Source organism: Medicago sativa, chromosome 7 (assembly GCF_051527215.1).
Source record: "Medicago sativa cultivar Bolivia chromosome 7, Bolivia_mono, whole genome shotgun sequence".
Taxonomy (NCBI): domain Eukaryota; kingdom Viridiplantae; phylum Streptophyta; class Magnoliopsida; order Fabales; family Fabaceae; genus Medicago; species Medicago sativa.
In genome coordinates this window covers 10758548-10900011 of record NC_140755.1, presented here as the reverse complement: position 1 = coordinate 10900011, position 141464 = coordinate 10758548, and the positions used below count along the sequence as shown (strand labels likewise).

Sequence of the window (141464 nt, the reverse complement as noted above, 5' to 3'; positions counted from 1 at the left end):
TACTTTTGAATTTGAACTTGCTAAACTTATGAAAAATCCCTCCATTAAAGATTCTTGTTGCATGTTAGACATAATTGACCTTTGTGTGAAAGAATGCTCCTTAGCATCAACTACACATGATGGTTTGGAGGTATGCTTGGTTAGTGATGCAGGTACAAAGCTAGAAGGAGATGCCAAAGCCTACGAGGAGTTATTGAATGAAAACCCTCCCATAGAAGGTTTGGGCATGGAAGAATTAATGAAAGAAGAAGCAGCCTCTCTACCAAAAGAGGCACCACAGGTGGAGCTCAAGCCACTCCCACCAAGCTTGAGGTATGAATTCTTAGGCCCTAACTCAACCTACCCTGTTATTGTGAATGCAAGCTTGAATGAGGTAGAAACTGAAAAATTGCTTTATGTTCTCAAGAAATACCCTAAAGCCATAGGTTATACCATTAATGACATTAAAGGAATAAATCCCTCATTGTGTACACATAGGATACTGCTTGAAGAGGACTATAAGCCCTCCGTTGAACACCAAAGAAGACTAAATCCTAATATGAAAGAAGTTGTGAAAAAAGAAGTCTTAAAGCTCCTAGATGCAGGTGTTATCTATCCAATTTCTGATTCTAAATGGGTTAGCCCGGTTCAAGTAGTACCTAAAAAGGGTGGTCTTACAGTTATTAAGAATGATAAAAATGAATCCATTGCAACTAGAACCGTCACCGGTTGAAGAATGTGCATTGACTATAGGAAGCTTAACAAAGCAACCCGTAAAGATCACTTCCCACTCCCCTTTATAGACCAAATGTTAGAAAGGTTAGCTAAGCATTCACACTTTTGTTACTTAGATGGATATTCTGGATTCTTCCAAATACCCATTCACCCTAATGACCAAGAGAAAACCACTTTCACATGTCCCTTTGGTACCTTTGCCTATAGGAGAATGCCCTTTGGTCTTTGCAATCCCCCCGCTACCTTTCAAAGATGCATGATGTCTATTTTTTCTGATTTTGTTGAAAATATAATGGAAGTTTTTATGGATGATTTTTCTGTGCATGGATCTAGTTTTGATAATTGTTTAACTAACCTGGAAAAGGTTTTGGAAAGATGTGAACAGGTGAACTTAGTGTTGAATTGGGAAAAATGTCACTTCATGGTAAGAGAAGGAATTGTCCTAGGACACTTAGTCTCTGAACGAGGTATAGAGGTAGATAAGGAAAAATTGAAATTATTGAAAAAATGTCTCCTCCTACCTCGGTCAAAGAAGTTAGAAGCTTCCTAGGACATGCGGGATTCTACTGCCGTTTCATTAAAGATTTTTCTTCTATCACTAAGCCACTAACAAGCTTGCTCCTTAAGGATGCAAATTTTGTGTTTGATGATGCATGCCTAAAAGCATTTTGCAGGTTAAAAGAAGCCCTGGTCACTGCCCCAATCATACAACCACCAGATTGGAATTTACCTTTTGAAATAATGTGTGATGCGAGTGACTATGCAGTTGGGGCTGTGTTAGGGCAAAGAAAAGACAAGAAGATGCACGCCATTTATTATGCAAGTAAGACCCTTGATGAGGCACATATAAATTACGCTACAACTGAGAAGGAACTATTAGCAGTAGTCTACGCTATTGACAAATTCAGGCCATACTTGGTAGGATCAAAAATCATTATTTACACAGATCACTCGGCAATAAAATATTTGTTAAACAAGAAAGATGCCAAACCAAGATTGATCCGATGGATTTTGCTCCTCCAAGAATTTGACATTGAAATAAAGGATAAAAAAGGCACTGAAAATGTTGTAGCTGATCACCTGTCCCGCCTTAGGGAACCCAATGAGGATGAGTTGCCTTTGGATGATTCTTTCCCGGATGACCAACTCTTCTTATTGGCACAAGCTAACACACCTTGGTATGCAGATTTTGTTAATTTTCTTGCAGCAGGAGTACTACCACCTAACTTGAACTACCAGCAAAAGAAAAAATTCTTCCATGATCTCAAGCACTATTATTGGGATGAGCCTTACCTCTTCAAAAGAGGCTCGGATGGAGTTTTTAGAAGATGCATCCCTGAAAGCGAGGTAAGTAGTATTCTTCACCATTGTCACTCCTCCTCCTATGGTGGCCACGCCAGTAGTCAAAAAACTTCTTTTAAAATACTTCAATCTGGTTTACTGTGGCCATCACTTTTTAAGGATGTGCATCTCTTTGTTTCTAAATGTGACAATTGTCAACGCACCGGTAATATTACTAAAAGGAATGAAATGCCCTTAAACAACATCCTTGAAGTTGAAATTTTCGATGTATGGGGTATTGATTTCATGGGGCCATTTCCTTCTTCTTTTGGTAATCAATACATATTGGTGGCTGTTGATTATGTGTCCAAATGGGTTGAAGCCATTGCTTCCCCCACCAATGATGCACATGTAGTTATAAAATTATTCAAGAAAATTATATTTCCAAGGTTTGGAGTGCCAAGGGTTGTCATAAGTGATGGAGGGTCTCACTTCATTTCTAAACATTTTGAAAAACTTTTACAAAAGTATGGAGTGAAACATAAAGTTGCAACACCCTATCACCCACAAACTAGTGGACAAGTCGAGGTATCAAGTTTCTATCTCTAGGAAAGATTGGTCAAATAAGCTTGATGATGCTCTTTGGGCCTATCGAACGGCTTACAAAACTCCCATTGGAATGACTCCTTTTAAGCTAATTTATGGGAAATCTTATCACCTCCCGGTTGAACTCGAGCACAAGGCTTATTGGGCAATTAGGAATCTTAACTTGGACCCAAAACTAGCCGGTCAAAAAAGGAAACTTCAACTGAGTGAGTTAGAAGAACTTAGGATAGATGCCTATGAGAATGCTCGCATTTACAAAGAAAGAACAAAAAAATGGCATGATAAACATATCCTTAAAAAGGAGTTCAAAATTGGTGACCTTGTACTACTCTTTAATTCTAGGATGAAGCTCTTTCCAGGAAAACTAAGGTCTAGGTGGTCTGGTCCGTTTCAAGTCCGTAAGGTCTATCCCTATGGAGCTATTGAAATCTTTTCTGAAAAAACCGGACCATTCAAAGTTAACGGACATAGACTAAAGGTTTACAATGTAGGGGAAGGGACTGAAGTAGTGGCTGCTTGGAGACTTATTGACCCGCCTTAAAGTTGTTTTTCTTTTTGTCAAGCTAATGACGGTAAAAGAGCGCTTCGTGGGAGGCAACCCACGCTTTTAACCGCTTTTGTTTTGTTTTTCTTTGTTCTAAGTTGTCTTGTAGGTAATTTTCCAAGTATGATTCGACAAAGAATTCCAGAAATTGAAAATTTTTGAAGCCTCCTTACCAGAAGGTTGGCACGGCCCGTGCTGATGTTGGCACGGCCGTGCCATGTTTTCCAAGCAAAATGGGGGCAAGAAACAGAACGTTGGCACGGCCCGTGCTGAGGCTGGCACGGCCGTGCCAGCTTGCAGATCCCAAAATTCATAAATTTTTGCTATTCATAGCACACTGTGAGCTTTCTGCACCCCTTTCTTCCCCTTCTATTTCTTCTTCTTTTTCTTTGAATCATTGAGGACAATGCTTCCCCTAAGTGTGGGGGGGGCCTAATAAAGTGTCTAGAGTCGAAGTGTTCCCAAACTCCCTTGAACTTTATTCTTTTGTTTTGTTTTTATAGCAAGAGGCATGACTAGTAGCTTGTTTTTAATGTAAAAAATGGCATGAAAATTTTTGTTTTGTCTCTTTCTTAAAGGTTGCCTCTTGTACATGAAAGTAGTTTCTTGTGTTTCTTATGTTCTTGCTATACCCATGTCATGTTTTATTGTGAAAATCTCCAATGAGAAAAGCACCCGGTTGCAATCCTTGAGTAAATGTATGAATAGGTATTTTAAGGAACACGTTCTATCTTTAGTGTTAACTTAGACCCTTTAAAGTCTTAAGAGTAAAAGTAGTATAAGTTTGTGTGGGAAAATTGATCAAATTGTTCTTAATTGTTATATTCTTATTAATTTGTTAATGTTAAATGGGGCGGGAGAATGGCACCAACATATGGGGGAAAGGACAATTACATCCTAACTTCCTAATTGTGGTAGTGACTCCTTAATTTGAACTTAAAGTGAAACAAATTCATCAATGCTAGGGGGAAAGGACAATTACATCCAAAAAGACTTCCTACGCGGAGATGAAACAAATAAATAATTTTGCAGCACTGCTTAGGGTGATTTTGAATCTAGGGGGAAAGGACAATTACATCCGAGAAGACTTCCTACGAGGATAGATAGCCCCTAAGCATCTGCAGCCCCCTTGTGCTTAATTGTTAAATTAATTCAATCTTAACTTAAATTCCCATCACTCTTATATGAAATGAAGAAAGGACTTTTCTCGGTTACTTTAGCACTAAGGATAGAACCTATTCCTCATAATATCTGTCTTATACAGGAGCAAGAAAAGGGTTGGACTGCACACACACACTCACTTGAGACTTGATGTTGGGTAGAATAGGTTCATGAGAAGTGTTTGAAGTTGTAATTAGTGTACTTGAAGCAAAGCCTTTCTTTTGAGACGTTTGTTCTTAATATTGCCATAATAAAATATTTTGTTGCTGCTATGTTTGCTGCCTTTTGCTTGAGGACAAGCAAAGATTCAAGTGTGGGGGAGTTTGATGAGTCATAGATAGTCTTATTTATTGCCTTATTTAGTTTAGTTTTATTTTAGATTTGATTTTATTTTATTGCATTTTATTTTAGTTTAGAATATTTTACTTCAAATTATGTTTTATTTTATTTTAGGAATAAATATATGGTGGAAGGTGCCTTGGAGCAAAAGAAAGAGGACTGGAACAAATACAGCGCAAGAATACGAAGATACGGGACAAAAATATGTCCCCCCAAAGTCAGAAGCTTGGCACGGCCCGTGCCAACATGTGGCACGGCCGTGCCCGTCTCCAGGACCTGTTTTGCTGCTTTTCTTCAAGCCCAAGTTACCATGTTGCAGCTTTACCGTTTTATCCTTTTAGTTGCTTAGTTTCTAAGTCAGATGTAAAGCTATAAATAGAGTAGCTCTCCACCATAAACAAGCATGCTTTACTTTGTTTATTTCAATTGCTATTTTAATAAAAGTCTTTATTTTCCCTTTTACTTTCTTTGCAATTTACTTTACTGTTATTTTCTCTCTTCTTCCCCCATGTCTACGATGAACATGAGTGAGTAGACTTCTTCGTCTTGGGATTATTGGGGAGTCTAATGACTCAATCCTAAACAAAACATGTCTAAACCCTAATTTCTATGTAACCCTAATTTCTAATCTAGATTCACCGTCTTAACGTGGATTAACAATTATCAAACTGTGGAAGCGAAAGCGGAGGGTTTGATAATCGTTAATCCATCATCCCAAACATCAATTCATAAAGCGAGAGAGGAGTCTTGATGTTGGAACAAGTGAATCTAGACAATAGTTGCAAAACAGTGAAATAGTCTTTGCAACTATTGAGACAAAGAGTAGTTTCAATCCTCTATGCATCTTCTAGTAATCATGTCAGTGAAATAGGCTTGGTTGCTAGAAGTAAACTCTCACCGGACTTTCATCGGAAAGGTGATGGGCTAAGGGAAACCGGTCTTTAGAAATTAGTGTGTAAATCATGAAATTAGATGTTTAGGTTTTGTCTAGTGAAGGATTAGTCATTATGATGAACCAATGATCCTAAGGCCCTTTATTATTATTGTTTTTACCTTCAGCAATCAAACTCTCTTTCATTAACTTTCTCTCCTCTAATCATTCACTAAAAGTTAATTAAATTGAACAACTCCCTAGCGGAACGATAACTCTACTTACTACTATTACTTCGATAGGCCGTGCACTTGCGGTTTGGCCCTATCAAGTTTTTGGCGCCGTTGCCGGGGAGTTAACTAATTTAATTGGCTTTTTCTTAGTGATTAGAATTCTCTCTTCTTTCTCTTTTCTTTTTAACTTTTTATTTTTCCTTCATCATTAACTTCTTGGAAAGCATAAAAATAATACCAAACATGGCTGAAAGACGTGCTCTTAGAGAATACGTGACTCCTTCAATGGAAGAGCCATATGCTATTATTGTGTATCCAACGGTTGAAGATGAAGATTTTGAATTCAAGCCTGCCCAACTTAAAATGGTGCAGCAAAACTATTTTTCGGGATCCCCCGACGAGGATCCCAATCTCCATATCTCAACCTTTTGGCGGCTCACCGTAACATATAAGAAAAACCAAGAAACCTTGAGACTACATCTCTTCCCTTTTTCTCTAAAAGATAAGGCTCTCAATTGGTTCCATTCCCTAAGAGTTGGTTCCATCACTTCATGGGACCAATTGAAGCGTGAATTTCTCATCCGTTTCCTTCCCCCATCAAAAATCGGCCAACTAAGGGCAAGGCTTTTTCAATTTACTCAAAAGGAAGGGGAATCTCTTCATGATTCATGGGGACGTTTTAAGGATATGCTTAAACTTTGCCCCCTCCATGGACTAGAGGAATGGTTGATCATTCACACTTTTTACAATGGTTTATCTCATGCTACTAAAATCTTTGTTGATACAGCTGCAGGTGGTGCTCTAATGAACAAAGACTTCGAAACAGCCTATGCGTTGATTGAAGACATGGCTCGAAACCTCTTTCTATGGACTGATGAAGAACTCGCTACAAAGTCTTCACCCTCCAAAAAGAGGGCAGGTATGTACGAAGTCTCTAATTATGACCACCTTGCTTCTAGGATTGATGCACTAACCCACAAATTTGAAAAACTTAATGTTAGTGATACTACTCCTGCATCCCCTTGTAAAACATGTAGTGAATGCAAACTAGGTAGTGTTGAGCAAATAAACTTTATTCAAAACAACCAAGGGGTAAGTTTTGACCAAAGCCCTAATGAAAATCCCTTGGTTCGAGGAACAACACCACCAAGTTGTGCTAATGACCAAAAGGTTATTCAAAAGTCTAATCTTGAACTTTTAATGGAAAACTATCTTCTTAACCAATCCGAGCAGCTCAAAGAGCTTGCAAATCAAACTAGACTTTTGAATGACTCTTTTGTTTCACTTACATCAAAAGTAGACTCTATCTCCTCTCACAATAAGGTCTTAGAGGCTCAGATCTCTCTAGTTGTTCAATTTTGCCAACCTAGAATGAACGCCGTTACACTTAGGAGTGGTAAGCAATTAGAAGACCCCTTAAGAGTCAAGCCTAGTGAGGAAGAGACTAGAGAACCGCAAGGTGAGATGGCCAAAGAAGAGAGTGAGAAACCACAAAGTGAAGAAGTTACACCACCTCCATTCAAACCAAAGATTCCCTTCCCTCAAAGATTCGCCAAGTCTAAGCTTGATGAGCAATTTAAAAAGTTCATTGAAATAATGAATAAAATCTACATTGATGTTCCCTTCACCGATGTCCTAACTCAAATGCCCACCTATGCTAAATTTTTAAAAGAAATTCTTTCAAAAAAGAGAAAAATTGAGGAAAGTGAAACGGTGAACCTTACGGAGGAATGTAGTGCCATCATCCAAAATAAGTTGCCACCCAAGCTTAAGGATCCAGGAAGTTTCTCAATACCTTGTGTCATAGGGTCTGAAATAGTGAAAAGGGCAATGTGTGATTTAGGAGCCAGTGTCAGCTTGATGCCTTTATCTCTTTATGAGAGATTGGGATTGGGGGAGCTTAAGTCAACTAGGATGACCCTACAATTAGCAGACTGTTCCCTTAAGTATCCAGCTGGAATCATAGAGGATGTCCCTGTCAAGGTAGGAGAAGTCTACGTCCCTACGGACTTTGTTGTGATGGAAATAGAGGAGGATAACCAAGTACCCATACTTTTGGGGAGGCCCTTCCTTGCTACCGTTGGGGCTATAATTGATGTTAAACATGGGAAATTGGAATTTAATGTTGGTGAAGATACTGTTAAATTTGAACTTGCTAAACTTATGAAAAATCCCTCCATTAAAGATTCTTGTTGCATGTTAGACATAATTGACCTTTGTGTGAAAGAATGCTCCTTAGCATCAACTACACATGATGGTTTGGAGGTATGCTTGGTTAGTGATGCAGGTACAAAGCTAGAAGGAGAAGCCAAAGCCTACGAGGAGTTATTGAATGAAAACCCTCCCATAGAAGGTTTGGGCATGGAAGAATTAATGAAAGAAGAAGCAGCCTCTCTACCAAAAGAGGCACCACAGGTGGAGCTCAAGCCACTCCCACCAAGCTTGAGGTATGAATTCTTAGGCCCTAACTCAACTTACCCTGTTATTGTGAATGCAAGCTTGAATGAGGTAGAAACTGAAAAATTGCTTTATGTTCTCAAGAAATACCCTAAAGCCATAGGTTATACCATTGATGACATTAAAGGAATAAATCCCTCATTGTGTACACATAGGATACTGCTTGAAGAGGACTATAAGCCCTCCGTTGAACACCAAAGAAGACTAAATCCTAATATGAAAGAAGTTGTGAAAAAAGAAGTCTTAAAGCTCCTAGATGCAGGTGTTATCTATCCAATTTCTGATTCTAAATGGGTTAGCCCGGTTCAAGTAGTACCTAAAAAGGGTGGTCTTACAGTTATTAAGAATGATAAAAATGAATCCATTGCAACTAGAACCGTCACCGGTTGGAGAATGTGCATTGACTATAGGAAGCTTAACAAAGCAACCCGTAAAGATCACTTCCCACTCCCATTTATAGACCAAATGTTAGAAAGGTTAGCTAAGCATTCACACTTTTGTTACTTAGATGGATATTCTGGATTCTTCCAAATACCCATTCACCCTAATGACCAAGAGAAAACCACTTTCACATGTCCCTTTGGTACCTTTGCCTATAGGAGAATGCCCTTTGGTCTTTGCAATCCCCCCGCTACCTTTCAAAGATGCATGATGTCTATTTTTTCTGATTTTGTTGAAAATATAATGGAAGTTTTTATGGATGATTTTTCTGTGCATGAATCTAGTTTTGATAATTGTTTAACTAACATGGAAAAGGTTTTGGAAAGATGTGAACAGGTGAACTTAGTGTTGAATTGGGAAAAATGTCACTTCATGGTAAGAGAAGGAATTGTCCTAGGACACTTAGTCTCTGAACGAGGTATAGAGGTAGATAAGGCAAAAATTGAAATTATTGAAAAAATGTCTCCTCCTACCTCGGTCAAAGAAGTTAGAAGCTTCCTAGGACATGCGGGATTCTACCGCCGTTTCATTAAAGATTTTTCTTCTATCACTAAGCCACTAACAAGCTTGCTCCTTAAGGATGCAAATTTTGTGTTTGATGATGCATGCCTAAAAGCATTTTGCAGGTTAAAAGAAGCCCTGGTCACTGCCCCAATCATACAACCACCAGATTGGAATTTACCTTTTGAAATAATGTGTGATGCGAGTGACTATGCAGTTGGGGCTGTGTTAGGGCAAAGAAAAGACAAGAAGATGCACGCCATTTATTATGCAAGTAAGACCCTTGATGAGGCACAGGTAAATTACGCTACAACTGAGAAGGAACTATTGGCAGTAGTCTATGCTATTGACAAATTCAGGCCATACTTGGTAGGATCAAAAATCATTATTTACACAGATCACTCGGCAATAAAATATTTGTTAAACAAGAAAGATGCCAAACCAAGATTGATCCGATGGATTTTGCTCCTCCAAGAATTTGACATTGAAATAAAGGATAAAAAAGGCACTGAAAATGTTGTAGCTGATCACCTGTCCCGCCTTAGGGAACCCAATGAGGATGAGTTGCCTTTGGATGATTCTTTCCCGGATGACCAACTCTTCTTATTGGCACAAGCTAACACACCTTGGTATGCATATTTTGTTAATTTTCTTGCAGCAGGAGTACTACCACCTAACTTGAACTACCAGCAAAAGAAAAAATTCTTCCATGATCTCAAGCACTATTATCGGGATGAGCCTTACCTCTTCAAAAGAGGCTCGGATGGAGTTTTTAGAAGATGCATCCCTGAAAGCGAGGTAAGTAGTATTCTTCACCATTGTCACTCCTCCTCCTATGGTGGCCACGCCAGTAGTCAAAAAACTTCTTTTAAAATACTTCAATCTGGTTTCTAGTGGCCATCACTTTTTAAGGATGTGCATCTCTTTGTTTCTAAATGTGACAATTGTCAACGCACCGGTAATATTACTAAAAGGAATGAAATGCCCTTAAACAACATCCTTGAAGTTGAAATTTTCGATGTATGGGGTATTGATTTCATGGGGCCATTTCCTTCTTCTTTTGGTAATCAATACATATTGGTGGCTGTTGATTATGTGTCCAAATGGGTTGAAGCCATTGCTTCCCCCACCAATGATGCACATGTAGTTATAAAATTATTCAAGAAAATTATATTTCCAAGGTTTGGGGTGCCAAGGGTTGTCATAAGTGATGGAGGGTCTCACTTCATTTCTAAACATTTTGAAAATTTTTTACAAAAGTATGGAGTGAAACATAAAGTTGCAACACCCTATCACCCACAAACTAGTGGACAAGTCGAGGTATCAAATAGACAAATAAAGGCCATCCTTGGAAAAACAGTTTCTATCTCTAGGAAAGATTGGTCAAGTAAGCTTGATGATGCTCTTTGGGCCTATCGAACGGCTTACAAAACTCCCATTGGAATGACTCCTTTTAAGCTAATTTATGGGAAATCTTGTCACCTCCCGGTTGAACTCGAGCACAAGGATTATTGGGCAATTAGGAATCTTAACTTGGACCCAAAACTAGCCGGTCAAAAAAGGAAACTTCAACTGAGTGAGTTAGAAGAACTTAGGATAGATGCCTATGAGAATGCTTGCATTTACAAAGAAAGAACAAAAAAATGGCATGATAAACATATCCTTAAAAAGGAGTTCAAAATTGGTGACCTTGTACTACTCTTTAATTCTAGGATGAAGCTCTTTCCAAGAAAACTAAGGTCTAGGTGGTCTGGTCCGTTTCAAGTCCGTAAGGTCTATCCCTATGGAGCTATTGAAATCTTTTCTGAAAAAACCGGACCATTCAAAGTTAACGGACATAGACTAAAGGTTTACAATGTAGGGGAAGGGACTGAAGTAGTGGCTGCTTGGAGACTTATTGACCCGCCTTAAAGTTGTTTTTCTTTTTGTCAAGCTAATGACGGTAAAAGAGCGCTTCGTGGGAGGCAACCCACGCTTTTAACCGCTTTTGTTTTGTTTTTCTTTGTTCTAAGTTGTCTTGTAGGTAATTTTCCAAGTATGATTCGACAAAGAATTCCAGAAATTGAAAATTTTTGAAGCCTCCTTACCAGAAGGTTGGCACGGCCCGTGCTGATGTTGGCACGGCCGTGCCATGTTTTCCAAGCAAAATGGGGGCAAGAAACAGAATGTTGGCACGGCCCGTGCTGAGGCTGGCACGGCCGTGCCAGCTTGCAGGTCCCAAAATTCATAAATTTTTACTATTCATAGCACACTGTGAGCTTTCTGCACCCTTTTCTTCCCCTTCTATTTCTTCTTCTTTTTCTTTGAATCATTGAGGACAATGCTTCCCCTAAGTGTGGGGGGGGGGGGGGGGGGGCCTAATAAAGTGTCTAGAGTCGTAGTGTTCCCAAACTCCCTTGAACTTTATTCTTTTGTTTTGTTTTTATAGCAAGAGGCATGACTAGTAGCTTGTTTTTAATGTAAAAAATGGCATGAAAATTTTTGTTTTGTCTCTTTCTTAAAGGTTGCCTCTTGTACATGAAAGTAGTTTCTTGTGTTTCTTATGTTCTTGCTATACCCATGTCATGTTTTATTGTGAAAATCTCCAATGAGAAAAGCACCCGGTTGCAATCCTTGAGTAAATGTATGAATAGGTATTTTAAGGAACACGTTCTATCTTTAGTGTTAACTTAGACCCTTTAAAGTCTTAAGAGTAAAAGTAGTATAAGTTTGTGTGGGAAAATTGATCAAATTGTTCTTAATTGTTATATTCTTATTAATTTGTTAATGTTAAATGGGGCGGGAGAATGGCACCAACATATGGGGGAAAGGACAATTACATCCTAACTTCCTAATTGTGGTGGTGACTCCTTAATTTGAACTTAAAGTGAAACAAATTCATCAATGCTAGGGGGAAAGGACAATTACATCCAAAACGACTTCCTACGCAGAGATGAAACAAATAAATAATTTTGCAGCACTGCTTAGGGTGATTTTGAATCTAGGGGGAAAGGACAATTACATCCGAGAAGACTTCCTACGAGGATAGATAGCCCCTAAGCATCTGCAGCCCCCTTGTGCTTAATTGTTAAATTAATTCAATCTTAACTTAAATTCCCATCACTCTTATATGAAATGAAGAAAGGACTTTTCTCGGTTACTTTAGCACTAAGGATAGAACCTATTCCTCATAATATCTGTCTTATACAGGAGCAAGAAAAGGGTTGGACTGCACACACACACTCACTTGAGACTTGATGTTGGGTAGAATAGGTTCATGAGAAGTGTTTGAAGTTGTAATTAGTGTACTTGAAGCAAAGCCTTTCTTTTGAGACGTTTGTTCTTAATATTGCCATAATAAAATCTTTTGTTGCTGCTATGTTTGCTGCCTTTTTCTTGAGGACAAGCAAAGATTCAAGTGTGGGGGAGTTTGATGAGTCATAGATAGTCTTATTTATTGCCTTATTTAGTTTAGTTTTATTTTAGATTTGATTTTATTTTATTGCATTTTATTTTAGTTTAGAATATTTTACTTCAAATTATGTTTTATTTTAGTTTAGGAATAAATATATGGTGGAAGGTGCCTTGGAGCAAAAGAAAGAGGACTGGAACAAATACAGCGCAAGAATACGAAGATACGGGACAAAAATATGTCCCCCCAAAGTCAGAAGCTTGGCACGGCCCGTGCCAACATGTGGCACGGCCGTGCCCGTCTCCAGGACCTGTTTTGCTGCTTTTCTTCAAGCCCAAGTTACCCTGTTGCAGCTTTACCGTTTTATCCTTTTAGTTGCTTAGTTTCTAAGTCAGATGTAAAGCTATAAATAGAGTAGCTCTCCACCATAAACAAGCATGCTTTACTTTGTTTATTTCAATTGCTATTTTAATAAAAGTCTTTATTTTCCCTTTTACTTTCTTTGCAATTTACTTTACTGTTATTTTCTCTCTTCTTCCCCCATGTCTACGATGAACATGAGTGAGTAGACTTCTTCGTCCTGGGATTATTGGAGAGTCTAATGACTCAATCCTAAACAAAACATGTCTAAACCCTAATTTCTATGTAACCCTAATTTCTAATCTAGATTCACCGTCTTAACGTGGATTAACAATTATCAAACTGTGGAAGTGAAAGCGGAGGGTTTGATAATCGTTAATCCATCATCCCAAACATCAATTCATAAAGCGAGAGCGGAGTCTTGATGTTGGAACAAGTGAATCTAGACAATAGTTGCAAAACAGTGAAATAGTCTTTGCAACTATTGAGACAAAGAGTAGTTTCAATCCTCTATGCATCTTCTAGTAATCATGTCAGTGAAATAGGCTTGGTTGCTAGAAGTAAACTCTCACCGGACTTTCATCGGAAAGGTGAGGGGCTAAGGGAAACCGGTCTTTAGAAATTAGTGTGTAAATCATGAAATTAGATGTTTAGGTTTTGTCTAGTGAAGGATTAGTCATTATGATGAACCAATGATCCTAAGGCCCTTTATTATTATTGTTTTTACCTTAAGCAATCAAACTCTCTTTCATTAACTTTCTCTCCTCTAATCATTCACTAAAAGTTAATTAAATTGAACAACTCCCTAGCAGAACGATAACTCTACTTACTACTATTACTTCGATAGGCCGTGCACTTGCGGTTTGGCCCTATCAGTTTCCCTGAATTTGCTCCGAATTGAAGAAGAAACTGAATTATGTGGAATTTGATATTTCCGATCTTATAGGGCTAGTACATTTCCTGCTGTTTCAAATGCATACTTCTTTATCTTTATGTTTGACGCCCCTTCTTTTTTTGGATTAAGTCCTCCAAAGTGAATAATTCACTTCAGAGGGTAGAGTAAATATGTCTACTGTTGACAAGTGATGAGTTATTCATCAATGGTTTACATTACTTACTTTCCCTTCTAGGCTGAATTGTTCACCTTTCTAAACTTAATTGCGCAATGCGCACTTTAAAGTAGTTAAATCCCCTTATTTATGTGCCTTTTGTTAGTTGGATGGACGCTGTCTCTGTGAGCTTAGCTCAGTTGGTAAGGACAATGCATAATATATGCAAGGTCTGGGGTTCGAACCTCCGACACCACCAAAAAAAGTTGGATGGACGCTGGGTGAGGCAGCATTCTGATCAACTCATAACATAATAATGTAAATTCCAATGCTCATTTTATGGGAATAGGGTATATTTTGCTATTGGCATACTAGAGTATTTGATGGATCTTAAAATATTCTTCATAGAATGCTAAACCCTGAAACTAAATATAATTTCAAAATGTCAAACACAAATCGTTAAGATATTTATCAAGAAGAGAGGAACCATTGACGCTTATCATTTCATGCTGGAGCTATGAACACTTAACTTTTATGATTTATGTCATTTTTGTTCAATCTGCAGAGCAAAAGAAGCAAAGTATTTCAGATATAAAGGCTGGAATCGATGAGGCAGAAGCTTTGGTACCCTCTTCACTTTTTTCTTTTTGTTGGATAGCTTCCTTTCTTTCTTCTGTATTATGGGATTCTGATATATGTGCTTATCGATTTGTAGATTCGGAAAATGGATCTGGAGGCCAGAAGTTTGCAGCCAAACATTAAGGGTGTACTTCTTGCTAAGTTGCGGGAATACAAATCAGATCTGAACAATAATAAAAGCGAACTTAAGAAACTTGTATCCGGTAACATGAACCCCTCTGCCCGGGATATGTTGTTGGAATCAGGCATGGCAGATGCTATGACGGTATGATTTATTTTTAATTGACACTCTTTGATGATGTTAAATGACCATTCATTGTTATGTGAAACCATGATTGCTATGTACGGGCTTGAATTCCAATCTCTAAAGTTTCAAGTTAACAGAAAAGATCATATATATATAATGTCAGGAAGACAAATAGAGGCAGTCAACAACTATATAATTTGTAAAGATTTGGTTGAATTTTTACTACGGATACCTTCCAGTGAAGCAAACACCAAAAAAAAAAATATGAACTTTTTGTACAAAACAAATAGAAGATTAATTGTTTAGAAAAGTGTAACATTGGATTTTCAATACTAATTTTTCTAATTATTGTCGACATTACAAATAAAGAATAAAATTTTGGATACATATTATATTTTTTATTTAAACTAGATTAGATTAATATAATTTTTAAAATTAATCTCTTCAGACATTTGTCATGTTGGTGGCGCACAAAGTGGTGATATGTTGTAAATGGCATTTCAACCATTTGATTCCTGATGTTTTAAATTTGATTGAGTAGCTTCAATCTACATTTCTGAATATTCATTTTTCTTGGGTTTTCCCCACCAAATTTAATGCCTATTGCTTTATTGCTAATATGATAAAAACAGGTATCAGCTGATCAAAGAGACAGATTAATGTTTTCAACTGAGACGATAACGTAAGCAAGAGCAAGAAAATTTTGTCTAACATGTCTAAAAGGATGAACAGGAACAAGTGTATTATTAGCACCATTGTTGCAGTCCTGGTACTTGTTATCATCTTGACTCTGTACTTCAAACTTTCAAAATAGACAATACCAGACACACCTCCTAAATCACCAAGATGCAAGGCTTTATAAGAATTTATCTTTTTTTTGTTTTCTGGTCCTTATTATTCAGAAAAAGATGATATGTTTATGTTGTGCAGTGCTGGAAGCAAATTTGAAAATGTTTGCTTCTTTAAATACCATTGGATTATTTTGTTGTTCCTGATATGATGCATGTAAATCATCTGCCGACAATCATGTCTATAGTAACTTAACCTATCCTTTGGGAATATTGTAATTGGAAAACACCGCTCGAGTTTCGGTAGTTGATGCTTTCAAAAGACGCTGGTGTCGCGCTTTTTTAACTCATAATTTGTAACTTCCTTGGGCTCCGTGTATGGTGCTTTTCTGTTTTGAAATTTCCAAAAATCAGAACCAGTTTTAGTGGAGTTTAAATTCTGAGTTGAATTTCAACTTTTATTTTAGAGTTAAGTCACTTCCGTTTATAACGATCATGCAAATTAACATTCTTTGTCAACACAATATCAAATCCAAATCCAATTATCGACTACAACCATAATACCATTTATCATAAAGATTAAATCGGTTGTATTGAGTCATGCACTATTTACAGACTACAAATAATCTTCCCTTACTTTATTAGAGTTCAATTAGTTATAAATATCGTCATATGAGAAAGATGACCCTAATGTCTTTTGATTCAGTGAAAAATAATCAGATAAAACAAGCAAGCATTATGTTGCGAATTCGATGAGAAAACACACCAATAACAAACTTGATGTGTGGAGCAAGGGATAATTAAGCAACCAATATCAAAGTGAATTGCAATTAAACAAGCAAAAGTAGAAAAACAGCGAGAGAAAAGCAGAGAGAACACAAAAGAATCTGTTTACCCAGTTCGGTCCAAATTGACCTAGTCTGGGGGAGAGAGCAGCCCTCCGTTCCACTATATGATGAGTAACGTTACAAAAGAGATTTCAATGGGTTACAAGAATAAGTCTCCCGCCTAATTCTACCCAAATCCCAGCCTCTTCCCGTAACCAAGAGACTCAATCCTAATAGTGTTTCCCAAGGTTAATCATCCTTCAAACCCTAGTTTGTTGCCAAGAGACAAACTCTATACAAACCCTAGTTTGATTTCTAAACCCTTGTTTCAGCCCCCTCTATCTCTCTCAAAATAGTCTGATACAAGGCCTATATTTATAGTAAAAGAAACTCCCATAAAATTGTAACAAATCTGGCCCAAAAATACGTTTCTGAAAAATAACAGCACGCGAAATCGGCCACCGATTTTCCAAATCGGCCACCGATTTTTCCCGAACAGAAAGCCTCCCAAAAGGCAGCCAAAATCGGCCACCGATTTTCCAAATCGGCCACCGATTTGTACTTTCAGCAAACATCAATTTTGGCCTCCAAACTCCAATTTTGAGTCACTTTCACAACACATTACAGACTAGGAAACTAATAAAAACGCAGAAGGAAATGGTACTGGATTCGGAAAACTAGTAGCGGTACACCATAGTGAGAAATTGGAATGTATGATAGTGGAGTTGTCCACATATGGAATGTTAAGGCGTTGCTCGCAGGAACGACATAGCTCGCAGTAACTCCTGCATCGAGTGCTAGAACTAGAACACAGGTTATGGAGAAAGCAAAACGGTAAGAAAGATTTCAGCATAAGCGGAGAGGCTGCATGAACATAAGTTGGTTGGCAACCACTAGCATTCCATCAAGCCCTTTTTACTTAATATGAAATGAGAAAAAAAGTTTAAATCTTATTAAAGTGTGCAGGAGGAGTACAATTGGTATTTATATACAAGGCTATTGCACCTTGTTTGCGAGTTTGGAGGGGAGGGAAAGGGAAGGCTTCGAGGGGTGGTTAATACGAGGGAAAATGAAAAAATCTTTCAAAAAATTAAGAGTTGTTTTTATAGAGAATGATAAATTAATGCATTTGTCAATTTACTCTTGTAAACATTTTTCAACATTCTGATGGAAGCCTGTAAAGAGACTTCTCTTCTACGAAGAGAAGATGTACCCGTAGTGAGGACGATTTGAGAATCCTCTAAAATTTGGTGTTCTCTTCTCCCTCTATCTTTATTTCTTACAAATTTATTTGATATATGTCAATTGATTAAATAGGTTAATTGTTTTACATGCTTATTGATTGAAAATTGAAAAGTTAATTGATAGTTTAATCACTATACATAGATGACATTATTCTTTTGATTAAGCATATTAAATAATTTTGTATCTTGTGACATAATTTTAATTTCATGAGTTTATATTTAGTTTGATATTGTTATTGGTTTTGTGGATTACATTTTGTAACAATAGTTGATTGATTTATAACAATTCAAGTGTGAATTTATCGTTCAAAGTTGAATATTGTTTATCTTGTTATCATTCGTTGCTAGTGTTAAAACCACGCTTCCCTAACCTTCCTCTTGGCTTATCTAAAATAAATAAAAAACACACTTTAATTTTTTTCAAATGGGAATAATCATTCTTAAATACTTTCACTTCATTTTTATTATTTATTTCTTATGTACATCATTCCAATCAAAACGCTTCACATCCTTGCAATCGAAGATGAACTATTAGATTCCATCGATTTTTCTCAACCCTATAGTAATTTAAATTAAACCATTTGCAATTTCTTAACATCAAAATCCTAGTAGTGCGACGATGGTAATATATTAAGTATGAGATAATATCTTCATTTATATCTCAAATCGGTGTTTTAAATCGCCAATTGCATGTTTTTATAATGGTTTATGAACCTTTGGAATCCAAAATCTCTTTGTATCGTACAATTACGCCATTTGCAATTTCTTTACCCCAAAACCCTAGGAGCTCAGTGATGATAAGAAATTAGGTATGAGATCGTTTCATCATCTATATTTCAGGTCTGTATTAAATCACCAATTTCATGTTTTTTCTATTGTTTTATGAAATTGAGTTTGTTGTTGAGTGCTAGAGTGTGAAAGCTAATAAATATTCCAAGGGGAGGAAAATCAACCTTTGGGATCTCGATGCAGCACACAATGACAATGAGTCCATTTGCAATTTCTTAACACCAAAACTCTAGGAGCACGACAATGGTAAGAATTAGGTATATATGAGTCACTTTCTACATAGAGATTTTTCTTGTAATTTATATATTGATGATTAAATTTTTAAAAAAATACAGTCAAATATGTTGTCTAGATTTTAAAAAAATTGATGCACCTCAATGATCATGAATATGAAATTGTACATGCTTACCTATGATGTATTGATATATAAGTTATCAGTAAATTAATCTCACTACGATGATTTTCCGAATATTTTTTGTTTTTTGTACATTAAGATGTTACAATTTATGTTTTTTTTTATCATGAATAATTTGTGAATCATGTTATAATGTACGATAATGTAACCTTTGATGCTTTGTTTAGTTTGGACAGAAAAGATTCGTGTTGAAAATTGAGAAAGATTGACATATTATAAGGTTATTCCAAAGATTAACTATATGGCAATTAAGACGACATAATGGAATATCTTATGATATACAAATCTTTTTTGAAGATAATAAGGGTAATGATCCTCTTTTTTTTAGGCAAAATGAAAATTAAATTAAATAAAGAGAAAGATACAAAGACTGGGGGGCATGAGACCTGACCTAGGTACAATCCATAAGGAAATACATCATGATAATCCATACCATGTGGACCGGTCCTAAATTATTCTAACAAAAATTCACTAGTCACGAGCATAACCCAGCGAACCCGCGTACGGGCACGAAACTAGCCTACAAAAAAGATGAAGAGTGAACTTCTGCAACAACAATTAGGATTTTAAAAAAAAGGCGAATGGATCGACCGCCAACACGGTACCAAAATCCAAGTGCCAACAACTCCCTAAACAAGTAGCAAGCATATAAGCTCTTTCGAGCATGAACGACGCGTAAGAACTCAGATCGAGGGATGAGTCCGATACGTTAGTAACCAGACCCTTACGGGTTAATCGAACCAACAACCCATTACGGGTATACGAAACAAGGGGCCACATCTCATACCATCCAGTCTCTTATCAAACAAACAACATAAGCACAAAAACGTAAAAACAAACAGTACAAAACCAACAATACGATCACAACAAAAAAAAACGCAAAAAACCGGCATTCAAACCCGAATCAGCCCCAAATATCCGGCGCAAGACTTCAGCAACCAGAACCCAATCCCACGTCGTGAAACTAGAAACAAAACGAGGCACAAGAGAGACGCCGGAACCAACCCAACCATAAAACCACTGGTGTAGCGACGGCAACCCAAAGGCCAAGGCAACTGCAGATCTCAACAGATCTGTGGATGTAACATCCCAGACTGCTTTTAGGATTGCCGACTAACCCCACAAACCAACACGAGTCTTTTCAGCATGTTTTGTCCTCACTCACATGCTTACTGGGAACGGGAAACTTCCCGGTAGGTCACCCATCCTAGTATTACTCCAAGCCAAGCACGCTTAACTATGGAGTTCCTATGGATTGAGCTCCCGAAAAGAAGATGCATCTTGTTGATATGGGTAGTACCTAACAATTCTTATAAGCCTTCCTTCAACCATGTAGTCCCATACCTACACGGCCTCCGGATCCCTCTCATTCCGATGTGATTCGGTTCCTCATATCAACGTGGGGTCATCCTGTAACAGCCCGACTTCCCTGGGCTACCCGGCCTTGGCCGACTTCCACTATGGGCTACCCGGCACTGTTACTGGGCCACGTTGTGGGTGTTACATGCCCACCAGCTTCCGCCTGGTTCGTCCCCGAACCACACCGTACTGGGAGAGGTCTGCTCTGATACCAAGTGTAACATCCCAAATCAAACTTTCCTCTTCAAAACCCTAGCTCTTGATTCCAATATAACCTCTAGGTTGTTTCTTGCTTAACTCTACTATTCCATGCAACAATAATCAACATAAGCTCCCAATCATCAATCAAGAGCTTTTGCCTCTTGATCAATCCAAACCCTAACTTCTTAGATCCATCCATGAGAAGAGAAATAAAGGAATCTAACAAAAATCCAAGCTTTTAGAAGTTTAAGAATCAAGAGGAGACAAGATGAATTTACTTGTCATGGAAAGAAGAAAATTTGGAGGATTTGGTGGTAAGAGAGAGATGGGGCGTGAGGAAGAAGAGAGAAGAAGGAGAAAAGTTTTGCCAAGCTTAGAGAGAGAAAGAGAATTGAAGAATCAGATATTTAGGGTACAAACACAATTAAATATCCAATAGACGCGCAATTACCAAATTGCCCTTGCCTTAAACGTGTTGTAAGCAACACTGATACTTTATCCGTATTTGCTGACATAGCGTAATAAATATTATCCATACTTACTTTCCTTAAATTTAATCCTCTGGCACGATCGACTGGTAATATTCCGATACTGACAAGCGGGATATTACATTCTACCCCCCTTAAAAAATTTCGTCCTCGAAATTTAGAGATCAATTAACATGTAACAAGTTCAAACATAGCATCTTGAAATAATCATTGCATCGTCGGAAACATTCTTCTCATAGTCTTAACTTAACTTAAAACATCATGAGCCAAAACTCACTCTTACAGCATATTGTACCAGATATCTCGGATCCATATCTCACCTGCTTAGGGTAAATCATTTATATGGGTAACTTATCACTATCTGGAACATTCAGGATTTGTCTTTCAACTGGAGTCTCCCTAGAATCCAGGTTTGCCCTGCAGTGCTCAATGGCATTATAAATACCTTAATGTGTAAACACTTAACTCATACATACTTTTCCTTATGTAACTTGAGGCACTTATCTCTTACCTACATTACTTACTAGACGATTCTATGAATCCTCTTTCATATCCTTAAGAAAAAATTTCCGATCTTATTATGATTTCATGCACTAGGAACCCTCGGTAACTCATATATCTTGACATGGAGAAGTAAAATTTAAATTTTACCATTAAACTTGTCGTCTATAAACCAATCTTTGGTTCACATGCTCTTAAATTTTCCGACTTAATATGCTTACACTTGAACATTCTTATCATAAACTTGTACGCCTCATAAAATCTTTCGAAGAACACGGTTGTCCGCTTCATCAAACTTTACCTTTCATGGTCTTCTATATACTCTCAGGTGTCACATAATGTTAGTTAATAATGATACTTGTTCTATATCTTTATTTTAAGAAACCTTATAAAGATTGGTATACGGATCCTTGGAATGAATATCTGTATATCCTTTCAAAAAAAAACATTTTGAAACCAAACCGATAACGGTACTGCAGAACCACAGGACGAGTTTCTATGTTTTTTTTTTTTTAAAGGTTTGAATCTTGCCCCAAGCTCGCCAATGACGAGTTGGTCCGGAAGTCCGCACGCCTTAAGTGTACTTATTCACTTATGGTGCGTGTCATCGATTTTTGAATATAAAAATATCATGTTATTAAAATAATTCATTTCCAAGTCCATTAATACCAACTTTTACTTTAAAAATTGTATAAAATCATAATTTGACATCATTGTAGCAAGTATCGTCATTACTTAACCATTATGGCATAGGAGAGTATGAATCTCGTCTTGCTAGCTCATATATCATTTCTCTTTTCTTGATAAAATTCTTAAACTTTAAAAGTGGACTCTTTATATTCCTTTTTAACTTATGTGTATGCCTTAGACACACATTTATACACACTCAGACCATGTAGAATCCTTGATTCACATAACAATATCTAGCTCCCTTATTTCCAGAATACTGAACTCTTCACTCGTTTCATAATGCTTCTCATGAGGTTTCTTTACTATTAACAACTTAACCGATTTACATCTGTTGCGCTACTCTGATTCCCATCAGTTGGTTGTAGGCAACACTCCATTTTATTGATACGAGTGAAACTTCTCATTTCTTTTCTTATACTTTATCATCTTCTTGAACTCTTCTCAAAATCATTCATGTGACATCCCATGCCGCGACTTGCTCTTCATAAGGCCTTGTTTGACAGAACCTCATGATAAACTTACCATATTCTCATATTACCTTCTTGTAGTTGAACTTTACATACTTACTAGTAGACTTACCTTCTGTTGTATCATCACCATTCTTAAGTTTATTCCTGAGCAAATCTCGAATTTCCATAGCATTCTCATATTGCACACCGTGCATACCCTTTTTGAACATCCTACCTTGCATCTTCGTTTCTCGCATGCTATGCTTCGCTTAATCTTACCAATGCTAGCTCGTTACTTTTCCTCTTGAAGAAAACTTCATAATTTTGCACACAGATCATTGGTGTTGATGTTTCTTTATTATATATATCTATGTAAATTATTGAATTCTGGGTCTCGATCGTTACCATAAAATTCATGGAACGAGTTGATAACACAACAGTGTCATCAAATCTTGCTCCAAGTGTTCAAACTATTTTTCATAAGTAGTAACCGACCGGTACCTACAGAATTCCATTTAAAATTTAAGAACACCAATTCCAATCGCCCATATGCGTATATCTTTTCTCAAATTTTATAAACTTTGCAAATATTTAAATTTGTCATGGGAACGAGCCTTAGTAAATTAATTAAGCAAACCATAGATTCGAGGGGTAACTAATACTCCACAAAATCTGAGAATCTTGTGGTCTAACATAACTCTTCACGACCTTAACTTCTGACCTCATGCCTTCATGTCCGTTCCATATACAGGAATCTCTAAACACTTGGTCTAAACTCCTTTAAACTCTTGACACATTAATCTCCCAAGTTGCCTTAAACTGTATCGACTCCGTTAATGGTTGTTCATGCTCTTTTACTTTGAAAGCTTTAGGATGTAATGTGCATTAATCACTTGATGTTATAAAAAGTGTTTATTGCAAAAAAAAAAGTTGTGAAGACAACTCTCCCATAGTCACTACGGACTCTCGAGACGAACTAAAAGTTTTCGAAAAAACTAAAAATGTCGCCCCAGGTTCGCTATCAGCGAAATCCTCAGGAGTAATTTCGCTAATGGCGATAATTTCGCTATTGACGAGTTTCTTCAACCCAGTTTTCTGAAAAAACGTGTTTTTCATAAAAATCTTATTTCTCAAACAATCCAATGCACATTATCCATCTTTAACGTCATTAAAATATTCTATAACATATGCATGACAACATTAACTTCATTCGGTACAATTATCGGCTCATCAGAAGTTAATGCCTTAATCCTGATATCATTAACATAAAGCGTTCACATAAAACCTTGACTTCGTTTGATGTGAACGGCTTGACTTGTTCTCTGTCGACTCTAACGACATTCCAACATTAGAACCTTGTCCTCTCTGAGCTTTCCAATCCTTGGCTTCTTTAACAAATCTCCATCTCTGAAAACTTACAATTCTATCAACGTATATCGACTTCTTCTTATCTTGCAACCTCGTACTTACATTCCAGAAATATATATTTCTTTTTTTTTTTCCAATTTCCCAAACGTTATCGGATCAACCCATCTTGACATGACCTTGCATTTCCGGAGAACTCAAACTTAATCGGATTAGCTCACCGGCCACCATCTGGAACGGTTGGATTCTTACTATTCTTACTACGAGTTTCTACCTTCTCAAATCATCTTCATCACATACTTCGTTCCTCCTGGTCCTATTCAGCTCTCAGGCATCCGTTCTAACCGTCGAGTGTTAAATTGAGTTGATCAGGCTCAACTAACATCAACAAGTAAAACATTTACCTGGAACCCAATGGTCCCACTACCTTAGTTGTAATTTAATGACCCAAGGCACGGTCTGAATCGACCTGCTCTGATACCAAATGTAACATCCCAGACTGCTTTTAGGATTGCCGACTAACCCCACAAACCAACACGAGTCTTTTCAGCATGCTTTGTCCTCACTCACATGCTTACTGGGAACGGGAAACTTCCCAGTAGGTCACCCATCCTAGTATTACTCCAAGCCAAGCACGCTTAACTATGGAGTTCCTATGGATTGAGCTCCCGAAAAGAAGATGCATCTTGTTGATATGGGTAGTACCTAACAATTCTTATAAGCCTTCCTTCAACCATGTAGTCCCATACCTACACAGCCTCCGGATCCCTCTCATTCTGATGTGATTCAGTTCCTCATATCAACGTGGGGTCATCCTGTAACAGCCCGACTTCCCTGGGCTACCCGGCCTTGGCCGACTTCCACTATGGGCTACCCGGCACTGTTACTGGGCCACGTTATGGGTGTTACAGTGGAAGAATCAGAAAGCCCAGGCAAGGCCGCACAACCACCAACCTTCCTCCTCCGAGACAGCGGAAACCACGATGAAAACGGACAAGAAAGGCAAAGCACCAGAGAAGATGAGGTTGAAACGGTGGTGCGGAGAAAGATTCCCGTCGCACCACCACTGCTGGAAGCTACATCGATAACACAGGGGTTTTGGATAGAGGGAAGCAAAGGCGATTTATTAGTGAGAGGGCAGAGAAAAGTTTGTTAGAGAGAGAAAGAGGAAAGTTTCGCTGAAAACAATTCTATGTGGGTTGAATTAAATCTCCAAGGGTAATGATATTTTAAATAATCATATTTACATTAATTTATTAAAACTTTATATATATATATATATATATATATATATACATATATATATATAATTGTCAAATATGTTTACATATTTTGATATCAACGAAATTATAATTAATAAGATATTGTTGGGTCACGGGGGGAGCCCACGAGATCACCAACATTGGGTTCAAAACAGCCACATAAGTGAGTTGGAAACCACACTTTAACCAAAAACCTTAAGGTATTAGATTTATGGGTCCTCTCACTTATAAAGTACTCAACCTTCAATTTTCTAAACAATGTAGGACTTCTAGATGGAAATTTTTACACAACGATCTCCCACCTCAAGTGTAGTCCACCACTTCATCATGCCTATCCCTCAAGAAAAAATCATTTCATCCACAAACCCTTTCACTTGTACCGTTGTTGACACGTTCCATATCAATGGGACTCGGCACCTAGACACCCTTAATTGGGAAGACTTTCGACACAGAGTTTATCAAACCCTTCATCAATCCACGACTCTGATACCGCTGTTAGGTCATGACGGGAGCCTGGGGGATCACCCACAGTAGGCTTAGAGGAACCTCACAAGTGAGTTTATACACCATACTTTAACCCCAAAACCTCAAGGTATTGGGTTTATTTGTCCTCTTTTGTATATAGTGATCATTCTTCACTTTTCTAAGCAATGTTGAACTTCTAATCCGCACTTGCTACACAACAGATATAAGCATGTAAGCAATAAAGCATTTTAAGTAACGATACTTAATAAAGTACTAGGAATTCCATATAGGTGTAATATGGTAAGTGTTTGATTAGTGTATATTTTTAAAGAATCTTGCATCTGATATTTTGAACGATTTTCAACGCTTGAGAAGATTTCAGAAAAGTTTGATATGGTGAAGTACTCGAATCGATTTATCTACATAATGCTAATATGTGTGTGTGAGCGCGCGAGCTTGTGCTTATATGTGTGTCTGTGTGAGTGAGGCAAAAGATGGTAATAACAAACCACAAACTTATTATGTTTTATTGTAACAAGTAATGGGCTATGTTCAATCCCCATAAACAATATTATTTTCCATGATGATACGTAAAATTTATAATGTTGGATAAGGTACTAACTATCAGTTTGGGAGGCAAATAAAAAAATCTGATAAAGATATAAAATGTAACATTTTTATCTAAAAAATACTAAACTATTTTATTATATTGTTACTCACTTGATAATAATAGTCAATATTCTTTCTAGCATATGTTCAAACACATTATAGTAATCAATAACACAAAAAATATCATAAGTTTATCATTTGAAAAAAAGTTTGTTATCATCAAATTATAATGTAATAGTTCTTTTGCCTTACTATTTTTCTCCCTTTTTATGATTGAATATTTTCATGAATAAAATAAACTTGCAAAAGAAGGAGTAATAAATAATAGTAATAAAATATTAAGTTACCGAGAATATGAATCATCTCTTTTCTATATCAATAATCTATTCATTTATAATCGATGAGACAACAACCTGCATTTAAGAACAGAGAGAGTATTAGTTTTCTTCTTCCCCTATCTTCATATCTCTTTTATCTTTGTAGAATACAGTTTTTTCTATTTTTAATTTGATATTTGAATTGTTTTTTAATTCATAAATTATTTTATTTCATTGAAAAATTCATCTATGGTTATTTGTTAAAATTTTCAGATTAATGTTACTTTAAAATAATAATAAATTTTTATGGTAGTAAATTTTAAAAGGATTTTTAAAAGGATCTTAGTGTAAAAGTAATTTACACCGTTCTACTGAAATATGTAGGCAAGTATACACAGTTAAAACAAGTAGTATAATATTTGGCCAAAAAAAAAAAGCAGTATAATAAAATTGTTAACACGAAAATTGTCGATGTCACCTTCAATATTATTAAAAAATCTACTACCATAACATTAATATTATTTTAAAGAAAGAAATCTGAATTTTTAAGAAGTATCCATAGTTGGATTTCACATTAAAAGAATTTCTTTTATGATTTAACAAACCTTTGAAAATCAAATTAATAATAGATTAAATTATTTTCTAGAAAGATCAAACAGATTTGTGAATTGTTGAAAAAGATAACTAATACAATGAACAATGACTAGGTGCTTACTCAGCAAAAACAGTTTTCCAATTAGAAGTGACTATGATAGAAAAAAAAATCATAGCATTTCCATAGACGGAAAAACTCCATCTTTAATGTTTACCTTTTCAGACGTGTTTCTGACATACCCAATCGCCTAATGGATTAATTTAGAGTTTATCTTATTGGGTTAGAATCAGAATAAAAAGGACCCCTTACTCCCCTAATTGGATGCACAATTTCAAAGTTAGAACCAATTACTTTTGAAATATTTTGGTTTTCTAGTATTGTGTGTGTTTCTTCATTCAGGTATAATTTCAAAGCTTAGTCTTTATTATTGTTATTAGTTGTTTTTAATTTTGAGTTTGAACGATGTAATTTACTTTGTTTTTGTCTTTTTACTGAGCGTGTAATGGATAAGTTGGTTTAAGGGGATCAAGTTAGTTTTTTTTTTGTTCTTTATGTATGAATTGAGATTTTATTTTTCATGATTTTTTAGGGATGATTTTACTGTTTGAAGAGATATTAAAACTCGCAGATGGTTTTGAATGATTTTTTTCGGGGTGTTGTAGATAATTGTTGGATTACTTGGATGCCAACATTGTTAGGATGTCAGTAATTCTTAATGATGCATTTAAACTTTAAATATTTGCTTTAAAAAATCACAAAGGTGTGTGGTTTTGTATAATTATTTATTTAAATTTGAGAAAAATATTGATACAATTTCTTTGGTTGGGATTGGTGAATGGTGCATGCAAGACCTTGTTTGTTTTAAATTTTGATTAAGTCAAGTACGATTTTCTTTTTCTAAAGAGTTATTATCTTTTATATTGTAAAATTCATTTACCATGAGTAGAGATGCCCCTGAGAAGAACATGTACAATTTCTCGAGTGTGGGATAGGCATCATTTTTTTCTGTTACTATTGTCAATTTAGCGTAATATCTTTATTGCGTTTCATCTTTTTTGTTTTAATCATGTTTTAGACATGGTTTTTATGCTTTTATTCTTTAACTTCAACAATTAGTAAATATCAGTTTTGTTAGTATGTCTAATCCTTTCATGGATGCTAGATAGTTAAAATGATGATGGATTTCTCAAGAACCCATACTAGTTTTTCTTAAGAAACTTTTTCTACGCAACTTTTTTTATGAGTGGGTAGAAAATGCATTAAGCTTTTTGGGGACCATAGAAATATTTGTAGAAATAGATTTGTTTTGTGATGTTGAGCATGAATGTCTTGTGTAGAACTGTAGAGCATGAATGTCCGCATTTGGCTAGTAAATTTGTAGTACATGTAACAATATGATGTTGAGAAAAACTTTAAACTCTGCTTTAATATTGACCCAAAAAAACAACTCTGCTTTAATAATATATTCCATTATGATATGTTTGTACTGTTGGAATAATACATTTGCAATTGTTAAAATTTACTTGTTTTGCCCTCAAGGGAATGCTCTTAATGACTAACATTTATCTTTATTATTCTATGAACACTATATTATTATGGTGAGCATATGATGATTTCTACTATTTCAATATTCTTAAATATTTTAAACATCCAGGGGCTGCCAAATATTCCCGTTGCTCAAGGTCTAGTAGTAAAAATGGAAGAGAAACCCTCAAAGGCATTGGCTGGAGTTTCACTCAATCAAAAGCGAAAGAGAGATGCCCAATGTGTTGCACGTCGGACTGGAGTTTTGGCACAGACAAGTGTGGTTGCTAAACATATGACGTTGGCTAGTTATTATTTGAACTATAAGAAAAGTGGGATACCAAAACGTTTGATGTTTTATAAGAATGGTAAATGGGTTGACTATCCAGAGGATGTTCTTGACTTGGTTAAGAAAGATTTCAAAATTAAGAAGGCAGTTGTAGAGGTAGAGTTAGATGGCCAAGAGGTTGTGCTAGATTTTTTGCATATGTATCATATGGATCTACAAACATGTTTGCAACAACCAATTGGTTGGATTGATGAGGAAGTTAATTACTTTTTCCCTAAAGTTTTTACTAGTTCTACCGAAGAACCCAATAGTATAAGGGAGCGGGAGGGTGAAGAAAGTCATGATATGAAAGATCCACGAGAAGATGGATCCAGGCTGAGGAAGTATTGTAGAGAGTTTAATGCTGCTAATAAAAATGTAAAAGCTGGCGTTGATGCTATCACTACCAAAATGGGAGTTGGAAATGCTTCTATAGCTAATAAGCAAGAGCCAGACATAGATTTAGATTATTATACTGAATCTTTATATGGAAAATTGGATGTGGATTCTGTACAGAAGATGTTTCTTAAAGGAATGGGTTCTTTTGGCATTAGCGAGTCTAATATTGTTGAGATTTATCGCAACTCGGGAAGGTCAATGCAAACACGACTGCAGTTATTCCAGAAGCAAGTTGATATTACAAAACGAGTTCGAGGGGACGCTAACGTTCGATATGCGTGGCTTGCTAGTTCGAAAGAGGAATTGTCAACAATGATGGAATATGGAGTTAGTCAATATGAACTATCTCCGTCCAAATGCACATATGGCTTTGGTGTTCATCTTGCAGCTGTTACCTACCCTTCTCTCTGGTTAGTTATCATATGATCAACATTAAACTTCATACATTATTATTATTATTATTATTATTATTATTATTATTATTATTATTATTATTATTATTTTATCAAAGATTATTCTGTTGGATTTCTCAGAGGAATTAGTTTTTCCATGTTCACAGTTCACTTTATTGTGATGTCGACGGAAAGGGAATTAAGCATATGATCCTATGTCGTGTCATAATGGGGAACATAGAGCTTCTTCGTCCCGGCACTGATCAACTTCATCCAAGTGGTTGCGAATACGATAATGGGGTGGATGACGTTCAATGCCCAAAGTGCTATGTGGTGTGGAACATGAATATGAACACACATATCTATCCAGAATTTGTTGTTAGCTTCAAGCCCCCTTTGGTTTTTGAAGGTAATGTAATGTAATGTTCCTTTAGACAAAAATTATGTCATGTGTCAGTGTTAGATATATGCTTTTGTATGCAAACATGCTTTACATTTTGGCATTACCTATTTATCACTGAAGCGTGAAGGAGTTAATCGTTGGAAAACCAATTAATACGTAACACTTTTCAACTTATTATGTGCTTTACTCTTATTCGACAAAACAATCATTTGTATATGTTGCTAAGTTGTATGATTGATATTTCTTTCAACAGTGGAAAAGTCTTCTTGATCACGACACATGATTTTTTTTTTTTTAACAGGAAATTTTTGTTCAAATGAGTGTAAGAAAAAAGGCTGTCGACATTCTACAGTGGGCACTGTAAGTTTTTTCATGAGTTTTGCTTCTTATGTTTTTCTAGTTTTCTATGTAAAAGGCAATGTTATCACCAAATTTTTTAACTATTTTTAAAATCTAACAATGATTTCTTTAGTTTACAGCTTTCCATTCTAATATTTCTTTTATCTTCCGATTTTAACACATTCATGTGCAATATTTTGTGGCATTCATCTTTTGAGATTCATCTTATGGTTTTTAATCCTATACTATTTTGCTTTATTACTTTTATCCAAACAATTTTGGTTTGTGGGATGCCTCAGGTAAAAGCTACTAGTATTCCTGCTAACATCAGAAGAACTCCAAGTTCCGCCAGACTGCCTTTACCCATGCCTTTTTCCGTGCTTTTATCTTCCATGAGAAACATTGTTCCTTCTCATACTATGTTTCTTATTGACGCCCAATACGCGTTGTTGATGGTATGTAAATGATGTCCAATTTATGCCTATGTCTTAAATAGTAAAATATCACTAATGTATGATGTCGTGCTTGTGCAGACAAGGAAGATTACTTGTGCTGATTTTGTGTCGAAGTTGAGGTCGATTGTTGGAAACAATGTACTAAAATCTGCAATGTATAATGTTGTATCCAAGGTACTAAATTTATTTAATTTTCTAGAAGTTTATTTGGTTTGAAGTACTATATATGTTTTGATCTTGTCTCGTCTCTACCCATTAAAATCACTTGAAGTTGTAGTTACATATGTTATGCTTAACTTTTGCATTGTTTAATCATATGATCTATCTCTTGCAATTAGATTATGCCTCCTAATGTTTAGTTGATTTCTTGCAGAGATCACCAGGTGGTGGATCAAATGGCTCAAACGTTAAGCAAGAATGAGACTTTAAAATGAGGAGGCAGAGATCTTTCACTTCGAGTTATCTAATGTCAACATAAAGTTGTGATATTGTTTTCCTCTAGGAGATTTTTTTAAAATTTAATTTTATCATCCAATTTTCAGTTTTGATATGGAAATGTAGCACATGTTTGATTTTGGAACTTGTAGTGGTTTATGTTGAAATGTCTACTGATCATAAGTACTCAAACCTGTTTATGAGATTTTGGTGTCTTGAGACAAAACTAAAATTTGGGCCCTAACTAATAAGCAATTTAAAAAAATTGAATACCCAAAGTGTAAAAGTCATTTACTTGAAGATAATAATTTTTAGGCTTAAACGCATTTTTAGCCCCCTAACTTTGGCATAGTTGCGATTTTGATCCTCTATTAAAAAAAACCATTTTCCAACCCTCTAAGTTTTCCTCTTTTGCAATATTCAAGCCCCCTTGATTTTGACTGGGTCAACGCCCATGTGGCTCCTCACTCACGTGTGTAATTTTTTAATTAAAATAAAAATAAAAAAGCACATGAGTATTTCTTTAATTAAAAACTAAAATTAAATAAAATGGAGAAGGAATGAACCACCACCAAAGAACTCTCTCTCTCTCTCTCTCTCTCTCTCTCTCTCTCTCTCTCTCTCTCTCTCTCTCTCTCTCTCTCTTCTACCCACCCTTTCTTCAAACTGCGTTGTTTTTCTCTTTCGCTCTAGATCAACAATGACCATAACACAATTCTCCCTTTTCTCGTTATTTCTCTGTTTCAAATTTCATAACTGAATGATCCATAACCAATCATTTCTTTGGTGTTGGATCTGTAATAATAATATTAATCTTCCAATCACATTTTTTTTTGGGATGTAAATCATCATAGAAGGATCTAGAAGAAAGAGAGGAGGAGATAGTTGTGTTATGTTTATGGATTGTGTTGTGTTTCTGGATTTTTTTGTTGAAGAATGATGATTATCTTGTTGAAGGGGACGACTATCATGGAGTGGTTTTTTTTAATAGGGAATTAAAATCGCAACTATGAAAAAGTTAGGGGTCAAAAATGCATTTAAATCTACGTTTTATTAAATTAAATAATCTAATAAAAACATCATACTTCATATAAAAAACAATACCTACGAGAATATCCAACTCCTCGTACAAAAAAAATCCTACGAGAATTTCTATATGCAAAAGTCACTAACAATTATTTTCAACATCAATATGTTCTATCATATCTTTCTCAATACATAAAATGGTTAGAGTATTTAACTTTTCTTGTGACATTGACGATCTCAAATAGTTTTTGAACATTTTAACTTTGAAAAAATTCTTTCTACAGATGCAGAAGTTACTGACATAGTTATGAGAATTCGATAAGAAATTGAAACATTTGAATAAAATTTGTGGCTTTCACAAACTCAAGAAAGAATTTAACATTGTCGAAGGAAAAACAAGAATATGAAAAATGTCTAGAGAGCCCGTCTATAGAAAATTTAATATTCAATTTTTCAATAGGCCCTTTTTAATTAAAATGTATCTCATTTTAGCATCAAAAATACCCCAGTTTTTAGGATTATAGATATCTAAACGAGAGATGAAGTGGTCATCGGTACCTAAATCAACATTTGAGACATCAAGAACATTATCATTGTCATTTACAGGTTTGTCATCATTCAAATTTTTATTAAATTTGAAAAAATTCTTTGAAAAAATTTCCTTTTACAGATGCAGAAGTTACTGACATAGTTATGAGAATTCGATAAGAAAATGAAACATTTGAATAAAATTTGTGGCTTTCACAAACTCAAGAAAGAATTTAACATTGTCGAAGGAAAAACAAGAATATGAAAAATGTCTAGAGAGCCCGTCTATAGGAAATTTAATATTCAATTTTCCAAAAGGCCCTTTTTAATTAAAATGTATCTCATTTTAGCATCAAGAATACCCCAGTTTTTAGGATTATAGATATCTAAAGGAGAGATGAAGTGGTCATCGGTACCTAAATCAACATTTGAGACATCAAGAACATTATCATCGTCATTTACGAGTTTGTCATCAATCAAATTTTTATTAAATTGTTCAAGATTATCTTCTTTTAGTTATGAGAATTCAATAAAATTGAAACATTTGAATAAAATTTGCGGCTTTGACAAACTAAAGAATTTAACATTTTTTATAGAAAAATAAGAATATGAAAAATTCCTAGAGTATATGAAATGTGAAATTCAATTCTCCAATAGGCCCTTTTTTAATTAAAATGTGTCTCATTTTAGCATCAAGAATGCCCCACTTTCTAGGATCATAGATATCTAAAAGAGAGAAGAAGTGGTCATCGATGCCTTCATCAACATTTGAGACATCAAGAACATTATAATGGTCATTTATGGGATTATCATCGTTCAAATTTTTATTAAATTGCACAAATAATATTGATTTAAACTTTAATGGTGATTCGCCGTTATTAAAGAATCCATATTGGTGAATGTTAAGGTTAACGCTTAACCGTTCTTTAAAAAGGATTTTTATTTTATTTTAATTTTTATAATTTTTGCAGGGAAATTTTTTTAGAGTTATTCTCAATGAAAATAATGAACAAAACAATAATAAACTTAATAATATCATTTGAAGATAATAAAAAAAAAATAAAAAAATAAAGGGTTCATCGGCCAAAACCTATGTACAGAGACCAACATAACTTTATTTATATTTACAAAAAACTTACTTACTAGTTCATCTTTGCAACACTAATCTTTTTTGTTGACATTTTTTGTGTTCAAACGCTCACTACCACACAATATTGCAGGGTATTTTAAGCAGATATATTTTTATTCATGTTTGCAACTTAATTTTAACAAAAATACTCATACTACATATAATTGATGCACATTGCACTATTATCAAATTACTTTCACGTGCCATCTATTTTCCTTCTCTGTAATCACTCTAAACATTGATACATGGATCTTAAAGACATGGATCACAAACAGATCAAGAAAATACTATCAAGAAATCTCATACAGAAAAAGGCACCATCGAGCATTTCCTCAACTGATTCATGCTTCATCTATTCTCATGTCGTGTGAGAGCATTTCTACGCAGAATATGGAATCCTCAAACCCATTCTTTGAGCAAGCCAAGATCTATCTGGTTCTGGATCGATGAAAGGATGCATGATGAACTGCTCTGCTTCTTCATCCACCAGTTCTCTACACCAATTTGCTCGATTTGATGGACAGCAACCAGGTCCAAAACACCTGTATGTAGTTACAACATAATTACTTTAAACTTCTTCAACTTACGAGATAAATTTTGCATAGGATACAAGCCAGACGCTGCACGAGAATTTGAGATACCCCCAACTACAACCTTTACTTTCTATAACAAAAATATCAAATAGAGTCAAATTGTTTTCGTATCGGCCGTTTTCTTAAGTTATCCTGGTCAGTTAATGCAAATATAAACTGAATACAACTTATGGAGAAGTTATAAGCAATTTTCATAATTCTCTCAAACAGTCTGAAAAGTGCTTGTATCAGTCAGTATATATGCTCAAATAAACCAATCAAAAGAGGCCCTTAATACTCTGGGGATCAATGCCTTAAGAATATAGGATTTGAATACAAAAAGTAGCACTTTGCTTAGTGGTGAAGCAACTAGTCCATGAAAATTTCTAGCATAATCAAGATAACAGTAGAACATTATGCATTCAAAAACAAGCTTTTCAAATTTTTATCAGAATATAACCTCCATTCATAATGGTGTGAATCATAAAACATTACAGAATGGAATTTGACATGAATGAAATACCTGTATTCATAAAAGCAAGCACTCCTCTCATTCTCTACTTTCCCCCAGTTATCCCAGCCAACTTGTCTTACACACGGATCCATGTAAGTGTATGCAAAGACAACCCTTCCAAAAGGTCCCCATGGTCGTCCAAGATATGCATATGACTGTCCTCCATTACCTGTTATAACACATCTGCAATGGCACCGGAAACCACTCAGTTGTAAAATACTTTAATGAACCAAAAGGTCCATAACATAAGGAAAGAATCCCGGAACAAGAGCTCTAGAAACTAGGAAAGGAAAAATCAAATGTCAAATTTAATCCTACCTTTATTCCTAAATATAACTTCCTTTTGGAAAGAAAAAATTGTCCCTAAATATAAGCTTTGTTTCAAAGTACTAGAACCATTTATTACTTTTCCAAATATACCACTCATAACATCATAATACTAGTTTAGATCTTCTTTCTTCTCTCTTTTTCATCATGTTTTACTAACGCCAACACAATCATAAAATCCGAACCATACTTCTACCACAAACAATGAGGGAAGAACGTTGCCATGGTATAACAAAGTAGCAATTGCTATATGCTCTTCATCATATATATAGAATTTATAATTCAATTCACTGTGTTAAATTGAAAATATGAGGTATATAGGAACTAACCCTTTCCATATCAGAGACAGCTTAAGAACTTCTAAATCTAACAAATAAAACACGGTGATGGGTGGTAGATGAGATTGTTAACAATGGATGGCGGTAATTTACACACCTCAAGAATACATAACCAGTTGCTTCCTGTGATGATTTTCTACTCTGTGCGGTTATGAACCCTGCAGACTTGCAGTGGACATGACAGTTCTCCAAAAGAGCAGTGCTATTACCAAAGATGAAATCAACGCTTCCTTCAATATAGCAATCTTTCAAATATTGTTTACCGTAGTGTAAATACAATGTGTCCTGGACCATAATCACGAGAAAAATAATTATCTGGTCGGTAATTCCATAGAATTTAAAAACATATTCTAGGCACTGAACATAAATCAGACACGACAACAACACTGATAAATAGACACCGCTAATAATTTTCTATCAGGTCTTCCCAAAAAACTTATCCAACAAATATATCACTTAGCCAATGCATTTTTTAATATATTTACAAGGAAAACTTAATTATATGAAGGTTTAAAAAAAAAAAACACTCACGATGTAACTATAACCAACATGAGAAACATCATAGACGCATCAAACCTACATAAACTAATACATCAAGATAGGGTGAAAATGGAGTACTGGAGTTACCTGCCATCCAAGGAACCTACAATTGTAGAAGGCACATCGATCTGCAGTTACTCTAATTGCCACTGCCTGTCCTGAACCCTGCCGGAAAGAGAAGGAAAAACAAGTGTTATCGAAGGTATTTCAATGTCTGTGCTTGGATATAAATTTTGTTACAACAAACTCATTAATCTAATGGGAGTATAGATGTGTAAAGCTGCAATACCAAACCCATGTAATGAATTTATACACAGATCTCTGGCTGACAACAGAACAAATGCAGATCCAAATCCCTATTTATGGAAAAGTTCCAAATTTAACATTATTCTCTCGTATAAATACTGCACAAATGTCTGGTCACACGTCCCAAACCATTTCCACCGCAATTTTATTGAAGCTTCAAAACTAAGCTTTTTAAGTCAACGTGGGTTTTCACCATGATTTTGGTAAACGTGCCGTAGAACCAAACATACGCTACATTTGTAAGTAAGTCAACAACAGCCCAAATATTACCATGTCAACTACTGACAACGGGAAGGGAATTCTACAAATTGCATGTGTATTTATGAACACAGAATCTTACAACTAATCAATTCTCTGAGATTTAGAGGTTAAGAACTTGGTCTAATGTTGTAATTTAGAGGTAATATTCTTCATCTACGATAATTTTTATGCATATGTGTAAATATATGAGTGTACATTTTCCTAATTGGTAGGATCTTATATTAGTGCAACGATACTCGAGTTATGAAAGAAGCCCTTTTCGATCTTAGATACAATCTCATTTTTTACAACATCGATTCTTTCTACCAACACACACTTATGCACGTTTATCAAACCAATACCATTCAGCAAAGTAAAATAGTGATGGTAAAGGAACTAGCAGGAGCAAACACATTGGATTTGGAAAAAATAAAGTTTCATGTGCATTACCTCAGGTGCAGAGTTCTCAAAAGTTATATTCTCAGCAATAAAGTCCTCCCCTTCCACAATGGTACTTCCACAACCAAACGTCCCAGTTCCAATCACCCTAGCAGGCTGCAACAAAAATTCACCACAACCCCCAAAAAAAAAATTAAAACATGAACCATTTTGACACATACCAGCTAAACCATATAGATGCAACATTAAAAACAAAATCAACATTTTTTCACATACCCATTACCCCAAATGAACAAAACATCGAGTAAATACCCAAATTGGTCTTCAAATTGTAGGACTGCATAAACCTAGTCCACATATTATCAATATTCCAAAAGATCTATGGAATTGCAAAATGTTAATGAATGTGTCCCTCATTCTGAATATTTCATCAAATACGTCTCTTAACATAATTCACTTAGTTTCAAATTCATCGTTAATATTACATCTCTAACCATTTTGTCCATGGGTTGATGCCTGACCAATGCGTATGGAAAAACATTTGTTGAAAGAGGTCAACCCCTTAAATGGATCTTAGTTACCTTGAGGGGATTAGTCAGTGGCCCTGTGAAGCACGGATACGGACAGTGGTCGTATGAAGCACGGATACAGACACGGACACCGGACACGACAAAGACACTGACACCGCTAATAATTTGAGAAAATTACATAATTTAGTGTAATTACAAGTGTCGGTGTCGTGTCAGTGTCGGACACGACAATGGGACACACCTAACCCGAGGAGTGTCCGTGCTTCATTCGGTGCAGTTGCGGGCGGAGAATATCTTTGGTTTACAACCAAAAAACATTATAAACGTAATGTCATTCTAGTCCCTACAAACAGAGCGACAATTTGATTTCAATTTTGCAACTTCGTGGATTATTTTGGAGTATCGATGATATGAATAACTAGAGTGATGCTGTCCTACAATTTCAATTACCAATTTGGGCATTTACTCAGAAAACATTGGATACAAAATGAACAATTTTGTCGCATACCCATGAGCACCGACATATCGGATTATGTTCAATTATGTCATTTTTTCAAATTACTATAGTTGTGTATGTATGAGTGTCAGTGTCGTCGTGTCTGTGTCGGTGCTTCATAGAAAAATGAAAAATAAACAATTTTTCAACATACCCATTACCCCAAATGAACAAAACAAAAAGAAAATGAGCACATACTTGATGATGATCAATCTTAGTAGCAGTATTATTCCAAGTAAGCACAGTATCCTCACGACACAACCCAGCAAGAGTGATGAAATTCTTCGTTTTAGGAACATACACCGGCTGCTTATAGATTCCAGGAGACACACGGATGACAGTCCGGCGAGAGTTACCGAGCGGTACGGCGTCGATTGCTTCTTGCACCGTTTGAAAATCTCCGGTTCCGTTCTGTGAAACGGTGTATACACAAGCTGCCATTTTTGGAGAAGAAAGTTTTATGGGTTTGGTGTTAATGGAAAATGGAAGAAAGAGAAAAAAAACATTCAATTTACGTTACGAATCTTTTGTTGTTTGTATGTTTTGTTTGAGATTTATTGTTTCAGACAAATGGTTTTGTCTCCCTGTCTTTATGATGTTCAAGTATGATCACCGCTTTTCTATTTTTAAGGTTAAAGTGCACTTTTCACCCATTAAATTTTAAAAGGGTAATGTTAACTTGTGCCCTAAGAATACATGTTAAAGAACTTAAAACATGATAATTTAACTTTTAAGAAGTTGACTGCACCGTTTTTAATATGTATATTTCTATAATGAGTTCCTTAACATGTGCTCTTGAGGGCACAAGTTAACATTTGTCATTTTAAAAAGTTGCGATTTTGGCCTCCTATGGAAAAATGACAAAAGTGACCCCTATATCTAGGGAAATATGTTTTTTTGACCCCCTAACATAAGGGAAATATGATATTTTGACCCCTTATCTTCTCAAAAAGTTGCGATTATGAACCTTTTTTGGGACACGTGGCGTCTTCTCATCAATTTTGGGACGAAAGGAGGAAAATTGTCATTTTTTTAAATAGGGGATCAAAATCACAACTTTTTGAAACTTATTGGAGGTTGAACTAACTCAAATATAAAATGACACAAAAATATTATAATTAATTAGTAATATTTAATTTTTTTAACTAAGATTACAACATAAAATTGAAATAAATAATTGTAAGTTATAATGTTTAAACTATAAGCTGCTTCGGTTGACATATCAAAAACTGGTGTAAGTTAGTAAAAATAAATCATACACTTGTGAGAAAGTGATTGTTATCAATCAGGTTTTTTCTAGTCATTGTTTTGCGATGGGGCAAAATATTTAAAAAAACATTTTAAGTGTTAACATGAAGATTTCTAATGTTAACAAAATTTTATTTGTAGTTGGTTAAGTAATCAGAAGTGTCAAAATAAAATAAAATATATCTTTTTAATAAGGTTGTGTTTTGTAACATAAATAAGCTAGCATATAACTTATTTTATTAGATATATAAGTTTGTTTTGATAGGATGAGACATGTTAAAAAACTTTTCACATTAGTTTATAACGTTTTTTGAGAAGCTATTTCAAGTAGTTTTTGAGCTCCCAACTTATAGCTTTTCATTTTTTTCTTCCAATTTAGTTCTAATTAGTTTAATTTTATACTTTTTTAATAATAAAAAACGGGTAGTAGTCACTTTGGTCTATGAATTTTTAATGATGTCTCAATAGTCCTTCAATGTATTAAAATTCTAAAATAGTCCTTAATTGTTCACTCTGTTAGTCAAAATAGTCCTGACGCTAAAATAATCATTCAATACTCATAATAACTCTAATATAGGGACTGAAATGACAATAAATAAGTACTTGTAAGGAATGATATAACAATAAGTAAGTATGTTGAAAGACTAATATGACAATAGTAATAAAACATTTTAACATCAGAGAATATTTTAACTAACGAAGTGTACAATTAAGAACTATTTTAAAATTTTGATACATTGAGAGATTATTATAACTACTCATTACACATTTAGGTAGGGACCAAAATGACTATTACCTCTGAAAAGCCTATCCACATTCATTAGTAATTACCCATGTTTTATATCACTTACAATTCGGATATTTTCTTGTTATCTCGCGGTAATGCTTTTGATATTTTCTTGTTAACTTCTCTTTTTGGATCTTGCTCTTAGCTCCTGTAATGTATATTTTAAAATAAAATTTACAAAAAATAGCAAAGCAAAAGTATTGTTAAATTAAATTTCAACAAAAAATTTGTTGCATAAAAAAATATCAATTTAATTCATAAAGCATATCTGTCATTTTGGAGATAAAAATAATTTGAAATAAATTTAAATATTAAAAAATAAATACCGTAACTAAAAAAGTTATATCAAAAATTAAACAAACATATTCTAAAAAGTCAACATCTAAAGAAGTTTGGTACTTTAACAGTAAATTCAATCACAAATGGATGCCTAAGAGTGTCAATGTTGGCTTGGTAGGTCACACCTCTAAAAAGTCAACATCTAAAGAAGTTTGGTACTTTGACAGTGGTTGTTCCAAACATATGACTGGGAATGACAGCTATTTTGAATACATAAGACCTTGTGAGAAAGGGTATGTTACCTTTGGTGATGATGGTAGGGGAGAAATACGAGGTAAAGGTAAGTTGATCAGTAATGAGCTACCCAAACTTGATAATGTATTATTTGTTGAAGGACTCTTCTCAAATTTAATCAGAGTGAGTCAGTTGTGTGACCAAGGTCTGGAAGTGAGATTCAACAAACTTGGATGCAGGGTAACAAATGAGGAGAGACTAGCTCTTATGAAAGGAAGAAGGACTAAGAATAACTGCTACAAATGGATCCTAGAAGAACAGGCTGACATGTTGGATAGGATGCTGAAGCATCAGAAAGGTCAAAGGACATCACACTCTCAAGAAGTAACAAGAGGTTCTCAGAGAGGCTCACCTCTAGAAATTAATAAAATTCAGAAGAATCTTAGTGGAAATCCTGGAAAAGAAATCAGCTGCATCCCTATGGAAGAAATGGTAAGTGTAAATTTGCAGAATTGTTGGACTTCAAAAAGTTTGAAAAAATAAAGGACAGACTGGACATTTCTCGAAGGAAGAGGTTATAGCAGTTAAGTAGGGGCAAGCGTGCAAAAGAAGGTTGTGTTTCAGGTTACTTATTAGTGCACGCATATTTAGGCAGTTTTTCCCTAATTAACTTCCCTCTCTCTACCAACCGCAATCATATCATACAAATCACTCCTAACCCTTGTCATTCTCTTCCTTCTCTCAAACCTCTCAGAACCGTTCACACTCTTTTTTCTCCAACCAATCCTCAAACTTCTTTCCCTCACTCCATTCGATATCATCACTTTCACCTCGTCATGAAATTCAAAAAGGACACCTCTGTTGCTTCTGAAAAGAAAGTCGTCGCTCAACATGAAACCAGTTCCTCTGCTCCTAAGATGGTCAAGCCACTCAACACTGTCCCCCTAAAAAATCTATGAAGAAAACTGTTGAGAAGTCCTCTTCGAAGAAGAAGAAGACCACAAAGAAGGGTGAATCCAAGCAAGCCCTAACCATGACAGATCTTTATGAAAAAGAGAATCCCTTTAAGGCGACGGAGAAAGGTTCTGCTGCTAGTGATACTAATGCTGGAGACGATTCCAAGATTTCCTCAGATGTTGCAACACCGAGTCGTGAAAAAGGTAATCTTGTTTCTACTCAAATTCCTCTGTATCTGATAGAAAACTAGGGTTAGAAGACCTGAATGATGCTATAGAAAGTACTGAGAACATGAATATAGATAAACCGGAAAAAGAAACTGGTACTGAGGTCTCTGTTGAAAATTCTGGTAAAGAAACCCTAGGTCAAGAGAATGTTGAACCGCATGTTAGAGCATCCCTGGGTCAACTTGCTGAGCCAGCTGGTGAAAAAGAGGATGTGAGTGTTGAAAAAGTACCTAGTGTTGAGTCAGACTCTGAGAAAGAGATGGATCCCGAAAGGATTGTGGAGAAATCTCTAACAGAAGAGGGTAGTGACTCTGGTGATGACACTAAAAGAAATGACGAAGAAGCAGAAGAAAGTAATAAAGATGTGGTGGATGTTGATAAACTCGATCTCGAGGATGTTCCTCAGGCACAAACTCTTGGTGATAGCATGGCCAAGAGATTAATAAGTAACAAAGGTAAGGTTGTTCCTTCTGTTAGCAAAACCACTAAGAAGACTGATACCACTGTAACTGAAACCCCCAAAAGCAGGACAAAGTCTGCTGGTGTTGGCCGAAAGAAGAGTTGGAGTAAGGTGATGGTGAAAACTACTGCTGGTAGTTCGAAAAAGAGAAAAGATGTCTCTTCAAGTGAGTCTGAGTATGATGTTGAGACGGATGTTCCAAACATCATTCCCTCCGACTCCAAGAAAGCTGATAAGAAAGACCTACAGGTTGTAGAAGACGTGCGTATTGACAAAGTATCATTCCATCTTCCAAGCTTTGCTCAGAGGTGGAAATTTATTTACCATAGGAGACTTGCTTTAGAAAGAGAGTTGAGTGAAGAAGCCTTGAAGATTGAAGAAGTAATGAGTTTAATCAAAGAGGCTGGTCTGGAGAAAACAGTGTGCAAGCTAGGAGAGTGCTATGAAAAGCTGGTTCGAGAATTTCTGGTAAATATTCCCAAGGACTGTGATAATCCTTTCATGAGAGATTATCAAAAGGTATACGTTAGAGGAGAATGTGTCAACTTCTCCCCCAACATCATCAATAGCTTTCTTGGTGTTGAAGGAGGTGCTGCTGAGGTAGAAGCTACTGACAATCAGATTTGCAAAGAGATCACAGCCAATTAAGTGAGAGCTTGGCCAAAGAAAGGGAAAATTTCCTCAGGAAAATTGAGCATGAAGTATGCCGTTCTGAACCGAATTGGAGCTGCGAATTGGGTTCCCACTACTCACTCCTCAGACATTGCAACATGTTTGGGTAAATTTATTTATGCTATAGGAACTAGAACAAAGATGGATATTGGTCGTTATGTGTTTGAACAAACTGTAAAGCATGCCAAGACTGATGCTGTCAGATTTCCTATTGCTTTTCCTACCCTGCTGTGTAATATCATGCTTAGTCAACATCCTGGTCTCATTTCTGCTGATGATATGCCAATGAAGAGGGAATCTCCGCTTACTTTCCATCAGAAACTTTTTGGAGACAATCATGCTCCAGATCTTGTTGGAACATCTATCCCTGTTTCTAATACAGGTTCTATGACAAAGGAAGAGATCATTGCAGCCTTGAAGGACACCTGTGTGATGCTGGATAAGAGAAAGGCTAAGTTTGAACTCATGATCCATGCTTTGGAAGGAAAGGACGTTGATGCAGATGATAAAAATGCTGAAAGTGAGAAGGAAGTTGAAGATGAGGATGAGTTTGAGAAAGAGGATGAAGAAGCAGGAAATGAAGATGAGGAGATGAGTAAAGAAGATGAAGATGAGCAATCTGGTAGCAGCTCTGAAGCAGAGGAATAATTTGTGTTCTTTGAATTTTTTTTGGTTTTCTTTGTTACTTATGTCTTGTGGGCTATGCCCTGGATAATTTGAGCACTTTTGTGCTATGGTCTGTAACAGCATATTGTTCTTTTCCTGCACTTTATGTTTCTTGGTACTCTTGTGTTGAACATCTTTGCAATTTGAAGACTATTTTCATCTAAGTATTTGGTATTCTTACTTTGGCATATTTTATGGCTAAAAAGGGGGAGTAGATATCTATGCAATGATTGCCATGTTTGTTATCAGTTTGTTATCAGATATTATGATCTTATGAAGAACTCCTGAATTGTGTTCATAAGATAGTAGGATGATTAGTGTTCAGATAATGTGCCTGTTGATGTTGAGACAGTCTGATGGATGTGTTGAAGTCTTCCCTGTTAAGACAGATCTCTTTATGCATGCATGTTTTCATATTGATCTAGTTTGAGCAAGATTCTATTTAGTATGCATATATTCAGGGGGAGTAATAGATATGATGGTTGTGCTCCTTGAGGGGAAGTAAACTTCTGTGTCCCTGAATGTTCTTGTGGATGTTGGAACATCCTGCTGGTTTGAGCTACTGAATATTTTTTTCTATATTTCTCTAAGTAGCGTGTTGTGACAGTTGACTGTCAGTTTAGGATGTACAGGAATTTATTTTTCCTTATACGTCCTCTGCTGTAAGATTCTGATTCTCTTGTTGATACCTACTAGTTTCTCTTGTCTGCTTTTTCCATGTGTTAATTGTTGTGTAAAAATATTGGAAGCAGAATCTGAGACCTCTAATATATTTCTTCCATGTCATGAAGATTATGTGTGATGACTGAAGAACTATATTTTGGTATCTTTTAGAAATCTGAGAATGTGAACCTTTCTTCAAGGTGGATTTTTATTGTGAAGATTGAAGGAAAGGTTGCGTGTGCTATCTCTCTGTTTTAACAGGTGTGGGCTTAATTTGTTTTAGCCAAAAATTTGCCTAAGGGGGAGATTGTTGGATATTTGTATGTTGGCTTCACTTTTGCCTAAAACAAATATTCACTTCAGATGTGGAACACAATGTTCCAACATCCAGATCTGGTCTGTACGTTCTATGATTTGCCTATGTTTACGCACACGCTTGCTTGATTGAAGGAATCCATGCCAGCTTTAGTTGGTCTGAACCGTGTGCAATTATGAGGAGATCAGAACATATGTGATTTCTTAAGGAATTGTTAAAATGACTTAGGAAAGTATTTTTAAGGTGATAATAGTGTGACTTTTAATGAGCCTACTTTCTAGGAGTTTCCTTATCCGGCCATGTTGATTGAGTAATAAGTCACAGGTTTAATCTAAAGCTTGATTGAAGGGATGACACGCTTTGTTTCAGTAAATAAAGGAGGCTGCAAGACCTGAAGAATAAATTCAAGACATTGTTTTACAAAATAGAGTTTTGTTTAGGTTTTGAGTCTTATATCTTGTGAGCCTTTCGTGTATCATCTTGATGCATGTTTAGGACTGTACTTTGAGTTGTAATACTGTGCACTACTCCGAAGCTTTTAAGCAAGGAGCTAGGTAGATTGTGAAATGCATCTAAGCTTTTAAGCAAGGTTGCATGTTGTTATTTTTGAGGGTAACCTCATTTGATTTGAGTCTGTAATTTGGGAATCATAGGGGTTTGTGATCAGTTGTAAGGGAGTGAGATGGGATCTCAGATCTAGGAGTTCCTAGGTTGAAGTCTTGTTGGGGTAGGTCTTAGGTCATAAGTGCAAATGTGGTTTGCTGAGAGCTTTTGAATACGGACTGCACTAGTGGATTTCCTTCCTGGCTTGGTAGCCCCCAAAGTAGGTGACGTTGCACCGAACTGGGTTAACAATTTCCCTGTGCCTCTTTTCTTTCCTATATGTTACTTTGTTTTATTTATGTTTGTTAGCTTAATGTTCTAAACATCGTATACAAGATCTGTTTACTGTGTTTTGTGTTGGAACATCGTTTAGAACATCTTAAGTCTAATGTGCCAGAATTTCATTGTCGAAGTGTGAGTTCTGGTTGCGGGAAGTGAGTTTCCTTGGTCATGTGATTTCTAAAGGTGGTATTGCGGTGGATCCGTCGAAGGTTGATGCAGTGTTGCAGTGAGAATCACCTAAGTCTGTTTTTGAACTGAGAAGCTTTCTTGGATTGGCAGGTTATTATCGGAGGTTCATTGAGGGATTCTCTAAGTTGGCGTTGCCATTGACGCAGTTGACTAGGAAAGGACAAGCTTATGTTTGGGATGTTAAGTGTGAGAAGAGTTTCCAAGAGTTAAAGAAGAGGTTGACTTCAGCTCCAGTGTTGATTTTTCCGAATCCGAAGGAATCGTTTGTTGTGTATTGTGATGCTTCTAAGATGGGTCTTGGTGGTGTGCTGTATGGTTCTAAGTTTGAAGTGTTCAGTGACCACAAGAGTTTGAAGTACTTGTTTGATCAGAAGGAGTTGAATATGAGGCAGATGAGATGGTTGGAGTATCTTAAGGATTTTGATTTTCAGCTAAGTTATCATCCTGGAAAGGCGAATGTTGTTTGTGCTTTGAGTAGGAAGTCGTTGCATATGTCTGCTTTAATGGTTAAAGAGTTGGAATTGATTGAGCAGTTTCGAGATTTGAGTTTGGTTAGTGAGTTTACACCGAAGGTTGTGAGGTTAGGGATGTTGAACCTGACAAGTAATATTTTGGATGAGATTAAGAATGGTCAGAAGGAAGATTTGGAACTTGTGGATCGAGTGGTGTTAGTTAATCAAGGTAAGGGTGGAGACTTTTGATTGGATGAGAACGGTGTTTTGATGTTTCGTGATCGTGTTTGTGTACCAGATGTTCCTGAGCTTAAGAGATGGATTTTGAAAGAAGGTCACAGAAGTAATTTGAGTATTCATCCAGGAGCGACTAAGATGTATCAGGATTTGAAGAGGTTGTTTTGGTGGCCTGGGATGAAGAAGGAGATTGCGGAATTTGTGTATGCTTGTTTGGTTTGTCAGAAGTCTAAGATTGAACATCAGAAGCAGTCGGGTTTGATGCAACCGTTGTTTGTACCAGAGTGGAAGTGGGATAGTATCTCTATGGATTTTGTTGGAGCTTTGCCGAAGACTGTTAAGGGTTTTGATTCGATTTGGGAGATTGTTGATCGGTTGACAAAGTCGGCACATTTTATTCATATTAAGACCGGTATGTCTGTGGCTAAGTTGGCTGAGATCTACATTGAGCAGATTGTTAGATTGCATGGTATTTCTTCTAGTATTGTGTCGGATCGGGATCCGAGGTTTACTTCTAAGTTTTGGGAGAGTTTGCAAGTTGCTTTGGGAACTAAGTTGAGGTTAAGTTCTGCTTATCATCCTCAGGCTGATGGTCTGACGGAGATGACTATTCAGAGTTTGGAAGATTTGTTGAGAGCTTGTGTTTTGGAACAAGGTGTCAGTTGGGTCGAATGTTTACCATTGATTGAGTTTACTTATAACAACAGTTTTCATTCTAGTATCAGAATGGCACTGCCTGAGGCTTTGTATGGTAGAAGGTGTGGAACTCCTTTATGTTGGTATGAGTCAGGTGAAAGTGCCTTGTTAGGACCGGATGTCGTGCAAGAGACGACCGAAAAGGTTAGGATGATTGAAGAGAAGATGAAAGCGTCTCAGAGTAGGTAGAAGAGTTATCATGATAAGAGGAGGAAGGACATTGCGTTTCAGGTTGGTGATTATGTGTTTTTGAGAGTGAATCCTGTAACCGGTGTTGGACGTGCTTTGAAGTGTTGGAAGTTGACTCCTCGTTTCGTTGGACCGTTTGAGATTATTGAGAAGGTTGGGGTTGTAGCGTATCAGATTGCGTTACCACCGTCTTTGTCGAATCTTCATGATGTGTTTCATGTGTCTCGGTTGCGGAAGTATGAGTACAATGCGTCTCATGTGATTCAAGTGGATGATTTGGAAGTAAGAGATAATTTGACCGTTAAGACTTGGCCAGTTAGGATTGAGGATCGGGAAGTGAAGCGTTTGCGTGGCAAGGAGATCGTTTGGGTTAAAGTGATTTGGTTTGGACCAACTGGCGAGAGTGCCACTTGGGAGTCGGAGAGTAGGATGAAGGATTCGTATCCGGAGTTGTTTCCTTCAGGTAATTTTTGAGGGCGAAAATTCTTTTTAGTGGGGGAGAGTTGTAACAGCCCGATTTTTCGCTAGATTTATTTTATTATTTATTTATGTGTGTTATATGTGCTCTTTTGTGATTATTTGCCTTTGTGTGTATTTTTGGTCGGGAAGTGTAGAATTCGTGTTAGAAGGGTATCTTAGTCATTTTGGATTTAGGGGTATTTTGGTCATTTTGAGAGTAAGGGTAATTTTTTAATTTTGTTGAGCATTATTTTTAGTGCTTAGTGAGAGTTTTTATTTTACTAAGTGCTAGGGAGTTGTAGTAATTTATTCATTTACCGGTAGGTGACCGTTAGTATTACATTTTACCGTTAAGTGAGAAGTAACATTTTTTGTTAGAATAGAAATGGGTTAGGCCCATTAAGGTGTTGTGAGTTGAGCCTAATTAGATAGAACCTATATAAGCTCTAGTTGGTAGAGAAAATATGGGTTTTGCCAACATTTTACAATTGAGAAGAGATAGAGATAGAAGAACAAGAGAAAGGGGTTGGAGGCTAGAGCTAGAAGAGGATTTCATCTTTAGGAGCTAAATTGAAGCTTTGGTTAGAGATTCTTGGTGTTCGAGGTAAGAGGGTTAGACTTCAGTCATAATTTCATAACTTTTTCCGTTTTACCCATTCTTGTGAAATTGATGAATAGATTCTAATTGCTGTAAATTCGTGCATAATTGATGTTGTTATGTTTGAGAACATGATATATATGATAATTGTATGATTGTATGTGAATTAACATGTTGAAATGCATAAATATTGGTATATTGTGTTCTTGAGCAAATTTGAGGAGAAATGAAGTTGTGGTGTTGAATTGTGCCTGAATTCGTGTTCATTAGTTGTTGTTGATGATTGTTGAACTGTTGGAATCGAATTGGTGTAACTAGAATCGTTGTTTATGGATTTTAAGAGAAATTTGGTGGTTATGTTAGTGTTTTGAGAAACTTCTATGATTTTGGTAAAATGAGTTGAATTGTTGTTTCTAATGCTTGATTCATGTTTGTTTAAGTGTATTGAACCTATATTGACCCATAAACACTTCCTGGAACTCATTTTGGTGAATTGGGGATTTGAAAATTGGATTTTGGGGTGAAAGGGGTTGGAACCCGTAACAATTTTGACAGAAACTGAGACAGTACGCTTAAGCGTGCTGCAGCGTGCTCTAAGCGAGCAGCTTCTAGAGTTAGGACGCTTAAGCGTGCTCCAAGCGTGCTCCAAGCGTGTTAAGTCCAGAAGCTACTGGAACTTGGACGCTTAAGCGTGCAGAGGACGCTTAAGCGTGCAGCTCCCAGTTCAGCCACTTTTATTTCTTCGCTTCGTGCACTTAGGAACCAATCCGGGCTTCCTAAAATGTTTCTTTTAACTTGTTAAACCTCTGTTTATTCACTTAATCCTACTGGAACATGGTTTAAATCGAATTGGACTTGATTTTGGTGAATTTTCACTTAACTTTGAGAAAACGGTCCAAACGTTGATTTTTCCGAAAACTTGTTTTTCTCCGGAAATCGAAGTGGGATTAAGGTTGTATAATGTATATGTGATTTCTAAAAATGGTTGTGATTGGTTTCATCAAGTTTTAACTTGTTTTGCTTTGAAAGTTGCATTCTTTTGTAAAAGTGATAAAGTGAGACGAACTTTGAGTTTTTCATGATTTCGTCACATTTGGCCGGTGAAACGCCAAAGTATCCTCTACTGCACCCACATGTGGCCTAGAGGTATACTTAGTTGAGGCATTGGAACTTGTTTACTTGGTTTTGACTTAAATGCTCAATTATTTCTAATGTCGTGATTTTGAGAGACGAACTTTGTTGAAAATGTTTTTAAGAGCCGATTGCCTTATGAATCCTTGTGGATAGTTGATATAATTTACGTGGAGATGTTTGATGATGCATATATATGACAACTACATGTTGATTGAATTATGGATGTTGTCGGTGATTGTATATATTATGGTGAGTTATTGTCGATGGCATATATACTAAATGTTGGTGATGGTGTGCTGATTTGTTTGTGTGAACATATGCATTTGTAGTCGAGTCATATGTTCATGCATTCATGACTGATGGTGGTGGATTTTATATCCAATTGAGGTGATTACGATGTTTTTGTTGCATCGGAGGTGACGACCTTGGAGGAGACTTGGTACCACATGCATCTAGATGAGTCTAGAGACATTGCATACATTGTTGGTGAATCGAAATGCTTTTGAGTTGTGCATGATGGTTGAATTTGTTAATTGTTAATTGACATGGTTGAAATTGTAATATGTGTATGATACACTTGTTGATATGAACTTGGAATGATGATATTGAATGATATGAATGTTGTGAATACTTGTGAGTACATGTATGATTTATTATTCAACGTTTTTGAATATATCTTTCATTCCCAATGTTCTTGTTAATTCTACAATGGATTATGATGATGTAACGCTAACCCTCAGTGGTTTACCACCTACCTTTCTGTATGGACGGGTAGATGGAGTGCAGGGTGCTTAGACTGTATGCTTGATGTTGCCGAGGAGCGGAGTTCCTCTTTTAATGTGCAAGTGTCTAGATTAGGGCTATTATCTAGGGTAGTACTTGCATGCTGGATTCTGTTTTGATTATGTAGTTTTGGAGTTGGGATATTGATTGTATCTGAGATCGGGAGATGTATTGTTTTATCATGAGATTTGAAGATGTTATTCATATGGTTTATATATATGTTCCGCTGCTATGTTTTGAAACTTGATAATTCATTCATGCATGTTTTGTTTGATGACGTAACATCTACTTCTAGAATATACTAGTATATTCGCGCATTTTACCGCTTATTAGAAGTAGGGTGTTACATAGCACACAAGAGTATCAAACTCACACAAACAGTCCTAAACAAGTATCACAAACGATACAAAAAAGGCACACAGTAAAGATTCTAAACTTGCATCAACATGATACAAGAGTAGAGCACATGTAGACTCAAAACCCTAAAAATCTAAACTTTTACTATGACAGCTTGAATGATCAATTAGTCTTGAATTCTTGTTTATATACTGAAGCAGCTTGGGCTAAATACTTAGTTGGGCTTCAGAACAAAGCAGATCGGTTCAGCAAATCTGCAAAACAGAAATCAGACACAAATATGAAAAATCCTAAAATGTCGAAACATCTTTAGGATCGTTCCAACCAATAACAAATATTTCTTAAAATATAAATACTACTTTAGAAATATTCCACATCTGATTCTGTAAAGATATGCGAATTGCTTAGTCAATAAGATAAGGAAATATTGTTTCCTTAAACAATAAAAGGCGCGCGTACAAATAGGCATGAACCCAGGCAGACTGAACCATGCCAGGATGTTGGAACATTGTCTCCAACATCTTACATAGATGCCTAACCACATGTTGGAACATTGGTTCCAACTTACACAACAAGGATATTTGTTTTAGCAATAATGCAGCCAATACAAATGCCCAACAATCTCCCCCTTTGGCAAATTTTTGGTTAAAACAAATTAAGGCCAAACCCAAAGAATAAAGAGGGATACAGAAGACAACCATTTCTATAAGAGCATGAGCACATACCTATGAAGAAACAACTAGCACACAGAGTCTAAAGGGATACCTTAGATACACTTCCTAAAGTCATCACGAAAACATATTCAAGAAGAAGAATTAGCAGGCAGTATCACTAAGGACATAACAGAAGTGTGCATACAAGAATACCTCACACAATCTTCAATCACAGCTTCAGCTGTAGAGGTATTACACTTTATCAGAGACATGCAGCAGCGGATCAGATAAATAGCATAGTCTCATAAGAGCAGAGGAAAAATAAATTCCTATACTACAACTAGGAAACATAAGTTCCCTACACATCGGATGTTCCAACATCCTTCACCACATAGAGCAGAGGAAAAATAAATTTCTATGCTACAGTCAGGGAAAACAAAATTCCCACACAAAAATAAAGACAAGCAAATTCTCTCAAGAGCGAAGGAAAAATAAATTTCTATGCTACAATCAGGGAAAACAAATTCCCACACAAAAATAGAGAGAAGCAAATTCTCTCAAGAGCAGAGGAAAAATAAGTTCCTATGCTACAATCAGGGAAAGAGAATTCCCACACAATAGGATGTTTCAACATCCTTCATAACATCAGATAGGAGTACCTGCCACACATAGAGGCAAGGGAAAAAATAAATTTCCCATACCTACAGAGTACTGTCACCAACCAACCATAGAAGCACAGGAAAAATAAATTCTCATACTTACACATGACATATATGGATGTCTAAAGAGTACTGTCACCACCCACATATAAAAGCAAGGGAAAAATAAATTCCCATACTTACAAGTAATAGACATAGATGTCTAAACATCTGACTCAACATCCTGTCACCCAGCTTGGACTAGCACAAGCACACATAGAAGTATCATTCCCCCTGAATATAAGAACCTATGAGTGACTACTTACAAGAATATTCTATTACTCCCCCTGAATACATGCATATTAAAAGATACAAACTTCTAATGCATAGATAAAAGAATACTTCAGGTTCTGGGCATAAGATTTTTCAAAGAATATTCACCAACTAACATACCTAAGCTAGCAGACCTATCAAGGTCACACAGAGCACCTAGACTTTTTAAAAGTCATACATATAGACATGTTCCATCATATTATAGCACATCAGTAGGAAACATGTACAACAGAAATACTGAGAAAAATAAATTCTCATATCAGCATCAAGATGTTACAGCATTAGTGCTAACATCTACACAAGTCTTTTCAGACATGTTCCAACATTCTAATGAACATCAGCAAGGAACATGTACAAAATAAAATTATTGAGAACAGATTCTCAGATCATCATTAAGAGCATCAAGATGTTGTAACATTCATCAGCATCAACATCAGGAACCCTTTCTTTAGGCACATCATCTATCACTACATTAATAAATTCCATCACAGTTTTAGTTTTGGAATTAAAGACCCTATAGGCTCTGCTGTTGGTAGAGTAACCAAGAAAAAATCCTTCATCACTCTTAGGATCCATTTTCCTCCTGTAATCTCTATCAGACAAGATGTAGCACTTGCTACCAAACACATGGAAGTATTTGACAGTAGGTTTTCTCCCTTTCCATAACTCATAGAGGGTTGTTGAGGTTCCAGTTCTTAGGGTAACCCTGTTGTGAATATGACATGTTGTGTTCATGGCTTCAGCCCAGACAACGATAAGGTAAGTGTTTAGCATGAAACAAGACTCTAACAGATTCTTGAAGAGTTCTGTTCTTTCTTTCCACAACACCATTTTGTTGAGGTGTTATAGGAGAAGAAAATTCATGTTTGATTCCTTCACCTGTGCAATATTCATCAAATCTAGCATTCTCAAATTCAGTTCCATGATCACTCCTAATTCGCACAATGCCACGATCCTTTTCTCTTTGCAGTTGTGTGCACAGATCTTTAAACACATCAAAAGTATCTGATTTTTCTCTAATAAAGTTCACCCAAGTGAATCTTGAGAAGTCATCAACAACAACAAGAACATACCTTTTTCCTCCAATGCTCTGAACTTGCATAGGTCCCATCAGATCCATGTGCATAAGTTCAAGAACTTTACAGGTTGCTTGATGTTCCAACCTTGAATGAGACATCCTTGTCCGTTTGCCAATCAGACATTCGCCACATATGCTGCCTTCAACAATCTGTAGATCAATTAGACCTCTGATAGCTTCTGAAGATAAGGCTTTCTTCATCCCTTTCAGATGTAGATGTCCCAACCTTTGGTGCCACAGCTTGATCTCTTCTTCTTTGCTCAGAAGACAGGTTGAGATAAATGACTCTTCCTGAGATACCCAAAGATAGTAATTGTCCTTGGACCTTGTGCCTCTCATAAGTACTTCTCATTTCTCATCTGAAATCTGACATTCAGGCTTGGTGAAGTTTACTTGCAATCCTAGATTACACAGCTGGCTTATGCTAATTAAATTGGCAGTTAATCCTTTAACACATCATCAAGTCTTGGCAAACCATGTTTAATCAGGTTTCCAATTCCTACAATCTTTCCTTTAGCTCCATCACCAAAAGTAACACAGCTGGTAACATAAGGTCTTACATCTTCCAAATATTTCTCTACACCAGTCATATGTCTTGAACAACCACTATCAAAATACCAGTCCTCTTTAGATGATGCTCTGAGAGATGTGTGAGAAATTAACCCAGTGTTGATACTTCTAGGGTTCAATCCTTTCTTGTAGGGTTTCTGCTGAAAATGCTTTGACTCACCATGCAGCTTGAAGCAATAAGGTCTAATGTGTCCCTTTCCTTTACAGTGATCACAAACCCAAGACTTTAGTTTCTTCCTGGTCTGATGTTCCTCTGGACGTTTAAACATTGAATTTGCGGTCATCATTCCAGCCTGTTCCTTCATCTACTCGAGTTGAGAGTTCAATTTTGACAACTCATCATTGAATTCTGAGATACGAGCTAGATTATCAAACCTATCATCCTGCAGTTGTGCAATTTCTTTTACGTGTTCCTCAACCTTTTGGGTTAATTTAGTATTTTTAGCCATCAGGTCATAGTAGGATATAGCAAGCTCATCATAAGTCATCTCCTCTTCACAAGACTCAGTGTTTGACATAATTATACCAGTAAGGGCAGAGATATGATTTGCAGATTCAGCTTTTACCTCATCAATTGAGTCATCTCCATCTGACCAAGACACAGCTAAACTCTTCTTGTGTTTCTTAATAAAAGTAGCACATTATGTTCTGATATGGCAATATCCTTGACATTCATGACATTGAACTCCTTTGTAATGAGAGTTCATTTCATCGGATCTTGTCATCTTCTCTTTACTAGGTTGATTATCAATGTTGGGTCTGATGTTCTAACCATTTGGCCTGGACCTTCTGTCAAACCGTTTGAAAATCTTCTTGAACTGTCTCCCAAGAAGTGCTACTGACTCTGACATATCTTCATCATCTTCATGGTTTCCTTGTGTCTCATCAGAATCAACACTAGATGCAAAAGCAATACCCTTTCCCTTCTTATTAGTCTTACTGTTAACAGTTATTTCAAAATTTTGCAAGGACCCTATTAATTCATCAACCTTAAAACTAGATATATCCTGAGCCTCCTCAATAGCAGTGACCTTTATGTCAAATCTCTTCGGTAGAGATCTACGAATCTTCCACTCAGGTTTTTCATCAGAGATTTTCCCTCCAAGAGACTCAAAAGAATTTGCAATATCTAGAATATTCAAGTGGTAGTCCTGAATGCTCTCATCTTCCAACATTTTCAGATTCTCAAATTTAGTAGTAAGAAGTTGGATTTTAGCACTTTTTACCTTGGTAGTACCTTCATGTGCAGATTTGAAAATCTCCCAAGCATCCTTAGCCACAGTGCATTGTTTGATCAATCTGAACATGTTCTTGTCTACACCATTGAACAGAGCATTCAATGCCTTTGAGTTTCCAAGAGACAGTTCATCTTCAGCAGCAATCCATTCTTCTTCTGGTTTCAGAACATCCGTCCTGTTACCATCAGCATCAAGTGTCACAGGATGTTCCCAACCTTTCAGAACTGCCTTCCAAGTTTTGCTGTCAATGGATTTGAGAAAGGCACTCATGCGTGATTTCCAGTCTATTTTAAATATCAAGTATGTTTTAAATCTCCAATTTCATGTTTTTTCTATTGGTTTTTGAAATTGAGTTTGTTGTCGAGTGCTAAAGTGTGAAAGCAAAGACATATTCTAAGGAAAGGAAAATCAACCTTTGGGGTCCGCAATCTCGATGCAGTACACAATTACACAATTTGCAATTTCTTAACACTAAAACTCTAGGAGCACGACAATGGTAAGAAATTAGGTATATATTAGACACTTTATTCGCAGAGATTTTTCTTACATTTATATATTGATGATTAAATTTAAATAAAAATACAGTCAAATATGTTTAGATTTTGAACAAATTGATGCACCCAGTGATTGTGAATATAAAATTGTGAAATTCTAGCGCACTTGTTTTAATATGTTCTGTCAGATGTTTTAACGATTGCAATGTTCCGTTCAATGTTCCAACATCATGAAATAAACAGAAATAAAAGCAAGAAAATAAATGACAGGAAGGGAAAGAACACGACGAGTTTGTTGACCCAGTTCGGTGACAAACACACCTACTCTGGGGGCTACCAAGCCAAGAAGGAAATTCACTAGTGTAGTCCTTATTCAAAAGCTCTCAGCAAACTCCTCGTTTACACTTTATGACCTAGGACCTACCCATATAGACTTCAACCTAGTAACTCATAGATCTGGGATCCCATCTCACTATCCTAATGGTCATTCACAACCTCTGTGACCTATCAGACCTAAACCAAACACAAAAGATGAAGTTACCTTCAAACACAAACAACTAACACCTTGTTTCACAACTTCGGTGTATTACACAAGAGTATCAAACTCACACAAACAATCATAAACAAGTATCACAAACGATACAAGAAAGGCACACAGTAAAGGTCCTAAACTTGCATCAACATGATACAAGAGTAGAGCACATGTAGACTCAAAACCCTAAAAATCTAAACTTTTTAGTATGACGGCTTGAATGATCAATTAGGTCTTGAAGTCTTGTTTATATACTAAAGCAGCTTGGGCTAAATACTTAGTTGGGCTTCAGAACAAAGCAGATCGGTTCAGCTAATCTGCAAAACAAAAATCAGAAACAAATATGGAAAGTCCTAAAATGTTGGAACATCTTTAGGATCGTTCCAACCATTAACAAGTATTTCCTAAAATATAAATACTACTTTAGAAATATTCCACAACTGATTCTATAAAGATATGCGCATTGCTTGGTCAATAAGATAAGGAAATATTGTTTCCTTAAACAATAAAGGGCGTGCGTACAAATAGGCATGAACCCAGGCACACTGAACCGTGCCAAGATGTTGGAACATTGTATCCAACATCTTACAGAGCTGCCTAACCACATGTTGGAACAATGGTTCCAACTTACACAACAATGATATTTGTTTTAGCAATAATGCAGCCAATACAAATACCCAACAAATTGTACATGCTGCCCTATGATGTATTGATCTATAAGTTATTTGTAACTTAATCTCACTATGATGACTTTCAAAATATTTTTTTGTTTTTTGTACGTTAAGATATTACAATTTGTTTTTTTTCGTCATGAATAATTTGTGGATCAAGTTATATTGTACGATATAATATAACGTTTGATGCTTTGTTGGGTTTGGACAGAAACGATTCATTTTCAAAATTAAGAAAGATTGACATATTATAAGGTGATTCCAAAGATTAACTATATGTTAATTAAGATGACATAATGGAATATCTTATGATATACAAATCTTGTTTGAAAATAATAAGGGCAATAATCTTTCAAATAATCATATTTACATTCATTTACAAAAACTTTATATATATATATATATATATATAACTCTCAAAGATGTTTACATATTTTGATATCAACAAAAGCACTTATAATTAATAAGATATTGTTGGGTCTCGAGGGGAGCCCGAGAGATCACCAACAGTAGGTTCAGAGCAGCCACATAAGCGAGTGGAAACCACACTGTAACCAAAAACCTTTAAGACATTAGGTTTATGGGTCTTCTCACTTAGAAGGTGTTAAACCTCCAATTTTCTAAGCAATGTGAGACTTCTAATTGGAAATTTTTACACAACGATCTCCCACGTCAAGTGTGAGTCCACCACTTCAACATGCCTATCCCTCTAGAAAAAATCATTTCATCCCTAAACTCTTGCACTTGTACCGTCGTTGACACGGTCCACATCATTGGGACAAGGCACTTAGACACCCTTGCTTGGGAATAATTTCGACACTGAGTTTATCAAACCCTTCGTCAAACCTCAACTCTGATACTATTGTTGGGTCATGAGGGGAGCCCGAAGGATCGCCCACATTTGAATTAAAGGAACCTCGAAAGTGAGTTGGACACCATTCTTTAACACAAAACCTCAAGGTATTTTGTTTATTGGTCCTCTTTTGTATATAGTGATCAACCTTCACTTTTCGAATGTTGGACTTCTAATTCATACTTGCTACACAACATATATAAGTAAGTAAGCAATGAAGTATTTTAAATAACAATACTAAAGAAAGAACTAGGAATTCCATATACGTGTAATATGGTAAGTGTTTGATTAGCGTACATTTTTAAGTAATCTTGAATTTGATATTTTGAACGATTTTCTAAGCTTGAGAAGATTTCAAAAAAGTTTGATATGGTGAAGTACTCGAATTGATTTATCTACATAATGCTAATATCTGTGTGCAGTGGTGGAACCAGAAATTTTAAAAAGTATGGGCAAAATTTTAACCGCAAATTCAAATATGACATAATATATAAATAGCCATGCCAGATTATTACCCTTATTTTTAGTATATTAGACTTATATAATGAATTATATACAATATATGTTGCATTTTTTACATATATTCTTACTTGGCTTAGCGGTGTGAAAGTATTTTAACTAGCAGCGTGTTCTGGGTTCAACTCTCAGTGTTGCTGTTAACTCTCAGTGTTGCTGTTTTTAACATTTGATTTAAATTATTAATATCATAATGGTTGTAGGAAATCGAACCTTGACAGTTTGGTAAATAGGGAACGTCTAAGCACTTTTTGTTGTTATGCTTAATGTGTCCCAAATTTTTTTTTGTTAATATATATATATATATATATTCTTTAATATTTTAGCCACACCAACATCGAAGGTCTAGGTCCGCCCCTGGTTGAGCCCGGGCATATGCCCATGCTTGCTGGGGTAAAACCACGTGTGTGTGTGTGTGTGTGTGTCTGTGAGTGAGGCAAAAGATGGTAATAAAATACCACTAACTTATTATGTTTTATTGAACTAAGCATTGGGCTATTTTTTTTTAACAATGCATTGGACTATGTTAATCTCCACAGAAAATTATTTTAAATTATGATACATAAAATTTATAATGTTGGGTAAGGTATTAACTGTCGATTTGGGAGGCACATCAAATTTTTTGATAAAGATGAAAAAGGTATGATTTTTATCTAGAAAATAGTAAACTATTTTATAATATTGTTACTCACTTGATAATAATAGTCAACATTCTTTCTAGCATATGTTCAAACACATTATATTAATAATCAATAACACAAAATATCACAAGTTTATCATCTGAAAAAAAAAAGTTTGTTATCATCAAACTATAATGTAATAGTTCTTTTGCTTTAATATTTCTCTCTGTTTCTGATGATTGAATATTTTCATGAATAAAATAAACTTGCAAATGGATGAGTAACAATACTAATAAAATATTAAGTCATCGAGAATATGAATCATCTCGTTTCTATACCAAATAATTTATTCATTTATAATCGATGTGACAACAACCTGTATTTAAGAACGGAGAGAGTAATTGTTTTCTTCTTCCCCAAGCTTCATATCTCTTTTATATTTATAGAATACACTTTTTTCTATTTTTAATTTGATATTTGAATTGTTTGTTAATTCATAAATTATTTTATTTCATTCAAAAATTCATCTGTGGTTATTTGTTAAATTTTTTAGATTAATGTTACTTTGAAATAATCATAACTTTTTATGGTAGTAAATTTTAAAAGGATTTGAAAATGTATTTAAATGGATGTTAGTGTAAAAGTAATTTACATCGTTCCAGAAAAAAAATGTGAGCAACTATAAACAATCAAAATAAGTAGTATAATAAAATCGTTAACACGATAATTGTCGATGTCTCCTTCAATATTATTAAAAAATCTACTACCATAAGATTAATATTATTTTAAAGAAAGAAATCTGAAGTTTTTAAAAAATGTCCATACTTGAATTTCACATTAAAAGAATTTTTTTTATGATCTAACAAACCTATGAAAATCAATTTTAATCTAGGAAAATGTGTTTTCAAGAAAGATCAAACAAATTTGTAAATTGTTGAAAAAGTAAACTAATACAATGACTAATTGCTTACTCAGCAAAAACTGTTTTCCAATTAGAAGTGATCGGGACAACAAAAAAAAAATCATAGCATTTTCATAGTGGGAAAAACTCCATTAAAATCTTTTTCTTTTTTACAGAAACTCCATTAAAACCTTTAATGTTTACCTTTTCAAGCGTGTTTATGACATACCCGATTCGCCTCATGGGTTAATTTAGAGTTTATCTCTTGGGTTAGAATTAGTATAAAAAGGACCCCTTACTCCCCTAATTAGATGAACAATTTCAAAGTTAGAACAAATTACTTTTGAAATTGTTTGATTTTCCGCTATTGTGTGTGTTTTTGCATTCAGGTATAATTTTAAAGCCTAGTCTTTTTTACTTTTTATTTATTTATATTAATTGTTTTTTAATTTTGAATGTGAACTATTGTAATTTACTTTGTTTTTGTTCTTTTTTTTATTGATCGTGTAAGTGATATGTTGGTTTAAGTGGATCAAGTTAGGTTTTTTTGTTCTTTATGTTTGAATTGAGTTTTTATTTTTTATCATTTTTTAGGGATGATTTTACTATTTGAAGTAATATTTCTATTCACATATCATTTTGAATGATATTTTTCGGGGTGTTGTAGATGATTGCGGGATTACTTTGGTTGGGATGTTAGTAATTCTTAATGATGCAATTAAACATTAAATTTTTGCTTAAAAAAATTCACAAATGGTATGGATTTGTTTAATTATTTATTTAAATTTGAGGATAATATTGATACAATTTCTTTCCATGGGATTGGTGAATGGTGCATTCAAAACCTGTTGGTTTTGAATTTTGATTAAGCCAAGTACGATAATTATTTATTTTTAAGAAAGAAAACTTTATTATCTTTTATATTGTTAAATTCATTTACCATGAGTAAAGATGCCTCTGAGAAGAGCATGTACAGTTTCTCGAGTGTTGGATAGGCATTATTTTTTCTGTCATTATTGTCAATTTAGCGTAATTTCTTTACTGCGTTTAATTTTTTGTTTGTTTTAATCATGTTTTAGCAATGGTTTTTATTCTTTAACTTCAACATTTAGTAAATATCTGTTTGGTTGATGTGTCTAATCCTTTCACGGATGTTATATGGTGAAAATGATGATGGTCTTCTTGAGAGTAGTTTTTCTTGAGAAACTTTAGCTACTCAACTTTTTTTTATCAGTGAGTGGGAAATTTGTTATGCTTTATCAGTTTTAAGAAAACCATATCAGTTATTAAGTATTTATTTTGAAAGCTTTTTGGGGACCATATGAATATATGTAGAAATAGTTTTTTTTGTTGTTGTTGGAAACTAGGTGCCAACAAAGCCCACTTTAATATACTTTACGATTATGAGTTTACATGGATTGCCTTATGTAGAACTGTTGAGCATGAATGTCCACATTTGACATGTTATTGAATTTTCATTACATGCAATAATATCATATTAAGTCAACCTTTAAACTCTCCTTTAATGTTATATTCTAGTAGGATTTGTTTGTACTGTTGGAATAATACCTTTGCAATTGTTAAAATTTACTTGTTTTGCCCTGAAGGGAATGTTCTTATTGACTAACTCTTTATCTTTATTATTGTATGAACAATATATTATTATAGTGAGCACATGATCATTTCTACTATTTCAATATTCTTACATGTTTTAAACATCTAGGGATTGCCAACTATTCTTGTTGCTCAAAGTCTAGTAGTAAAAATGGAGGAGAGACCATCAAAGGCATTGGGTGGAGTTGCACTCAGTCAAAAGCGAAAGAGGGATACTCAATGTGTAGCCAAACTGACTGGAGTTTCAGCACCAACAAGTGTGGTTGTTAAACAAGTAAGGTCGGTTGGAGATGTATGCAAACAAGTAAGGTTGGTTGGAGTTTTTGCTGGTTCTACTGAAGAACCCAATAATAGAAGGGAGCGGGAGTACGAAGAAAGTCATGATACGAAAGATCCACAAGAGATAAAATTACATCTATCTATCGAAATAAATGAGGCAGATGAATCCAAGTTGAGGAACTATGGTCGAGAGTCTGATGTTGCACCTAAGAATGTAAAAGTTGACGATCATGCTATCACAACCAAAATTGGTGATGGAAATATTGCTATAGCTGTTAAGCAAGATCCAGACACATATTTAGATTATTATACTGAATCTTTATATGGAAAATTGGATGTGGATTCTGCACAGAAGATGTTTCTTACAGGAATGAGTCCGTTGGGCATTAGGGAGTCTGATATAGTTGAGATTTATCGTAGCTCAGGAAGATTAATGCAAACACGGCTGCGATTATTTCAAAAGCAAGCCGATATCACAAAAGGAGTTCGAGGGGAAGCTAATATTCGTTATGCATGGCTTGCTTGTTCTAAAGCGGAATTGTCAACAATGATGGAATATGGACTTGGTCACTATGAACTATCTCCGTCTAAATGCATATATGGCTTTGGTGTTCATCTTGCAGCTGTTACCCACCCTTATGTCTGGTTAGTTATCATATGATCAACATTGAACTTCATACATTATCATCATCATCATCATCATCATCATCATCATCATCATCATCATCATCATTATTATTATTATTATTATTGTATGACATGTTATTATAGATTATTCTATTGGATTTCTCAAAGGATTTAGTTTTCCATCTTCATAGTTCACATTATTATGATGTTGACGGAAATGGAATTGAGCATATGGTCCTATGCCGTGTCATAATGGGAAACATGGAGCTTCTTCGTCCTAGAAGTGATCAACTTCGTCCAAGTGGCTGTGAATATGATAATGGGGTGAATGACATTCAATTTCCAAAGTGCTATGTGGTTTGGAACATGAATATGAACACACATATCTATCCAGAATTCATTGTTAGCTTCAAGTCCTCTTTGATTTTTGAAGGTGATACAATAATTCTTTAGAAATGTTTTTCCTTATGTGTCAGTGTTAGATATATCATATATGTTTTTGTATAAAAATATGCTTTACATTATAGCATTACATGATTATCACCAAAGAATGAAGAAGTTAATCATCAAAGAACTAATTAATATGTAACAATTTTCAACTTATTAACCACTCTACTCTGGGATGACAAAACAATCATTTGTATATGTTGCTAAGTTAGGATTCATATTTCTTTCAACAAAAAAAAAATAATCTTGATCACGACACATGATATTTTTTGTTTTTTAACAGGAAATGTTTGTTCAAATGAGAGTAAGAAAAAAGGCTATCGGCATTCTATAGTGGACACTGTAAGCTTTTTGATGAGTTTAGCTTCTTATGTTTTCGCAGTATTCTATGTAAAATGTTTTCCTAGCTTTTTCATGAATTTTGCTTCTTATGTTTTCTTATTTTAAGACGTTCATGTGCAATATTTTAAGGCATTTATCTTCTGGTTTTTAATCCTAAAATGCTTTGTTTTATTACCTTTATCGAAACAATTTTGGTTTGTGGGATGCCACAGGTCAAAGCTACTAGTGTGCTTGCTAACATCAGAAGAACACCAAGTTCCCCTAGGATGCCTTTTTCGCTGCTTCTATCTTCCATGAGAAACATGGTTCCTACCCATATTATGTTTCTTATCGACTCCCAATATGTATTATTGATGGTATGTAAATGATATCCAATTTATGCCTATGTCTTAAATAGTAAAATATCACTAAAGTATCACATCGTGCATGTGCAGTCAAGGAAGATTTCATGTGCTGATTTTGTGTCGAAGTTGAGGTCGGCTGTTGGAAACGATGTACTGAAATCTGCAATATATAATGTTGTATCCAAGGTACTGAAAGTTTTTAGAAGTTTATTTGGTTTACTATATGTTTCGATCTTGTCTCGTTAAATTTGATTATGCCTCCTAATGTTTAGTTGGCTTCTTACAGAGACCACCAGGTGGTGGATGAAATGTCTTAAACGTTAAGCAAGAGTAAGGCTTTCAAATGAGGGGGCGGAGATCTATCACTTGGAGTTAACTATTGTCAATAGGGAGTTCTGATATTGTTATCTTCTAGGAGATTTTTTTAATTTCATTCTATCATCTAATTTCCAGTTTCAATATGGAATCGAGCATATGTTTAATTTTGGAACTTATAAATGTTTATTTTGAAATGTCTGGTGATCATATATGTACTCAAACGTGTTTTTTTAAGATTTTGGTGCCCTAAGACAAATCTAAAATTTGGGCGCTAACTAATAAGCAATTTAAAAAAATTGAATTCGTAAAGTGTAAATGTCATTTACTTGAAGATAATACTTTTTTATTATGTTAAATAATCTAATAAAAACAGCAGGCTTCATACAAAAAAACAAACCTAAGAGAATATCTAACTCCTCATACAAAACAATTCCTATAAAAATTTCTAGATCCAAAAGTCATTAACAGTTGTTTTTACATCAATATGTTATATCATATCTTTCTCAATACATAAAATGGCTAGAGCATATAACTTTTCTTGTGACATTGACGATCTCAAGTAGTTTTTGAAATTTTTTAACTTCGAAAAATAATTATTTTTGCAGATGCAGCAATCACTTACATAGTTATGCGAATTCAATATGCAATTGAAACATTTGAATAATTGAAACATTTGAATAAAATTCACAACTTTAAAAAACTCAAGAAATTAACATTGTCTTTAGAAAAATAAGAATATGAAAAAATGTCTAGAAAGATTGTCAATAGAAAATGTGATATTCAATTCCCCCAATATGCCCTTTTTTAATTAAAATGCGTCTCATTTTAGCATCAAGAATACGCCAATTTCAATTGATCCCTACATCAACATTTGAGACGTCAAGAACATTATCATGGTTATTTATGGAATTGTCATCATTCAATTTTTATTAAATTGTTCTAGATTATCTTCTTGGAAAATCCATCACTATTTGAAGGCTATTATGCTCCTTTGCAAATTAATATATCAATTGCGCCCTTTTCTGATTTTATTAATTCTAACACTTGTTTCATTTTTTTCCCTTCATTTTTTCATTATAAGACAAATTTGTCAGAATTAAAATATTTTATTCATTATTAGTCCTTGCACTTTCAACACTTTTTGATATTGGTCACTACACTTTGGCATTAGTCTCTAAACCTTTTTTCCTTTTGCTTTTTTAATTTTTGAATGATATTATTATGTTCTATTATTATTCAGTTCATTATTTTTATTTAGAATAATTTGAAGAAAAAAAATATTTTTTAAAGAAGGATTAAGTTTTAATTGTATTACATCGTCTTCTTCCTCTAACTGTGATGTACCTGCCGACTGAGCTATGTTCACGGGGATTATTGAACAAATTACTAAAATTCATGAAATAAGCTAATTAAAATTGTATGTTATATTCTAAAATCATAAAATTAATATCAAAATATTAAATTTAATTATCATTGAAAAGTATAATTTTTTCCATATAGATTTACTTTTCAAGGGAAGATAATGTATATTTTAACATAAGATGGAAAAGGGGGATAATTTATGGTTCTCTTAGTGGAGAAAAGTATAATTTATTCTGAAAATGATTTCACGACGTATTTTCTTTTTCCCTTTTGGTACTATTGTGTTTGCCTACTTGCCATACGACTGACCACTATCATATTGCATAAATAATAGTGATTTGAACTTTAATGGTGATTCACCATTATTGAAGAATCCATATTGGTGAAAGCTAGAGAAAGATGTGATACAATTAAAACTTAACGGTTCTTTAAAAAAGATTTTTTATTTTATTTTTTATAATTTTTTTAGGGGAATTTTTCAAAATTATTCTCAATAAAAATAATGAACAAAACAATAATAAACATAATAATTTCTTCAAAAAAATAATAAACATAATAATATCATTGGAATATATTAAAATTTTAAAAAATAAATAAAGGGTTCATGGACCAATACCAAAGTACATGGACCAATATAAAAAAGTGCTGAAGTGCAGGGACTAATACAAAAACTTTGAAATATTTTAATTCTGAAAATTTTGTCTTTTAGTGTGCCACGTGGTGTGTAATGATTGGTCCATGTGGCGCACCGTTATTATTTTTTTAACATGGACTTAACAGAAGGACCAATTACAATTTTTTTACAAAGTGCTGGGACAAATGACAAAGAAAAAAAAGTGTTCAAAGCCTTCCTGGCAAGGTGTTCAGGCGGCAGGTTATGTTGTGCAGCAGAAATAACTGTACAAGTAAGTGTGTGAAGAGAAAAAAAGTTTTCACTTGAGGAGTGGGCATGATGAATTGATGGACGCGCATTTGAGGAAGAGATTGTTGTATAACAAATGTGAGTTGGAATCCCAAATTGTTTCAAAAATGGAGATTGAACGGTTTATAAGTGAGGAAACTCATGAACCAAATGCATTAAAGTGTGGTGTCCAACTCACTTGTATGGTTGCTCTCAAACCAATGTATAGATGATCTACAAGACTCCCCCGTTGTGATCCAACAAAAAATATTAGAGAGCTTAAAAACGAAATTTTGAATATTAATACTGCAACTTATTTAACATTTTTATTCTGATACTCATCCAAACAAGGTTTCAAGCCGAGTTTTGAAAGGTTAAGATGCAAGCATCAAACCAATAAACCACTTGAGAAACTGCCATAAAGAAAGTTAGACACTACTAGTACAAACAAAATAAAATTAGTCTAACTCAAAGAGTTTGATCTAGTTGTTAAAAGATCGGCCTTAGACTCAGATGTTTCGAGTTAGAACTCTGTCATTGCTTTTGAGTGGAATAACTGTAAATCAATTTGGTAGTTTTTTGGGTCAGGAGATTTACACTACCTTGAAACATTCCCAAAATATTTTATGTCACAACTTTTGTGTGGAATCGAACTCAAGCTCTCCTGAGCAATTCGTCTTTGGTGGAATTTATTAACGACTTGAGTTGAATTGGTTAGTTACTTTAGATTTTTATTTTTAAGTCAATTCATGTTATACTTTACATTTTTTAATGGATTTTTATACAACTTTTGGTCCTTATTATTTTAGTCCATTCATGTGTATACTTTATATTTTTTAATGGATATTTATAAATATGTTTTTGAATATTAGAATAATTTGTCCCAAAAAAATTAGATTTTTTTTAACAAAATATGAAATAAATACAAATTTTTATGCGCTAAAAGCTTAAAAATTATATTTAATTCATCCATTGTTAAAAAGTTTAAACTTTTTCGAGCTGAAATTTCTATAATGTATTAAACTTTGAAATGATAAATTCGAGTTTATTAAAAAAACAAAGACCGAAAGTCGTGATAGAAAATGATGAAAATTTTTAGATTGATTAAAAGTTTGAAATATTCATAGGCGAAAAATTAATTTTTTTAACCCTTTACTTAAAAAAATAAAATTTGTTAACCCTAAAAAACAATATTAGTTGAATAAAACTTTAATTACGTTATATTTTTTGTTTCAGTGGAAAAAGAAGGAAAAAAAAAAAAAAAAGAGGCTGTTACATTCTTAGGTAGCCGTCAACAGCCACGTCCACCACCGGAACATCAACTCACCCGCCGTCAGCCACCGCAACAAAACCACCGGTATGCTGTGTCGTCTCTTGAATTTCCCTTCTCTCATTCTTCTCCCTCTTTCCAAAACGAAAACCATTCACTTCAATAAATTCAGGTTTTTATCTTCCACTACACTTGCACTCTCTTCCTCAGAAACCCCATTCACAAAACCCTTAAAAATTTCATCTTTTGACCCTAGCACCTTCAAAATCCTCAAAAAACTTTACCTTTACCGAAACAACCCTTCACTTGCTCTCTCTTACTTCACTCAACTCAAAAACCAACATGGTTTTTCACACAATATTCAAACCTATGCTTCCATCATTAGAATACTATGTTACTACAATTTAGATAGAAAGTTGGATTCTCTTTTCCGTGATATAATAATCTCTCATTCTAAACAAAATCCATCATTTGAAATACATGACTTGTTTGTGAAGCTATTAGAGGGTGTTGATGTTGTTGAGAATAAAAAACATTACTTGGCTATACTCAGAGCATTTGATGTGTTTGCTAAAGCTTGTGTTGGTCTTAACATGTTTGATGAAGCATTTGACTTCTTGTTTCATTTTCAAGTTACTAGGTTTGAGATTCTTCCAAGTATTTTTGCTTGTAACTTTCTTATTAACCGTTTAGTACAACATGATAAAGTGAAAATGGCTTTGGAGGTTTATAAAGAAATCAAGAGGGTTGGTTTGTGTCCTAATCATCACACATATTCTATTGTTATCAAGGGTTTGTGTAAGAATAGTGATGATTTGAAACACGTGTTATGTGTGTTTGATGATATGGAGGAGGCTGGTGTGACTCCGAATTCATATTGTTATGCGGCTTATATTGAGGGGTTGTCTAATAATAACATGTCTGATGACGGATATAAGGTGCTCAAACGATGTAGAGAGAGTAATGCACCTATAGAGGTTTATGCCTATGCTGCGGTTATTCGTGGGTTTTGTAATGAAATGAAATTAGATAAAGCCGAGGATGTATTTTACGACATGAAATCATGCGGACTTGTTCCAGATTTTCATGTTTATTCTCCGTTGATCCGTGGATATTGTAAGATCAATGATGGGCTTAGAGCGAGATCGTTACACGATGACATGATTTCGAAGGGTATAGAGACAAATTGTGTGATTGTTAGCTATATCCTTCATTGCTTGGGTGAGATGGGTAAGGATTCGGAAGTTGTAGATGTATTTAAAGAGGTAAAGCAATCATGCGTGTTTCTCGACGGGGTAGCTTTCAATATTGTACTTGATTCTTTGTGTAAATTGGGTAAGGTGGATGATGCGGTAACTACTTTGGAAGAGTTGAAATCTATGAATATCGATTTAGATATCAAACACTACACGACCCTTATCAATGGATACTGTCTTCAGGGTAAAACCGTTGAAGCCCAATGTTTGTTTAAAGAAATGGAGGAAAAAGGATTTAAACCTGATGTTGTTGCGTATAATGTACTAGCTGCCGGTTTATTTAGAAAAGATCTTGATAGTGAGGCCATTGATCTTTTGATTTATATGGACAGTCAAGGTGTGAAGCCGAACTCTACTACACATAAGATTATCATTGAAGGTTATTGTTCAGTAGGCAAGGTTGGAGAGGCTGAGGCATATTTTAACCGTATGAAACATGAAAGTGTCGAACTCTATACTGCCATGATTAATGGCTATTGTGAAGCTGACCTTATTGAAAAATCATACGATCTTTTCTTTAAGCTGTCAAACCAAGGATATATTTCAACAGAAAGTTCTAGTTTTGAGAAACTTAGCAAAGTAATGTGTTCTAAAGTATTAGCTGCATTGTGCCAGGCAAGGAATATGGAACGTGCTCGCTCTTTGTTTGATTTTTTCATCGGGAGAGGATTTATGCTCGGCGTTGTAAGTTATACAATTATGATAAAAGGTTATTGTAGAATGAATTGCTTGCAAGAGGCTCATGACCTCTTCCAGGATATGAAGAGGAGAGGGATCAAACCTAATGTAGTTACCTACACAGTTCTACTCCATGGGAAATTAAAACAAGCATATCTGAAAATGCGTTCCTCTTCTGAAGACATAAAAGGAAGTGATGCAACGTACAATGATTCAACTATACTGAGAGAGATGGAGGAAATGAAAGTTAGTCCAAATGTTGTTACTTACACTGTTTTGATTGATGGACACATAAAGATCTATAACTTTGAAAAGGCAATGAGATTCTTTAATGAAATTATTGACCAAGGACTGAAACCGGATAGAGTAACATACACTGCTCTAATTTGGGGCTTGTTAAACGGAAGGCTAAAGGAGTTAGCGATTATATATTATTATGAAATGTCAACCAAGGGAATGGCAAAACCCTTGCATATCCCAAGTGGTGACAAAAAGCTTTCAAAGTTTTTTCTTGACAGAAACAAGCTTGTAAAGTTAAACCGTCGAATTCTACAAGTTATAAAGGTGCACTTTCGCCCTTCAGAAAAAAACAGAAAAAAAGAAAAAGAAAGGCGCGATTTCAAAAGTAGCAAGTCAGTTTTGACCGTTAGTGCCTCGAGTTACCCCAAGTCAGTTTTGACTGTTGGTGTTAGGAGTTGCCCTAACAAGTATGAAATTCTATCAGTTTGATACCTAGAGGTATAGTATAATCAACGTGCTTTGGATTATTTTGCTAAGACTTCATACTGAAACATTGTTTTTTGGATTATTTCACGAAAGACTGTGTTTGTTTCTTGTACAGATTTGAAAGGGAGATAACAGATCGACTACTAGAGTGTCAGTGTATGTAGGTATGCATCTTCTTTATATAACATGAGTATTGTATTTGAACTTGAGAAATTTATGGTTGCTGCAATATAATTTCAGACGCCTTTTTTTTCTTACTCCTTTTAGGTTATCTGTAAACAAAACAAGTATATATGATATACAAATAAAGTAGCAGTGCTGGGATCCGATCGATTGTTTGAAGAGGTAGGGAGGTCCACCTGTTTTGGCGGTGGGAAGGGGGGTATAGCTGTTGGTTTTTGCAGTGCTGCTGCAGTGCTGAGCTGTTGCGGCCAGGCAGCTTTTCTGTAATGCACGTCTGTTGTTGCAGCGCTGTGTGTGTTCTTACAGCGTGTTTTTGGGGTTCCTCCAAGTTTTTGCTCCCAACATTATCATTGAAATTATCATTAGTTTTCTTGCATTTACTAGGTGCTTCCGTCTTTACAATACAAAGTTTATGTTATTCTGATGGCAGCATCATGGCAAGATATTAATGGCACAAGAAGATTGAAAGCTTGTAGTGCAAGTAACAAATCTTTGGCTTGTCCAAAATCCTCCCGTGTCTACAATGGAAATGATTTTGATGGGCGCTAATGTAACTTTATCTTGCTTTCTCTCCCCTTTGATTCCCATTAATATAAATATTTTACTTTACGATACGTGTCAGTGTATGAAAACCGTGTCTGAACCATGCTTACAGTTTAAGGTGCAGAAGCGAAAATCAACATGCTGCTATGCAAGCAACTCTATAAGAGTATAACAATATGATTCGCCTATCACACCATTCCAAATGTCATTGATTAGTTTTGTTAACATTTATTTTTGCAAAGCTAATTGTTGCCTATCTGTCTATTATTTTGGTGATGTAAACGGCTTTCTAAATGCACGATATGAACTGGTTATTCTTCAATCATTGCAAGAACGCAGATTTTATTCTGTTAAAAAAAAAAAGAGTAACAGTACATAAATTTAACCAAGGAAATGTTTTTTTTTTTTTTTCGTCTGATTTATGTTCCTTGATAGGTCTATCATGGATATCAGGTAGATTTTGTTTTCCCCAACAAATTTATTTATGAGTTGTCTATAAATTATTTAATATGAAATTCTTTTGCATATTTATTTATCAATAAAGTATGAGGGCTGTAGTTTGCAAAGGAAGAGCATTGAAGTGTTCTGGGAGGTGAGGAGAGGTAGATATACTATACAGTTTCACAAACCACTGATAAATTCAGGTTCACTAAAAAAATACACTATTTTAATGGTATGACGTGGAAAAGTAATTGATTCATATTGGATGTATGTGTAAAATTAATTTACACAGACATAGCATATCCGTTAAACTCAGAAATATATTATCGAAAGAAAAACGATTTTGGCAAAATCTATGATGTACATGTTGTACTTGAACTCAGTTCGCCTAAACATACTTGAATTGAATTTGTGTAAGCATACTTGAATTGAGTTTGTGTAATGTACTTATAGGAACTGAGTAAGATCTCAAAACTCATAATGCACATGTTGTACTTGAATTGAACTGAGTTGTGTAAAGTTTGTGTAGGTGTACTTGAATCCAGTTTACGTAATGTACTTATTTGATCTAGATTTTAGTAAGATCTAGAAACCTATAATGTACATGTTGTACATGAACTCAGATTGTGTAAATGTACTTGACTGAGTTTATGTAAATGTACTTGAACCAAGTTTGTGTGAACGTACTTGAAATAAGTTTGTGTGAGATCTAGAAAATAAGAATCTACATATGTGATTACTTGAACTGAGTTTACATAAACATGTTTGAACTGAGTTTGTGTAAATTTACTTTTACTAATTTTCGAAAACTAAGTTTAAGTATGTTTGCGTAAACTGAGTTCAAGTACAGCATGTATGTGAAATGAATGCTAAAAGAAGGAAATGATGATGGAAGTACACAGCAATGTGCACATGCATGGAAGTTTAATTTAACCAAGGCTTAGCCGAAGAGGTAACAAAAAAGGTCAGAATCTGTAGAAGGTGTTGAAACAGAACTCTCACAAGTTTGTAATTCCATTGTTAAAATTTGCATATATGATGGAGAAAACTTTTGGAATTTTCTTTGTAATCTGTACAGTATGTTTTCGGTAGATAACAAAATGACAAAGTTATTAAACTCACACACATAAGTCAAAGTGTCGGGGTCTGAACCATGGTCATGACGTCTGGTCTAACATCTTTGACATTTTTATCAGTTGAGTTAGAGCTTGTGGACAATCTTACAATTGTTTTTGTCAAGTAGTCTATTGACTAGAAATTCACCTCTTAAAAGGTGAATAAGTGAGGTGTACAAGGTTCGAACTCTGACCCCTGTATATATTACAATGTATCGTCTCTATCTATTGAACTAAGCTCATGAAACCATAATTTTTATTTATGGAAAATGTTTTTCGAAGAAGCTAAATATTTATGGAAAATGTTCATACTCATCCTTAGGATATTTGTGAAGAAAATACATGTAGAAGAAGATTAATATTTTTTTTTTTTTTCATTCTAAGTCAACATTTATATTGTTAGTTTTTCCATGACGATAATTGTTTCCATAACTTACCCACATTACACACTTGTAGCTTTACTAAAGAACATTTATCTTACCAAGTGTATTTATACAAGAGAAGATTCTCTAACAAATCAATGTTTTCCATGTTTACACTTGAAAAAGGTATAAAATAATTGCAAAAATAAATTTTAAAGAAAGTCACGATTCAAACTTATCTATTTTCTCATTATTATTTTCACTTCAACGCAACCACACAACCTCTAACCATTTGAGTTATAAAGAAAAAGTTTATTTTAATTTAAAAACTAAAATTATCGACTTTAAACTATAAATTGTATGATCTTAATTAGACAATCAATAATCATTGACTACTTTATAGAACTAAAACCTAAAATGAGAGAGAGACTAGAGAAAGAGATGAAAGTAATCAATATGGATATGACTTACAAAATACAACAATAGTTTAAAGTAAAATTTGACTTCTTTTACACTCAAAAGTCTATAACATTTTTTTTTGTTGAAAAATCATAGTTATACAACCATTTTATGATTACTTTCTCTCTCATATTGACATTATATGTTATTCAGATTTCCTTTAAACCATTCGCTTGGTCCAAATGGCACATGTTAGATATCATCGTTAAGGGAACAATATTGAAATAATTAGTTAATTCATGGGCAAGGTATGGACCGTGCGACTTCATCATACTTTTCCCGAACGTAATATGAGTGCAAACGGTATCGCTAAACTTGGTGCTAGAGCTACTAGTTAGTGATTCTCAACAATCCTCCGATTGAGCTTCAGTTAGTCATTCATGCGGATGCCATGTGAGTTTCATACTCTCGTGCTTAGTCTTTATTTTCAACATTCTTTCTTCTTTTTTGTCTTATTTTTTCTCATGTAACAAAAAAAAAAATATTCACTTTATATTTTTATTTTATTTCTTTATTTGTTTGGTTTTCGTGTCAATAATTATTTTTTCATCTATATGGTTGTTCAGATTACACATTTTTTTTTTGCATAAATATGCCTATAGTTCCGACAAAAAAATACTGATCATTTGATTTTTCGTCTTTGAACTTACTAATCATTTCAAACAACCACTGCAAATATTAATCATTTTAATTTTGGTTATAATCTCATTTAATTACTGATGTGACATGTAATTTGTGACATGACAGTGACGTGGCACAAGCTGATTGGATAAAAGACTAGATGAATTAGCAAAATCCACCCGAAATGACCATTTTGCCCTTCAGACCCATGTGAAAAGACAAAAATAACCCTCCTTATTTCTTCCTCTCCAAAAACACCCCACTTCATCTTCACCAATTTTTGGTTGAGGTTTCAAGCGTAAAACAAATTTTGTTTTCATAAAACATAACAATTAATCTAAATTTTGTGTTTGAAACACAAACAACAGCATAATCGAAAATGTTTGTCACGTTCTAACCTCGCCGTCATACTCCGCCGCCAGCTCCCCTCCGCCGCAATTCCGCCGCACGCCTTCATCACAGCACCACCGGCATGGTATGTTGTTTCGTCTTTTCAATTTTCCTTCTCTCATTCTTCTTCCTCTCTTCAAAAACTCATTCTCCAAATCCAAAACCATTCACAAAACCCTCAGATTTTCATCATCCACAGCACTTGCACTCTCTTCCTCAGAAACCCATTTCACAGAACCTTCAAAAATCTCATCTTTTGAACCTAACACCTTCAAAATCCTCCAAAAACTTTACCTTTATCAAAACAACCCTTCACTTGCATACTCTTACTTCACTCAACTCAAAGACCAACATGGGTTTTCTCACAACATTGAAACCTATGTTTCAATCATTAAGATAATGTGTTATTGGGATTGGACTAGAAAGTTGGATTCTTTGTTTCTTGATATCATTGATCATTCTAAGCAAGACCCATGTTTTGAAATCAATGTTTTGTTTGATTCATTGTTTGAAAGTGTTGATGATGTGAATCAAGATCATTACTTGTTTAGAGCTTTTAATGGGTTTGTTAAAGCTTGTGTTAGTCGTAATATGTTTGATGAAGCTATTGATTTCTTGTTACAAACTAGGAAGAATGTTGGGATTTTACCAAATATACGTTCTTTTAACTTTCTCATCAACCGGTTGGTTAAACATGATAAAGTCGATACAGCGTTGTGTTTATTCAAGCAGTTCAAGAGTTTCGGTTTGATCTTTAACGAGTACACATATACCATTGTCATTAAGTCGCTATGTAAGAAGGGTGATTTGAAAAACATGGTTCGTGTGATTGATGAAATGAAGGAAGCTGGGGTGGATCCTGATTCTTATTGCCATGTAACTTTTATTGAGGGGCTGTGCAAAAATAATATGTCGGATTTGGGATATGCAGTGCTCCAGGAGTACAGAACGAGGAATGCCCATGTAGATAAATATGCCTACACCGTGGTTATTCGTGGGTATTGTAATGAAATGAAATTAGATGAAGCTGAGAGTGTGTTTTTCGAGATGGAAAAGCAAGGACTTGTTCCTGATGTGTATGTTTATTGTGCATTAGTCCATGGTTATTGTAATAGCCGTAATTTTGATAAAGCTTTTGACATATATAAGAACATGATTTCTCAGGGTATAAAGACAAATTGTGTGATTTTTAGTTGCATCCTCCATTGCTTGGATGAGATGGGAAGGGCTTCGGAAGTGGTAGATATGTTTGAAGAATCCAAGGAATCGGGCTTGTTTCTTGACAGTAAAGCTTACAATATTGTATTTGATGCTTTGTGTAAATTGGGTAAGGTGGATGATGCAGTAGGTATGCTGGATGAGTTGAAATCTATGCAAATCGATGTAGATATGAAACACTACACAACCCTTATCCATGGATACTTTCTTCAGGGTAAACCCGTCGAAGCCCAGAGTTTATTCAAAGAAATGGAGGAAAGAGGATTTAAACCCGACGTTGTTGCTTATAATGTACTAGCCGCCGGTTTGTTTAGAAATCGTAGTGACTTTGAGGTATTGAACCTTTTAAATTATATGGAGAGTCAAGGTGTGGAGCCGAACTCTACTACACATAAGATTATCATTGAAGGTTTGTGTTCAGCAGGCAAGGTTGAAGAAGCCAATGCATTTTTTAATTGTCTGAAAGTTAAAAGTGTTGAAATCTATACTGCCATGGTTAACGGTTATTGTGTAGCTGACCTTATTGAAAAATCCCATGAACTTATGGAAGCTGTTAAGTTGCTAGGCACCATGTTGAAGATGAATATGAAACCCAGCAAAGTAATGTATTCAAAAATATTTACTGCATTGTGCTGTACGAAGGATATGAAAGGTGCTCGCACTTTGTTTAATTTGTTCATCCAGGCAGGATTTACACCTGATGCTGTAACTTACACAATTATGATTAATGGTTATTGTAAGACGAATTGCTTGCCAGAGGCCCATGAGATCTTTAAGGATATGAAGGAAAGAGGGATCAAACCTGATGTCATTGCATACACAGTTATAATTAAGGGCTTGTTGAACAGCGGGCACACGGAGATAGGCTTGCAGTTGTATAGTGAAATGATTGATATGGGAATGACACCAGACGCAACTTTAAAACGTTGTATTCAAAAAGCTAAGAAGAGGCAATTTCATCAGAGCTAGTCAGTTTTATTGCTGCTGCTTGGATTTGTCCCATTTATGAAAGACTATATTGTTGATACCCAAAGGTGAAGCATAATCACATCATGTTTTGAGTATTTTTCTTTGACTTGAACTGAATCTTGTTTAATCTTTTCATACAGATTGGAAATAGAAGAGAGACACAAACTGATTACGATGACGTCGTTGTACATAGGTATGTATCTTCTTTATACTGAATTATTAGTAAAATGATATGCAAATATGATTCGATAAGGAGCATAAGTGATAGGAATTTGAGTATTATGGGTCCTTAAATTCCAGACCAAGTAGCATGGGATGTCTGGTGGAGTAGTTAAGTGGCTTGGTTCTTTCTCTTTGATAGCTAGCTTTTATGGGAGGGTTCCCATGCTTGGATACTCATCATCACTTCATGAATTGGTATCAAAGCTGGTTGTTGGTGGCTCGAAAAGGGCTACCTACAGAGGGGCTGACTGGAAAGGCAGAGTAAAGCATCGTAGTGTGCAACTTCTGGGACGTTAGCTCTCTAGAGCAATGCTGTGGTAGGGACTTGGGTATTATAGGGTGCCCAAATCCCTCATCGAGTAGTATGTGATGTTCAGTGTAGTATTTAAGTGGCTTGGTTCTTCCCCCCTTGTTAGCTAGCTTTTAAAGGAGGGTTTTGCGAGTGCTTGGATACTTATCAATAAGTGAGACAAATTCAAAAAGTTTTTAATGGTGCTACATGTTTGAACTTGAAAAGTTTATGTTTGTTGCGATTTAAATTTGGATGCCTTTCTTTGCTTCTTTGGATTACCTGGCAACAAACAGCTTATTCTCTTGCATCTTCTATTTTCACCTTACTTGTTTTTCTGTGTTTTTTACTTGCCATGGCCTAATGTTTTAGTTATTTAGAAGAGGAGTATATAATAAATCCATTTCCTCTCGCCTGGTTTGATACATTTTTCAGTGTTGCACTTCTTTTGGATAGTTTAAGAGTTGGTTTTGAGAATGGACGTCAGTGGTGACGCATTGTCTATACGAACACTATCATGAAATTGATGGTGGTATTAAATCATGTTCCAACTGCTCTTCCAATTTCCACTGATAACATCATAACAGTATCTATATCCTTTGGCCCTCTTGCATATTCATGTGACCTTAAGTTCACATTGTAGGGTGCTTTTCTTTTCTCTCCTGACAAGCTAAGCTGTGTCTGCTTTCTTTAGGTTTATCCTACATCAATGGCAATGCTGCTGACATACTGTTGATATTTATATTAAACGTCAAATCAATTGCAGGTAAATTTCATGCATCTGCATTTCCTCTTTTGCTTCCAATTTTTCCTCTGTCTCCCTTCATGGATGGCTTTTAGGTCAAATCAAATCAGTGTTGGGAAAAATATTTTGCTGTTCCTCTTGTTAAGAATCTGGTGCTTTGTTAACTTTTTGGTTATAAAGTTATTATTCTGATTTTAAGTGATTTCCAAATGCCTTTTTAACTGGATATACTATACATGGTTCTTTGACCATTCCTTATAAGTAAATACTTCTGTGACACTTGTATATTGTTCTGTTAAGTATTGATGTGTTTTCTTACAAGCTTTCATGTCACATCCTTGTTACCACATTGGAATTTGATACTAATCTCTCGTTTCTCTCTCTTTTCAGATTTTTGACGGCATTATTTTTTGTATGATGCCTGTACACATGTATTATGATGCCCCAGCAAAGATAGTTCTACACATATATGATGCCTGTTAAGTCTTTGATTTGATTCCATCTTGTATTACTACTATAGTAATGAATGAAATAATATAAGTTAGTTTTGGTCAAAAAAACTTTTATTTGAATTCAGTTTCCCTTCCTTTTCCTACACGCATCAAAACAAGATGATGTCATATCATTTAATCATATGTCTGACACTTCTAGCTTCATATATGCAGCTTTTAATAAGTTTTTCTTTGATAATTTTGATGAGACAAGTAGTCATGTGTAGCTAACTGCCTGAACATGATCATGTATCCTTTGCTTGATTTTGTTTCTAATAAATTGGTATTTCTACATTGCAGGTCTGTATGAAAATTGTTTCATGCTGCTAATACAAGTTCCTTGAGCCATATTGAAGGATTTCAGTTGTAAAGCAGGGCTCAATGAATGAACATCTTATATTGTTAATATGGCATTGTCTCATCCAATACACAACACACTCACCTATACGCATTTATGGTAAATTACCTAGGGTCTGCACATGTTTCATTTTTTTCTTTCTAAAATCTTATATTTAGAGTACTCGCAATTTATTGAAGTATGATGTGATTTAAGTAATAAATGCATCAAGAGAGGAATGCTAATAGTTATAAAATAAGGTCTGCAGATTATACAGAAATGACTAGTACACAACGGTCTGTACATTGGTCATTAAGGCTTTCCACATGTTCAATAATTCAAATATGCCATTCACTTACTACAGGAATCTCTGCTAGCATCAATGTGAAAAGAGACAAAAAGCAACACATACATCTATCAGCAATATTTTCAAAATCTGTGATTTTACAATCCTACACCTCTGGAACGAGCCAGATCACGTGCATAATGGTTTTCTGATAAGATCACAAGTGAAATCGCGAATTTAATCGTGGAATCGTCCGATTTTAGAATCTTTGGAGAATTGACTTAAAAAGATAAAAAGAAGCTTTGGCCGCAACAATTATAATACTGAGACAGCAGTATTGGCGAGTAGCTTCCTGATACCAGTATGACTTTTATATCTATGGCAGTATCAGCCTGAGGTATGTAAATCACTCTATTCATTTTTCCATGTTTTTATGTTTTATCAGTTACTATAAGTTCTCCACTTTTCCTCCGCTCATACAATATATATGTTTAATGACATCATAATGGAGAGTATCATCACCGCGAATAAAGTCTTTGGTAATGTAACGGTAGAAATACTTTTACTGCTTGATATACTCACTGTGTTATTATAAGCGCCTTATTTGAGTTGTACACAGTTCTTAAGAAAATGACTAGTTTTGTTGATTTCAATGTTAAACAAGTTAGTGGGGGTAGTTAGGTGGGTTATGACACAATAAATGAGTATATGACTAGTTAGTGGAGTACTTAGGCGGATTAGTTTGGTTAACTTTTTTCTTGACAATAGTTTGGTTAACTTAATGAGCTGCAATTGTGCAAAGGAAGCTCATAAATTTATCTGAAAGTATTTTTTGATAGGAAAATGTTAGTTGCCAGTATATTCTGCAAGACGTGCTGTCATGGTTCAAGGCACACATACAACAAACTTGAGGTACCAAAACATTGTTTTACATTATAGTGATAATGTTTATACATATGATATTTAATGTTTATTGCTTAATATTTTTGTTGCAGTGTCGATGTTGAAAAAATTATGATGTTCTGAACAGATCAAATCATTCAAGGTGACTAATAACGATTTCAATTGACAGTGTGCTTGTGTCAGAGTAGAAGAACCGTTTTTTCTGCAGTGAATGTGATTTTCTCCGAAGCCAAGACTACAAAATGAAGGAGAAAATGGTAGTTTTAGAAAGAAATACAAGAATCATCCGGCTTCACTTGAGTGGCAAAGAATACAAAGTTGATAAAGAGTAGTATTCTACTTTGCATGAGACATAAGGAACCTTGTAATCTTCATGTAAATAAAAAAAGGAACCCTGTATTGTTTTGGGTTCATGTAAAATATCTGTAAAGAAGATCCATCGATGATTATTCATCACTGTATAATTATAATGGTCACAATTTACGAAAGAGAAAGAAAAATACTCGTGATTACAACACATTATAGATTTTTTTGTCTAAACTAAAATATTTTATTTATTTCATATGACATGTACGACATCTACAAATTTCAACGATACACGCAAAAATCAAAAGAAACCACCATCAAAACTTTCATACCTAAAAATAATTTCCCATTTCTAATCATCAATATACATCATAAAAGAGAAATATAACCTCAAAAATTTGGATACATTAGGAACATTCTGTCATCAAATGTTTTTATCCAAGCTAACCAAGTGGATACAATTTGTGTGAAGGATCTTAGAGGAGCTTCTTCCTCTCAAAGAATATTTTCAAATGCCACAGTTGCAAACCAGCAACAGACAAGCAAACAATGATTGAACAGAAAATGAAGGTAAACATTCTTTTATCAGTTTCTCTGTTAAGATCTTGCATCTCTTCCTCCCTGTATCAAGGAAATCAAAAGACAACAAAAATTCTCATTAGAATGAGTCGAAAATTTTCTCCAATGGATGCATAGTGTGAAGTCAAACCTTGAGAAAAAATAGTAAACATAAAATAGAATAATGTAAGTCATTCATAAAGGTTGAGTACAATATAGAAGAAATTTGGAATGACACAGTAAACATTACTGCCAGAAGATCAAATGATTTCATAACATTTATACCTTCCGCGAAGATAAAACATCTCGTCGTGGATGAATATGACAGTGTCATACAACCTCTGTAATTCAGATTCCATTACCTAAGATGGAAAAAAAAAATACTTTAGAAAACAAACATGATCGAATAATTACATTTGTAAATCAGGAAGTCCCTATAACAAATATGAATTTTTTTATTTTTTTTAAACTATAAAATCTGTTTACTCGTTCCTATTTATCAACTTCATTCACCAAGAAACTTTCAAGCAAATGTTAAAATAACAATGACAGACGGAAATGGCAGTAGCGTTACATGCATTATCACGCATTCAGTTTAGAAAATGCAAAATGTAAATCACTTTTAGGTCTCATTTGATGGTCAGGATAAGAGATACGTGATAGGATAAACTATCATATTATGTCTTAATTCAATGTTTGATAAGCCAGCAGAATAAGATAAGTTAATCATGTGATCCTATTCTATCAGTCACGATATCACAGATGAAATTGTGGTGAATTCATAAGGTACCAAATTCCTCTGCTAGTGATAACAATCATGCACATCTCGATGCTATGTCAACAAACATTACAGTACTATTCTACTAATACTTACGTCAATCTGATCTTTTTTTGCAATCTTATACCAGTCCTTGGCAGCCACCCCAGTTCTCCACTCAAAATCAATGGTCACAGTTATCGGGGGTTTTTGATCCAGCAAGGAAAAACAAGCTGTGTAGTCACCAGCTTCAGCTGTAGTAAATGCGAAATTACCAGAAGCCACACGATCACCAAAGTGGTGTTTGTTCCCATAAGGCGAACGAAGCTGATAACCAGACACATTATACAAAACCAATATAAAATGAGTCATTTGATGACAAATTCGACAGTGGATCACTGCGGACAAGTACTTGAAAACTGTCTGAAACTCCAAAGATGACTGACTCCAATCTCCGGAAGTAAAAGTTCACTGTCCTCCTTATTGCAACGTCTTAGAAACCGCCGTGGTTCATGTCAATTTGGAAAAAACAAAAGAAAATAAATATACGTGCCTCAAAACTCAACTCAGATATTTTCCTTTGTTTTTGACAAACCGGCAATGATAAATTCACCTTCTTAGTCACGAGGACGAAGAGGACAGTAAATTTCTACTTCTGGAAGGTTGCACCTCTGTCGTCATCGGTGTTTTTGAACAATATTCAAGTAACGGTCCGCAGAAGAAATTGTCCCATTTGATATTCAGAAAAATGAAAAGTACAAATTCAAATAAACACAAATTAACATAAACCTTATAACAAGAAGAGAATAGCTAATCCATTGGAATTTGAATTGTTCTTGATCTCATACATTTTCTACCTTAAGACTTCCATAAAAGGGCACATTTTTTGGAGTTAATTCATAATATAATAACATTGATTAATAAAAATGACACGCAGTCATTTTGGTCCTGAATGTGTGATACGTTATCACTATTGTTCCTAAACGTATTAAAATTGCAAACACATTCCGGATACCTCTTTTATTAGTAATTTTATGGACTTAATTGATCAAGAGAAAAACATTCGAGAACTAAAATGAATATCTAAAACATGTTTGAGGACCAAAATGACTATATACGAGACACTTGTGAATGTGTATGTAATTTCAATACATTCAAGAACCAACGTGACTGCAAGTTACACTTCCAACCAAAATGGTGGAAATAAAGTTTCCAAATTTGAAATTAAAATGCATCCAATACAAAACTAAAGTTGTCTGATTGCAATCATCATTTATCATTGACACTTCTTATCGAAGGCATGTCCGGTGTCCAACACGTGTCAATATTTAAGACTTGTTCGACACGACACCAACATATATAATTACATTCAAATATGCCATTTTCTTAAATTACTATTGGTGTCCCCGTGTGTCTGGTGTCCGTGTTTCATAGATCATCATAATTTATAAGCATACCCTGACAGTTAGCTTGTGAGAATCAGGAATTGGATAACCTTCATTTGGATTAACGACGGAGTAATTACCAACGGTCATTGCATTGCTCTTGATTTCCTCAACGATACATTTGGGATTACCAGATTTAAGATCAAACCGCATTGAATTCACAACGTTACACATCAATGCAGGGACAATAGCAATAAGAAGAAGAAGAATTGAATTGAACATTGCGATGATAGAATGTTCTCAATTTGGAAGGGTTGATTTTAGGGTTTGCTTGGGAATGAAGAAAGGAAAAAGAAAGAGAATCAAATAATATAATTTTTTTAAGGAAGAAACAAACATTTTGGTCCCTTATCATTTTATTACAAAAAATAATATATTTAGTAATGTAATCAATTTCATTTGATATTAACTAAGCAAATGGATGTACCAAAAAAAAAGAAGAAAACTAAGCAAATGGACTTAAAAAAACTAAGTAATTGGATTTAGAAATTTGCTATACTTCCAAAAAAAAAAAAAACACGCTCACTCCGAACATCAAAAAAAAAAAACGCTCACTCCCATACAAACTGATCAAAATATCTTCCACGTGAGTTAATTCATGTTCGGTAAACAAAAGTATAACTTACATGAGTTAACTCACGCTGTGGTTATAACCTACATGAGTTAACTCAAGTTGGGTTATAACCTACGTGAGTTGTAACGCCTCGTTTTTTGACAACAAAAATATTGCGTCTGTTTTTTTTTTAACGAAAGAAAAGTTTTAAACCTTTATAAATACAAGTCGTAAACTTTTATTACAAAATAAAGTGAAGGATCCTTTTCAAAATGAATGTCAGAGTTATATAGAGCTTTGCATGACAACTGAATAATTTACAAGATACAACTACATACATCCCTACGCAGAGGGATGTATCTTAATCTCAACACTTGTATATTGGGGACAATTTAGTTTTAAAAATAAATACCCTAGACAAATAAAAAATACTATGCGAAAATAAAACAATCTCATCTGCGCAACGAGCGGATCTTATTTTAGTTTCATTTTATTACCAATATCTTAGAGTACAAATATTGCAGGGTCTTGGAATTTTAAAAAATAAAATAAATAAAATACAATTATTGGGTACCAACATAATACCTAAATGGAATCTATGGAATGTTCTAGCAAAAGGTATATTACATATATTTTTCGCTAGTGCAAGAACTCACTCTTCTTTGCATGACGTAAGTGTCCTCTCTTAGGTCTTGAACTTATACTATCATTGAGATACTTTAAAAAACCTACATTTTTTCATTTTTTTGTGAAGAAGGACCTACATTTTCCATTTTTTTTGTGAAGTAGGACCTACATTTTTTATCAATGCATTTATACGTCCGTTTCGGAGTACTTTTTGGGCAATCTTCATCATATTCACAATCAAATAGAGCTGTAACAGAAAAAAAAAATAGATAAAATAATGTTACTAAAATGAGACAAAGGATTCCAAACTACAAATAAAGAATACAATTTGAAAAGGATGAAAAATATATCACCTACAACATTCTTTGTAACAAGAAATAGGAAAATAAATAAAATCATAGCATACACAAACTTGAGAGATTTAATCATCTCTCTCTTTCTCTACATGCATGCAACAAATAGATTATGATTTAATCACTTTATAGTGCGTAAAGAATATGATGCGCTAAAAACAATTAAATATTTTTAGCTCTTCAGGAGTTATATAAATAAAAAAAAAACCTCCCTAAGTTTAGAATTATTATTAAGTGTCTTGTCTTTTAAGTGGATCAATAAGTTATATTTGTCTCTTGGCATATTCATTAAGGGTGTAAAGTAAACATATTTCTAATCATCAGAATTAATTAAATTTTCAAATTTTATGTTCAAAAGGGTAAATAATAATAATAATAATAATAATAATAATAATAGTAATAATAATAATAGTAGTAATAATAATAATAATAATAATAATAATAATAATAATAATAATAATAATAATAATAATAATAATAATAATAATAATAATAATAAACAATTGGGATAGACACCATACTTGTGCATAAGTTGAAGGCATTGCGGAATATTTTATATATAAAATGATTTGATCATACGAAATGAGTATACAAATTTGTACTTTAATCAATTTTATCAACATTTGCATTCACCAAAACTATTTGATTGACACACAAACACACACTATATTGTACCGTTGAGCTAAAATGACTTTACTCTTAATTTATTTCATTTTTATTTTGTTTATTAAGATCATCATGAGCTAAATCACTTTGTTGGTTAAGGGAAAGAATCAAGTGGTACCACGATTAAAAAAAAATCAAATCACATGGAGAAAACCTGAGTGGGACATGTTCTAAGCAAAGGTACAAATTCTTTGACCTAGGCCCTTACTTCAATAACACCAAATGTGAAGGACTTCAGTACAATCATAAGTAGAGGCAGACCCACATAGCCAACATCGTGGGTCAAGGCCCTTACTTCAATTTTAATTTTTCCTACCATATATTTATGTTTCATCATTTGCTTGGCTTGATGTTTTTGCCCCCTTACTCTTATATCACCTATATTTACAATTAGTATTTACAATATATATACGCAATCATTACTCTTATATGACCTAAATTGAATTTATGCATTCATTATGTTAAATATCGCCCTCACTAATTAAATTTTATGGGTCTTGATGTAGTATCAAAAGTAAAAAAAAAAATTGTATCGTTTCCACAAGGACTAGTGCGATATTTAAGCCGATAAAACAATCAATATTGTTCTAAGTGATAGAATTTTGATATGTTTCGTTTCATAAGATAGAAAACTATGAAAATGTAAATGATACAATTAACAGAGAAATTAGTATTTTTGGGATTAAAACTTCATCAACCTATTTCACATGTATCCTTATGCTTAGTGTCACAGATTCTAATTACTATTCGATATTCTCACGTATTGCTCGGAAAACTTTATTTATGTCTAAGTAATGTTGTGGGTTAGATCGTATCGATTAATCGACGATTTCTCAGCCTATTAACCAATATGATAACATTAAGATTCAATGCTTTAAGTGAATATTAAACCCAAAAGCTATTTCTAGTAGTGTTTAATAGATATTATCCTAAGCTAGATGCATAGGTATGGCTAGAGTGTTAAAAGCAACGAAAATGCCATCCCACGGCAGCTTTAATTTTAATATTATTTAAGCATGTGCTTCGTACTATGGATTTTTTTTTTTTTTTTTATCTTGATTAACTCTTTACATTGTATTTCATCTTCAACCGATTCTCTCTATAAAAGCATAAGCTTATATCCCTTGTTTCTCAAGCAAATATATATATATATATATATATATATATATATATATATATATATATATATAGCAACTTAATAAGTTTCATTAAAGATGAGTTATTTTGTTGATAAAAAGCCGCTTGTTGTGAGAGGGTGATAGTGGACGGCGGTGAAATATAGTTGAGTAAATTAACTTTTAATTTAATTTAAAATAATCTCCTCAAAAAATTTAATTTAAAATAATATATATTTATCAAAATTTTGTAAATACGTTAATTCCTCATGCTTGACAATTACATCATTATTCTAGTTATAATAGAATATGAGACATTTTTATCAAATAAATTATTATCAATAGTAGAATATGCGATCTTTTTATTAAGTAATTGTTATGTAATATTTTGTGAGGCCTAATACAATTGAATTAGTAGTCTTGTCCTTGGGCCGACTCTAGTGACGACAAGCAAGATCCTTTAAATTGAAGATCTCGATTAATGTATTTTTATAAATAAATAAATAAATAAAACACCATTCATTTTCTTTTTTTAAAGATTATGTCTAATGCTTTAATGTATTTTTATAAATAAATAAATAAATAAAACACCATTCATTTTCTTTTTTTAAAGATTATGTCTAATGCTAGCTAATACATTCACAACAAATGCATTGCATATATACCCATGTGGATCTCCTCTGTAGAGTGAACGTGCACCATGTTGGGTATGGTACGTTGTTAAATACATTACAACCTAGTTCTTTGTTTTTTTTTTGTCTTTATCACGACTAGTAGCATGACATTTTTTTTAGGAAACTAGTAGCATGACATATTTATATAGATTAACACAATAAAAAATATTATGTTGTGATCACGTTTAAATTTAGACATGCATCAAGCATTATACAAAGAGAAATGATATTTTCAAAAAAAGAAAACAAATGAATGACAGATCATACCTTCTTTGAGAGATTAACCAATTCTCAATTACCTATTACATTTTTTTTAAGTAAATTATAGCTATAGATTAACAATTTGGAGGAGTACTCTTCAGCTGGTAAGTTTTCCATGTACTGGTTTTGGGGTTTGTCTCAGTATTTTTTTAATTTTTTATAATAAAATTTACTTGGTTTGCCGCACATAATAGTTAAGTTCTTTGGATTAGACATAGTTGAGATAAAAGAATCTTGTTTCAATTGAGTTCAACCAATTAATTAATTAATTAATTAATTAAATTAATCATCCTTTAACATTTGAAGTTAAAGCCACAACCTTGTTTTTGTGATCACCACTGGCATAGCATATTTTATAATTGATTTCCGTAAAATAAAAATTTATTTTGTGAACACATAAATTTAAAGGTGCAATCAAACATCATAGAATAATATTTTTTTTTCTTCAATAAATCAAATGTATTTTGCATGCGCAACTGCGGAGACTACTCCTCTGAAATAACTGAGATCCATTTAAGGTGTTAACATCTCCTAACGAATATTTTTTCATAAGCACAGACCAGAGATTAAATTATAGACCAAATAGTTAAGGGCGTCAAAGTATATATCCGTTATGCCTCAGTGTGCCGGTAAAAAGAATTTTCACATAAAGTCATTCAACGCCAGCTTTAATTTTAATATTTATTTCAGCATGTGCTTCGTGCTATGGAATTTTTTTATATATTGATTAACTCTGTAACATTGTAGTTCATCTTCAACCAATTCTCTCTATAAAAGCATAAGCTTATATCCCTTGATTTTCAAGCAAATATATAGCAACTCAAGTTTCATCAAAGATGAGTTACATTGTTAATAAAAAGCCACATGCTGTGTTGATTCCGTATCCTCTTCAAGGGCATATAAATCCACTGCTAAAACTAGCAAAACTTCTTCATATTAAAGGCTTTCACATAACCTTTGTCAATACAGAATACAATCACAACCGTTTGCTTAAATCAAGAGGTTCTAATTCTCTTGATGGTTTCACCGATTTTGTCTTTGAGACCATCCAAGATGGTCTAACTCCAATGGAAGGTAATGGTGATGTTAGTCAAGACTTGACATCTCTTTCTCAATCTGTTAGTAAGAACTTCATCAAACCCTTTGGTGAACTTCTTGCTAGACTTCATGACTCTGCGAATGCTGGTCTTACGCCACCAGTTACTTGCTTTGTTTCTGATTGTTACATGCCATTTACCATACAAGTTGCTGAAGAGAATGCACTCCCAATCCTTCTCTTTTCACCAACTAGTGCATGTAACTTCTTAACTACTTTCCACTTTCGTACAATGTTTGACAAAGGTCTAATACCGCTCAAAGGTAATCATTTGCGATCTCTCTCTCTCTCTCTCTCTCTCTCTCTCTCTCTCATAAATCTAACATTCGTATATGAGATTATGATCGTTTGAATTTGTTTCATAAAGTATAATTTAATGAAAGACCTTATAGCAATTTGACGAGTTGATATACTCAATGAGAACTTTTAATTTGACGGTTGGATTGATAAAATTTAATATTGATAATGACTCATTAACCGGTGACTCTACTCAATATTACTCTTTAAGTAACTTGATCTTTTGTCTCTTTATCTGTGTCTGTGTATATGAATAATATTAGTAACGAACTCTTTGTCAAACACTTTTCAACACACTCTTTCTGATTAACATTCATGAGTCCCACATAATTTGACAAGACTCATAAATGCTAACTAGTAAAAAAAGTGTGTTAGAAAGCGTTAGCGAGTGTATTCCTAGCAAGCTATTGACTTCTTTTATAATTATGACAAGCAGATGAGAGTTACTTAGACACCAAAGTAAACTGTATTCCAGGATTGCAGAACTTTCGACTGAAGGATCTACCTGACGTAATAAGGGTTGCAGATCGTAAAGATCCCATTTTAGAATTTGTCATTGAAGTGGGAGATAGCTTTCACAAAGCCTCTGCTATTATCTTTAACACTTATGATGAACTTGAGAGTGATGTAATGAATGCACTATCTTTTATGTTCCCTTCATTATATACCATTGGACCATTACCTTCACTACTAAATCAAACTCCACATAATAACTTGGCATCTTTAGGTTCCAATCTTTGGAAAGAAGATACCAAGTGTCTTGAATGGCTTGAATCAAAGGAACCTGAGTCTGTTGTTTATGTGAGTTTTGGCAGCATTACAGTTATGACTCCAGAGCAACTATTAGAGTTTGCTTGGGGTCTGGCCAATAGCAAGAAACCATTTTTGTGGATCATTAGGCCTGATCTTGTCATTGGTGGCTCCTTTATTATGTCATCTGAGTTTGAGAACGAAATTTCAGATAGAGGTCTAATTGCAAGCTGGTGTCCGCAAGAGCAAGTACTGAACCGCCCTTCAATTGGTGGATTCTTGACTCATTGTGGATGGAACTCAACCGTTGAAAGCGTACTTGCTGGAGTACCGATGTTGTGTTGGCCATTTTTTGGTGATCAACCAATAAACTGTAGATATATCTGCAATATATGGGAGACTGGAATCGAAATCGATACTAATGTGAAGAGAGATGAGGTCGAGAAACTGATCAATGAATTGATGGTGGGAGGTAAAGGAAAGAAGATGAGGCAAAATGCCAAAGAGTTAAAGAAGAAAGCAGAAGAGAACACCAGTATCAGTGGTTGTTCATACATGAACTTGGATAAGGTTATTAAGGAGGTCTTGCTTAAAAAATATTAAATTAAAGTGTGGTTGTGAATTCATTGATCTTCTATTGAATTTGTTTCATTGTCAAAAAAAAAATTATGCAATTAATGAGGTGCTAGTTATATTTAAAATGTAAGCCATATAGTACACTGTACTTTAAACTATGTAATTGTTCCCAAAGTGATAAAATGATTTCATGAATGTGACAGTGTCATATAGCTTCTGTAACTCAGATTCCATTACCTAAGATGGAAACAAAATATCACTTTAGAAAACACATAGGATCAAATAATTACATTTGTAAATCAGACTTTTTACAATTTCAAGTCAAAAGGAGGCGAAGGTGGGAGAGCTTTGGGACAATGGAGATGGAGGAGGTACTTGGAGGCTTTTTGGAGGAGAAGACCTTTTGTGTGTGGGAGTTGGAGCAATTTGATAATCTTTTAGAAATTATTGAAGTCTTAAGTGGGGTTGACATGGAGGATTCGTGGAATTGGAGATCGGGGAAAACATCATTTTTTCTATTAGATCCGCTTATACGATGGTTGAAAAGTTGTTGGTTTTAGATGGTAATTTAAGTAGTTTGGAGGAAAAGGTGTTTGGTCTCATTTGGAGGAGTCCGGCTCCCTCGAAAGTGGTGGCTTTCTCATGGACTCTCCTTTTGGACCCTATTCCAACGCGTTCGAACCTTGTAATTCGTAATGTGTTGGACTGGAACTCTAACCTTAATTGTGTTTTGTGCGATTTGGGTGAAGAAACATATAACCATATCTTTCTTCATTGTAATGTGGTTGACAAGGTGTGGCAAAAGGTATTGAGATGGTTGGAGTTCCACCAAATTTATTTTGTGCACTTGGTGTGTTGGTTGGATGATGCAAAGCGAAGGAAAATCCGTAAAGGCGCGTGGCTAATTTGGCATGCCGCGCTTTGGGTGATTTGGAGGGAAAGAAACTAAAAAATTCATCACAATAGGGTGCGGACGGTTGATGAAATAGTGGAAGAGATAAAAGTTCGATCATGGCATATTGGAGTTAAAGTAGATTGAAAATATATCCCTGTCTCTTTTTATGAGTTGATGAAATACTTTATGAGTAGACCCAAAAGATTGTTTAAGAAGATGAAAAGGGCTGGCTTTCGTCTATTCTTTTCCCGTGGGGTTAGTGTTGGGCTGCCTATGGCTATGCTTATGTCTGATCAAGTGTACACTCTTGCATGGTAGTTTTTGGTGTGGGGCTGCCTATGGCTATGCTTATGTCTGATCTCCCTCCATTGCTGTTCGGCTCATTTTTTTTCCTGTTGTTATGTTGTTGACAGCTGCAGTTCGGCTGCTGTGAGTATTGTATCAGACGTTTTTTTATCCAGCACTTTTTTGGGGATGTGTTATGTTGGTGTGGTGCCACTTATATAAGGCACCGTTGTATTTTTTATGTTGTTTTCCTTGTCCGTCTTATGCAAGGTACCCGTATAATATATATGCCATTTTAAAAAAAATAAATTATAAATCAGAAATTCCTATAACAAAGGAACTTTCACGCAACGTTTAGAAAATGCAAAATAGAAATCACTATTAAAATACGCATTATACACATATAGATGCTAAAAATTATAAGTAGCTTGATTGAACAAGTAAAGTAAGATTAAGCCGATGGTCGATTTTTAAAGAAGCAAAGAAAAATTGTTGCTCAAAGAAAAGAAACTGATTTGAGGATAGTGTTTGTGTGTCCAATGTTCTAGATTTAAATAAGATGTATCAATATTTGAAGATGTTTGGTGGCTTGAAATGAAGGAAATAACAGAGTTTGTGTACTCTTTTTTGACCTGCAAGAAATCAAATATTGAGCATCAGAAAACATCGAGAATGTCACAACAGTTAAATAGTAGTTTGTTCAAATTTCGCTACGCTGCAGTGCTATAGCACCACAAAAGCGACTGTCAAGACTTTGTACTAGATAGCATCCAGGAATAATAGCGATTTGTTCAAAGTCTGCTATGCTACAGCCACTATTTCGCAACACTGTCGGAAATAAAGTAGAATAACAAACTTGCTAGCAATCGTTTGCGGTGAATGTATGCATTGACAGACAAACACTCCTTAGATGTCTTGAGTTCTAGCTCATCCCACTCCAAGTATGGATTGCTTCCTTCAACTATTCCTGTCCCAGCATATATCAAAGCACCTAGTTCCTATATTAAAAAACTTACCAATGTTATGATTCATCATGCAGTGTTGTCAGCTATAGCGCTATAATGTAGCGGAATTTGAGTAAATAAATATTTTTCCACGATACACCATTTGTGACATTAAAAATATTACATATCTAACCTCTTCCACCAATGCTGATCTGATGCCAACGGCAAACTCACTCTCTCCTCCTCCAAACCAACCAACAAGTCCAGCATACATTCCTCGATCAAACACTTCTGAACACCATGTTTCAAAGTAAGAACATTTTACCAAGTTAAACCACATTTTACATTTCTAAAAGAAAAACATAAATGCTTAGGTCTAAAGTCATTTGAAGAACATCTTTTAAAAGATGAATGCACCTGTTTCTGCAATTAAAAGTTGTGCCTCTTCTGTTGGAAATCCACAAACTGCGGGACTTGGGTGAAGTGATGACAAAATTTCAAACTTAAAAAAGAGAGAAAATTTGACACCTTAGTTATATGGCGTGAAAATTTAATAAAGGTGCTTTCATAGTTTCATTGTAAAGATTGAAAACTTTGCTCTTTCCAACTTAAATTGTATCATGGTTACCTCATCCTCTTCACTTCTTAACCTGCCAGTTAGTTGAGCAAATAAATGTTGGATCCTCAGTAGTTTTCTGACCATTTTCGTTGAATCGATTGTAACTTTTTCACAGACTGCCTGCCAAAACACTTCCAAGGTCGATTTTTTTTTAAAAATTTGGAGGACCAAAATCGTGGATTTATAAATGTATTGGGAAGTGTATATACTTTAATAAAGCAATTCATGCTAACAATCGTAAAACTTGCCTCTAATTTTCTTCTTATGGTCACTTACTATAGTAAACTCGATGTCGTCCTTCAGACTGTATGACCAAAAGCAAACAGAAAACAATAAGAAAAAATCACAAGCATCGATGAAAACAACCATTAAACAACAGTGTTTAAATCAAAGCCTTAAGCAACAAGGTAAACCTGGTAAGCAGGTCAAGTTCAATTTGATGGTCTAGTTCTAGTGACACTCCTCTAGCACGGGTTGCGGCCAAAGCATCACTAGTGATATGTAGGCCTTTTCTGTGAAATAGTTGCTCTGGCTATTCATCAAGTACATAAAAATTAAAATGGAAACATAGCAGTAAAATGTATCATTGCTGATGATTCAATTCAAAATAGAGTTTCAAGAAAGGTTGTCCACCTTTTGAGGTAAACAAAATCATGCTATTTTGACGAAAATTTATAAAGCATAACTTAGATAGTAACTTAAAATATCAAGCGAAATTCATTTCATGGATATATTTTGTCGAAATTTTAGTATATCTTGAAATAGTAACTTACTGTGTTTCCAATAAATGCTGGTGCATTAGGCGGCTGAAGGAAAAACTGGTAAGCATTGTCACCTTCAACCTACAATAGTTTTGATCAAGACATAAGAAACTGGCTACTGCATATCATTAAGATAACACTGCACAATTTGCTGGAGACAGAAAAAGAAAGAAAAGTACAATACCTTTAAGCAAGCTAACCACGTTAGAGGATTGATAATAGCAGTAGGCACTACTCTAGTGCTCCGTGCTAGAACAACCTGAGTTTCCAATATGGAAGAAGAAATTGAGCTTTTCAAATGATTTCTTGCAACACAAGGAATGATGCAAAAGCTAATAGAGAAACAATTTGGACAAAAATAAACAGCAAGATTGAGATGTAGTTGACCTTGGAGAGCGAAGAATCATTTCGCTCTATCATCTGCAAAGCTTTATTAACAGCAAGATTCCAATCTAATTTACTAGGGAATGTTATGGCTGCTTAGTATCAATGGTGGAGGAGCTTGCTTAGGAAACTTCACTATGGAAGAAGAAACCTGCAGCAAAAAAAATGTATGGTTAATCCCTCAACTAAATCTATTAACAATGTTTGATCATGCATTGAAATTCATCTTTTTCCTACTTAATTCCATTTTTGGTCATTCAAAGAATATTAAATAAAGAAAACACTAGGACACAAGAGGTTGAATGATTAAAAACCTAGAGCTGGTCATGCAAGAATCCTAATTCAAAGTATCATATATATCGACCAATTTGTTAGAACAGAAACTTTGGTTCAAAATATGAAAAATACAAAAAGAGAACACACGATATTTGATCACGGAGTTCGACCAATTGTGCCTACGTCTCTGACTGCAGAGTGGCTTCAGTGCCTTTTTATTAATTGTGTTTAACAATAAAAGTACTCAATGTAAACTAGAATAGAGACATTGTAAAGAGTATCTCAATTATTTCAACAAATCATCCTCCTAATAATCTATAAGGCACTCACTTAAATCTCTATTTACACTCACTTTGTAAAATGTTTCTTGAAGTGCACTCGTTGCATTTTCCCATGACCAAGCAAGAGCATTATCCCAAGCAATAGTAGTGGTAAGCATTGATCCTCCTTCAAGCTCATTAAATTCAACCTGTCAATTTTTTTCGGTCAGATATCTCTGGCTTTCAATGCTATAAATACTAACACAGTAACACAAATGGAATAGCTAATTAGTTTTTTGGAAATAACACGATGTATGCACCTGAGGAATCATGAAGTAGAAAGAACCAAAAGCCAGCCACTCTGATGAAACCTTGGCTTTTGCATTGAATCGGATAGCACCATATGCACGAATTAAAGGGCATCGCTCAGAAAGAAACCTTCAAAGTAAATAAATTCAACAAAAATTTATATGGTAATGTGCAGAAAATTTAATTATATATATGTATTACATTAGTATACCTGTAAAACTAAGTTTTTTATTGATACTTACTATAAAATTTTCAGCCTAATCCAGAAGCTACATTTCACGACTTCTCATCAAAACAAATTTGTGCTTCAATTGCACTGGTATATTTAAAAGTGTAGTATAAACTTCTGGTTTATAACTTTTTCATTACACTTATTTTATCTAAAATATGTGTCGTAATATATAGAGATATTCAGCATCTCTTCATTTCTTGTTTCAATACGATATTCATTTAGACAAATATATCTTTAGACAAATATCATTTCTTGTTTCAATATGATATTCATTTAGACAATATGATATTCATTTAACAATACATTAACTCTTCTGGAGCTTTCAATAATTCTTGCATCACTATTGACAAGACATATACTTTCGTTTAATTCTTGCATCACTATTGACAAGACATATACTTTCGTTTAAACAGTAAAAAGGTATAATAAAATCCACCAAATCAACACCATTAATAATATACTCTCTTAGAAAACGAAAAAGTTAAGTTAACGGTATTAAATTAAATTTGAGAATTTTCCCTTGTAAATTCAAGAAAAATTCGGTTTTTAGAAACCGAATTTTGTTTTCAAGGCAAAAAAACTTTGGTTTTTGCGAACCAAAGTTTTTTGCAAGAGGCAAAATTGGAAACATGAATAACATTAAATGGTAATCTGCAATGCTCATGACCAATGTCACCTAACTAAGGTCAGTAAAAGATTACGGCAGTTATGCAGTTGAATAAATAGCTTGACCAAGGTATGCACTGCTAACACAACTTCTCCAAGTATGCATAGGAAGTAGAAGGATTCAGAACATATTACAAAGCCACACTATTAGTTATAAATATTGTTTCTCTAGTTGCTCGCTTACTCCAAAAGCCATTTCATAGTACACTTGCAACAACTAGGCTATGCGACACAAAATAATAAACCTTAGGTCCAATATCTAGAGTAGTTGGGCGCTGCCAATACCCCCCTCCTGAACAGCAGCTTTATCCTCAAGGCTAACGTTTTCTGCTGACTTGTTGAGCTCATCCAACGGCTGGCTGCTGCTGGCATCCAAGGGCTTCATATCATTTTCATAGTTGACCTGCAAATACATAATTAAAAATTGAAGCACGTCCCTTTTGCTTAATTTCTTATAAGTAAGGAAAGAAGACAGTCCTAGAGGGCATTGCCTAAGGCTCTCTCCATTTGGTGTATTAGTAAGAAGTATCCCAATTTTAAAGAAAAGCTATGGCTATGTTTGAATCACCGAGTACAAAGTAAGTTAACACTGACTTCAAGATGAAAAGTGAATAGAAGTGGTATACTTATGGATTGACATGAATGTTCAGGTTGCATTCAACTAATATCCAGACACACACATTAGGCAGTTTCATGAACAGGAGATAGGTTTATGTAGGTCATATAAAAATAAAAAAAAGTCTTGTAGAAGGCTCACCACCTTGCCATATTGTGTTGGCATGTGCACAGGTTGAATTGGTGAAGCTGTATCATCTTCATGGTCCAGCTGCATACAGATTACAAAATTTCATGAATAAATTCAAAATTCAAGCACGTTGTTTCTTAGTAAGGAAAGGACAAGACAATCCTAGAGGAATTTTTAAGAAAACCTACGGCTGTGTTTGTAGCTTTTGCAAGTTTTCGAAAAAGCGTATCATCTTCATGGTCCAGCTGCATACAGATTACAAAATTTCATGAATAAATTCAAAATTCAAGCACGTTGTTTCTTAGTAAGGAAAGGACAAGACAATCCTAGAGCAATTTTTAAGAAAACCTACGGCTGTGTTTGTAATGTTTGCAAGGTTTCGAAAAAGTGTTTCTCTAGTCGTGTGTGGGCAGTAAAGACGGTGCATTGCATCAGCAGTTGCCCAGAGTGAATTTAGAATAAGAGTCTTTTCTGCTGCCTCTTTTGCTTTGCGGGCCTGTAGTTTTTTTTGAGCAAGAGCCTCTTTTGCTAATAAATAGCGCTTTTTAGGATATTTAAACGCTATTTTATTCGAACATACAATAGCGCTTTTAAAACGCCATTTCAGGTATCATAATAAATAGCGCTTCCTAAAATGAGCGCCATATTCAATTAATCATGAATTTTTTTTATATTTATTATGTTTTAATGAACCTATGATGGCGTTTTTTAAATAAAGCGCTATTTTGAGTTAGTATCAAAGGTAGCGCTTTTTACAAAAAGTGCTATCTAAAGCCTCCGTGTTTCTATATATAGCGCTTTAGTGTTAAAAGCGCTATGAAAAGGGCGCTATTTTTTCCATATTTTGTAGTAGTGTAACCATGTAATTTGTAGCAGACCTTTGCTGTGTGATTTGGTTTGTCACAATATTGACAGATCACTCGGCGTGATTGACCAGAGGACGGGGATCCACCATTGTTCGCCACGTTTCAGCTGAGATGGTTTTCCTTTGAAAGCAGCATTGGCAGTGGCAATTGATGAGAGTGATGCATTGTCTCCAGAGACTTCATCCCTTTTGAGGTTAGTTTCAAAATCTGTGAGAAGATCATGAAGATTTTCAAAGCTGATTGGATTTTCTCGAGCTCGAATCGCGGTTGTTATTTCGCGATATTCAGTTCCAAGACCATTTAATGTGTGAATGACAAGATCGATATCATCAAGAGGGGAATTGATAATAGCCAACTCATCTGCAATTGCTTTGACATTGGTGAGGTATTCGGTGATAGGGCTGGCTCCTTTGTTAAATCGGGTGAGTCTTTCTTTGAGGTGCATAATACGTGCACGAGTTTTGCTAGCAAACATTTTTTGGAGGACATCCCATGCTTGCTGGGATGTTTTGACATTGCCTAAGGCAGTGATAATGCTAGGATCAACTGAAGTGATAATAGCATGCAAGATAAGTTGATCTTGCCTGTTCCAATAGCTGAAATTTGGATCTGTTTTGACGGGACACGCTACTGTGCCATCAATGAAGCCGGTAAGGTCATATCCAATGAACAAAGCGTTCATCTGAACACGCCAGGCTGGGTAATTGGTGCTCGTGAGTTTGAGCGAGTGGTGTGTGTTGAGGACAACCACCGTATTGGTGCCAACAGCAAAGGTGTTGTTGCTGGAAGCAGTTGATGTGCTCATGATGATGAGAAGGGAAGAAAAAAAAAGGTATATAGGCTGCTGGATCGTGATTGCTGTTAAGCTCAGAAGGCTGATACCATATAAGAGAGATAGAATTTTATATGAGAGTAATATTGTTTCAGGTTTGAATGAATATTATTGATAAGTGTTGACCACATATATACAACAGAATGATCCTGTACTTAAGGAAGGAATGATCAATTCCTTAATGACTATCAATAGGTATAATGGTCGTGATTCATTATACAGTTGACCACTATAGATGTTGACTGTTAGCAATGATGTCTAAGATTACATAGTTAACAGAATAATAAATACAATGAGATATACAAAAGTAATTATCCTCTAACAGATTCCATATCCTCTTCAAGGGCATATAAATCCACTGCTAAAACTAGCAAAACTTCTTCATATTAAAGGCTTTCACATAACCTTTGTCAATACAGAATGCAATCACAACTGTTTGCTTAAATCAAGAGGTTCTAATTCTCTTGATGGTTTCACCGATTTTGTCTTTGAGACCATCCAAGATGGTCTAACTCCAATGGAAGGTAATGGTGATGTTCGTCAAGACTTGACATCTCTTTCTCAATCTGTTAGTAAGAACTTCATCAAACCCTTTGGTGAACTTCTTGCTAGACTTCATGACTCTGCGAATGCTGGTCTTACGCCACCGGTTTCTTGCTTTGTTTCTGATTGTTACATGCCATTTACCATACAAGTTGCTGGAGAGAATGCACTCCCAATCCTTCTCTTTTCACCAACTAGTGCATGTAACTTCTTGACTACTTTCCACTTTCGTACAATGTTTGACAAAGGTCTAATACCGCTCAAAGGTAATCATTTGCGATCTCTCTCTCTCTCTCTCTCTCTCTCTCTCTCATAAATCTAACATTCGTATATGAGATTATGATCGTTTGAATTTGTTTCATAAAGTATAATTTAATGAAAGACCTTATAGCAATTTGACGAGTTGATATACTCAATGAGAACTTTTAATTTGACGGTTGGATTGATAAAATTTAATATTGATAATGACTCATTAACCGGTGACTCTACTCAATATTACTCTTGAAGTAACTTGATCTTTTGTCTCTTTCTTTGTGTCTGTGTATATGAATAATATTAGTAACGAACTCTTTGTCAAATACTTTTCAACACACTCTTTCTGATTAACATTCATGAGTCCCACATAATTTGACAAGACTCATAAATGTTAACTAGTAAAAAAAGTGTGTTAGAAAGCGTTAGCGAGTGTATTCCTAGCAAGCTATTGACTTCTTTTATAATTATGATAAGCAGATGAGAGTTACTTAGACGCCAAAGTAAACTGTATTCCAGGATTGCAGAACTTTCGACTGAACGATCTACCTGACGTAATAAGGGTTGCAGATCGTAAAGATCCCATTTTAGAATTTGTCATTGAAGTGGGAGATAGCTTTCACAAAGCCTCTGCTATTATCTTTAACACTTATGATGAACTTGAGAGTGATGTAATGAATGCACTATCTTTTATGTTCCCTTCATTATATACCATTGGACCATTACCTTCACTACTAAATCAAACTCCACATAATAACTTGGCATCTTTAGGTTCCAATCTTTGGAAAGAAGATACCAAGTGTCTTGAATGGCTTGAATCAAAGGAACCTGAGTCTGTTGTTTATGTGAGTTTTGGCAGCATTACAGTTATGACTCCGGAGCAACTATTAGAGTTTGCTTGGGGTCTGGCCAATAGCAAGAAACCATTTTTGTGGATCATTAGGCATGATCTTGTCATTGGCGGCTCCTTTATTATGTCATCTGAGTTTGAGAACGAAATTTCAGATAGAGGTCTAATTGCAAGCTGGTGTCCGCAAGAGCAAGTACTGAACCGCCCTTCAATTGGTGGATTCTTGACTCATTGTGGATGGAACTCAACCGTTGAAAGCGTACTTGCTGGAGTGCCAATGTTGTGTTGGCTATTTTTTGGTGATCAACCAATAAATTGTAGATATATCTGCAATATATGGGAGATTGGAATCGAAATCGATACTAATGTGAAGAGAGAGGAGGTAGAGAAGCTGATCAATGAATTGACGGTAGGAGATAAAGGAAAGAAGATGAGGCAAAATGCCGTAGAGTTAAGGAAGAAAGCGGAAGAGAACACCAGTATCGGTGGTTGTTCATACATGAACTTGGACAAGGTTATTAAGGAGGTCTTGCTTAAAAAATATTAGATTAAAGTGTGGTTGTGAATTCATTGATCTTCTATTGAATTTGTTTCATTGTCAAGAAAAAATTGAGGTGCTAGTTATATTTAAAATTTAAGCCATATAGTACACTGTACTTTAAATTATGTAATTGTTCCCAAAGTGATAAAATGATTTCATGAATGTGACAGTGTCATATAGCCTCTTTAACTCAGATTCCATTACCTAAGATGGAAAGAAAATATCACTTTAGAAAACACGTATGATCAAATAATTACATTTGTAAATCAGACTTTTTTCAATTTCAAGTCAAAAGGAGGCAAAGATGGGAGAGCTGACAATGGAGATGGAGGAGGTACTTGGAGGCTTTTTGGAGAACACCTTTTGTGTGGGAGTTGGAGCAAATTGATAATTTTTTAGCAATTATTGGAGTCTTAAGTGGGGTTGACATTGAGGATTCGTGGAATTAGAGATCGGGAAAATGGCGTTTTTTCTATTAGATCCGCTTGTACGGTGGTTGAAAAGTTGTTGGTTTTAGAGGGTAATTTAAATAGTTTGGAGAAAAGGTGTTTGGTCTCATTTGGAGGAGTCCAACTCCCTCGAAAGTGGTGGCTTTCTCATGGACTCTCCTTTTGGATTGTATTCCAACGCGTTCGAAGCTTGTAATTCGTAATGTGTTGGACCGGAACTCTAACCTTAATTGTGTTTTCTGCAATTTGGGTAAAGAAACATCTAATCATCTCTTTCTTCATTGCAATGTGGTGGACAAGGTATGTCAATAGAAGTTGAGATGATTGGAGTTTAATTTTATTACTCCACCAAACTTATTTGTGCACTTGGTTTGTTGGTCGGATGAGACAAAGCAAAGGAAAATCCGTAAAGGCGTGTTGCTAATTTGGCATGCCGCGCTTTGGGTGATTTGGAGGTAACGAAACGAAAGAATTCATCACAATAGGGTGAGGACGGTTCATGAAACAGCGGAAGAGATAAAAGTTTGATCGTGGCATACTGGAGTTAAAGTAGATTGACAATAGATCCCTGTCTCTTTTTATGAGTAGACTTGGAACCCAAAAGATTGTTTAAGAAGATGAAAAGGGATGGCTTTTGTCTATTCTTTTCCCGTGGGGTTAGTGTTCGGCTGAGACATCAAGTGTACACTCTTGCATGGTAGTTTTTGGTGTGGGGCTGCCAATGGCTATGCTTATGTCTGATCTCCCTCCATTGCTGTTCGGCTGATTCTTTTTTCTGTTGTTATGTTGTTGACAGCTGCAGTTCGGTTGCTGTGAGTATTGTATCAGATATTTTTTATCCGGCACTTTTTTAGGGATGTGTTATGTTGGTGTGGTGCCACTAATATAAGGCACTGTTGTATTTTTTATGTTGTTTTCCTTGTCCGTCTTATGCAAGGTACCCATATAATATATATGCCATTTTAAAAAAAATAAATTATAAATCAGAAATTCCTATAACAAAGGAACTTTCACGCAACGTTTAGAAAATGCAAAATAGAAATCATTATTAAAATACGCATTATACACATATAGATGCTAAAAATTATAAGTAGCTTGATTGAACAAGTAAAGTAAGATTAAGCCGATGGTCGATTTTTAAGGAAGCAAAGAAAAATTGATGCTCAAAGAAAAGAAACTGATTTGAGGATAGTGTTTGTGTGTCCAATGTTCTAGATTTAAATAAGATGTATCAATATTTGAAGATGTTTGGTGGCTTGAAATGAAGGAAATAACAGAGTTTGTGTACTCTTTTTTGACCTGCAAGAAATCAAATATTGAGCATCAGAAAACATCGAGAATGTCACAACAGTTAAATAGTAGTTTGTTCAAATTTCGCTACGCTGCAGTGCTATAGCACCACAAAAGCGACTGTCAAGACTTTGTACTAGATAGCATCCAGGAATAATAGCGATTTGTTCAAAGTCTGCTATGCTACAGCCACTATTTCGCAACACTGTCGGAAATAAAGTAGAATAACAAACTTGCTAGCAATCGTTTGCGGTGAATGTATGCATTGACAGACAAACACTCCTTAGATGTCTTGAGTTCTAGCTCATCCCACTCCAAGTATGGATTGCTTCCTTCAACTATTCCTGTCCCAGCATATATCAAAGCACCTAGTTCCTATATTAAAAAACTTACCAATGTTATGATTCATCATGCAGTGTTGTCAGCTATAGCGCTATAATGTAGCGGAATTTGAGTAAATAAATATTTTTCCACGATACACCATTTGTGACATTAAAGATATTACATATCTAACCTCTTCCACCAATGCTGATCTGATGCCAACGGCAAACTCACTCTCTCCTCCTCCAAACCAACCAACAAGTCCAGCATACATTCCTCGATCAAACACTTCTGAACACCATGTTTCAAAGTAAGAACATTTTACCAAGTTAAACCACATTTTACATTTCTAAAAGAAAAACATAAATGCTTAGGTCTAAAGTCATTTGAAGAACATCTTATAAAAAATGAATGCACCTGTTTCTGCAATTAAAAGTTGTGCCTCTTCTGTTGGAAATCCACAAACTGCGGGACTTGGTGAAGTGATGACAAAATTTCAAACTAAAAAAAGAGAGAAAATTTGACACCTTAGTTATATGGTGTGAAAATTTAATAAAGGTGCTTTCATAGTTTCATTGTAAAGATTGAAAACTTTGCTCTTTCCAACTTAAATTGTATCATGGTTACCTCATCCTCTTCACTTCTTAACCTGCCAGTTAGTTGAGCAAATAAATGTTGGATCCTCAGTAGTTTTCTGACCATTTTCGTTGAATCGATTGTAACTTTTTCGCAGACTGCCTTCCAAAACACTTCCAAGGTCGATTTTTTTTTTTTTAAAATTTGGAGGACCAAAATCGTGGATTTATAAATGTATTGGGAAGTGTATATACTTTAATAAAGCAATTCATGCTAACAATCGTAAAACTTGCCTCTAATTTTCTTCTTATGGTCTCTCTTACTATAGTAAACTCGATGTCGTCCTTCAGACTGTATGACCAAAAGCAAACAGAAAACAATAAGAAAAAATCACAAGCATCGATGAAAACAACCATTAAACAACAGTGTTTAAATCAAAGCCTTAAGCAACAAGGTAAACCTGGTAAGCAGGTCAAGTTCAATTTGATGGTCTAGTTCTAGTGACACTCCTCTAGCACGGGTTGCGGCCAAAGCATCACTAGTGATATGTAGGCCTTTTCTGTGAAAGAGTTGCTCTGGCTATTCATCAAGTACATAAAAATTAAAATGGAAACATAGCAGTAAAATGTATCATTGCTGCTGATTCAATTCAAAATAGAGTTTCAAGAAAGGTTGTCCACCTTTTGAGGTAAACAAAATCATCCTATTTTGACGAAAATTTATAAAGCATAACTTAGATAGTAACTTAAAATATTAAGCGAAATTCATTTCATGGATATATTTTGTCGAAATTTTAGCATATCTTGAAATAGTAACTTACTGTGTTTCCAATAAATGCTGGTGCATTAGGCGGCTGAAGGAAAAACTGGTAAGGATCGATAATAGCAGTAGGCAATACTCTAGTGCTCCATGCTAGAACAACCTGAGTTTCCAATATGGAAGAAGAAATTGAGCTTTTCAAATGATTTCTTGCAACACAAGGAATGATGCAAAAGCTAACAGAGAAACAATTTGGACAAAAATAAGCAGCAAGATTGAGATGTAGTTGACCTTGGAGAGCGAAGAATCATTTCGCTCTATCATCTGCAAAGCTTTATTAACAGCAAGATTCCAATCTAATTTACTAGGGAATGTTATGGCTGCTTAGTATCAATGCTGGAGGAGCTTGCTTGGGAAACTTCACTATGGAAGAAGAAACCTGCAGCAAAAAAAATGTATGGTTAATCCCTCAACTAAATCTATTAACAATGTTTGATCATGCATTGAAATTCATCTTTTTCCTACTTAATTCCATTTTTGGTCATTCAAAGAATATTAAATAAAGAAAACACTAGGACACAAGAGGTTGAATGATTAACAACCTAGAGCTGGTCATGCAAGAATCCTAATCCAAAGTATCCTATATATCGACCAATTTGTTAGAACAGAAACTTTGGTTCAAAATATGAAAAATACAAAAAGAGAACACACGATATTTGATCGCGGAGTTCGACCAATTGTACCTACGTCTCTGACTGCAGAGTGGCTTCAGTGCCTTTTTATTAATTGTGTTTAACAATAAAAGTACTCAATGTAAACTAGAATAGAGACATTGTAAAGAGTATCTCAATTATTTCAACAAATCATCCTCTTAATAATCTGTAAGGCACTCACTTTGTAAAATGTTTCTTGAAGTGCACTCGTAGCATTTTCCCATGACCAAGCAAGAGCATTATCCCAAGCAATAGTAGTGGTAAGCATTGATCCTCCTTCAAGCTCATTAAATTCAACCTGTCAATTTTTTTCGGTCAGATATCTCTGGCTTTCAATGCTATAAATACTAACACAGTAACACAAATGGAATAGCTAATTAGTTTTTTGGAAATAACACGATGTATGCACCTGAGGAATCATGAAGTAGAAAGAACCAAAAGCCAGCCACTCTGATGAAACCTTGGCTTTTGCATTGAATCGGATAGCACCATATGCACGAATTAAAGGGCATCGCTCAGAAAGAAACCTTCAAAGTAAATAAATTCAACAAAAATTTATATGGTAATGTGCAGAAAATTTAATTATATATATGTATTGCATTAGTATACCTGTAAAACTAAGTTTTTTATTGATACTTAAACAATAATTTGTGCTTCAATTGCACTGGTATATTTAAAAGTGTAGTATAAACTTCTGGTTTATAACTTTTTCATTACACTTATTTTATCTAAAATATGTGTCGTAATATATAGAGATATTCAGCATCTCTTCATTTCTTGTTTCAATACGATATTCATTTAAGACAAATATATCTTTAGACAAATATCATTTCTTGTTTCAATATGATATTCATTTAACAATACATTAATTTTTCTGGAGCTTTCAATAATTCGTGCATCACTATTGACAATACATATACTTTCGTTTAAACAGTAAAAAGGTATAATAAAATCCACCAAATCAATGTACCAAAAAAAATCCACCAAATCAACACCATTAATAATATACTCTCTTAGAAAACGAAAAAGTCAAGTTAACGGTATTAAATTAAATTTGAGAATTTGCCCTTGTAAATTCATGAAAAATTCGGTTTTTAGAAACCAATGAAAAATTCGGTTTTTAGAAACCAAATTTTGTTTTCAAGGCAAAAAAAACTTTGTTTTTGCGAACAAAAGTTTTTTGCAAGAGGCAAAATTGGAAACGTGAATAACATTAAATGGTAATCTGGCAATGCTCATGACGAATGTCACCTAACTAAGGTCAGATATGCAGTTGAATAAATAGCTTGACCAAGGTATGCACTGCTAACACAACTTCTCCAAGTATGCATAGGAAGTAGAAGGATTCAGAACATATTACAAAGCCACACTATTAGTTATAAATATTGTTTCTCTGGTTGCTCGCTTACTCCAGAAGCCATTTCATAGTACACTTGCAACAACTAGGCTATGCGACACAAAATAATAAACCTAGGTCCAATATCTAGAGTAGTTGGGCGCTGCCAATACCCCCCTCCTGAACAGCAGCTTTATCCTCAAGGCTAATGTTTTGTGTTGACTTGTTGAGCTCATCCAACGGCTGGCTGCTGCTGGCATCCAAGGGCTTCATATCATTTTCATAGTTGACCTGCAAATACATAATTAAAAATTGAAGCACGTCCCTTTTGCTTAATTTCTTATAAGTAAGGAAAGAAGACAGTCCTAGAGGGCATTGCCTAAGGCTCTCTCCATTTGGTGTATTAGCAAGAAGTATCCCAATTTTAAAGAAAAGCTATGGCTATGTTTGAATCACTGAGTACAAAGTAAGTTAACACTGACTTCAAGATGAAAAGTGAATAGAAGTGGTATACTTATTGATTGACATGAATGTTCAGGTTGCATTCAACTAATATCCAGACACACACATTAGGCAGTTTCATGAACAGGAGATAGGTTTATGCAGGTCATATAAAAATAAAAAAAAGTCTTGTAGAAGGCTCACCACCTTGCCATATTGTGTTGGCATGTGCACAGGTTGAATTGGTGAAGCTGTATCATCTTCATGGTCCAGCTGCATACAGATTACAAAATTTCATGAATAAATTCAAAATTCAAGCACGTTGTTTCTTAGTAAGGAAAGGACAAGACAATCCTAGAGGAATTTTTAAGAAAACCTACGGCTGTGTTTGTAGCTTTTGCAAGTTTTCGAAAAAGCGTATCATCTTCATGGTCCAGCTGCATACAGATTACAAAATTTCATGAATAAATTCAAAATTCAAGCACGTTGTTTCTTAGTAAGGAAAGGACAAGACAATCCTAGAGCAATTTTTAAGAAAACCTACGGCTGTGTTTGTAGATTTTGCAAGTTTTAGAAAAAGCGTTTTTGTAGTCATGTTTGGGTAGGAATGACAGCGCATTGCATCAGCCAATGACCAGAGTGAATTTAGAGCAAGAGTCTTTTCTGCTGCCTCTTTTGCTTTGCGGGCCTGCAGTTTTTTTTGAGCAAGAGCCTCTGCTGCTAATCGACGGGCTTCCTCTTCTTCTGCTACTTTTTTGGCTTGTATATCAGATAGTACCTATACAGAGAACCAAGATCATCATCATCATCATTATGTTATAAGTTTTTGTTACCATAACCAAATTAAACACACCTGACGATAAATCTGATCATAAATAGATTGACGTTCAGAAGATGCTACAAAATAAAAATAAAAAATGGAATTAGTTGAAAGATAAATACTAAATGTTATGAAAATTGGAAAAGATAGATAGATAGAGAGAGGAACAGACTCAGTTTCTTCTTCTTAGACTTGGATTTCTTTTTTGTTCGGCTTTTGCTGCCTCCACCCATGGGAACGAACGGGAACGGAAATTTCACCCTAAAATCCTCTCTTTTCTTCTCTTCTTGTTGAATTGAAAACCTGAAAAGGACAGAATCGAAGAACGAAATTGGAAATTGAAACAAGAACGAAAGAGAATGATTAGGAAATGGAAATTTCACCCTAAAATCCTCTTTTCTTCTCTTCTCTTCTGAAATTCCTTCGATTCGGCGGAACCCTAGGTTTTCTTTTCTGAGTTGTTGAATTGAAAACCTGAAAAAGACTTATCTATATTTAATCGTACTAGATTGCCGCACGAGTTTTATGATCACAAATTTTTTTTTTCCTTCTTATTAGCATAAAAAAAAAATATTTCTGTGATTATTTTTATGATCACAGAAATATTAAAATGCGATTTAAACAAAAAAATAAAAAAAATAAGATAGCATTATGTAATAATATATGTAATAATATAATGAAACAGATAGTCAGTGTAGTCAAATTAACACATACATAATACATACATAAATTAACACATACATAATATTGTGACTTTTTCTAGTCACACCCTTTAAAAAATTAGTTACACCCCGAAAAGACCAAAATACCACTATTATGAAATCAAATTTTCAAAACCTATCTTCTTCCCTCGTTTCCTCTCAAATGATCTCCTAATTCCATTCATTTTCCTTCATCTTCTTTAAATCTAACAAGAAGCAATATATTGTTAAATAGATATATTCATTTTGATGGAATCTAGAAGAAAAAAATTGAAAGAACGAAATGTTATTTTTACATATCAATCCGAACACCACCACAACACATTACATCATTCGCCAGTCGCCACTAGTTACCTATAAACAAGAATTGGTGGCTTTCTTATGTGATTCACCAAGAAATGAATAGCGCTACTTGCTACAATATCACGATTGCCGCAACGATTGTGGAATCAATTGACGGTGAATAGGCGAAAGGGAACAACCCTAGTTATTTTAAAAGTGGCAAACGTGAACTTAAGTTCACGTAGTTCAAGTTAATTGAATTCACGTACAAAGTTTTGAAATCAATCTACGTTAATTTAATTCACACGCATGTACGTAAACTTTGAGATTTTTTGTGTTATATAAATTAAGATTACGGAGGTATACGTAAATTCAATCAATGTACATACAGAAACTCATATGGATTCACTTATTTGTGCAATTGATTATCAATAGAAGAATTTATGATTCAATCTTTGATCTTTTGTCAAGCTTGATAACATATTATGAATTTATGGATCTTTGTGACATAGATGAATGCTTACAGAAGATTTATGAAGAAGGGCAAATGTGGTATTATAATAAAATTTTAAAAATATTTGGGTGTAACCTGACATTTTAGGGGTGTGACTAGAAATAACCTAATATTGTTTATATCATATATTACGAAACACTTCCTTATATACGACGTTGGACGTAGAATCAGAATCTTCACCATCTTCATCAGTTATTTGAATCTTCAAACCTTCTCTTGAAGTAACTCTCGATACAACGACATATAATTGTCCATGAGAAAAAACAGGTGTTGGAAGATATATGCCAACATTTTTAAACGACTGACCTTAACTCTCGTTAATATGTCCATATTTTAAGCGACATTTTGAAGTCCACACCTCTTATTTTCCCTGGTTTTTGCTTAAATATGTCCTTATTATAAAAGAAGCTTCACCTATTTTTTTTTTGTTTGCTTGAGATTAAATAAGGAATACTCTTTTTTTTTTATTTCATGCTTTAGATTAAATATGTCCTTATCTTTTTCTTCAAAACAATTGGGTCCTTAGGACAGCATTCTGATTTAAATATACATCTGTGTGTAATATAAAAATTGTATATTTTATTATGAGATTTTTTTTTTGTTCCCTAAGAACATTACTGTAAACCAAACGTTATTAAAAAAAAGGTTTCTACAAAAACACTTAAATTATTGATAAAAAAAGATTAAAAAAATAAAATAAGAGAGAAATGGGGAAAAAAAGTCCTGATTTCAATATCTCCCAAGTCCACACTTCTTCTTTTCGCTGGATTTAGATTAAATATGTCCTTTTTATAAAAAAATGCTTCACCAATTTTTTTTTTTTGGTCGATTTCAAATAAGGAAATACTCTTTTTTTGTTTAATGCTTGAGATTAAATGACATTGAATGAAATTGTCCAGTAGTTAATTGTCCACAATCATAACCAATAATTGCCAAGGATTCAAAAACTATTACATTGATATACGACATCTGTTTTCTTTTCTACCTTTGACAACAGTAACGTGAACAAAGGATAAAACAATTTACTTGGGAAAACATGAAATGTTACAATTTTTTGGTGCCTTGATTAAGTTACAGTTAGGACAATTCATGCCATTCAACAAAGTTTCAAGCAATGCCAATTCTATTGGTAGCTTTTATATGTATAAAACATGATGATTACTCCTTTTTTTTTTTTTTTGAAAGAATCCATGATTAGATAAGTGGAAAAACAAATCAATTAACTTCTTCTACCAATGAAAGATATCAGTGCAGGTGTGAAATTATATGCTAAAAAAAGCCATACAGCTTATACACAATAAAGCAAATGGCGAACAATGATTAAAGCGAAACAGAATCAATTTCATTGCATAAGGGAGTTTAGAATTAACGGATGTGTGCCATAACTCATAAAAGCCTGAATGAAAATAAAAAACCAAAACAGGATCTTAGATCAACTTGTTCCAATACAATGATAAAAGACAACAAAACATAATAAAAAAGGCAAAAACAAAAACTGGCATCATCCGTCACCACTCCGATCAAAGTGCAACCAAACCCTAATTGTTACAGACTTAAAATAGACAGTAGCATTGTTTCCAGGAGATGGCACACCAAACCGAATCTTGAACACTTCGGAGATATTGCGTGCATCCACGAAACGTTTCCACTCTCCACCAATCCTGCAGTGTTCATACGGTTCAGCACCAAAGATCAAAATGCATTCCCAAAAAATTCCACAATCGTCAACCAACTTCTGCCATGTAGAATCCCTGTCCAAATTCTGCTCACAAAAACCTTGAGCAACATCTAACAATAAAACAAAAGAATTTGATCAGTCAGTTGACATATTACTGGTCAGTAAACCAAAACAAACTGAAACGGAAAAAAAGCATATAAAACGCAGCAAACCAGAAACCCACTGGTTACATCGTATTCAGTCAGATTCTTCAGGAAGTCGACCCGCAAATTGGTGTTGTTGTGTCGATAGGTTAGGTTTCCAGTAAAAGGGGGTAGAGCATTATTGAAGTTTGGATGGAAGTTTGTTCTCGGAATATTTTTAACAGAAAAAAACGTAGGGGAGTTTAGATGAAGGAGGAGCTCATTCGATGCACATATATATATATATATATATATATATATATATATATATATATATATATATATATATATATATATATATATAGGGGTTTGCTACAATAGATCCACTCATTTTCATGAAGGTCTATTTTAGCAACCAGCACCTTTTCACTTGGACACAAATGCCCAAGTTTTTGTTTTCTGGACCAATCAAAACTGAAGGACAAAAAGGTAATTAGCTGTTCTTTTTTCTTTCTTTCTAATTTTTCTTCTCATGTCCATCGTTCTCCCTCTTCTGAGTTTTTATCCCTCTTCGTCGTTCTCTCACCAAATCTCCATCTATTCACCAACAATTTCTTATCATGAATCTTCTGAATTTTCGACCTCTTCTCTTAATCATGTTTTCGGTATCTGTTTTACAGAGAAACAGCTAAAACCCTAAATCCCAAAAACACATAAATTAGTCATGATTATTATTTTGATTTGGGATTTCAGTTTTCAATTTCGGCTTTATCATCCCATTGTATCTCTCATCTCATTTGCGTCGTCCCATCGAAAACGTGTTTCCTAATTTGGACTCTGCAAAAGGAATTGTGAATTTTGCTAACAATTCTGAATTTTAGAAGCAATAGTGGTTCTACAAATGATTTTTTGTTGAATTTTGATTCATTTCGGGTGCAACATATCAACAAAGAAAACAGTGCTGATGGTTTTCTTTTCTCTGGTGTGCTGATGTTTGTGCTGTTAGCGTCCTATTGTGAGTACTGGGGAGCTGGTGTTGAAGCAATTTTATGCTCTCACCTGGAGGATTTAGCAGGCTACTGTTGTTTTTTGTTTCGGCTACCTTATAAAATAGCATCAGGATTAATTTTGGTTGTGGGTAACTTTTGGTTTCGAGTTTTGTGGTTTCGGGTGTTTGTATGTTTATATTTGGTGTTCCGTCTATATGCGGCACCTATTGTTTGTATTGATGATGTATGTTATATTAGCTATCGAAATGATGCATGTAATTTGGCATAGCTTATGCCCGTAGTTTTTATTAATAAGAATGAGAGTTAACTATTGATGTCAGCACATTGCTATATCAGTTTCTTCTGTATTATCATTTATCAGTTTCAGTTAACTAAGCATACATGACATTTCCATTATTTGCAAGTGTCGACTGTGTAAGGAAGTATAACTATTTGCAGGGAAATGAAATACACATGGTTATAGAATGTGTACGACAGTGTCCCTCACAGTTTGCATTTGATTTTTGCAAAAAAGATTCAACATTTGTATCATTACTGCAATATTTTTTTAAGCATACACATGAAAGCTTGCTGGCAGCTGAACTGCACAATAGCAGCTGCTGGACAGCAGAAAAACCTGCTAAAAAATGCAGGAAAAACAACTCCTGCCAGACATGCCAAGCCCACCAAAACCCAAGCCATCCACCATACCAAAACGGCTGTACATGCAGTTTTTTTCCCTTAAAACTAACAAGATTAATTAGTGACATGTTTCATTTTAAATTTCATTATCTTTTTAATTTCAGTGAGCCATCGACCTTAACAATGAGTTATTATGGTTTTATCAATATATATGAATGGAGAGATAGGCTACTGATAGAATAATCTTCTGCTATCAAATGCCATCAGATCTATTAGTTTGATATTGCGACACTAAAATTGAGAAGCTATGCATTGTAAATTCAATATCAAACTAATAACAACATTACCATAATTCAATATTGTGAAACAATCATGTCTTACATAGTGTCAAAGCACTTAAACAACAAGCAAAAACATAAATCCACAATCCAAAAGGAACAATAACATGCACCCCTAATGACAGAAAGCAAAAACAGCAGCAGCAATATTGAAACACCATGCCAAGACTTTGAACACTGCTGAAACACTACTGAAACAGTGCTGGAATACTGCTGAAACATTGATGCAAACATAGCAGACCACCATGATTGAACAAAACATAAACTGCAGCTACCTAAGAAATCATTGTTGCAACATAGTATAGCAGACCTCACTTTTAAGATGATTTTCTCCAACCCTTCAGCATCCTAACAAAAATAACAAGGAAGAACAAAAAAAACAAATTCAATTTTTCAATATAAACATTCAATAAGATTGTGTACTTAAAAAATAAATACCTCAAAGAAAAAAAAACTTACTTATTAGGAGATTGAGAAGGTAATGCTTCAATATTTTTCTTTTTATTTGGACAATTCCTCGAGTCATGATCAATTCCACCGCAATTTGGAACATGACAATGACGAGGCTTCTTTGTAATTTCAACTCCTCCTTTTAGCCTTGATCCTTTTGGTCGACCTTTTGTTTTTGAAGGTAAAGGATTTTCAACATTCAATTCATCATTATCTGGAACCGTAGAATCAACACCCACCAACTTTTCTTGGATTTCAGGCATGGCTTTAATCACTTGAATGACTTTCTCTAACTCTCTAGTTGCAGCTTGTTCTCGTTCTTTTGTCTTCAAGGATTCAATTTCTAGACATTGAATTAAGGACCTAAACTTAACAAGGGAGCCACCATTGTTGTTAATCATGTGACTAGATTTTGGAATCAATGAATTTTCTTGTCTCCAACGAAGAGGAAGATACTTGGAAGGGAGGGTAAAATAATTTTTCATCACAAGCACCCGAAAAGCATGTCTACATAATATCCCAGAAAATTCAAATTCCTTGCAAGAACAATGGATTGATTCATTTTTTTGTATCCAACTTACAAAGCAGCCTCCGTCACTTTTGGTATGATGTCGCACAATGAATACACTATTATTAGTTTCAGTTGCTGCATATTTTGTAGACAACTCAATCTCATGTTGAATCAACTTAAAGGCATAAGGTGTAAGAATAGATGCGGCATGTTCCTCAATAGGAAAACATGTTCTAATACGAGGATTGTGGTACTTTTGGCGCATTCTTGCTTCTTCTCCAGCTTGATTTCTAATGTTAACAGCAACCCCAACCTGCACAACAATATATTAATTATTAGTAAATTAAAACTAATAATTCTATGCATCTTACTAGAGAAAAATCAATTAACTCAATTAATTTCTTACTTGATTTATGAAATCAGTCAGACTTGTATTGGCTCCCAGGAATCTTTTTATATATGAATTTATAGATTCTGAACGTCCAGTTGTAGTCATTCCAGCAAAAAAGAAGTCCTTCAAATAAGCTAGGGCCCAAAATTGACGAAGCGAATAGAGCAAGTAAATATGGTTATCCTTGCTAAGACAAAACTGTTCAACCATCAATTTCCATTCCCTCTCAAAATCATCTTCACATTCTAAATGGTATAATCGATAAAACTCATCTTTAAAATCATCGTATCTCGACCCTAATGGAAGAGAAAACCAAGTTGGTAACTTTGCCAGGATATGCCATATGCAAAATGCATGCTTTGTGTTTGGCAATTCCATTGCAATAGCTTCTTTCATTGCAAGATCTTGATCTGTAAGAATTGTTTGTGGATATTTTCCTTTGACAAAACTAAGAAAAGTATGAAAATACAAAAAATGTAGAATAACTTACTAAAAACTCAAATTTATTGAGAAATGATATCCTCAAATAAATAGAAATGTACCTTTATAGCCCATGTAAAGGAAGGAATCTTCTCATTTTGCAATAGAACACAACCAAAGAAAATGGAATTGCCATGATTATCGACCCCAACCAAAATACCAAGCGGCATGTCGTAACGATTTATTCGATAAGTGGTATCAAAAACAATCACATCTCCGAAGGCTTCATATGCTCGAATTGAATCACCAAATGCCCAAATAATGTGCTCCAATTTGTTATTTTCATCGATTGAAAATTCATACTCAAATGCATTATCTGCATCTTTAAGACTTTTACATAATTTGAGAACGTTTGAAGCATCAAATTCTTTACCAATACCACTTTGAGATTGAATGAAATTTCTAATGTCTTTATCCAAAAATGGAAGATTTCCTGCATCTACGTTTTTCTCTAACTCAAGCACTCTAATTATCAAACTAACAGAACAACCAGCTTTTGACAACAAAAGAATACGATCTTGATCAATAGCTGGAATACTTCGATAAGAAGGAAGAAATTTAACCTCTTTATCATCTAATAACTCATGGTTATGATTATTATTAAAATATTTCACCACCCACTTTTTCTCAGAGTTAATTGTTGCTATATTCACCAACAATTTAGCACCACAACCACATCTTGACGACTTCCGTTTCCTTTTACCTTCCACTTCATTATCTTTGTCTACGCTAATAGTACCAGCACGATGACAAACAAACTCTCTTTTATAAACACCTAATGGATTATCTTCCGACTGATTCTTAATAGATTTGTAAACATGATGACGTTTAATTGAAAAACCATTTTTTTCGAGCAAACAAACAGTAAAAGTTGTAAGCCTCATCATCACTGTTAAATACCTTTCCTTCATAAGGAACAGAATCATCAATGTGATTGGCTTGAGGCAAAGGTCCATGTTGCGGCTCTTGAAAGGTCAGAGAATCAATGGCCTCATCATCTTCATATACTAAATTGTTATCTCTAAGAAGCTCATCAACCCACTCATTTCTTCCCTCAATGGACATAATTATCTCAATTCAAATCTGAATAGTTGTATTTAAAATTAAACAAATCATTGTTGGCAAGAATAATTATAAATTACCCAAAAAGAGAAGAAAAAATATGAACTTTTGGTATAATCTAGAAAGGGAGAAACCAAATAATATAGAAACTACTAGCCATGCAAAAGAAAGAAGAAGAAAAACGTTGAAAAGGTATCAAAACCAAAAGGGAGAAACCAACTACTGACCTTTTCTTGGCATGTGATTTCACGTGAAATTGAGGAGCAAAGGAGAAGCAAGGTTGAAGAACATCAGTGATTTGAGCAGCAAACCAAAAGACAGAGAACAAAGGAGAAGTAAGACAGAGAAGCGGGAGTTACATGAATCGTCAGTGGAAAAGAAAAATTAGAAAGAAAGAAAAAAGAACAACTAATTACCTTTTTGTCCTTCAGTTTTGATTGGTCCAGAAAACAAAAACTTGGGCATTTGTGTCCAAGTGAAAAGGTGTTGGTTGCTAAAATAGACCTTCATGAAAATGAGTGGGTCTATTGTAGCAAACTGTTAGATTACAGAATAATATGGTGGAATATGGAAAGGGTATACTGAGAACATTGGTATATTTCTTGTTCTCTGTTGAATTGCCCAGAGATATTTTATTGTAATTAAAGAAATGGAAACTGATGGGAATTACAATTTGTAACTGCTGGAAATTAAACAACCTCTAGGACTTAGAGAGCCTAGTCTCTCCCAAACCAACCCACAGAAGTAAAACCACTGAATGATCTGTATTCCCCATCCTTATTCTATTTAAAAAGCAACACACCTACTGCATAATATGGGCTTAACTACTTGGGCCTTTGGGCTTTCGCCTAGCATACATATTTTTTATAGGAGGCCTGCTAACAATACTCCCCCCCAAAAGTTTCACCTTGTCCTCAAGGTGAAAAGGTGTAAATTGGGTATTGATGACATCATAAGATTCCCACGTGGCCTCGAATTCTGGTAAATCTTTCCATTGAATTAGGACTTCCACTTGACCAGCTGAGTTTGTACGGACGGCCTTGACCATTTTAGGTTCCACCAGCAGTTCCAAGTCGTCTGACAGCATGGGGGGTAACGGTTGAGGATTTGTTGCCGGAGTTATAGCTTTCTTCAGCAAGGACACATGAAAAACCGGATGAATCTTACTTTCAGCCGGTAGCCGAAGTTGATATGCCACTGGTCCAATGACTTTGCTTATTTGATAAGGCCCATAAAAATGAGGACTGAGTTTCTCATTGATTCTCTTGGCTAGTGACTTGAGTCTACATGGCTGGAGTTTGAGATACACCCAATCACCTACAACATAGGTCACATCACGCCTATGCTTATTTGCTTGAGTGCGCATCTGGTTTTGTGCCTTCACCAAGTTAGAACGAAGATCATGAAGAATAGTGTCTCGTTCTTCAGCCAACCGATTAACCTCTTCCACTGTGGAAGGAGTTGAGGTGCCCTTTAGTAACTGTGGGGGTTCACGACCATACAAAGCTTTAAAAGGAGTGGATTTGGTAGAGCTATTGTAGTTGGAGTTGAACCAAAATTCAGCCCAACCCAACCATTTCACCCACATTTTCGGTTTAGTACCTGTTAAACATCTTAAGTAAGTCTCTAGGCATCTATTAGTCACCTCTGTTTGGCCATCCGTTTGAGGATGATAGGCTGTGCTGAACTTAAGCTTGGTACCTGCGAGCTTGAATAATTCTGTCCAGAAATAGCTGAGAAATATTTTGTCACGGTCAGACACAATAGTCGCTGGGAATCCGTGCAATCTGACTACTTCTTGAAGGAAGACCTCGGCCACAGTTTTGGCATTAAATGGATGACCAAGAGGAATGAAATGAGCATACTTAGTGAACCTGTCCACTACAACAAGAATAGTGTCCTTACCTTGACTCCTAGGCAAGCCTTCAATAAAATCCATAGAAATGTCTGTCCATACTTGAGTGGGAATAGGAAGGGGTTGCAAGAGACCTGCAGGAGATAAGGTCTGATACTTGTTTTGTTGGCAGATGTCACAAGAAGCTACAAAACTTTGTATGTCTTTCTTCATACCATCCCAATAAACTAAGGCTCCCAATCGTTTGTAAGTGCAGAAAAATCCAGAATGGCCACCAACGGGTGAAGAGTGATATTCCCGGAGAAGTGTTGGAATCTTTGATGATCCCCGAGGTAAGACTAACTTCCCTTTGTAAAACAACTTCCTATTCTGAAAAGTATAGTTTGGATGAGTGGTAGGGTCTTGAACTAGATCATGAATGATTCTTTGTAGCTTAATGTCATTTAACACTTCAGACTCCCATTCTTCCTTGTCTGTGAAATGCACCATGGAGACAGCGGCGTAGGTCATACGACGGGATAAGGCATCCGCTACTCGATTCTCGCGACCAGGTTTATAAACATTGTCAAAATCAAAGCCCATCAATTTAGATGTCCACTTGAATTGGTCTTCACCCAAAATTCTCTGATCTTGAAGAAATTTCAGACTTTTTTGGTCAGTATGGATGATAAAATGGCGGCCCATCAAATAGTGTCTCCATTTCTGCACAGCCATTACAATCGCCATAAGTTCCCTCTCATAAACAGATTTCTTCTGAGCCCTGTCGGATAGTGGTTGGCTTAAAAATGCAACTGGTCTTCCTTGTTGCATGAGGACAGCTCCTAAACCTTTACCGGAAGCATCAGTCTCAATGATGAAAGGAATAGAGAAGTCAGGAACAGTGAGAAGAGGCAAATCAGCCATGGCTTTTTTTAATGTCTCAAATGAAATGTGAGCATCGTCATTCCAATAGAAATTGTCCTTCTTGAGTAATTGTGTGAGAGGCTGTGCTATTTTTCCATAATCGCGAACAAATCGTCTATAGTAACCTGTGAGACCTAGAAATCCCCGCAAAGATCTAATATCTTTTGGTTCCGGCCAAGTGAGCATTGAATCAATTTTCTTTGGGTCTGCCGCTACTCCTTGTGCTGAAATAATGTGCCCAAGGTATTCCAACTGTGGCTGGCCAAATGTGCATTTCTTATAATTGGCCACTAACTGGTGTTCTTTGAGTATAGCTAAAACAGCTCCAAGGTTGCTCTTGTGATCATCTGCATTTTTGCTGTACACCAGAATGTCATAAAAAAACACTAGAACAAATTTCCTCAAATAAGGCCGTAATACCTCATTCATCAAAGCCTGAAAAGTGGATGGTGCATTGGTGAGACCAAAAGGCATGACAATAAATTCATAGTGGCCTTCATATGTGCGAAAAGCTGTCTTAGGAATGTCTTCGATCCTCATACGGATTTGATGGTAGCCAGACTTTAAATCTAATTTAGAGAAAATGGCAGCACCGCCCAATTCATCTAACAATTCATCAATTATTGGAATAGGGAATTTGTTGGGGATTGTAATTTTGTTTAAGGCACGATAGTCCACACAGAATCTCCATCCACCATCTTTCTTCTTAACCAGTATGACAGGACTTGAATAGGGACTGATACTTGGTCTAATAATTCCAGATTTCAACATATCATTCACTAATTTCTCCATTTCATTCTTTTGATAATGTGGGTACCTGTATGGTCGCAGGTTGGGAATTGAAGCTCCTTCTTGTAAAACAATTGCATGGTCATGGGTCCTTGCAGGTGGCAACCCTTCAAACACTCTTGAAAGACCTCATGATGTGATTCCAGAACCTCTTTGAGCCATTGGGGAACAACATACTGTTGTGTTGCTGCTGCAGAATTGGCCTGAATAATTAATAAATAAGCTTCCCCTGCTGCTTGTAAGGCTTTGTACATACTTTTGAGAGAGACAACCGCTCTTGACAACGTGGGATCCCCTTTTAAGACATGCACCCCTGTTTGTGTGGGAACTTTGAGAATTAAATCTCCAAAGTTGGCTCGAATTTCTCCAAGTTGGGCTAACCATTCCATACCGAGAACAATATCCACATTTCCCAATTCAAAGATATAGAAATCTTGTTGAATGTATAGGCCTTGAATGTTGAGAACCAGCTGCTGACACACCCCTTCACATGGAATCTTCCTTCCATCTCCCACCTCAACAGTGAAGGAAGTTGTGGCCTGCAATGCTAAACCCATGTCTTTCACCAACCTGGACGATATGAAATTGTGTGATGCACCACAATCCACCAAGACAAGAACCTTGTGGTCATCAAGATCACCCCACAACTTGAGGGTTCGTTTAGATGTGAAGCCGGAAATACTATACATGGATAGTTGCAGGTTATTGAGGGCCGAATCTGATTCTGAAGTTTGTTGGGGTGTTTCAATATTGTCGTCCTCTTCTTCCATGATCAACACCTTGAATTGCTTATTGGGGCATATATGGCCTGGAGAAAATCTCTCATCACAACGGAAACACAAGCCTTTGGTGAATTTGTCTTGTAACTCCTCATCTGTAAGTCTTTTAAACGGCCTGTTACGAAATGAACCAGAATTTTTTGTACCACTGGTGTCACCTGCTGTAGTGTTTGTTGCAGGTTTGGTGTGATTTCCTTTGTTCGTTGTGTCCACTGTAACAGTGCGGTTGGATGGATAACTTTTGTTAAAATTTGTTGATTTTTGGGTGTGTGCAGTCCCTTTGTTTAAAAGCACATTCTTTTCATCAATGCGTTGTGCATAATCCATCAATTCGGCTAAGCTAGTTACCGGATGTAATTTTAATTCAGCCTTCACTAAGTCTTTGAGACCATTAAGGAATATACCTTTGAGATACTCAGGCTCTGCCGCCCTAAGAGGTCCAGCATACAGTTCGAACTGAGCTCTGTACTCCTCGACGGAACTGGTTTGTTTAAGGCACATCAACAATTCATACGGACTTTGGAGCATCGAGGGTTGGAACCTCTTGATCAATGCAGCCTTGAATTCCTCCCAGGTAGGATTTGGAGAACAAAATTCCCACCACTGATACCATGTGAGAGCTTTTCCTTCCATGGCCACCATAGCGGCCTGAATCTTTTCTTGCTCTGTAACTCCCTTCAAATCAAAATAGCGCTCTACACGACTTGTCCACCCATACGCATCATCTCCCTCAAACATAGGTATCGTTAATTTCCGCCATTTGTCCTCCGGATTGCGAATTCCAGAACCACTACCAGTGTCACCTGAATCTGCTCGCACTGTTAACCCGCGGACGGTTTCCAGAAGTTCATCAAATCTGCGTTGTGATTCACTCTTATTAGCCTCCAAGATTTGTCGCAATTCCTTTACCTCATCACGGGTTGCTACAAAACCTTCATAAGCACGTTCTAAAAACTCCAATCGTTGTTCCATTTGCTGTCGTGTATGGACTATAAACATGATGTAGGATCGGTTTTTCTGATACCAATTGTTAGATTACAGAATAATATGGTGGAATATGGAAAGGGTATACTGAGAACATTGGTATATTTCTTGTTCTCTGTTGAATTGCCCAGAGATATTTTATTGTAATTAAAGAAATGGAAACTGATGGGAATTACAATTTGTAACTGCTGGAAATTAAACAACCTCTAGGACTTAGAGAGCCTAGTCTCTCCCAAACCAACCCACAGAAGTAAAACCACTGAATGATCTGTATTCCCCATCCTTATTCTATTTAAAAAGCAACACACCTACTGCATAATATGGGCTTAACTACTTGGGCCTTTGGGCTTTCGCCTAGCATACATATTTTTTATAGGAGGCCTGCTAACAATACTCCCCCCCAAAAGTTTCACCTTGTCCTCAAGGTGAAAAGGTGTAAATTGGGTATTGATGACATCATAAGATTCCCACGTGGCCTCGAATTCTGGTAAATCTTTCCATTGAATTAGGACTTCCACTTGACCAGCTGAGTTTGTACGGACGGCCTTGACCATTTTAGGTTCCACCAGCAGTTCCAAGTCGTCTGACAGCATGGGGGGTAACGGTTGAGGATTTGTTGCCGGAGTTATAGCTTTCTTCAGCAAGGACACATGAAAAACCGGATGAATCTTACTTTCAGCCGGTAGCCGAAGTTGATATGCCACTGGTCCAATGACTTTGCTTATTTGATAAGGCCCATAAAAATGAGGACTGAGTTTCTCATTGATTCTCTTGGCTAGTGACTTGAGTCTACATGGCTGGAGTTTGAGATACACCCAATCACCTACAACATAGGTCACATCACGCCTATGCTTATTTGCTTGAGTGCGCATCTGGTTTTGTGCCTTCACCAAGTTAGAACGAAGATCATGAAGAATAGTGTCTCGTTCTTCAGCCAACCGATTAACCTCTTCCACTGTGGAAGGAGTTGAGGTGCCCTTTAGTAACTGTGGGGGTTCACGACCATACAAAGCTTTAAAAGGAGTGGATTTGGTAGAGCTATTGTAGTTGGAGTTGAACCAAAATTCAGCCCAACCCAACCATTTCACCCACATTTTCGGTTTAGTACCTGTTAAACATCTTAAGTAAGTCTCTAGGCATCTATTAGTCACCTCTGTTTGGCCATCCGTTTGAGGATGATAGGCTGTGCTGAACTTAAGCTTGGTACCTGCGAGCTTGAATAATTCTGTCCAGAAATAGCTGAGAAATATTTTGTCACGGTCAGACACAATAGTCGCTGGGAATCCGTGCAATCTGACTACTTCTTGAAGGAAGACCTCGGCCACAGTTTTGGCATTAAATGGATGACCAAGAGGAATGAAATGAGCATACTTAGTGAACCTGTCCACTACAACAAGAATAGTGTCCTTACCTTGACTCCTAGGCAAGCCTTCAATAAAATCCATAGAAATGTCTGTCCATACTTGAGTGGGAATAGGAAGGGGTTGCAAGAGACCTGCAGGAGATAAGGTCTGATACTTGTTTTGTTGGCAGATGTCACAAGAAGCTACAAAACTTTGTATGTCTTTCTTCATACCATCCCAATAAACTAAGGCTCCCAATCGTTTGTAAGTGCAGAAAAATCCAGAATGGCCACCAACGGGTGAAGAGTGATATTCCCGGAGAAGTGTTGGAATCTTTGATGATCCCCGAGGTAAGACTAACTTCCCTTTGTAAAACAACTTCCTATTCTGAAAAGTATAGTTTGGATGAGTGGTAGGGTCTTGAACTAGATCATGAATGATTCTTTGTAGCTTAATGTCATTTAACACTTCAGACTCCCATTCTTCCTTGTCTGTGAAATGCACCATGGAGACAGCGGCGTAGGTCATACGACGGGATAAGGCATCCGCTACTCGATTCTCGCGACCAGGTTTATAAACATTGTCAAAATCAAAGCCCATCAATTTAGATGTCCACTTGAATTGGTCTTCACCCAAAATTCTCTGATCTTGAAGAAATTTCAGACTTTTTTGGTCAGTATGGATGATAAAATGGCGGCCCATCAAATAGTGTCTCCATTTCTGCACAGCCATTACAATCGCCATAAGTTCCCTCTCATAAACAGATTTCTTCTGAGCCCTGTCGGATAGTGGTTGGCTTAAAAATGCAACTGGTCTTCCTTGTTGCATGAGGACAGCTCCTAAACCTTTACCGGAAGCATCAGTCTCAATGATGAAAGGAATAGAGAAGTCAGGAACAGTGAGAAGAGGCAAATCAGCCATGGCTTTTTTTAATGTCTCAAATGAAATGTGAGCATCGTCATTCCAATAGAAATTGTCCTTCTTGAGTAATTGTGTGAGAGGCTGTGCTATTTTTCCATAATCGCGAACAAATCGTCTATAGTAACCTGTGAGACCTAGAAATCCCCGCAAAGATCTAATATCTTTTGGTTCCGGCCAAGTGAGCATTGAATCAATTTTCTTTGGGTCTGCCGCTACTCCTTGTGCTGAAATAATGTGCCCAAGGTATTCCAACTGTGGCTGGCCAAATGTGCATTTCTTATAATTGGCCACTAACTGGTGTTCTTTGAGTATAGCTAAAACAGCTCCAAGGTGGCTCTTGTGATCATCTGCATTTTTGCTGTACACCAGAATGTCATAAAAAAACACTAGAACAAATTTCCTCAAATAAGGCCGTAATACCTCATTCATCAAAGCCTGAAAAGTGGATGGTGCATTGGTGAGACCAAAAGGCATGACAATAAATTCATAATGGCCTTCATATGTGCGAAAAGCTGTCTTAGGAATGTCTTCGATCCTCATACGGATTTGATGGTAGCCAGACTTTAAATCTAATTTAGAGAAAATGGCAGCACCGCCCAATTCATCTAACAATTCATCAATTATTGGAATAGGGAATTTGTTGGGGATTGTAATTTTGTTTAAGGCACGATAGTCCACACAGAATCTCCATCCACCATCTTTCTTCTTAACCAGTATGACAGGACTTGAATAGGGACTGATACTTGGTCTAATAATTCCAGATTTCAACATATCATTCACTAATTTCTCCATTTCATTCTTTTGATAATGTGGGTACCTGTATGGTCGCAGGTTGGGAATTGAAGCTCCTTCTTGTAAAACAATTGCATGGTCATGGGTCCTTGCAGGTGGCAACCCTTCAAACACTCTTGAAAGACCTCATGATGTGATTCCAGAACCTCTTTGAGCCATTAGGGAACAACAAACTGTTGTGTTGCTGCTGCAGAATTGGCCTGAATAATAAATAAATAAGCTTCCCCTGCTGCTTGTAAGGCTTTGTACATACTTTTGAGAGAGGCAACCGCTCTTGACAACGTGGGATCCCCTTTTAAGACATGCACCCCTGTTTGTGTGGGAACTTTGAGAATTAAATCTCCAAAGTTGGCTCGAATTTCTCCAAGTTGGGCTAACCATTCCATACCGAGAACAATATCCACATTTCCCAATTCAAAGATATAGAAATCTTGTTGAATGTATAGGCCTTGAATGTTGAGAACCAGCTGCTGACACACCCCTTCACATGGAATCTTCCTTCCATCTCCCACCTCAACAGTGAAGGAAGTTGTGGCCTGCAATGCTAAACCCATGTCTTTCACCAACCTGGACGATATGAAATTGTGTGATGCACCACAATCCACCAAGACAAGAACCTTGTGGTCATCAAGATCACCCCACAACTTGAGGGTTCGTTTAGATGTGAAGCCGAAAATACTATACATGGATAGTTGCAGGTTATTGAGGGCCGAATCTGATTCTGAAGTTTGTTGGGGTGTTTCAATATTGTCGTCCTCTTCTTCCATGATCAACACCTTGAATTGCTTATTGGGGCATATATGGCCTGGAGAAAATCTCTCATCACAACAGAAACACAAGCCTTTGGTGAATTTGTCTTGTAACTCCTCATCTGTAAGTCTTTTAAACGGCCTGTTACGAAATGAACCAGAATTTTTTGTACCACTGGTGTCACCTGCTGTAGTGTTTGTTGCAGGTTTGGTGTGATTTCCTTTGTTCGTTGTGTCCACTGTAACAGTGCGGTTGGATGGATAACTTTTGTTAAAATTTGTTGATTTTTGGGTGTGTGCAGTCCCTTGGTTTAAAAGCACATTCTTTTCATCAATGCGTTGTGCATAATCCATCAATTCGGCTAAGCTAGTTACCGGATGTAATTTTAATTCAGCCTTCACTAAGTCTTTGAGACCATTAAGGAATATACCTTTGAGATACTCAGGCTCTGCCGCCCTAAGAGGTCCAGCATACAGTTCGAACTAAGCTCTGTACTCCTCGACAGAACTGGTTTGTTTAAGGCCCATCAACAATTCATACGGACTTTGGAGCATCGAGGGTTGGAACCTCTTGATCAATGCAGCCTTGAATTCCTCCCAGGTAGGATTTGGAGAACAAAATTCCCACCACTGATACCATGTGAGAGCTTTTCCTTCCATGGCCACCATAGCGGCCTGAATCTTTTCTTGCTCTGTAACTCCCTTCAAATCAAAATAGCGCTCTACACGCATCATCTCCCTCAAACATAGGTATCGTTAATTTCCGCCATTTGTCCTCCGGATTGCGAATTCCAGAACCACTACCAGTGTCACCTGAATCTGCTCGCACTGTTAACCCGCGGACGGTTTCCAGAAGTTCATCAAATCTGCGTTGTGATTCACTCTTATTAGCCTCCAAGATTTGTCGCAATTCCTTTACCTCATCGCGGGTTGCTACAAAACCTTCATAAGCACGTTCTAAAAACTCCAATCGTTGTTCCATTTGCTGTCGTGTATGGACCATAAACAGGATGTAGGATCGGTTTTTCTGATACCAATTGTTAGATTACAGAATAATATGGTGGAATATGGAAAGGGTATACTGAGAACATTGGTATATATCTTGTTCTCTGTTGAATTGCCCAGAGATATTTTATTGTAATTAAAGAAATGGAAACTGATGGGAATTACAATTTGTAACTGCTGGAAATTAAACAACCTCTAGGACTTAGAGAGCCTAGTCTCTCCCAAACCAACCCACAGAAGTAAAACCACTGAATGATTTGTATTCGCCATCCTTATTCTATTTAAAAAGCAACACACCTACTGCATAATATGGGCTTAACTACTTGGGCCTTTGGGCTTACGCCTAGCATACATATTTTTTATAGGAGGCCTGCTAACACAAACCCCATATATATATATATATATATATATATATATATATATATATATATATATATATATATATATATATATATATATATATATATATATATATATATATATATATATAGGATGGAGTATGGTTTTGTGTGGGATTATGTGTGGGGAATAGATCAGTGTGCTGAGTAGAGATTTGCATGTTTTCCATGTAGAACACAAATGGACGTTATTAATTGTTGTTAGGATTCTAAGCAATGAAAGTTTGAATTTGTAAACGGAAAGAAACCTAAAGGGCAGCTAAGCACGGCAAACAATAACAATACAAATTATTATCATTTTATTTTTTATTATTTTTGAAATTTTAATTTTCGGAATCATAAATTGGAAATAAAATGGGAGGGAATATAAGTAGGGTTGCAACAAATGAGTTAATGCAGAAGTAATAGAGGGAAAAATTAGGTTTAGGAATTGCTTTACGTAATAAGCATTAAGAATAACTATTAATCTTTCTCGTTCTATTTTTTTGGTTCTATTTATAAGAGGTAAACAATTACTTTTTTGTCAATTTATGAATCTTGTTATTAATACATTTAATTTAATACAAAATAAATCATTTCCCAAATTTCACAAAGGGCCAAGTCAAATTTTTACAATAATCAATCAGAGAAGGAACCAAATAATCAATGCACAAAAAGAACCAACCAAAAGAGGTTACAGCAATATAGAAGAACGAAATTTGGGATAATAACTATGCATTACTTTCGTGATACATACCAACATTCTCATATTGATCAATATTAGTAGGTTCTACATCAACCTTGCGAAATCAATGTAAAATATATAAAGTAAAATCATCTAAGAAAAGAGATAAGAAAAAATGCATGGAATATAAGCTAATCTCCATTACCCAACAACAAACGTTTTTAAGATAAAGTAACCCCTAATAACTGAACAAACAACTATAAAAATAGTTAGTAAAAACTTACTTGTAGATTTTTTATTCTTTTCTATCTAATTATTTGTTAACCAAGCAATTTCATCACGTTGTATTTCCCTCCTAAATACTTATTTCACAGCCTCCAGATTTGATTACATTGCTGCAAAAAGGACTATTAAAATAAAAAGTGTGGTTAAAGAATTGCACAGAGAAATGGTACACAACCTTAACCTTCGCTCACATCTTTGCATCATATATTGCATGAAGAAAGTGTGGTTAGAGCAGCCTCACCACTGTTAATCATTCGTTTGCCTGCAAAATTGTTTCACGACTTTTCTTTACATAATTCGTTTATGCAAATCACAACAAACACAGAGAATAAAAAGTACTAATTAATGGTTATTTGAAACAGTTTTGAATTTGAAAAAAGCATTAAATGATGTGTCTTTAGCTTGCATAACACACTTTTAAGGATTGCTTAAGACATTAAGGGAGGTAGTTGGCAACTCAATTAAGGCTTATGAAATGACATTTACATTTGGAAGGAAAATTTGAATTTTAAAAAAAGCATTAACTGATGTGTCTTTAGCTTGCATAACACACTTTTAAGGATTGCTTAAGACATTAAGGGAGGTAGTTGGCAACTCAATTAACGCTTATGAAATGACATTTACATTTGGAAGGGAAATTTGAATTTGAAAAAAAGCATTAACTGATGTGTCTTTAACTTGCATAACACACTTTTAAGGATTGTTTAGGAGGGAAAAGCCAAAAGCTATTAGGGTTTAGGAAAAACTTGACCTAATAAGTTTTATAGTAAGTATGAAGTCATACATTCCTCGATCAAACACTTCTGAACACCATGTTTCAAAGTAAGAACATTTTACCAAGTTAAACCACATTTTACATTTCTAAAAGAAAAACATAAATGCTTAGGTCTAAAGTCATTTGAAGAACATCTTATAAAAAATGAATGCACCTGTTTCTGCAATTAAAAGTTGTGCCTCTTCTGTTGGAAATCCACAAACTGCGGGACTTGGGTGAAGTGATGACAAAATTTCAAACTAAAAAAAGAGAGAAAATTTGACACCTTAGTTATATGGTGTGAAAATTTAATAAAGGTGCTTTCATAGTTTCATTGTAAAGATTGAAAACTTTGCTCTTTCCAACTTAAATTGTATCATGGTTACCTCATCCTCATCACTTCTTAACCTGCCAGTTAGTTGAGCAAATAAATGTTGGATCCTCAGTAGTTTTCTGACCATTTTCGTTGAATCGATTGTAACTTTTTCGCAGACTGCCTGCCAAAACACTTCCAAGGTCGAATTTTTTTTTGAAATTTGGAGGACCAAAATCGTGGATTTATAAATGTATTGGGAAGTGTATATAGTTTAATAAAGCAATTCATGCTAACAATCGTAAAACTTGCCTCTAATTTTCTTCTTATGGTCTCTCTTACTATAGTAAACTCGATGTCGTCCTTCAGACTGTATGACCAAAACCAAACAGAAAACAATAAGAAAAAATCACAAGCTATTAACACATGGAGAAAATAACGTAGAGGAAGATAACTTGGCGCACAAGACAACTAGCTAAAGTGCATTTGTAGTTTACAATTTCATTTGCTTGTAATTTCATGTGCATTTAGTTAGTTAGAGTTATCATGAGCTGGCACTATTGTCTATATAAACTGTTTGTAACAACCTTTCACAATCAATGAAACAGTTTATCTCTCACTCTCCTTTTTTGAAGCTTTTTCACCACCTTCAATGGCGGTTTTATCTTCTTACATGGTATCAGAGCAAGATTCGTCTTGCTCTGCTTCCGCAATCAACACTACTCTGATTTCTTCTCGTTGATTACGTGCTTCAATTCATAGAACACGAATCATATTTTCTTCAATTTCTGTTTCTGATTTTTCCTCTTTCTTCTTCGTTACAAGTTCTAGATCTTGATTCAATTTTTCGTTTATTCTATATCAAACTTAGAATTCACTCAATTTTTTGTTGAATCATGGTGAGAAATAACAATAATCAAGATCAAAGTCTTGATCCTTACTTCGTCCATTCTTCAGAGAATTCAGCAACGGTGAGTGTTACACCGCAGTTAAATGGTGACAATTACCATGCTTGGTCCATGAAGATGTGAAGAGCTTTGGCTATGAAGAACAAATACAAGTTTGTTGATGGTTCTATACCAATTCCTAATGAAGATGATCTGGACAGGAGTGCTTGGGAAAGGTGCAACAATCTAGTACATACATGGATTATAAACTCTATTACACCTTCTATTGCACAAAGTGTTGTTTTTATAGAAAATGCAATAGACATGTGGAATGATCTGAAAGATAGATTCATGAGAGGTGATAGAATTAGGGTTGCACAATTACATCAAGAAATTGCTAATTTGAAGCAAGGGAATCATAAAATTACAGATTACTTCACTGAAATGAGGGGTCTATGGGAAGAATTAGAACAATATAGACCAATGCCTCATTGTAATTGCCCTATTGCATGTACTTGTGCTGCTATGAGGAATGCAAGAGCCTTCAGAGCAGAGGATAGAACTATACAGTTCTTGATTGGTTTGAATGAAGAGTATCAAGGAGTGGCTTCTCAGGTTTTGTTAATGGATCCTATGCCTCCAATAAACAGAGTCTTTTCTATGGTGCTACAACAGGAAAGAAAACTACAATATGGTGTTGTTGCTACTCAAAACACACCACTAGAAGACACTAATGGTTTGGTTAATGCTGTGAATGGACAAAAGCAATTTGGTAGAGGAAGAGGAAATAACTCTTCTCAAGGAAGAGGTAGAGGAAATGGAAGGTATTGCACTTTTTGTGAAAGGACAAATCATACTGTTGAAACCTGTTATAAGAAGCATGGCTATCCACCAAACTGGGGAAGAGGTGGAGGAAATTCTTATGCAAATATGGTAGATGGAGATGATGCAGAGAGTAAAGTGGCATCTGCATCATCAAGCAGAAATGAAGAAAGTTCAGGTATCAATCTTACAAAGGAGCAATATCAGAACTTGATGTCTCTATTGGAAAAGAGTAATTTGGAGACAAAGTGTTCAGCAAATGTGGTAAAAGGTATCAATCTCTACTCATCTAGTGGAGGTAATTCATGTTATGCTAATTTTGATAATAAGCATGATGATACTGGATGGATTGTAGATACAGGAGCTACCCATCATACTTGTTTTGATATGAAATGGTTTCGTAATTGCACTAAAATTGAACCTATTAGTGTTAATTTACCTAATGGAAACACTACAGAGGCAAATTGTAGAGGACAAATAAGATTGACACAGGAGTTGAGTATAGATAATGTCTTATATCTACCTCAATTTGCTGTGAATCTAATTTCTGTCTCAAAACTGATCAAAGAGCATAATTGCATTTTGCAATTTGAGGCTGATAAGTGTACTATACAGGAAAGGAACACTTTGAGGAAGATTGGTTTAGCTGAAGAAAGAAATGGTCTTTACTACTTGAAGACTGATGCTGAGAATCATCAAGTTTCAGTTTCAAGTGTATCTGCTTCAGAAAAGTTACACAAAGAACATGTGCCTGATGGAATCCTATGGCATCTCAGGCTTGGTCATTTGTCCAAGGATAGAATGATATGCATGAATAAAGTGTATAGCTATATGACTACTAGTCAACACATTGCTTGTGATGTATGTCAAATGTGTAGACAAAAGATTTTACCCTTTCCTGTTAGTGATAAGAATGCTAAATTTCCTTTTGCATTACTTCATTTTGATATTTGGGGACCATTTGGTACAGCCTCTGTACATGGTCACAAATACTTTCTTACAATATTGGATGACTGTACAAGACATATTTGGATTGTCATGATGAAAAATAAATCTGAGACTTCTCAGAATGTGAAAAGTTTCATTTCAATGGTTGAAAGGCAGTTTGAGTGTAAAGTGAAAATCATTAGGAGTGATAATGGGCCTGAATTTTTGTTGAAAGATTTTTATGCTGAGAAAGGAATTATACATCAGAGGAGTTGTGTATATTCTCCACAGCAGAATGGTAGAGTGGAAAGAAGGCATCAGCATATACTCAATGTCAGTAGGGCTTTGATGTTTCAATCAAAATTGCCTAAGAAATTTTGGTCTTATGCTGTTTTGCATGCTGTATACCTGATTAACAGGATCCCTACTAGAATTCTGAACAATAAATCCTCCTATGAAGTCTTGTACAATGAAATACCGGACCTTAGTAACCTTAAAGTTTTTGGATGCTTAAGCTATGCATCAACATTACCAGTCAACAGACATAAGTTTGACTCAAGGGCCAGAAAGTGTGCTTTCTTAGGTTACAAGCCAGGCATCAAAGGTTTTGTCCTTGTTGATGTTAATACTTCTAAAGTTTTAGTTTCCAGAAATGTCAAATTTTTTGACATGGAATTTCCTTTTCATTCCTCTAGTATCACTACAGTTCCATCTACAGAAATTTACCTTGATAGGCCAGTCAATCCTATCATGCCTGTGAGTAATATAGGTGTGAGCTCTGTTGAAGATGATTTAGAAGTTTCACAGGGAGACTCCACCAGTGATACAGAAGAAAGGAATGTTGAAATAGCACCAGTTTCTATCAGAAAGTCATCCAGAAATAGCCATACCCCATCTTATTTGCAAGATTATGTTTGCAACTCAATAGATGGTCACTACTCAATAAACAACTTTGTTAACTATTCAGCTCTTTCTCCTAAGCATTTAGCCTATGCAAACTCTTTGAATACTGAGCTTGAACCCACCAGTTTTCTTTCAGCCAGTAAAGATTCTAGGTGGTTGACTGCTATGCAAGCAGAAATAGAGGCACTCAATGTTAACCACACTTGGGTGTTTGCTGATTTGCCCCTAGATGCCAAACCTATAGGTAGTAAGTGGGTGTATAAAATCAAGAGGCATGCAGATGGTACTATAGAATGCTTTAAAGCACGTTTAGTTGCACAGGGGTTTAATCAGACTGAGGGTCTAGATTACTTTGTAACTTTCTCTCCTGTTGCAAAATTATCAACCATCAGAGTATTGCTTGCACTAGCCTCCATTCATGGATGGTATTTACATCAGCTTGATGTAAATAACGCATTCCTTCATGGAGATCTACATGAAGCTGTCTACATGAAGGTACCTCAAGGTGTCACTTCTCCTAAACCTGGCCAAGTTTGCAAGCTCTTGAAATCACTCTATGGTCTTAAGCAGGCTAGTAGGCAATGGTTTGAGAAGCTTACACATTTTTTGCATGCTCAGGGATTCACTCAAGCCACTGCAGATCACACATTATTCACTAAGATCACTGCAACTTCCTACACTGTGATCTTAGTATATATGGATGATATCATCTTGGCAGGAACATGCCTCAAAGAGTTTGATTCATTGAAACAGGCTCTTCATAATACATTTTGTATTAAAAATCTAGGGGAACTTAAGTTCTTTTTAGGTTTAGAGGTAGCACGTTCTTCTAGAGGTCTCTCTCTCTGTCAACGCAAGTATTGTTTAGAACTGCTTGCTGAAGCAGGTTTGACTGATTGTAAACCTGCCTCCACTCCTCTTGACCCTTCTATTCGTTTGTCTCAAGATGGTGGCTCTCCTCATACTGATATAACTGGTTATAGGCGTTTAGTTGGAAGATTGTTGTATCTTACAACTACACGGCCAGATATAGCTTTTGCAGCTCAACAACTAAGCCAATTCATGGCCTCTCCTACTGAATTGCATTATAGAGCAGCTCTTAGAGTCCTACGCTACTTGAAACGTTCTCCAGGCAGGGGTCTCTTCTTTCCTCATTCATCTGAACTTCAACTGCTTGGCTTCAGTGATGCAGACTGGGGTGGATGTGTGGACACTCGTCGCTCTATATCAGGCTATTGTTTTTTTATTGGGCACTCTCTGGTTTCCTGGAAATCCAAGAAACAGCCAACAGTCTCATGTTCATCTGCTGAAGCAGAATACAGAGCATTGGCTTCTGCAACCAGAGAACTGCAATGGCTGTGTTTTCTGCTTCATGATTTAAAGCAAGCTCCTTCTCGTTTGCCTGTACTCTATTGTGACAATCAAAGTGCATTACATATTTTAGCTAATCCGGTTTTTCATGAGCGTACCAAACATTTGGATATAGATTGCCATTTGGTACGAGAGAAAATTCAAGATGGGGTTATGCGTTTGCTACCAGTTCCCTCCCAGCATCAAACAGCTGACATGTTCACCAAGGCATCTGGTCCTAGACAGTTTCATGAATGTATGCTCAAACTAGGGATGGTAGATATCTACCAACCTCCAGTTTGCGAGGGGGTATTAACACATGGAGAAAATAACGTAGAGGAAGATAACTTGGCGCACAAGACAACTAGCTAAAGTGCATTTGTAGTTTACAATTTCATTTGCTTGTAATTTCATGTGCATTTAGTTAGTTAGAGTTATCATGAGCTGGCACTATTGTCTATATAAACTGTTTGTAACAACCTTTCACAATCAATGAAACAGTTTATCTCTCACTCTCCTTTTTTGAACTTTTTCACCACCTTCAATGGCGGTTTTATCTTCTTACACAAGCATCGATGAAAACAACCATTAAACAACAGTGTTTAAATCAAAGCCTTAAGCAACAAGGTAAACCTGGTAAGCAGGTCAAGTTCAATTTGATGGTCTAGTTCTAGTGACACTCCTCCAGCACGGGTTGCGGCCAAAGCATCACTAGTGATATGTAGGCCTTTTCTGTGAAATAGTTGCTCTGGCTATTCATCAAGTACATAAAAATTAAAATGGAAACATAGCAGTAAAATGTATCATTGCTGCTGATTCAATTCAAAATAGAGTTTCAAGAAAGGTTGTCCACCTTTTGAGGTAAACAAAATCATGCTATTTTGACGAAAATTTATAAAGCATAACTTCGACCAATTATGCCTACGTCTCTGACTGCAGAGTGGCTTCAGTGCCTTTTTATTAATTGTGTTTAACAATAAAAGTACTCAATGTAAACTAGAATAGAGACATTGTAAAGAGTATCTCAATTATTTCAACAAATCATCCTCCAAATAATCTATAAGGCACTCACTTAAATCTCTATTTACACTCACTTTGTAAAATGTTTCTTGAAGTGCCCTCGTTGCATTTTCCCATGACCAAGCAAGAGCATTATCCCAAGCAATAGTAGTGGTAAGCATTGATCCTCCTTCAAGCTCATTAAATTCAACCTGTCAATTTTTTTGGGTCAGATATCTCTGGCTTTCAATGCTATAAATACTAACACAGTAACACAAATGGAATAGCTAATTAGTTTTTTGGAAATAACACGATGTATGCACCTGAGGAATCATGAAGTAGAAAGAACCAAAAGCCAGCCACTCTGATGAAACCTTGGCTTTTGCATTGAATCGGATAGCACCATATGCACGAATTAAAGGGCATCGCTCAGAAAGAAACCTTCAAAGTAAATAAATTCAACAAAAATTTATATGGTAATGTACAGAAAATTTAATTATATATATGTATTGCATTAGTATACCTGTAAAACTAACTTTTTTATTGATACTTGCTATAAAATTTTCAGCCTAATCCAGAAGCTACATTTCACGACTTCTTATCAAAACAATAATTTGTGCTTCAATTGCACTGGTATATTTAAAAGTGTAGTATAAACTTCTGGTTTATAACTTTTTCATTACACTTATTTTATCTAAAATATGTGTCGTAATATATAGAGATATTCAGCATCTCTTCATTTCTTGTTTCAATACGATATTCATTTAGACAAATATATCTTTAGACAAATATCATTTCTTGTTTCAATATGATATTCATTTAGACAATATGATATTCATTTAACAATACATTAACTCTTCCGGAGCTTTCAATAATTCTTGCATCACTATTGACAAGACATATACTTTCGTTTAAACAGTAAAAAGGTATAATATAATCCACCAAATCAATGTACCAAAAAAAATCCACCAAATCAACACCATTAATAATATACTCTCTTAGAAAACGAAAAAGTCAAGTTAACGGTATTAAATTAAATTTGAGAATTTTCCCTTGTAAATTCAAGAAAAATTCGGTTTTTAGAAACCGAATTTTGTTTTCAAGGCAAAAAAACTTTGGTTTTTGTGAACCAAAGTTTTTTGCAAGAGGCAAAATTGGAAACGTGAATAACATTAAATGGTAATCTGGCAATGACCAATGTCACCTAACTAAGATCAGTAAAAGATTATGGCAGTTATGCAGTTGAATAAATAGCTTGACCAAGGTATGCACATGCTAACACAACTTCTCCAAGTATGCATAGGAACTAGGAAGTAGAAGGATTCAGAACATATTTCAAAGCCACACTATTAGTTATAGATATTGTTTCTCTGGTTGCTCGCTTACTCCAAAAGCCATTTCATAGTACACTTGCAACAACTAGGCTATGCGACACAAAATAATAAACCTAGGTCCAATATCTAGAGTAGTTGGGCGCTGCCAATACCCCCCTCCTGAACAGCAGCTTTATCCTCAAGGCTAACGTTTTGTGCTGACTTGTTGAGCTCATCCAACGGCTGGCTGCTGCTGGCATCCAAGGGCTTCATATCATTTTCATAGTTGACCTGCAAATACATAATTAAAAATTGAAGCACGTCCCTTTTGCTTAATTTCTTATAAGTAAGGAAAGGATAAGAAGACAGTCCTAGAGGGCATTGCCTAAGGCTCTCTCCATTTGGTGTATTAGTAAGAAGTATCCCAATTTTAAAGAAAAGCTATGCCTATGTTTGAATCACTGAGTACAAAGTAAGTTAACACTGACTTCAAGATGAAAAGTGAATAGAAGTGGTATACTTATGGATTGACATGAATGTTCAGGTTGCATTCAACTAATATCCAGACACACACACACACACTAGGTAGTTTCATGAACAGGAGATAGGTTTATGCAGGTCATATAAAAATAAAAAACGTCTTGTAGAAGGCTCACCTCCTTGCCATATTGTCTTGGCATGTGCACAGGTTGAATTGGTGAAGTTGTATCATCTTCATGGTCCAGCTGCATACAGATTACAAAATTTCATGAATAAATTCAAAATTCAAGCACGTTGTTTCTTAGTAAGGAAAGGACAAGACAATCCTAGAGGAATTTTTAAGAAAACCTACGGCTGTGTTTGTAGCTTTTGCAAGTTTTCGAAAAAGCGTATCATCTTCATGGTCCAGCTGCATACAGATTACAAAATTTCATGAATAAATTCAAAATTCAAGCACGTTGTTTCTTAGTAAGGAAAGGACAAGACAATCCTAGAGCAATTTTTAAGAAAACCTACGGCTGTGTTTGTAATGTTTGCAAGGCTTCGAAAAAGTGTTTCTCTAGTCGTGTGTGGGCAGTAAAGACGGTGCATTGCATCAGCAGTGGCCCAGAGTGAATTTAGAGTAAGAGTCTTTTCTGCTGCCTCTTTTGCTTTGCGGGCCTGTAGTTTTTTTTGAGCAAGAGCCTCTTTTGCTAATCGACGGGCTTCCTCTTCTTCTGCTACTTTTTTGGCTTGTATATCAGATAGTACCTATACAGAGAGCCAAGATCATCATCATCATCATGTTATAAGTTTTTGTTACCATAACAATTCATATCATATCATATCATATCATATGTGAGTTTTATCCATCCAGATTAGTCAGTACAGAACAGAACATGAACCAACATAACAAGTTAGTTAAAATTAAACACACCTGACGATAAATCTGATCATAAATAGATTGATGTTCAGAAGATGCTACAAAATAAAAATAAAAAATGGAATTAGTTGAAAGATAAATACTAAATGTTATGAAAATTGGAAAAGATAACTTGTGATAGATAGATAGATAGATAGATAGAGAGAGGAACAGACTCAGTTTCTTCTTCTTAGACTTGGATTTCTTTTTTGTTCGGCTTTTGCTGCCTCCACCCATGGGAACGAACGGGAATGGAAATTTCACCCTAAAATCCTCTCTTTTCTTCTCTTCTCTTCTCTTCTGAAATTCCTTCGATTCGGCAGAACCCTAGGTTTTCTTTTCTGAGTTGTTGAATTGAAAGAGAAGAAGAGAGGAGATAGGCATAGGCTGACCGGTTGAGAGAGGAGAGGGAGATGGGTTGATCGGATGAGAGTGGAGACGTCTGATCACGTTTTGGTGAATCGACTGATCACGTTTTGTTAAAGAAGAAAGAAAGGAAACCGCGCTTGTGTGTTTTTAATACTGGAAATAAAAAATGAGTGATGGGCTGGGCTTGTCTGTTGAGTTGTGTGGACTGATATAAAAAAATTGGGCCTGAGCTGGTGTGGCTATTGCCACACCCTGCCCTGGTGGTAACTCATAAAGGATATATCATATGCTAAATTAATTATTTTTTATAAAGAAAAAGTGCAACAGAAGAGAGAGACAGAGAAAGGATAGAATGGATAAGTTCTTTACAACAATACCAGAAAAATGAATCTTAATTTAAACAACTTGGTTGATATAATGTTATTAAAACAATACTAGAAAAGTGGTAGATGATATTGTTAACAATGGACATTGGTAATTTACACACCTCTAAAATACATATATAACCAGTTGCTTCCTGCGATGATTTCCTACTCTATGCGGTAACTAAGAGAAAAATTGTCATTAGATTGCAAGAATGGAGTACAAGGAATGTACTACTCTCTAGTTACTTGTACTACAAGTAACACGTGTCTCCTCACTATTAGATGAGTTTTGCTCATGGTTAATATACATGAACTTGGACAAAGTTATTAATGAGGTCTTGCTTAAAAAAAATTAGATTAAAGTATGGTTATGAACTCATTGATGTTCTCTTGAATTTGTTTCATTGTCAAGCAAAATTGATGCAATTAATGTGGTGCTAGTTATATATAAAATATAAGACATATAGTACGTACCCTGTTTCTTAAACTATGTAATTGTTCCCAAAGTGATAAAATGATTTCATGAATGTGATGGAAAGAAAATATCACTTTAGAAAACACATATGATCCGATCTAAAAAAAAAAAAAAAAGTAAACACATATGATCAAACAATTACATTTGTAAATTAAAAATTCCTGTAAGAAATGTGAAAAAAAAATTGGTTTAAACTATAGAATCAGTTTACTTGTTCCTATTTATCAACTTTATTCACAAAGAAACTTTCAAGCAATGTTTAGAAAATGCAAAATACAAATCACTTTTAAAATACCAATTAATATGAACCTTATAACAAGAAGAGAATAACTAATCCATTGAATATTCAATTGTTTTTGTTCTCATACATTTTCTACCTTAAAGACATCCAAAAACATATTCCTTTTCTATAATGAGAAATTTCATATAGCAATGAAGTAAACTAAAATATTTGAATTAACAACTTCAAGTATAAGACTTGGAATGCTGAAAATTATAAGTAGCTTGATTGAACAAGTAAAGTAAGATTAAGCCGATGGTCGATTTTTAAAGAAGCAAAGAGAAATCATTGATCAAAGAAAATAAACTGAGTTTAAGGAAGGTGCTGATAGAATTTTGAGATTTGAGGATAGTTTTTTGTGTGTCCAATGTTCCAGATTAATAAGATGTATCAATATTTAAAGATGTTTGGTGGCTTTGAAATGAAGGAAATAATCGAGTTTGTGTATTCTTGTTTGACTTGCAAGAAATCAAATATCGAGCATAAAAAACGAGCGAGAATGTCACAACAGTTAAATGTACCTTTCTAGTAGTGGTGCAACATTGCTACGAATTTCATGTCAGGTTTCATAAACTTCACCATTTTCAAGGAGGAAGGTGAGAGAAAAACAGAAACTTGAAGAAGAAGAAAAGAGAAAGAGAGAGAAAATTCTATATTTTGATTAATTCAGTTATGAGTTTGTTACAAGATATCTATATAGTACAATGGGAAACTAACAAACTCTTACTACTTCCTATCTAGTGTTTAATTGTCTAGAGAAGGAACACAGTAGAAACCCTAGGTCAGCATATGAAACTTGCACAGCAAGTTAAGTACATAGCAAACAATTAGAAGTTTAACATCCCCCCTCAAGCTTAGCATGGTACAAATCAATCATGTTAAGCTTGGGTAAGAATGAATGGAAGCTCTTAGGTGGTAAAGGTTTGGTGAAGAAGTCTGCAAGCTGTGACTGAGACTTGACTGGAAGCAATTTGAAGATATTTTGTTGAAGCTTTTCTCTGACAATATGACAATCTATCTCCAAATGCTTTGTTCTTTCATGGAAAACTGGATTCTTTGGTATGTGAACGCTTTGGTTGTCACAATAGAGAGCTGGGAGTTTGTTACACTGAACTCTTAAGTCTTTCAACAAGTAGAGAAGCCACTGTAACTCACAACTTGCAAAGGAAAGAGCTATATACTCTGCTTCAGATGAACTCCTTGCAATTGTATGCTGTTTCTTTGCTCTCCATGAGTTCAAAGAAGAACCAAGAAAGAAGCAATAACCTGATGTTGATCTTCTGCTATCTACACAACATGCCCAATCTGCATCAGTAAATCCAAGCAACTGAAGCTTTGAATCTCTTCTGAATAATAAACCTTGACCAGGAGTCCCTTTGAGATACTTTACCACTCTACAAGCAGTATCATAGTGAGTAGTAGTTGGAGCATTAAGAAACTGACTTAGTTGTTGAACAACAAAGGCTATATCAGGTCTAGTAGTTGTAAGGTACAACAATTTTCCAACTAATCTCCTGTAACTGAGAATGTCATCATGAGGTGGTGAACTGTCTTGATGAAGCTTAATAGAAGGATCAAGTGGAGTTGTGACAGGTTTGACACCAAGTGAACCAGTGTCTTTTAACAAATCAAGACAATATTTCCTTTGGCATATGCTGATGCCTGTTTTGGAATGAGCAACTTCAATACCTATGAAGTATTTCAGCTTTCCAAGATGCTTAATTTTAAACTCAGCATCAAGAGCAACTTTGGTTCTATCTATCTCAATCATAGAATTTCCAGCCAGTATGACATCATCCACATAAACAAGTAAGGCAGTAAAACATGCATCACTATGTAAAATGAATAATGAGTGATCAGATGCAGACTGTTTGTATCCTTGATGAAGAAGAAAACCAGTTAACTTTTCATACCATTTTCTACTGGCTTGCTTCAAACCATATAGAGACTTCAACAACTTACAAACTTGATTAGGCTTGGGACTATGGAAACCTTGAGGGACACATATGTAAACATCTTCACTTAAGTCTCCATGAAGGAAGGCATTATTTACATCCAACTGGTGCAGGTGCCATGAATTTATGGATGCTAAGGCAAGTAAAGTTCTCACAGTTGTTATCTTAGCTACAGGTGAGAAAGTATCAAAGAAATCAAGCCCTTCAACTTGAGTATAGCCCTTAGCTACCAATCTTGCCTTATATCTCTCTATAGTCCCATCTGACTTGTGCTTGATCTTATAAACCCATTTGCTCCCTATAGGTTTTATATTTGGTGGAGTATCCACAAAAATCCATGTATTGTTCTGATTCAAACTACTAAGTTCAGAATTCATAGCCTTCACCCAACAATCTTGCTTACTAGCTTCTTCGTAACTATCTGGTTCAGAAGCATCAGTAATGGCCAAAGCAAATTTATGGTGGGAAGCAGAAATATTTTTGAGTGAATGATAATGCTTAATATGATAGAGTATACCTGAAGAAGCCTGATTGGTTGAATTACTTGAAGAATTGCACACATAGTCTGACAGATGATTAGGTTTCTGTGGGATGCTAGCTGATTTTCTAATGTTCAACTGTTGCGGTTCAGGTTCAATTTGTGTTGGGATTTGAACTTGAGTGTTGCTATCTATGTGTATATCAGATTCATAAAGGTTTGAGTCAGGCTCTTTGTTGGTTTCAGGTTGATTTTGCGCAGGTAGTTCAAATTGTGATGAAGCTTGTTCAGTGACAGGTGTAATGGGGTGATTTGAATGATATTGCCACTGAAACAGTTGGTTAGGAGTGGAATAGGGTAAGATATGTTCATGATAGGTTACATTTCTAGAAGCAAGAATGGTTCATGGTTTAAATCATATAAGATAGCACCTTCAATACCTTGCTTGTAACCTAAGAAAACACATTTTTAAGCTCTAGAATCAAATTTTGTTCTATGATTATGTAAAGCCAAACACTTTGAAAGCATTTAAATCAAGATTATGACCATATCTAAGAAAATAAGGAGACTTGTTTTGAAACAAAGGGGTTGGAATACGATTAATGATATAAATGGCATGCAAAACTGAGTATGACCAGAAAATATTGGGAAGCTTTGACTCGAAAAGCAAAGCTCTAGCAACATTTAGGATATGTTGATGTTTTCTTTCAACTCTCCCATTTTGTTGGGGAGTTTCAACACAACTGGTTTGATGTTCTATGCCTTTAGAAGAATAAAAATCAGGCATGAGGAACTCAGGACCATTATCAGTTCTGACAATTTTAATTTTGCAATCAAATTGAGTTTCTATGTTAAGAATGAAATTTTGAACAGATTTTGAAACTTCAGACTTTGTTTTACACAACATGATCCATGTAAAACGACTGTAATCATCAAGGGCAATAATAAAATACTTATGACCATGAATGGAATGAGTGGAAACAGGACCCCATATATCAAAATGAATCAATTCATAACAATGACTAGCTTTATTCATACTGAGCTTAAAAGGAAGCTCTTTATGTCTAGAGTAATGACAAATATCACACACAGAATTATTATCAACTTTAATACAAGGAAAATGTTGTTGCATGCTAAGCAACCTATTATTGGATAAATGTCCTTGCCTAAAATGCCATAAGGCTTCTTGAGGTAGGAAAGTGGTGGATAAGTTGGCTTGAGATGAAGCTATGACAGGTTGATGCTTGAATTGTGAGAAAGCTTGTGAGTCAAGGTTGAGGAAGTACAATCCTTCAATCAATTCATCCAAACCAGTCATCTTCAAATTGCTCTTGTCATGTATAAAACATTTATCATTATCAAAAGTGAATATGCAATTATTATCCATGCATACTTTAGGAACAGATAACAAATTCAGTTTAAATTCACAAACATATAGCACATTCTTAGCAACAAGTCCTGTGAAAAGGTCACTGTACTAGAGAACTTTGCTATAGCCATATGATAAGTGTTTTAAAGTGATATAT

General features: G+C 35.1%; 14 protein-coding genes, 1 long non-coding RNA gene, 1 other non-coding gene and 3 pseudogenes across 32 annotated transcripts in view; 8 read left to right on the top strand and 11 right to left on the bottom strand.

Moving 5' to 3' along the window:
- The window catches only part of LOC146904190 (uncharacterized), a 5475-nt gene extending 2333 nt beyond the window's left edge, over nucleotides 1-3142 (top strand). Inside the window, exons 3-7 of the mRNA XM_085728244.1 lie at nucleotides 1-616; nucleotides 1342-1537; nucleotides 1739-2100; nucleotides 2347-2569; nucleotides 2781-3142. The exon at nucleotides 1-616 is cut by the window's left edge and continues 133 nt beyond it. Of these exons, the coding sequence (XP_085584370.1) occupies nucleotides 1-616; nucleotides 1342-1537; nucleotides 1739-2100; nucleotides 2347-2569; nucleotides 2781-3142 (1759 nt within the window). The remainder of the gene's footprint in view (nucleotides 617-1341; nucleotides 1538-1738; nucleotides 2101-2346; nucleotides 2570-2780) is intronic.
- A 3216-nt stretch (nucleotides 3143-6358) lies between these two features.
- On the bottom strand, nucleotides 6359-6465 carry LOC146904189 (small nucleolar RNA R71). The gene has a single exon (XR_015020949.1). It is a non-coding gene; the product is annotated as a small nucleolar RNA R71 (small nucleolar RNA).
- Nucleotides 6466-14482: 8017 nt separating this feature from the next.
- LOC146904188 (vesicle transport v-SNARE 13 pseudogene) lies at nucleotides 14483-15803 on the top strand (annotated as a pseudogene). The gene is made up of 3 exons (XR_015017476.1): nucleotides 14483-14572; nucleotides 14664-14852; nucleotides 15467-15803. The product of XR_015017476.1 is annotated as a vesicle transport v-SNARE 13 pseudogene (transcript).
- Nucleotides 15804-28894: 13091 nt separating this feature from the next.
- Nucleotides 28895-31459, top strand: LOC146904187 (inactive poly [ADP-ribose] polymerase RCD1-like). Its single transcript, XM_085727065.1, has 6 exons — nucleotides 28895-29859; nucleotides 30009-30250; nucleotides 30546-30604; nucleotides 30883-31038; nucleotides 31117-31212; nucleotides 31412-31459. Exons 1-6 carry the CDS (start codon nucleotides 28895-28897, stop codon nucleotides 31457-31459), a joined length of 1566 nt encoding a protein of 521 aa, XP_085583191.1.
- Nucleotides 31460-34249: 2790 nt separating this feature from the next.
- PME31 (pectin methylesterase 31) lies at nucleotides 34250-39048 on the bottom strand. Its single transcript, XM_085722503.1, has 6 exons — nucleotides 38617-39048; nucleotides 37444-37548; nucleotides 36535-36612; nucleotides 36005-36192; nucleotides 35252-35425; nucleotides 34250-34698 (listed from the first exon to the last, which is right to left on the bottom strand). The coding sequence occupies exons 1-6, from the start codon at nucleotides 38857-38859 to the stop codon at nucleotides 34536-34538; spliced, it is 951 nt and encodes a 316-aa protein (XP_085578629.1). The 5' UTR covers nucleotides 38860-39048; the 3' UTR covers nucleotides 34250-34535.
- Nucleotides 39049-61768: 22720 nt separating this feature from the next.
- Nucleotides 61769-63963, top strand: LOC146904185 (inactive poly [ADP-ribose] polymerase RCD1-like). Its single transcript, XM_085728243.1, has 6 exons — nucleotides 61769-62541; nucleotides 62715-62956; nucleotides 63254-63312; nucleotides 63525-63668; nucleotides 63747-63842; nucleotides 63943-63963. The coding sequence occupies exons 1-6, from the start codon at nucleotides 61769-61771 to the stop codon at nucleotides 63961-63963; spliced, it is 1335 nt and encodes a 444-aa protein (XP_085584369.1).
- Nucleotides 63964-67501: 3538 nt separating this feature from the next.
- Nucleotides 67502-70173, top strand: LOC146904184 (uncharacterized). The gene has a single exon (XM_085725283.1). It carries the CDS (start codon nucleotides 67597-67599, stop codon nucleotides 70168-70170), a length of 2574 nt encoding a protein of 857 aa, XP_085581409.1. The 5' UTR covers nucleotides 67502-67596; the 3' UTR covers nucleotides 70171-70173.
- A 3960-nt stretch (nucleotides 70174-74133) lies between these two features.
- On the top strand, nucleotides 74134-80258 carry LOC146904183 (uncharacterized). Of its 13 annotated transcripts, none has more exons than XM_085724565.1 (8): nucleotides 74158-76533; nucleotides 76609-76661; nucleotides 77674-77745; nucleotides 78115-78202; nucleotides 78516-78672; nucleotides 78917-79235; nucleotides 79678-79750; nucleotides 79834-80258. In XM_085724565.1, the coding sequence occupies exon 1, from the start codon at nucleotides 74369-74371 to the stop codon at nucleotides 76466-76468; it is 2100 nt and encodes a 699-aa protein (XP_085580691.1). In that variant the 5' UTR covers nucleotides 74158-74368; the 3' UTR covers nucleotides 76469-76533; nucleotides 76609-76661; nucleotides 77674-77745; nucleotides 78115-78202; nucleotides 78516-78672; nucleotides 78917-79235; nucleotides 79678-79750; nucleotides 79834-80258. The 13 variants fall into 13 exon arrangements, with proteins under 13 accessions (XP_085580692.1, XP_085580691.1, XP_085580694.1 ...); XM_085724563.1 differs by having other exon boundaries at nucleotides 74223-76533; nucleotides 79911-80258; XM_085724564.1 differs by having other exon boundaries at nucleotides 74223-76533; nucleotides 79665-79750; nucleotides 79911-80258.
- Nucleotides 80259-80362: 104 nt separating this feature from the next.
- Nucleotides 80363-83117, bottom strand: LOC146904182 (transmembrane emp24 domain-containing protein p24delta9-like). Its single transcript, XM_085724555.1, has 4 exons — nucleotides 82820-83117; nucleotides 81480-81689; nucleotides 80891-80967; nucleotides 80363-80668 (listed from the first exon to the last, which is right to left on the bottom strand). Exons 1-4 carry the CDS (start codon nucleotides 83027-83029, stop codon nucleotides 80524-80526), a joined length of 642 nt encoding a protein of 213 aa, XP_085580681.1. The 5' UTR covers nucleotides 83030-83117; the 3' UTR covers nucleotides 80363-80523.
- A 700-nt stretch (nucleotides 83118-83817) lies between these two features.
- Nucleotides 83818-84479, bottom strand: LOC146904181 (uncharacterized). The gene is made up of 2 exons (XR_015018197.1): nucleotides 84341-84479; nucleotides 83818-84234 (listed from the first exon to the last, which is right to left on the bottom strand). It is a non-coding gene; the product is annotated as an uncharacterized LOC146904181 (long non-coding RNA).
- Nucleotides 84480-87800: 3321 nt separating this feature from the next.
- Nucleotides 87801-89970, top strand: LOC146904180 (7-deoxyloganetin glucosyltransferase-like). The gene is made up of 2 exons (XM_085723874.1): nucleotides 87801-88415; nucleotides 88886-89970. The coding sequence occupies exons 1-2, from the start codon at nucleotides 87893-87895 to the stop codon at nucleotides 89800-89802; spliced, it is 1440 nt and encodes a 479-aa protein (XP_085580000.1). The 5' UTR covers nucleotides 87801-87892; the 3' UTR covers nucleotides 89803-89970.
- A 1347-nt stretch (nucleotides 89971-91317) lies between these two features.
- On the bottom strand, nucleotides 91318-95078 carry LOC146904179 (isochorismate synthase 2, chloroplastic-like). Its single transcript, XM_085728242.1, has 11 exons — nucleotides 95044-95078; nucleotides 94520-94637; nucleotides 94292-94408; nucleotides 93464-93682; nucleotides 93292-93360; nucleotides 92932-93050; nucleotides 92752-92822; nucleotides 92528-92634; nucleotides 92317-92401; nucleotides 92093-92190; nucleotides 91318-91953 (listed from the first exon to the last, which is right to left on the bottom strand). The coding sequence occupies exons 1-11, from the start codon at nucleotides 95076-95078 to the stop codon at nucleotides 91771-91773; spliced, it is 1221 nt and encodes a 406-aa protein (XP_085584368.1). The 3' UTR covers nucleotides 91318-91770.
- Nucleotides 95079-98179: 3101 nt separating this feature from the next.
- LOC146904178 (7-deoxyloganetin glucosyltransferase-like) lies at nucleotides 98180-100197 on the top strand. Its single transcript, XM_085723873.1, has 2 exons — nucleotides 98180-98658; nucleotides 99125-100197. Exons 1-2 carry the CDS (start codon nucleotides 98367-98369, stop codon nucleotides 100039-100041), a joined length of 1209 nt encoding a protein of 402 aa, XP_085579999.1. The 5' UTR covers nucleotides 98180-98366; the 3' UTR covers nucleotides 100042-100197.
- A 1439-nt stretch (nucleotides 100198-101636) lies between these two features.
- On the bottom strand, nucleotides 101637-105569 carry LOC146904177 (isochorismate synthase 2, chloroplastic-like; annotated as a pseudogene). The gene is made up of 11 exons (XR_015020078.1): nucleotides 105553-105569; nucleotides 104553-104670; nucleotides 104325-104441; nucleotides 103722-103869; nucleotides 103492-103593; nucleotides 103132-103250; nucleotides 102961-103022; nucleotides 102723-102829; nucleotides 102513-102596; nucleotides 102289-102386; nucleotides 101637-102149 (listed from the first exon to the last, which is right to left on the bottom strand). The product of XR_015020078.1 is annotated as an isochorismate synthase 2, chloroplastic-like (transcript).
- Nucleotides 105447-107219, bottom strand: LOC146904176 (uncharacterized). Of its 2 annotated transcripts, none has more exons than XM_085723870.1 (7): nucleotides 107197-107219; nucleotides 106913-106984; nucleotides 106774-106817; nucleotides 106465-106698; nucleotides 106301-106357; nucleotides 106125-106193; nucleotides 105447-105770 (listed from the first exon to the last, which is right to left on the bottom strand). In XM_085723870.1, exons 2-7 carry the CDS (start codon nucleotides 106971-106973, stop codon nucleotides 105627-105629), a joined length of 609 nt encoding a protein of 202 aa, XP_085579996.1. In that variant the 5' UTR covers nucleotides 106974-106984; nucleotides 107197-107219; the 3' UTR covers nucleotides 105447-105626. The 2 variants fall into 2 exon arrangements, with proteins under 2 accessions (XP_085579996.1, XP_085579997.1); XM_085723871.1 differs by lacking the exon at nucleotides 107197-107219 and adding an exon at nucleotides 107124-107196 and having other exon boundaries at nucleotides 106913-107043.
- A 4746-nt stretch (nucleotides 107220-111965) lies between these two features.
- On the bottom strand, nucleotides 111966-113817 carry LOC146904175 (protein FAR1-RELATED SEQUENCE 11-like). The gene is made up of 3 exons (XM_085726151.1): nucleotides 113374-113817; nucleotides 112466-113280; nucleotides 111966-112354 (listed from the first exon to the last, which is right to left on the bottom strand). The coding sequence occupies exons 1-3, from the start codon at nucleotides 113752-113754 to the stop codon at nucleotides 112324-112326; spliced, it is 1227 nt and encodes a 408-aa protein (XP_085582277.1). The 5' UTR covers nucleotides 113755-113817; the 3' UTR covers nucleotides 111966-112323.
- Nucleotides 113818-113861: 44 nt separating this feature from the next.
- On the bottom strand, nucleotides 113862-115256 carry LOC146904174 (putative protein FAR1-RELATED SEQUENCE 10 pseudogene; annotated as a pseudogene). Its single transcript, XR_015020077.1, has 2 exons — nucleotides 115128-115256; nucleotides 113862-114921 (listed from the first exon to the last, which is right to left on the bottom strand). The product of XR_015020077.1 is annotated as a putative protein FAR1-RELATED SEQUENCE 10 pseudogene (transcript).
- Nucleotides 115257-118437: 3181 nt separating this feature from the next.
- On the bottom strand, nucleotides 118438-120225 carry LOC146904173 (uncharacterized). The gene has a single exon (XM_085726149.1). The coding sequence runs from the start codon at nucleotides 120223-120225 to the stop codon at nucleotides 118438-118440; it is 1788 nt and encodes a 595-aa protein (XP_085582275.1).
- A 14352-nt stretch (nucleotides 120226-134577) lies between these two features.
- LOC146904172 (uncharacterized) lies at nucleotides 134578-136515 on the bottom strand. The gene is made up of 6 exons (XM_085723872.1): nucleotides 136193-136515; nucleotides 136032-136075; nucleotides 135632-135865; nucleotides 135468-135524; nucleotides 135292-135360; nucleotides 134578-134926 (listed from the first exon to the last, which is right to left on the bottom strand). Exons 1-6 carry the CDS (start codon nucleotides 136251-136253, stop codon nucleotides 134783-134785), a joined length of 609 nt encoding a protein of 202 aa, XP_085579998.1. The 5' UTR covers nucleotides 136254-136515; the 3' UTR covers nucleotides 134578-134782.
- Between the last annotated feature and the right edge of the window lie 4949 nt (nucleotides 136516-141464).

What these genes read in the sequence shown, in the direction of transcription:
- LOC146904187 (XM_085727065.1), top strand. Translation starts at nt 28,895, where the DNA reads ATGGAAGAGAAACCCTCAAAGGCATTGGCTGGAGTTTCACTCAATCAA. An exon ending in GCCCCCTTTGGTTTTTGAAG is followed by an intron (nt 30,251 to 30,545) that starts GTAATGTAATGT and finishes TTTTTTTAACAG; the next exon opens with GAAATTTTTGTTCAAATGAG. An exon ending in TGTATAATGTTGTATCCAAG is followed by an intron (nt 31,213 to 31,411) that starts GTACTAAATTTA and finishes GATTTCTTGCAG; the next exon opens with AGATCACCAGGTGGTGGATC.
- PME31 (XM_085722503.1), bottom strand. Translation starts at nt 38,859, where the DNA reads ATGGCAGCTTGTGTATACACCGTTTCACAGAACGGAACCGGAGATTTT. An exon ending in GTAGGTTCCTTGGATGGCAG is followed by an intron (nt 36,193 to 36,534) that starts GTAACTCCAGTA and finishes ATTATGGTCCAG; the next exon opens with GACACATTGTATTTACACTA. An exon ending in GCTTGCTTTTATGAATACAG is followed by an intron (nt 34,699 to 35,251) that starts GTATTTCATTCA and finishes AACTACATACAG; the next exon opens with GTGTTTTGGACCTGGTTGCT.
- LOC146904185 (XM_085728243.1), top strand. Translation starts at nt 61,769, where the DNA reads ATGGAGGAGAGACCATCAAAGGCATTGGGTGGAGTTGCACTCAGTCAA. An exon ending in GTTACCCACCCTTATGTCTG is followed by an intron (nt 62,542 to 62,714) that starts GTTAGTTATCAT and finishes CCATCTTCATAG; the next exon opens with TTCACATTATTATGATGTTG. An exon ending in TATATAATGTTGTATCCAAG is followed by an intron (nt 63,843 to 63,942) that starts GTACTGAAAGTT and finishes GGCTTCTTACAG; the next exon opens with AGACCACCAGGTGGTGGATG.
- LOC146904184 (XM_085725283.1), top strand. Translation starts at nt 67,597, where the DNA reads ATGCTGTGTCGTCTCTTGAATTTCCCTTCTCTCATTCTTCTCCCTCTT.
- LOC146904183 (XM_085724566.1), top strand. Translation starts at nt 74,369, where the DNA reads ATGTTGTTTCGTCTTTTCAATTTTCCTTCTCTCATTCTTCTTCCTCTC.
- LOC146904182 (XM_085724555.1), bottom strand. Translation starts at nt 83,029, where the DNA reads ATGTTCAATTCAATTCTTCTTCTTCTTATTGCTATTGTCCCTGCATTG. An exon ending in CAAAAAAAGATCAGATTGAC is followed by an intron (nt 80,968 to 81,479) that starts GTAAGTATTAGT and finishes TTTCCATCTTAG; the next exon opens with GTAATGGAATCTGAATTACA. An exon ending in ATGTTTTATCTTCGCGGAAG is followed by an intron (nt 80,669 to 80,890) that starts GTATAAATGTTA and finishes TCCTTGATACAG; the next exon opens with GGAGGAAGAGATGCAAGATC.
- LOC146904180 (XM_085723874.1), top strand. Translation starts at nt 87,893, where the DNA reads ATGAGTTACATTGTTAATAAAAAGCCACATGCTGTGTTGATTCCGTAT. An exon ending in AGGTCTAATACCGCTCAAAG is followed by an intron (nt 88,416 to 88,885) that starts GTAATCATTTGC and finishes TATGACAAGCAG; the next exon opens with ATGAGAGTTACTTAGACACC.
- LOC146904179 (XM_085728242.1), bottom strand. Translation starts at nt 95,078, where the DNA reads ATGCAAGAATTATTGAAAGCTCCAGAAGAGTTAAT. An exon ending in TAAGAAGTGAAGAGGATGAG is followed by an intron (nt 92,402 to 92,527) that starts GTAACCATGATA and finishes CTCTTTTTTAAG; the next exon opens with TTTGAAATTTTGTCATCACT. An exon ending in GATCAGCATTGGTGGAAGAG is followed by an intron (nt 91,954 to 92,092) that starts GTTAGATATGTA and finishes TTTTTAATATAG; the next exon opens with GAACTAGGTGCTTTGATATA.
- LOC146904178 (XM_085723873.1), top strand. Translation starts at nt 98,367, where the DNA reads ATGGAAGGTAATGGTGATGTTCGTCAAGACTTGACATCTCTTTCTCAA. An exon ending in AGGTCTAATACCGCTCAAAG is followed by an intron (nt 98,659 to 99,124) that starts GTAATCATTTGC and finishes TATGATAAGCAG; the next exon opens with ATGAGAGTTACTTAGACGCC.
- LOC146904176 (XM_085723870.1), bottom strand. Translation starts at nt 106,973, where the DNA reads ATGGGTGGAGGCAGCAAAAGCCGAACAAAAAAGAAATCCAAGTCTAAG. An exon ending in CAAAATCTACAAACACAGCC is followed by an intron (nt 106,358 to 106,464) that starts GTAGGTTTTCTT and finishes ATCTGTATGCAG; the next exon opens with CTGGACCATGAAGATGATAC. An exon ending in CAAAAGCTACAAACACAGCC is followed by an intron (nt 106,194 to 106,300) that starts GTAGGTTTTCTT and finishes ATCTGTATGCAG; the next exon opens with CTGGACCATGAAGATGATAC.
- LOC146904175 (XM_085726151.1), bottom strand. Translation starts at nt 113,754, where the DNA reads ATGAAAGAAGCTATTGCAATGGAATTGCCAAACACAAAGCATGCATTT. An exon ending in TGACTGATTTCATAAATCAA is followed by an intron (nt 113,281 to 113,373) that starts GTAAGAAATTAA and finishes ATTGTTGTGCAG; the next exon opens with GTTGGGGTTGCTGTTAACAT. An exon ending in CCTTCTCAATCTCCTAATAA is followed by an intron (nt 112,355 to 112,465) that starts GTAAGTTTTTTT and finishes TATTTTTGTTAG; the next exon opens with GATGCTGAAGGGTTGGAGAA.
- LOC146904173 (XM_085726149.1), bottom strand. Translation starts at nt 120,225, where the DNA reads ATGTTTATAGTCCATACACGACAGCAAATGGAACAACGATTGGAGTTT.
- LOC146904172 (XM_085723872.1), bottom strand. Translation starts at nt 136,253, where the DNA reads ATGGGTGGAGGCAGCAAAAGCCGAACAAAAAAGAAATCCAAGTCTAAG. An exon ending in ATGATCAGATTTATCGTCAG is followed by an intron (nt 135,866 to 136,031) that starts GTGTGTTTAATT and finishes CTCTCTGTATAG; the next exon opens with GTACTATCTGATATACAAGC. An exon ending in CAAACATTACAAACACAGCC is followed by an intron (nt 135,525 to 135,631) that starts GTAGGTTTTCTT and finishes ATCTGTATGCAG; the next exon opens with CTGGACCATGAAGATGATAC.